This window comes from Sinohyriopsis cumingii, chromosome 1 (assembly GCF_028554795.1).
Source record: "Sinohyriopsis cumingii isolate HCF-2022 chromosome 1, ASM2855479v2, whole genome shotgun sequence".
NCBI lineage: Eukaryota > Metazoa > Mollusca > Bivalvia > Unionida > Unionidae > Sinohyriopsis > Sinohyriopsis cumingii.
Genome location: NC_142961.1, coordinates 5,088,278 through 5,221,424, shown reverse-complemented (window position 1 = coordinate 5,221,424; position 133,147 = coordinate 5,088,278). Strand labels below are relative to the sequence as shown.

The window sequence follows — 133,147 nt, the reverse complement described above, 5'->3', positions numbered from 1 at the left end:
TTGTTAGTTACATTTTCATACTGAATATAAAAGCGCAGAGTATCAGGGTGGAATGGTGGTTTTCGAACTTCTAAATTTATTGCGTTATGTACTCTTTTCACTGGATCAAACATGAATTTATGAGCATTTTGGTTTCTCGTCGCATTGAATCCAACATTTATCATATCTTATGTTGCACAGTGCATTTTAAATGGTTTCACTTCAGATGTACATTTCTTTGGGTCAATACGTTAGTTATAGTGGACAGGTTATCCCCCTTAGTCAACTGTTAAAAAAAGAGTTATTTTCCTTCGAAATAACACCTATGAATGTTGACACTATAATGACGCATGCACCCTGCATCTTTCCTAAATTTACAATTCGGAAGTGTATGAAGAGGCCTCTTATTCACTTTAAATTATCTTTGTACACATATTTTTGTCAGCTATAATTTAGATTAAAGTGTTATCTATATGTTATTTAATTATTAGTTTGTTAGTTTTAACTTTTTTATATTCTATTACATGAAATTGTAATGTAATATTGTTTACTGGATTTGACATTATCCAGAAATTTAGTTCAGTTCTGTTTGATTTTTTTATTTCATTGATAATTATCTAATAATGGAAACTTTGTATATAGTTTCTGACCTTGATTCAGAACCTGTGACAGTTTTGGTAAGCAAAGTTTGTATAAAAAAATCTTTATCAGATTAAGACTTATTAAGTTAAGTCAAGGACAGACCCTTACGTTGTGACACTTATCATGTAATATACTTTTTTTATGGAAGGATGAACTCTTGACCCCTATCCGGGAATCTGTTTCGCGTTTTAGCTCGTCTTATAACTGATCCTATGATAAGAATTCAGTCAGTCGTGCCTTAAGATTTGATAAGTCAAGTTGTTTTATGTTGTGTCTAGGTTGTGTAAATTATTTTATTTTGTTCAAATTTTTGGAATTTCAGGTCTTTCTTTTCCCAAGACATACATAAGTACCCTTACAAAATTCTTGGACAACGACCTTAGCTGAAATTTATACGGAATTCAAAACTGGAATATTTTCTGTGATTCAACAAGAAACTGTTGACGTAACAGCACTTCGCAAGTTACAACAGACGTCATCGTCTTCCATTTTTTATTTCATTGGGATTCGACCTCGGTTTAATTCAGGACTTTTCATTACAAGGACTTCTGTTTTTTAATACTTGGATAATTTCTAGATTTGATTTGCAAAACCGTAAGTTCTTTTATCTAATTTTTCACTTGATACTCTAGGGAAATAAATTATTTGTTAAATTTTACAAAGCTTGTTGTCTTCACTCTTTTCTTTTACTTATTTTAAGAGCATGGACTAGTAAGTAAAAATTGGGGGCTTATTGTGGATATATTAATTGTGGCTAAAATAATTCAGAAAACATTGTTTTATTGCAAGTTAAATTCCACATGTTTTCAAAATTTTTATTCTACAGGTTTTTGAAATTTTTTAAATCTCAAATAATATTTTACATTTTAGAAATCTTTAGTGAAATCACCCGTTTTTTTTACAATATCATCAAAAGTAGAAATCTTTCTCTCAAATCCTACCCAGTAACAGTGAGACTTCATGAAACAATATAAATTGATTCAACTTGCCAGGAAGTATGATCTTTCTGTGGCAGAGGCTTCTTTATTGAAACAAGAAATAAAAAATATTTTGTTCCAGTATTTGGTGGAAAAGAATGTTTTATAGAAAAGCGTTTTGGTTCCGATCAGTAAGTCTGTATAACACTCTGCCATACAAGTAAAGGAATTAAAATTAAAATACAAGATGGAATTAGAGTTAAGAAAGCTTGAACTTCAGAAAGAAACAAAACAATTGCTATTGGAGAGAGAGGAGGCAGAAGATAGAGAGATACAAATGCAGTTGTAATTTGAGAAAGAGGAGAGAGAAACAGAAAGAAGAGAAACAAATGCAGTTGCACATGAAGAAAGAGTAAAAGGAGAAACAAATGCAGGTGCAATTGGAGAAATAGAAGAGAGAGACAGATGCAAATGCAAAGAGAGAAGGATTAAAGGGAATTTGAAATTAGGTTAAAAGAATTAGAGCTGGCAGGTAATAAGTACATTCCCACCTGACATACAAATTCAAAGTTTGATGTTACTAAGATTATTGGATTAGTACCCCCTTTTAGAGAAAAAGATGTTGACAAATGTTTTCCTCAGTTTGAAAAAGAATTGCTGAAAATTTGAAATGGTAAATTCACTGTCACTACAGCAAAGTGCTAACAATGATCTGGTTATGGGGAATGCCTCTTAAAGGGTTTCGAGTTGGTCCCTGGGGCTTATCGGGGAAAATTCAGGAACTATAACAACGAAGATGGACAAACTCATGTCGAATTTGCAAGAGGAAAGTGCACTTATTTGATCGATGGTGCTTAGCCAAGAAAGTTGATCAAGATTACAAAAATTCAGACAACTTGTATCACTTGAAGAGTTCAAGAACTGTGTCCATGGTGACACTAAGAGTTATTTTGATGAGCATAAGGTCGAAACATTGAAAAAGGTGCTCGAACTGCTGACAACTATTACTTAGCTCATAAAAATTTTTTGGTAGGCAAGTCTTCCACTAGGCAGTCTTCTGGTAAAATGGTATTTCAGCCTAATACGAGGGCTTCTAAATTTCAATCTGGCACAACTTTTAGAAATCAAGCTTCAGATAAACTTGCTCGAAAATCCTTATCTCTTCAACGCTTACCTATTGTAAGAAGAAAGGACACGTTAAATCTGATTGCTACAATTGAAAAAAACAACAGAATCAAAATGGACCAATTCCAAACGCTCTTATTTCTTAGAGGTCAAGGTTATGGTCATGTATTGAAAGCAATGTATTTGTTGGGTCTAATAAACCCCAGTCTGATTTTATTATGGAGACTTATGAACCATTCATGTCAAAGGTTCTATATCACTCTTAGGTGATTCGGCCAATCCAATCCGTATTAAACATTTTACGGTATACTGGAGCTTCTCAGACTCTTTTGTTGTCGGGTACTTTGCCTTTTTCTGAGAAGTCTTCTTCTAATGATAGTATTATTATTCAGGGAGTACAGTGTGGCTTTGTTCCTCTCCACTGTGTAAACTTGTCATCAGACATAGTCTCAGGACCCGTGACAGTAGGAATAATATTTTATGTGATTCGACAAGAAACTGTTGACATAACAGCACTTCGCAAGTTACAACAGACGTAGTCGTCTTCCATTTTTTATTTCATCGGGATTTGCGCTCAGTTACATTCATGTGTTTTATTACTAGGACTACTCTTTTTTAATTCTTGGATTATTTTTGGATTTAATCGTAAAACCGTAAGTTCTTTTTTCTCATTTTCGCTTGATATTCTAGGGAAATAAATTATTTGTTAAAATTTACAAAGCTTGTTTTCTTCTCTCTCTTTTGTTACTTATTTTAAATATGAATGGATTTTTCAATAGATTTTGCTTTAATTACTTTGCCTCTTGAAACCGCACATCCAAAAAACAAACATGTTAAATGATTGTTTGAAATATTAAATAGGGAATTCATATTTATCTCCTTAGTTATGAATCACCGGAATGCAGATAATTCTGCACATCGTTGATGTTAAACAGCATATGACGCATCCATTACCCCCACATTTTATCTTTGTCAAACCGTTGCTGTAAAAAGATTTTTCTTTTCTATCATAACTTATTTTATACCGTGTCTTTTCTTACTTCTTTTGGTAAATATTTCGTGATTTGAAATGAAAGGTAACCTTTGGCTTTCTTCTTTACTTTTGCCATTTAAATGCTGTAATATGACTGTAGTTTGAGTTGATATACAAGGCCCATAAAGGCACATTTCAGGCACACAAACACCCACCCACCCTATATATACACCCACCCACCCTATATATATATATATATATATATATATATATATATATATATATATATATATATATATATATATATATATATATAGAGAGAGAGAGAGAGAGAGAGAGAGAGAGAGAGAGAGAAACGAAATGAATTTCATATTTCCTACCAGGCAATATTTAATTCGGCGTCTTCGTGAAAATTGGAAATAAAATAATTTCTTATTTTGTGCACTTCATGACTCAAAGTATCAATGACAGAAAAGAAAGATACGAACAGCTTGTTTCAAGGCCAGCCCCTCCAGATGCATGCACATTGTACGGAATTAACCCTACTAGTAACTCCTGTCTATCACAAATAAATAAGGAGAATTTAGTTGGAGCGAGAGAAGAAAAAAAATCCCTCCCTTCCATTTCAGACCAACTGGAAAAGTTTCTTCAAGGCACAGTCGTGCACAATATGACGCTAGGTTACAACTGAAAGTAGACCAAACGAATTTAAACGAATGACTCAGCGCGCAATATGCTTCCAAGTTAAATAGTGGCTGTGCAATGCTCTGTGTACATAACTACTGTTACTATTCATTTGTTTAACTACGCTTGTGTATTTACTTTGAATATATGATAACTTCAATTACTTCTTTCTTGCTGAGTTCTTTTAATTATTCAGCCTTAGGTAGAAAAGCAACATGTTTACATGACAAAAAGGTTTCAACATTTATGCTACATTTATATAGGAAAATATGAAACCCCATAATTTCCTGTGACCGACCAAACAATAAGAAGAGTATCAGAAGTCTTGGTTATGAATTTGCTTTTGAATATCAAAAAGGCTATTTCACTTTTCCATGAGTTACGTAGAGCCTTTTTCATATGAATTCTGCAGTTTACATATTTGGGATTTTCATTTTTCAAGTCTAGAGAGCCACTGGAGCAGATTATTCCTACTTCAAAGATTATAAGTGATGATGTATCCAACTAATGGTAGCACGAGTTCATGAATAAAGGACAGAGAAGTACCATATATAGTTTATACAGTGGCATCCCACGTATAGAACAAATCGCAGAGATGAGGTCGTTTTGTGTCAGCTGCATATTGGACACCCATACCTTAATCGTCTATTCATGTTAAAGGGTGAACCTCGACCTCGACCTCCACCCTGACAGTGGAACACATTATCGTCATTCTATACTGTAAGAAAAGGGTTGTTGTTGTAATCGAAACTTAATGTTGATATATTACCAGAGGAAATCATGGACTTTTGGAGGGAATGGGTTTACGAAAAAAAGGCTGACCATATATTTGAAGTCTTGGACATGTTTCACGTCTACATTTTATTTTATATCCCTGCTGAATCGGGATCTCACATCGTACTCCTGCATGTAGTAGCTGAAGATAGAATGATCTTGCTTTTGTTTGTAGACTAACATCTCTCATCGTTGAGAAATCGGAAAAGCGTAAAAGGCAAAGAAACTAATGCCATTTTGAAAGAGAATTACAAATTCAGGGCTGATCTGAAGATCCTAAAAGAACTTAACTTGTTTCAGGTACCAGTATAATGTAGTTACAAAACTTTCTCTGAGAATCTGCTCAATCTAAGTGATTTGAAGATGTACGTGGTAAGGTCTTTAAAAATAGATATCTCATCTTCTCAGGAGATAGTGTGCAGTCTGGAGATTTGGCCAGAGGCAGTCAAACTCAAATATCAGAACGTCTGTAGAGTGAATTGAATCAACATGTATCATTCCGGCACTTTGGTTCTCACAAACAATTCTATCCCGAGGTTCAACTGCACCATTTTAAGAGCATCGAGCAATACCGACTTACCAAATACCTCAGTCGACTTGTTCATCCCAATTATTTTTCAGTGTTTTAACTGCATAGTTACGACCACTACACATATCTCTGCAAGAGTACGCAGTCTGCTCTAGAAGTGTACATAAGGGTCAAGATGGATCATCTCGCACAAAGAAAACCTACCGTTCGAACTGACACGGAAAAGATGGTTCGTGCTATCAGAGACCTTCTTAAGTAAAAACTCCAGAAGGGGATCTAACACAGGAAACAAGTGAAAGTCATAAGCTTTCCTGAAGCCATGAAAATAAACAAAGTCTTAATATCCTACGCTAACTCAGCTAACGTGGAGAAGAATCGATCCACGAATACTGTCTGTTTACAGCTCAAGGCAGAGATTGCATAGCCAGATGGAGAAAGCAAGTTCACAGCCTTAACGCATCAAACAACGGGCTTCAGTGGTCATAGAAACAACTTGGCACAATATATCTTTGTCAGTTAGATTGACACTGGTTTGAGCCGACCCACACAAAAGTGCAGCAAAATGCTGGCCCCATTGGAAATGCATGCTCTCAAGCAAATAGGTTGTAATATGCAGAATCGATTAGACTTCGAAAAGAATCTAACAATCGCACCTATTTTAATGAGTTTTTAAGTTTGTAAAGTGTGAGAGTCCCCAGACACCGCACTAGAGAATTCTCTCAGAAATCTTAATCTTCCGCGATTTACACAAATAAGTCTGAAACCAATTTCATGAATGTGTCTGACAATTTCCATAACTATATATGAAACATTTTCCATAAATACATCTGACACAATTTCCATAATTATTTCTGACACCATGGTACAGTAGAAGTGGTTTAAAAGCAAATATTGATGAAATAAGACTTCTAATTAAGTTGAATTGTCCAACGGTTGTGATTTGATCAAACTTGTGCTCGAAAATAACTTTTTCCAATTTGGTAATATCAACTATCTCCAAAAAAATGGGAACAGCAATGGGTGGTCCTATGACACCTGCTTATGCATCTTTATTTATGGGAAAATTAGAAAATGATTTTCTAAATAAATGCCTCTTAAAACCAGATGTATGGTTAAGGTTTTTAGACGATATCTTTATGATTTGGAGTTATTCATTAGAAGACCTTTATTATTTTATAGACAGTTTAAACAAATTACATCCAACAATAAAATTTACATTCAATGTCTCTAAAACTAAAGTATCATTTTTGGACGTAGATGTCGAGAAAAATGAAAATAATGATATTACTACCATGGTTCATGTTAAAAACACGAATATTCATCAATATGTTGAATATTCTGAATGCCATCCTAAATCATGTAAAAATGGGATACCATATAGTCAAGCAAAACGATATAGAAGAATTATTTCGGATGACGTTGTTTGTTTTTAAATCATCTTTGTCAGAGTTAGGTCAGCATTTTTTAAATAGAAATTACCCTATTGACATCATTAATACTGCTTTCCAAAAAGTATCTTCTCTTACACAGCTTGAATCTTTACAATATAGAATCAAAAGTAGAAATGAAGATATCATTCCTTTTGTTATTGAATATAATTCAAGTTTGCCTAATATAGGTAAGATTATCAATAAATATTGGGATTTATTAGACTTATCATCTAAAGCAAGTGTTAAATCGTTACACGAAAGTAAACCCACACTTGCTTATAAAAGGAATAAAAATCTTAAAGATTTCCTAATTCCAAATTAGAAAAACCATCATATAAAATAGGATCATCAACTAAATGTAATAGACCTAGATGTTCACACTGTTCATTTATTAATGAAAATACTTCTTTCAATAGTAATAATACGAAAGAAACTTTTAATATGCATTGTGATATTAATTGTGCAACATCAAATGTTATTTATTTGATAACATGCAAAAAATGTGGCATCCAATATGCTGGACAAACCAGTCAACAAATATCTAACGTATGAACCAACATAGAGCAGATATAAAAACGTATATCGATGAATCATTTTCATCACATGTTGCCGCACATTTTAGCAAAATTTCCCATACATTGCAAGATTTCTCCTTCCAACCTATTCTTAAAGCTGATTCTGAAATGGAACGTCTGCTAAAGGAAACCTATTGGATTCATCGTCTTAATATGATATATCCAAAAGGTCTAAATTCAAAAACACTATATGACATTCATTAATTTTTTTTCTCTTGAAGTATGTCCCCTGTTTACAATTAGATAAAAATAGTTTCGTATTATTTTACTTTGCAGAAAAACTTTATCAGTTAAAAAATAATCTAACATCATAAAAATAAGTTTACAAATTCTTTAAAAATGAAAGTGAATTTATAATTAATTTTCAATAAAATAAGATTAATTATTTATAAAATACTTGATAGTAAGCGTTATGCACACCATATTTGTTTATTATATAAATTGAGTTCTGATAACCTGTTTAACATTTGTCAAGATTATATCAAAATATATTTTTTATATAGAGTTTATATTTTATTTTATTTTTTTAAATATTTTTTTTAATGTATTTTTGTTATTCTTTCCCTATTTACTTATTTATTTATTTTCTTTATCTCTAATAAGTGTGCATCTTACATAATACAAATATTGATAAAACTGTTTATCTCTCTCTCTCTCTCTCTCTCTCTCTCTCTCTCTCTCTCTCTATATATATGAAAGTAATCGTGTTGAGGTTAAAACACAAGACGGAAATAGACTTAAGAGATAAGAAAAGAAAAAAGAAGAGATACAAAAGCAGCTGCAGAAAGAAGAATGAAAATTGCAAGTTCAGAGAGAGAGAATATACGTTAACGTAAATGCAAGGTGAAATGGTAGAGAGGAGATACAAACTCAGAGAGATAAAGAAGAGACGGAATACAGATGGAGAGAAACAGAGATAAGGAAGAAAGAGAATTTCAATTTAGATTAAAAGAAAAAGAACTGGCAAGAGGAGTCCCCCTTTACAAACAAGTTTAGTTTTTTATGTTGCTAGACACATTTGGTTGGCATCACATTTTTAAGAAAACGTTGTCAAAGTTGCAGTTAAAACCATATTATAAAATACACGGCAGTATAGTCACCGGAAAGGTTTTCTCCTTACACATTTAAAAGGACAGCCATTATGCATAAACGAATTGATTTTTGGAATTAAAAACGGACACTAAAAAGTGGCATTTTATGTGTACAATTAACTGAAGACATTTTTTGCTACTGAGATAGATATAAATATTTTTGATTGTGCATAAAACGACCTTTTATATCTTGATTCAGTTTCTGCTGTACTACTAATGTGGAATTTTATGTTTGTCGGAACGAACTTTCAACCATATTAATGTTGACATTCAACTTTGATTTAACTTTAAAAGTGACTATTATGAGTTAGATATATCCAGGTAACAGATTTGAGGATATAGATAATATTCTATGGTCGAAACAGAATGTTTTAATCGATCTAAGTAAGCTAAATGATATGTAACTAACGAGTTTTTTTTATCTGAAAGTATTAACTTGTTAATCATAACTGCACGTCAAAATGTGATTAACGCAACGATGCTTCACCTCCCATAGTAAATAGAAAGAGTGTAAAGATGTATTAGTAAAAGGTGATATATATTTTTAGTACCATGGTGACAGATACCCAGGTGATACGTTACTCTAACAGGTGTTATTAAATGAAATCGTAAAAGCCGGCACTGCGTGACTTACACTGTTTTATTATTTTGTTTCCTTACCGCACCCTCATCTCTTACGGGTTGGTGAAGACTGAGTGTAAATTTAAAACGATAATTGACAATCATCTAAATTATGTTTATACTTCTATGTAGTTGGAAAATACTTGTATGTGCTCCTCCTTGTTTCTTTTATTAATAATCACATGAGTGGACAAGGACGGTGTTGTTGTGTTATGGATGGTAGATTTAAAAAGAAAGCAAAAATGGCTCATACATCTAGTATGTTGTGTTTATCTTATGTTCACCTTTTACTGCACGCTGACGGCCTCTCCAGACGTTTTTATATATCGTAAGTGATTAAGCAGGAAAAACTATTATGACAACTTTTTACATTTAAACAGTATTTTAATGACTATTAAAAATCTTACCCAGATCAATGACGATTCTAATATTTGATTATATGCTAAGCACTAGTGATTTCACACTTTCTCTTCAAATAAATACGATGTCGGTATAATTTTCTCATGTAATGAAAACAATTACAATTTCCTTTTGTAGCTTCTTAACTATTGAGGTTTGTACGTTTTAACTTTATCCACGACAGTATGAAATTATATCTTACTTTGATACACTATGTAAAATTATATTTCCTTGCATTTTATATTAAAAGACACAACTTTAGATTATTAAAACGTGGTCAGCTAACTACGTGAGTAAAATCCTTGTTCATATGTATGTGGTTACTTGAAGAACTAAACTTGAACAAATCCTGAAACCAATAGTGGTTAATCTTGCATGCTTGCATGCATAGTGTGTGTGTGTGTGCGTGTGTGTGTGTGTGTGTGTGTGTGTGTGTGAGAGAGAGAGAGAGAGAGAGAGTAAATATAAATAGGTAGATATGACTGTACAGTCCACTTAGTCATTGCAAAGAGACATAGTGCAGCTGACAACCTTACCTTTATGTTGGTGATCGATTCAAGGATCATGCCAACTAAAAATCGAATTATGTATCAAGTCTGTGTTTTGTAACACTCTTATCTTCTATTATAAAGGCATAGCATGCATTATTTCAGAATCACTCGACCACGCTGCTATGAGTTTCACCATCTTGGGTTCTTTGGATAGATATTTATGTTGAAGTGAATCCCCGATGTATATATATCTGATTTACTATATATTTATTTCAATTCAATCAGTTTTAATTTGTTTTATTTTTCATATTATTCTATTGCAATGTAAATTTATTCACTGAAGATGATAATATTTTGCCAGCAAATATTTTGACCTTGACTGTTTGTTTTCTAAACACCAAATGTTGATCTAGACACTGACCTTGATTTAAAATTGTAGTAACCACGTAAATAAGTTCTATTTTTTCTTAAAATGATTGGTTCTTGTCGAGATCATGATGGGACTAGGTGTTTAAGATGTAAACAAATTGTTTTATTTTTTATTTCTTAGAGTAAAATTATTAGTTTTCGTCAGGGTCACACTGGGTGGACGTGATCTTGAACAAGTACCTAATTTCTACGAGCTTCAAGAACATGATCACCTGAACCCCCTTTTTGCGTTTTAGAGTACGATATAACCTTTGTTTTGAAGAGAGATTCTCAGTTGGCTGGGCTTTTTCTTACACTGGAAGTTGTATGTTGTGCTGTTTGGAGTTATTTAAAATTACTTGGATTGCGGTTATTTCAACTTACTCGGATTTAAAAGGAATAATTCTTTTTTCCTGGAAAATACGTTTGTTCATGTGAAATTGTTGAACAAGGACAGGATTTATACAAATTTATTTGGATTTCCAAAACCGGAGTGATAATTGTTGTTTCTAGAAGGAACTGTAGACTTTAACACTACATGTTATATCATACGTTATCGTCTTTCATCTTGGATTCTTCGTCGGGACTCGAACATGAAATCAGTAGAACGTTTTGGTATTAGATCTACTAAAAGTTTATTTTTGGATTATTCTTTGATTATTTTCGAATTTGATTTTATAAAACCGTAAGTTCATATTTTTTTCATTTTTACAGAATTTATCCAGGGAAATAAATTATTGCATTTTTCAAAAGCTTGTTGTTTTCACGATTTCTTGTGTTGCTGTTTTTTCGAGCCTAAACAGGTAACATAATAATGAAAACACGAATATCAAACTCGTTACAACGCTATATGGTGGATTTACAGTGCTATATCTCTCAAGGTGGCAAATATACCAGTTTTACTAGATCAAGACGAAAACAACAGGACCAAGTCTGTTTTGTATCAATGTTGAGTTAACAATTTGCATGGTACTCGATAAGTTCGTAGTCTTTGTAAATATAAAGACACAAAAATCCAACTCGTTATACCCCTATACAGTGCTACATCTACCAAGGTGACAACTGTATGAGACATACTACATGAAGTTGAAAAATAAGTATGATACGGCAGTTTGTAACAGAAACAGAGTATGTTTGTATCAGTGTTGAAAAAAGCTTGCAATAAAGTACAATATTTATAAAATATGTTAAGAAAAAAACGTTGTTGAATCATAATTCACCAATAACAGTTTGTTGGGTTAAGATTCAAACTATATCTGTTGAAAACTAACGATGAAGACAAACATTTGAAGACATTATAAATTATGAGTGATTAAACAACATTTGATATTTGATATGTATGAGGAATGATTCTTCAATCATGGAGGCAATGACATCTCTTGGATCATACCTTCATCGCATGTTAACATTTAAATTAAACACGTAGTTCTCTCTTGTGCTGATAATAAACGTTTGTTACTTGATAGTGTCAGCGCGTTACATTACGACCTTTTAGCACCAAAGCTGCGCGAGGATTAACCTTTGCTGTTAAATGAGTCACCTTTAAATGGAAGGCACTTGCCTCTACAGATCACTCACTTATATTACCTGGTTTATCCATGATTCTTCCTCCACCAGATATACTATCATGGGCAAAAACTAGTGATAAACCCACAAAACACTCAAACGTCTTGAAACAAATGAATCTTTAAAATCTGTTAAATTTTATATCTAACAGATAGTTACACTTCTTGAAAAAAATGCACTGGACTAGTATGTGTGATATAAAAATTGTGAATGATATCAAATGGAACACTTTATGACGTTTGAATTAAACGTCATTCGGAAACTTCCACCCAGTTAATAAAAGCATCAGAGAAGAATCTTACGGACATCGAATAATAGCTACGATAAATAGATCGTTTTACAGTCAAACTAAATAGCTGGTATATTAAATTAGCCACAGTGTTGAAGAGTCTGATACGGTTCAGCTAGCACTTGAAATGGAAAGAAAGTGAATTTTAAAGCCTACGTACAAGATTTACCATACCGATAGAAATGAATAATATTCTAGAAGTTACAATGTAGAACAAAGAAACATGAGTAGGATGCTAGCATAAAGCATGACTGATTAGCAAAGTCAGTGTCATCTGATAAAGTATGGGACATTACAGATGGCACTATTACATTTCATAGTGAAAGATGATGCCTGTCCCCAGGCCTGATATATTTCATACTCTGAGCATGGAATACATATTCCTGGATCTCTCTTTGGTATCCACAACTGCCATATAGACAGGCGCAAGGATTCGTCATACGGTGTGAAAGGTATACGCAGAACACAAAGAACGATCACAAATCATATACTAATATCTGCAATAAAGATTGTGTCCTCCAAACGTGTTAAATGGTTGAATTCCGATATTACTCTTTCAAGGGAAGAAATCATAAGGCTATGAGGTGGACATCTGGCAAAAAGTAAGAGCTTCAGAGCCAATAAACCAAGATCCATCAATACTGAATGTACACAACTCCAGGCAGATATTACATAGTTAGATGATCAAAACCAGTTCACGGCTTTGATGCAGCAAGCCGTGGGCTTCATTGGTCATATAAACTGATTGAAATAAGATATTCTTATGTGAGACTGACCCCAGTTTGATCCGACCCACAAAATGTGCAGCAAAGAGCTGGCCAATTGGAAATGAGAGCTCTGAACCAAATAGGTTCCTAATTGCAGAAAGGATCTAACAATCGTACCTAGATATTTAATACGAATTTAAGTTTAGAAAGAGTGGAGAATTCCTAGACACCGCACTGATGAAACCTCTCAGAAGTCATGCACTTCCACAATTTCCATTAAAATGTCTGAAACCATAATACAGCAGACGTACAAATATTAAAGAATTCCAGTAACGCTATGGGAGCCAAAAGATGCCTAACTAAAAGTGAAAAAGTTAATATTAAAAGTGTCACATTCTACAAAAACTTCTAAAAACAAATGATAAAACCAGTCAGGTGTGTACATTGTCGTGAATAAAAAAATTCATTATATACAATTAATTTTAATACTGTTCTGAAATTTTATTTATATTATTTGTTCGCTTTTGGCTTTTCTTAATGATTATACATTGTATACACTTGTACTTAGTACTTGACTTTGTCCGAAATCAAGGTCACGGTATACCCGAGCAGTAACATTTATTTTGTAAACAACATAATACATAGCTCATAGTTCTTTATGAGAGTGGATTAAATGTTTAGATCAGTATCAGTGGAGACAAACATGTTTATATGAGTCTTGGTCTAGACTTGTTGACATCTTTCATTGTTTTATGCAGGAGATTGGCCTATGTTCTGCTTTCATTAATATATCTTAGCTTCCTAATAATGTTGTTTGTTTGAAAGTTATTCAGTCTTGCCTTCATATTTAAAGCACAATCAATCTTGTTGTTTGTTTCACCTTTTAATTGGAGTTGATAAATTTATTAAAATTAATATTCACTGGGATTACCAAGTGTTCAATAAACAGAAACATTGATATGGACTTATATTGATTTTAGACATGGACATTTGGATAATATTATTGTGATGCATTAAAAATTTGTTAGCGAATCATCGTTACCCAGGCAATTGTCAAATTAGCACATTCGAGACTGCAGGCACATCAACACTCTCAATATCGACATTTTTTGGAAGAGTGCTAGAATTCAGTTGGAACTTCATACGTTTGAACTTGTAATAGAACATTTAGAACTATTTGGGATTGAATTCAGAAATAAATTATTTGTTGAATTTTACAAAACTTGTTGGTTTCGCTCTTTTCTTTTACTTTGTTTCAGACCATAGAGTCATCACAATACTACATTACAGGCTATAGCCGTTCGTGTGTCCATGTACAAAACGTGCTGATCGAAATATTTGGATGCCCCGTTAACTCAGTGTCAATAGAGCCAGTACATGGATTGACTGATTTGGATGCCCCGATAAATCAGTGTCAATGGAGCAGTACATGGGGGACTGATTTGGATTCCCCGATAACTAGGTTTAAATAGAGCCAGTACATGGATTGACTGATTTGGATGCCCCGATAACTAGGTTTAAATAGAGCCAGTACATGGATTGACTGATTTGGATGCCCCGTTAACTCAGTGTCAATAGAGCCAGTACATGGATTGACTGATTTGGATGCCCCGATAACTAGGTTTAAATAGAGCCAGTACATGGATTGACTGATTTGGATGCCCCGATAAATCAGTGTCAATGGAGCAGTACATGGGGGACTGATTTGGATTCCCCGATAAATCAGTGTCAATAGAGCCAGTACATGGAATGACTGATTTGGATGCCCCGATAACTCTGTGTCAATAGAGCCAGTACAAGGGTTGTTATTCATACAATACAAAAGTTTTGTTTTCTTTAGATCAATGTGCCACTTGTGGCTGACTTCACTTACTGACATTGTTATTTGTATTTAATTTGCATTTGTTAGAATTTTTTATGGTTGTTATATGTTATGTATAATCGTATTTTAAATTTCACCTTGTCCCAATTCGAGTCAATTTTCTACCAGGAAGGAATTGTTTATTTTGGTAAACAATTAAAACATAGCTCATATTTTTATGATAGCATGTTAAATATTAGGATCATTATCAATAGAGGCTAAAATTGTGTCGTGCATGGGTCTTGGACATTAATATTCTCCATGCAATAACCTGTTGTAGCTGATGTTCACCACATTCCCTATTATAATGTTAGTAAAAAAAACTTTATTTTATCTTCCAAACAACCCGAAATGTTCTAGAATGGAAACTTCCGTTAAATGGACATGATATTTTTAGAAAATGCTAATTGTGACCAAGGTCAGGTAAAGGAATTTATAATCTTGTTAACTTAAGACATTACTTATTCTTGCTTTAATATCTTTAGGCAGAAACAGTCTTATTGTTGTGTTCAGTATTTCAGTCGGGTGGAATTAAAATTATACACTGGAAATAAAAAATGTTCTTAATTAGCATTTCTGGCCAAAAACAATAGTTTGGAATTGTACTGAATTTAGACAAGGACATCTTGGACTATAGTATTATGATTAATTGGAAGACTACTAGCACGTCATCACACTTCAGATTAATGGTATATTAGTACAACCAACACTACAGGCGCTTTAACGCCTCGAGTGCTGGATCTTACTTCGAACACCTGTGGAATTTAATTAGAATTTGATTCATTATGACTGGTGTCACGTTATAAGTAAGGAACAATATCCAGATTGCAACATGTATATGCTAGACCCTGAGGCTAATTATTTGCTTCATAAAAGTTGCGAGTGTCAGCCCTGCGAACAATGTGTGTCAAAGCGATGTGTACACAGCTGGTCGGCCGGCTTATGTTACAATATTGTAAGCCGAAATCAAAAGGACTGGTGGGAAGCCAGTTGTATATAACACAGCCATAGGAACTTGTTACTGGCGAATGCGTGACCAAAGAAAGTAATGGCTTATCTGATGATAGATTGTTGTTTAGTGTGAGACTAGATAGCTAGAGGAATATACTAATGTCCTTGTGTGTGTTCGGACAGGAAGCTTTTAGGGACCGGAGGAGCTGTAGGAGACAGAGAAGGGAAATACCCTGGTACAGTTGGCCCCGAGTCCCTGGGAGACAAGAAAAGGAGAGAACGTAAGTGGGGGAAGTGGAAGGGTGAAGGACGTGGTTGTTGGACTGAAGAGGTACTGGGTACCAGTCAAGAAATACTACAGATGAATAGAAACACAGGACAGGAGTAAACTCTATCAAACTAAGTCAAATGATGAAATAGGCCATCACTTGGTCGATTGAAAGACGAGTGATAAGCTTTTGAATATTGAATTTCATTTGAGAAAGGACTATCTGTTATTGAATGGCATTAAATTTGTTGTTTATTTGAATTCCACCTTTTGTGTATTCAGTAATTTAAATGTCGGCATCGCAGACTGGGGGCTCGGAGCTTTGCATCTCTATCACTACTTCAATTTCTAAAAAAAACGAGCCAGGGTGGGCCTTCTGTAATAATTAAAGATAATACTGGGAGCACCCTACCCCAACCTAAGGTACTCTACGAGACCTTTACAACTGGCGATAGAACTTATTGGACTATCTGGGATCTATTTCGTATTACTTAGAGTTATTTAAACATTTCACTTTGTATTCTAAGGAAATAGAGTATTCACAGAATTGTACAAAGAGTGTTGGTTTTCGCTCTATTCTTTTATTTAGTTTAAGAACATAGAGCATAGAGGTGTAATAACATATATGTAATTATAAATCCTGTATAAATAGTACCTCGTCGACTTAGAAAAGCACATGCCAAGCCAGAACAAAGAACACAGTAGGGCAAAAGAAAGATGATCTAGTTGTGTAGACCACGTTGTATCGTCATGCTGGCTTACGTAAATGTAAGACATTTATTCGAGATATCGATTTTTGTGCTACATTTTTATAATGCTGTGCAATAATAGTCATTTACTGTCATTTTTCTTCTCTTCAGTTCTTTATAGAGTTTATAAAAATAAATTCGTTTGGAGAAGGACCAGGAATACTGTCAGGCAAGAGCAATTATTTTAAAGGAACACCAGTGCATTCTGAAAAGTATATAACTCCACAAAACTCAGGAAATTGTAGTTTTTGTAAAACCACAATTTTCTGACCCAAATCGTACTGTCAAACATTGATTTTTACATTGCTAATCGAAATCAAACTTTCATATTCGAAACATGTCAACGTCGTGTTTGAGTTCTAGAAATAACACAGCTGAAGCTTGTATACATGTTCGAGCAACTGCTATAGAAACTGGTGATCCCATTAAATATTGCGAGTAAGGAAGACAAACTTCCCAAAGAAAAACAAATGATTTTTCGTGGAAAAACTGTTTGAATAGATAGGATTTGTTCCAGTGAGGACACTGAGAAAGAAGAAATAGCAGGACGTACAACACATACGATGGAGCTAGACGCTACCAACCTATCGAAAATAAACTGACGTATGTTTACACGACAGTAGGGAAAGGCGTCTCACAATCAGTTAACAACAAACGCTTGTTTATTAACAGTGTAGTTGATAGCATGATTTCAAATCGATCCTTGCATACAATTTAAATCACAATTGTAAACTAACACAAGTTACTGATGGAGGTATGGTTATGTCCTTCGATAATACATAAAGCTATCACTGATGGAAATTAATGTGAAAAACGAAAGCAATCACATATACACAGCCTTGAGACTTTAAACTGGGTGCATGACTGCGGTGCATGATATATGCATTACATAACCTGTTTCTAATGTCATTAAAATTGTTTAATTCAGAGTACTGTTATAGTTAAACTACAATTTATATACTTTGCTCGACATTTCTTCGTTTAGATGTACGGAATATGTATTGAACAAAGAATCATACATCACGAACATGTTTTTAGCTTCTGTTTACACGAACATGTTTTTAGCTTCTGTTTACACGAACATGTTTTTAGCTTCTGTTTACACGAACATGTTTTTAGCTTCTGTTTACACGAACATGTTTTTAGTTTCTGTTTACACGAACATATTTTTAGCTTCTGTTTACACGAACATGTTTTTAGCTTCTGTTTACACGAACATGTTTTTAGCTTCTGTTTACACGAACATGTTTTTAGCTTCTGTTTACACGAACATGTTTTTAGCTTCTGTTTACAAAATACACTTAAATTTGCGTTATTGGAAAGAGAAAAATTAAGGTTTATATGAATATTTTCCGTTCAAAAAGGAAATGTATATCCAGTATCATAATAAAGATATTAATATTTGTATCCTTTTAAATATTCATATGTTGGGAAGAAAAAAATTATTCTTGTTGTCAACATAATAAGGCTTGTAACTCATAGTAACACGATTTACTTAGCTATTAAAAAAAGTGTATTTTGTAAACAGAAGCTAAAAACATCTGCTGAGCCGAAATAAATTATTCTTGTTGCCAACATAAGAAGACTTTTAACGCGTAGTAACACGATGTACTCAGCTATAAAAAAATACAGACAGCTCAGCTTCACACAGAAACTACAAGCTGTCAGGGCTTTATTTTTTAAAATAAACTATAGGTTATAATAATAATAATAATAATAATAATAATAATAATAATAATAATAATAATGATAATAATAATAAAATTCAACTGCATTGTCCATATGTTTTTTTATTGGCAGGTTTCATTTTCCCATTAAATATTTGTATATACCTCAAAACCATTCATTTTAAGGACAATACCATTGATATATATATATGAAAACTTGGAAGACAATTGCACGATCAATTAATAGAAATGATGGAAAAAATTGGTTTGTGTTATCTTCAAGGTCAATGCATTAAAATATGTTGGCTGCATGGTTGTCTGAAGCCTAGAAAAAGACAACCATACACAAATAAAATTATCTTTCGCAGACAAAACATTTTGTTTGAAATAATTCTTTACAGTTGCTTATTAGCCTATGACTACTATAACAATGAAATATCTGGGATATAATTTGCGCTTGCATAAATTTACATCAAATAATAGAGTTTGTTATGGCTCATCAATTCCTAGGTCAAAATACAAATATTTTCCAGTATCAGCAACAAGCTGAAATAAACTAGTTGAAACATAATAAAATTTAAAATTTGAATTACGGTAAAAACAGCTATATAAAGTTTCGTAAACATAAGCGTATTTCTGTTTTATTTGATTGTCTTCTCTATGTTTTGTATTTACCTTTTAAAAGACCCATTAATGAGTCGAAAGCGCTCATGCTAGCTCGATACTAGTTTCGCACTGTTCGTGGTCAGTTCATTGCATATATATATATATATATATATATATATATATATATATATATATATATATATATATATATATGTATATATATTCTTATATTACGTGTTTAGGCTCGAATAAACAGTAACACAAAAGAGTGAAAACAACAAGCTTTGAAATATTTTACAAATAATTTATTTTTCTGGAAAAATGCTGTAAAAATGAAGAAAAAATAAGAACATACGGTTTTAATAATCAAATCCAAAATAATCCACGTATAATCCTCGAATAAAATTTAAGAAGTGCTAACATTGAAATGTTCTAATGAAATCAAGTTCGAGTCCCGACGAAGAATCCACGATGGCAGGCGATGACTTATGCTGTATTCATGTTGTGTTGTGGTCAACATTTCCTTGTAGAAACACAGGAGGTAATCCGGTGTTTGAAATCCGAATAAAAATTTTAATAAATATCTTTGTTCAATAATTTTTTATGAGGAAAAAATATTTCCAGATAAACGAATTAATGTTTTAGAATCCTAATAACCTGAAGAAAAATTAATTCGAAAACTTGCTACAACAGAAAGAAATGACTTAACATCAAGCATTTTCAAGCACAGACTGTGAGATCTCTCTCTAAGCATCATTAATAAAAGTAAGTATTGCGCAATTTTGGAAAGGTCTAATTACGCAAGAAGAGGATCACGTGATCATGTTTACTTATAACAAAATCAGATAGTCCTTGTATGTCCTTGATAAGAACCAATCATTTTACTCCGATAATAAAATTTGTTGACTTCACTAAAGATTATTTACAAGTCGAGGGTCACATATCCAACACAGCCTCGATCTCAACCTATTATTACCACACACACAAAATTAAAAATAACTTGTTCACGTGGCTGTTACTAATACTAATTTTGAATTAAGGTCGGGAACCAGGTCAGCCTTACGTGTTTACAGAAATTAACACTCAAGGTAAAACTATTTTCTTACAAAGTACGAGTCCATAGTAAATAGAACTACATTATTTTGACATATAATGAAATTAAAAAATATAAACATTTTAAAGCTTATAAACAATTAAATCAAATATACATTGAATCAAATATTGAGAAAAATATATTCTGGATTGTTTCCATCTTTCTCTGATATTATATTTGGGTCTAATAAACAAATGCCAGTTTCTTTCCTTTAGATGAATTTTTCTTTTTGTAGTAGGAGAGTTACATATTAACAAGCATGTTGGCCTTTGACCTAATTATTGCAAAATGTGACACAATCCAACTTGCCCCATATCTCCAGAACAAAGTCCAAGACGTTCTCATATGAATAAAATACAACTTATCACAATAAAGATTTTGGTAGTAAACGACAAGTGTGAATTAAGCCGTTGAAAGAATCTCAGTGAGATATGCATATCCATTCACATACAGCAGAACTTTGTTCCTCATACTGTTGTTTCAGACAAGTGTGTCTATTTGTACATATGTGACTTATACAGTCAAGATCGTTATTACAAAAAATAAAATAAATAAGCTTATCTATAGGTATAATGATAATAACTAAGCAGGCCAGAAGAGAGGGGGCGGCGTGCTAAGTTAAATGGCTTGGAAATACTGAATTCAGAAATAATCAACCAATAAATGTAATTGGTGAATTATCTAAGCATTTTAGTTTCTGAGAGGCTCAATATAATATCGAGTCTCTTCCCCACATGTGAAATTATGTTGATTCAAGCAGATCATATTTTGTAACTTTTATAACGTTCTACACACGTTATATACATCAGTATAAATGCATTTTGTGTGAGAGGATAAGTCTCTCTTTGTCCAGTTCTATGACGGCTATTTTTATTAAATGTTGTGAGATCCATGGTTCAAACTGAACTTGCTCTCTAAGATATTGTTTGACCTGAATGTTGACGTATGATGAAAGGTAGATATATTTCATCAAATGTTAGCATTGAGGTTGATGAAAATCTTGATACGGACAGGGATGCATGCATCATTGAATTTCAAAACAAATACACCAATTTAACGTTGTACTATATCTTTGTAATGTGTTTATTGACTGCCCCAAGCTTAAGCGACCTCTGACGTGCATGAAAAATGAAATACAAATGAAATCCTTGACGAAAACCTAACATATACAGGTATTGAGCAAATAGATCAATGTGTATACCAGTCAAATATATGTGTTTGTAAATAGGCATGTTGAAATATTTCGAAGAATAAATAACTATTTATTAAAATTGAAATAACTACGACAACAAAAACGAAAGAAGAATATACCACCAGTTCTCTTGTATACAAGTCACTATTGATCAAAATGAGTTTACATACGGTATGTTGATAATAATAGGTGTCTTTTAGGACAGAACTGCAATATTGTCATTTAGAAACTTTATATTCAACACCATGATACCTGTTTTTAAAGCGAACAGACGAGTGAATAGACAAGCTGTATTTCAGCATGTTCACTCTATGTTAGATATAAGAACCAGTTTGTGTACCATTTTTAAATAACTTTGTGGTGTTGTAACTCATTTTGTAAATTGCTCATAGCATTTCTAACATGCAGGAATCAAGATTTGTTTTGTTGATTTTGTGCTAAGTAGTTTGTACTGTATATGTTGGTTTGGGTTTTATTCCCTTGGCGAATTGCTTGTTTATCTCAAAACGTTTGAAAACTGTTCTCAATTTGCGCATTGATCAATATATATACGAAAATGTGATAAACAAACAAACAAAGGTTTTCCATCACAATCTTTACCAATGTTCGTTTTTGTTCACACATAAAACATCTATTTATGATTAAATCGACAAAGTGGATAAACTGTAAATTCCCACTGGCTCAGTTATACGTTAAATATATAAGGGATAATGATTTCGTATATGCATATCATTAGAATTTGAATTAGAGTGCGTAATGATGAGGCCATCTCTTTACTGAAATGTCTTTACTTCATGTTTCATTGAAGTTTTAATTTAAGATTAGGTTTCGTATTTAAAATATCATTATTGGGAAGCCATTTCAACTGTCGTGGTTAGATGAATAACCCTCACTATTTCTAGACGATGTTGTTAATATCGACCACCTTACACAATGGAACGTCATAAAATACTAGAATCTTGCCTGAAAATCTGTCTTTTAGGTTTTCAATCTATTGGATTCATCTCATCTATCCTGTAAAAAGTAAAGTTATAACGTTAGAAAGTAACATTTATTCAACGATTACGTAATGTAATACAAGGATTCAAAATAAGTTAAAGCTAATCATGGATTTCAATTAGCAAATTATTTAATTCTACTCATGATGATGAAGCTAATAATAGAGGAATTGTCATCAATTTTCTCACATACATTCTCTATTCAGCATCACACCCAATGACGAAGACCAGTACAGTTCTGTCGCAGTTAAACACAACAGAGAGACTACTCACATCCAGAAGCAGGTTGGAAAGCTTAATAATTCTCAAAAACAACTCATCTAATATAAATAAATACTTTGTCGCTATCATGTATAAGTAACCCAAAGACTAACTGCAGGGATAAAAAAGTCTGTTATTTTCACCAAGCAGCTGTCAGTAAAAAAGAACATTTCTAAAATGTTTAAAGGGCCAAGCGAGTTGCATTCACGATATTCCATCACGTCTTCGAATTCCTCAATGTACCTAAGGAATTATATGGTTATGACTACGCCTCGCCAGCGGGCACGATTATGGGCTGTTCTCTTTAATTCGGCCCTCGTTTTTCTGACAGCTTTTCTCTAGAGCTATCCCCCTGGGTCTGCCAACCAATCTCTGGACTTAAAGGTTAAATATAGGGCTTGCCTAGTGATGTTTGGCGGATCTCTCAGTGTGTACCCGATCCACCTCCTTTCCTTGTGGAGATGCTTTTGCTAACAGGTAGCTATTCGTTTGTTACTAACAAGTGGGTGGTGCAGATCTCTCAGGCCATTGCATGCTGAGGAGACGTTGGAGTCAGTTATTCACAAAGGACTGCAGTATGATGGAGTTTATCTTAGTCATCGTCCAGATCTTTGAGGTGTGGAGTAAGACATCCTTCACGATTGTTTTGAATAGTTGGAGTTTGTTGTTTTTCTAAGAGAGGATCGATTAGCTCCATACTCGGTCAGGAGTTTTTGCAGACACGGCGGGAGAACGGTGATTTATTAATTACACACCTTCAGATAATAAACACTACATGCACCACGTGTTACACCGATCAATCAAGATTCGCAAGACTCTGTGATATATTGAATAAGCAGTGCCTAAAACAAGGGTAAAATGTCACATTAAAAAGATAGTGAGAGCAGACGAACTTGTCCATATTCGCATCCTTTGTTTGTGATACCCATAATATATGCAAAGTTTAGTAGCAATCAATCGAAACAGCGACTCTAGATAATTTTACAAGACAACCTCATGACATATAGCAGCAAGTACGAAAAGTACATCAGCTCTGACAAAATGCCTAAGAGCACAAATATGTTATATAATGCAAATTTTAAGGTGACGACCATGTGCCACAATATGTCCCAGTTTTCACAGCAATCAATAAAGCTCCACGACAAAATAAATCTATAAAAATATGTCTAATTGAAGTACAGGTAAAAACGACAGCAAATGTTCACAGTATCCGAAAAACAAAGATTTGTCAACTGTGGGTCTTCAAAAGATAGCCTAGATATAAGTTGCATTTTCTCTCACACATCAAGCAGCTTAACCTAACTGATCTAAAATAATGTTCGTTCTCCAAAGATTTAGGAGCCCTACTTTGGTTTCTGAGGATGGTTGAGGGTTGTATGACTGAACGAGAGAGTGGGGAGTAGGCGAGTAGACGAGGGACTTTTGCACTCAATCCTAGACAAAATGGCATTACTTGACTGCATAAAACTGCTTCGATATTGGTATTCCAAACAAAAAATAAGACCTCCATATTCAGCATTGTTCACATACATATGTTCGACACTGATACAGTTATTTATAAGGCAGACCTCTAAAGTGGTCGAGGAATTCGCGTTTAAGTGCACGTTCTGTTAACATCAATGCTATCGTTTGGGGAAATGATACTAGTGTGTGCCGTAGACGGATGGGTACACAGAACATTCACTTTTATGAAAGTTAGCTCCGAATTTGGAAACAAAGAAAAGCCAGCTGGAACCATATAGGGTCAGTGAACAAAGAGTATATATGTCGAAGTTGAAACAACTGTTAGCAGTAATTATAAATTACAAAAGACAAATCTAATTTGATGTAAAATGGCCACATCTCAATAAGATTATACAATGTTGTCGAGACTGGTAACCTGCTTATTGATTAGAACAGATTTTGAGAGTTCTATAAACTTGAAGCGAAATATTGCTAGTACGGCAATGAGATAACAAAGAAGCACACATACCTTGGTTTGTATTATGACCACCATCTCCCGTATTAACAGGGACTTCTTGAGTTTTCAGTTTACTTTGATCTACATTCAAGTTTTCTTTGTTTGGAACCAGGTCTTGTTTGTTATCTCTCACCTCCTTAAAGTTACTCCAGAAAATGTCCTCGTGGAACTGGTTACAGTCCTGAAATAAAACAATGTCTTCGCTTTGTAATTATCGCCGCTGAAGACTCTCACTGTGTACCAAAGAATTCACCTTTATATTCCTTTATCACATTAAGATTTTGAAATCTCAAATGCCATAAGAAAATGCATTCGTTAATGTCTTTGTCTTCTTGATTTACTGTCGGACTTATCCAACATTCTGATGTCGGCACACATGCTGTGTTTGACCACCGTCTCATCATCTGGAAATATATCTTTGAGAACGAATGGTTATCATTATTATGGAAATTAAGCTTGGTGTATTCTGACATTTCAGCAGTTGTATCTTTTTACAAGAGCTTCAGGTCACTGACTGTGAATGTTCGTAGCGGGTAACAATATTCATTCTAGAATAATAGTATATAATATTGACTGATCAAAAAGGGTGCATAAAAATAACATAATAAAACAGTTAGTTTTACCCGTAATTTCATTATAAATTTTTTAGCGTCCTGTACTGGCATGTTTCCTTCTTTTTGAAGAATTTTCTCCAATGTCGACGTGACGTCTGCTGCCATTTTGGCGTCACCACAGATATAAAAATGTCCTCCCTCTCGAAAAATGCTATTGTAAATGTCTGAGCTATTTTGAAGTAAGTAATCCTGCACGTACATCTGCAAACAAACACGATATAGAGATGGTATGATACCCTGTTATTTGCTTAGAATATTTTGACAGAACGAAACAATATGCGAACGGAAAACAGTTCGAGATTGTAAAATTAGTTAATGGCCGGTCTGTGCTCTTAAGTTGCCATATATTTATACGGAGACAGAAACCATATTCTAAATTGATATTTACCGTGTCTAGGAGCGAGAACCTAAACGAAACTGTGACAATAAGTTTAGATGACACAACCTTTATGGAAAATATGTATTTTCATTGCTAGTAATTACATTATCTGAATTTAAATTTAAATAATTAAATGAGGCTGAGGTAATAACCATGTGGTACGTTGCACGTTTTAAAGTACTCCAAACACCTTCCAGTTTCTGGAGTAGAATTGAAAAGTAAGATAAAGTGAGAAGATGTTTTCATTCCAACATCATATTACACGTTGTGCTAATGAATGGATGGTAGGTTGGTTGAAATTTCCGAGACGCAAATTCTTTTTGCTTCTGCTTTGTCAAGTGCTGGATATCACTGATCGAAATACAGGTTGGATGTACTTGTTTTATATCGAAAACGGTAAGCGGTGGCAAAACATATTTATGTTTTCATTATGGTTATAGTGCTTTTAGCGGTATGAACCTGCTGATTAAATCTTGTTGATAACTCGCTTACTAATATGTTCTCACGAAATACCATTAATAAGTAACTGATTGATTACAATTGCACCTTAGATTTGTCCGGTTCCCGAGAATAAGCCGTGTAGACATTCGTCAATACACCATCCTTCATGGCCGTCTGCAGCTCCTCTCTGTATATATCGTCCACTTGGGACCCGCGGCACCCAAAATACAGGTACATCTTTCCCCAACAAGACAGAGGTTTATCTACAATGAACAAGCATCTCATCATATCATTCTCCTTCTCTTCTTCGTTTTATTATTATTATTATTATTATTATTATTATTATTATTATTCCCAAATACGAAAGCAAACAAATAAGCTAGCAATAAATACATAAAAATTAGATTTGTCTATCCTGAATGGTATATATTTGAATTGACGAATATAATTAGGTGCTGTATATTTAAAGGTACTAATGATATAATTCATTCAAAAAATTTCTACTTTTTATGGTTATTTTGGTTGGCAATTTCTTGGTCACACTTTTTGATATACCATTGCAGGTCATAAAGGGCGAATTCCGGAAATTTGTGTATCCTTGACCTAGTTATCATTTTACCCTATTTGAAGGTAAGCACAAATATCTACATAAAGAATGAACTTTGAGTGTTAGAGAAGGTATTTGCTCCACTAACTGGGCAATGAATTACAGTTTTTAAGAGTACACTATTTGTTATCTGCAAAAGAATTGATTGAATCCTAAAAAATAAAACTCTACTAAAATACTTCTTACTCAAAATCCCAGAAGGGATTAGAATACAAGTCATCAAGTTGTTTTATTTTAGGAATGGGTTGCTTATGAGGTTTCTAGGGGATATTTTCGTCTACGCATGCAGATTTTCTTCACACTTTCCTTCCCTTTTTTGTCAATATGACTGAGACAACTACTGTATCGGTATGTATTTGTTGTACCTTGCTTATGTGATACTGATAACATTTTCCTGTCGATTTTCCTCTGTTGCCAGAAACTCCGGAATGGAGCAATACCAGTACCCGGGCCAACCATGATAACCGGAAGAGTGTTGTCTCTTGGAAGGTGGAATGATGTAGCACTAAAAGATAATCCACAGCAGATTGACTGACAACATTTTGAAAATGTCAGGACAAGGGATGTACATGATGACATTTCGTCTCAGTTATTAAGGGATTTGATGTATATCAGATGAATCTGTTTATGAAACCTTTATATCGCTCTTTTTTGTGGCTAGGTGGCACAAGTTTAATATGTTATATCAATATTGAGTCTCAGTTTCAGGATACTTTTGTTATAGTCAAACGTTAGGTACATCGATCTCAAGCCTCAAAGTAAAAAGACATGCACATACACACAAGAACACAAATGAATAGATAACTTCAGTTTGCCAAATCTCCTTTTTAGAACTCGTTCGTTTTAGTATACATTACACCAGATATTTATTTTACTGAATATATAAGATGTGATGCATACAAGTTTTATTACAACGAACTAATAGTTCTTAACTGTCTAAGTCTTGAAACAGTCAATCAGAATTGATGCGTTGGTCTACAAGTAAGAAATATTGCACCATTTGTTTTAGGAGATTGTAACTCGACAAGTAATATGATTTAACAGCGAATGCAGATCCAAACTAAGATGTATCACCACCAACAACAGTTGTTGCTGCTACAACCGCTGTGACAGTTGTTACAAGATACAAATATGAAATTACATTCAGTAAATGCTTATTGGAATTATTTGTAGAGAAATGTCAGGCTTACGTTCGTACAAAACATGGCACAATCGTTCCTGACGCTATTCTATTCAACCATGATGAGCACACACCCTCGTGAAAGGACCCAGCGTCACCTAGAATCAACCATAGAAACAACGGAGTCAGATATATATATATATATATATATATATATATATATATATATATATATATATATATATATATAAAACTGGAGATAAATAATATTTATTAAAAAAAATACGAATACTACTTAGATCACAATTATTTGTTACTAAGTATTTGACCTCAGAAATTCTTCTTCAAGAACCTTAAGCAAGAGAAGTGGTTGGTCGTACTAGAGAAATAGGCGATTAATACTTGCAGATAAATGTATTTATAAGGTTCAAACAGAACCAGTTTTCTTGAGAAGGGAAGACAAATCACTCACATGGTTGCATGACCACATTATAACATGTTTGATGCCAAGTAGATTCAGAATTTATCTTGACCTAGTACACTGAATCTGATAAATGCTTCTTTGTTTGCTTTGTTTTGTTTAGTTTGTGTTTGCTGTTTGTTTTTTTTTTTTTTCGTTTTTCATGATAACGGGTTTTGGTCTGATAATTAGGTTTTAAACATTGAAGTGAGTATAACTGTGACCATTTATGAAGTCCCACAATCTGCCGTGGCCCCTCTATATCCCACATACTGTAAAGGATATCATTAGGTAAGCTATATTCGAGTCTGTGTTTCAGTGCAATTTTTATCTGAGGATGGTAAAAACCAATTGCAATGTAGCTTCAAAAACGTGGGTCATATATGTAGATGTGTGTAAAATATACTTCTTTAAAAAAACCATCCTCTTTGTAACATACATCATATCAATGTGGCATCGTGTTTTATGTAGTCATTGTTGTTATTACTCACATGAAGGAGATAATACCGATATAGTAATGAGTAATTGCAACTCTTTGCCTTAAATTCTGGTCTTTAAGACGGCCACCGTAGCGTATATATAACATTGCAATCAAATGTCTATGGAAATGAATATAAAGAATCTTAAAACAAAACATAAATAATAACTAAGTGATAATGGACCATTACCAAATAATCGACCATTACCAAATATTTCACACCTTAAATGCTTTTTTAAAACCGTTTATAACAGAATGAGTGGATCACATGAGAACAGTCACTTGAACAGTATATGCAGAGAGATTCTTTTGTTAGCATACAGTCACAAACCGGTGTTCCTGTGAAGCAATGACAAATCCATTCTTTGCTTACAGGGTAACACATTCTGGCATACTCAATACAAAACTGATTAAGAGTTTCAACTGTCCTAGTAAAGTATACTCGATACAATAGAATTTAAGAATTTCACTTGTCCAAGTATACTGTATCTGATAAATGTTTCTAGAAAGTATGTTGTCCCTTCTATATCTCGGATATTTTTATGTATACTTTTAAGTTAGCTACATTATTGTCTATCGTTAGAACCTAATTTATTTCACTTAATATTAGTTCCGAGGATAATAAGAATCATTTACAACGTATTTTCAAATATAACATAGATTATATATATAGTTTTGTGTAAAACATGCCACATTAAAAAACAACCATATTTGTAACAAACATCAGAACATTGCAGAGGCCTTTATGGCGCGGTCATGGTGCACAATATAGGATTATAGTACCGAGGCACTGTAATTCCATACCTTGAGTTATGTGCTTGACGACCGCCACCGTAGCGTGTATTTCTCCTGGATAGACAGCTGGGGAGGAGCTGATGCTGTAGTACCGATGTTGCAGTAGAGGAAACTGCGTCAGAATTAGGGCTGCCGGGATCTTTAGGGATGGAAATTCCTCCAACACTTCCAGAAGATTGGGATATTTGTCATGCCTCCAGTCCTCATACGCTTGCAGATCCTAAATTACACGATTTTGAAGGTATGTTTATGTTTTTGTTAACATCGTGAAATTAACGTTTATGCGTAAATAAGCTGTGCAACTATTATTTAAAATTTATGATTGTTCTACGGTTGTTGATGTTTCAAACATCTAGTGATGACATACAGGTAGAATTAGGCTCCGTAGCTAAATATTTCGAAACAGTTATCTACTAAAGTTTCATGAATATCAAGAACACTGATGCAAGGGGAATACAACCATACTCAAAAGAAATCATGAGTCTAATAACGGCAAGAACATAACGAACGATAAAGGAAAAACAATGCTAAGAATTTTGTTTATCTTTCACGAACTGGAAACTAAAAGATTGCTAATAAAAGTTTTCATTGAACATACATCTGTAATGGTCATCGACCATTTTTATTGCTATACATTTGTCTATAATGGTTCTGTTCTAATATTTGTCCGATTATGTATACACCATATTTTGTCTAAACATTGTTCCAGCGTAGTAATAATGATGCTTTGACAAGGAGTAACAGTTTGCACGAAACTGTCATGAAAACATGGGCAACACCACCTATACTCTCATACACGTACGCCCACACACATTCCAAGTCTTCAGAGTCAAAGGTAGTGAATTGAAGCAATACTTTATAAGGAAATAAAGCTTCGATATTTTGAATTAGCACTACAAATGACAGAAACCTACGTTTGCGAGATTTCCCAGTGCTTCCTTGTCGCTGGCTTGTGATGCTTGCGTTGCTAAAATCTTCAACAAACTTTGGGTAGGTGGTGTAGTAATGTCCAAATATCTACACAAAGCTGTCCGCAACTTGCAGATTGGAAACCTCGGGAATCTCTCCCACTCTTTAATATTGCCTAAAATATTAAACGTGAAGAAACATGGGAAAACTATGTAGGATATAGAATTAAAGCCACACTGTCGATACTCACTTTGCTTGGCCATATTCACATGAAATTACTCAGAAACTGGAATTTGTTCCTTGATGAGCTCTAACGTTATGCCTTTTACTATTGCGTTTTCCTCAATATAAGTATTGACTTCTCATCCAATGATACGTATGTAAATATGTTCGGATTAGTTTTACAAACGGCCTTAGCTTTTGTAATGACTGATGATAGACGAGCATGTGGTTTTAAGCGAATCTGTTTTAACTTGCTAAATGGAACCTCGCAATAGAACTTTTCAAGAAATCCTGTATCAGTTAATAATTTGTGATAAGCGCAATTCCAAACTGTTCTCTCTATTCCCCCCTCCCCCCCCCACACACACACACAGAGGAGAAATATTTCATAAGCATCAAAGCAAATTCACTGTACCTAGTGGAGGTCTACGTTGAGACTGCATCTCAATTGTGATATCCTGGTCGACATAGGGAGCATTATGTAAGCGGGCAAGGATTCCGTCCACAAGGGCAGGTGGGTTCTCTGCAAATATTGCTAAATGGTCCCCTGGTGAATACACGAGCTTTGACGATCCCTGTGTGTCTAATCTCACCAACAAAGTCTGACGACTGCAAGCGAAACAAGAGTAATACATATATCGTTTATTTCAACAGCGAAAGTTTACGAAGTCGGAATACATTCATGACCTCTCATTCAAGTTATGTCTCTTTCTTATTAAACTCCAAAGTAGTAAAGTCTAACACATAGTCGACTTACATCGAGTGTAATATAAATTAGTTACAAGACCTAAGAAAATTCACATTATGTATGCCTTATCCCATGTATTAATGCTTGAGCACATTCATACCTGTCCGGCATTTTGCTTCGGTGAGGTAGTTGTAAAGATTATAATTGCAATGTCAGCAGCTGGTAAAGGAAAGTAACATTTCCATTGGTCAGAATGTTACCACGTGATCAAAATGCATTGCGTTTATTTTTGTATGAACCTTAAGAAGATCTACTTTTCTAAGAATACCCACTTCTATAAATTGAGTCACGTCTACAGCATAAAGGAAAAGAACATTCTTACAATTTTTTTAATTAAAAATTGAATAAATTTGGTTTTTATTGCTTGAAGGACTGATATTATGATGACATTATTATGATCAGGCAGGACAATCCCAAGTGCTAAATAGCTAAGTAACAAAACAAAAACGTATTACTACGCTCAATTAAGATTCCTTTATTTTAATGATGCAAACAAAATAACATAACGAATAATTGAAATTTCAATTATAAGTATTTAACGTTGTTTTTTTCTGAGTTTATCGTGGTATAAACTGTCAGCTGCCGACTCACACAACTTACATAATGCCCAACGCTAAACTCTTAAGTAAACTACATCCACGATCGTACAGAATTATCAGAAAATAATAATTGTGATATTAAAGGAAAATTATAAACAACATTGTAATTGCATATACAAGATCATTTTTTCATTGTAACTTGAGGATAATCAATACTAAGATCTTTACAAATGCTGCATTCTGACAAAGAGAAATTAACTTATCAAACTTTTACCCAAGACAAAGGAAAACAAACTTGCCACTCATGAATATATACGTAATACATCTGCTAAATAATACCTGGACTTCGATGATTGCAACTGTTTACTCTCGATAAGTCGACATGGAATAACAGTCTTGCCGTGTAGCTTCGAGAGACCTATGTAGAAACAAATAATATGCATGTACACATAACAATTTTGAATGTCTACACGTATGAATCTCATAGGGTGGGTGTGGTCACATTACATACTATATGATGCAACTGGTCATGCCATTTTTGATTTTCTTTGACATTCTAGCGTTTATCGCAAGCCAGATAAAATTGTTAGCACGGTAAACTCGAATATCATGGCGCGATATTATCTCCTGCCGTTCGTTCTGATAGATTACAGCGGTCATGTAGTAAGAATGACAAAGTGATGTTGTTGTGAAGTTTATTTTACTGTTATTTAGATACATCACTTTACACTATGAAATTAATATTAAGCTGTACATGTCCATTCAAGATTAATTGATTTTGACTTGTTACGTTTGAATACAATTTTAACCCGTCTGCGATACATTTCAAGAAAACAAGGACTCTAATATTTGTTTTGAACCAACACATTTTCAAAAGATTTTCTTTAAAAACTGCATGTCTTTCCTTTAAACATTTTACCTTCACAAATATCAGGTGACATTTTCTCTGAGGGTGTAAGCCTGAACTTCTCTGGAGACCAGGTAAGATCAGTTTGAGAGAAAGATCTCACAGCATCACTGACTGTATTCTCGTCTCCAACGCCAAATGTTTCGCATCCAACCTTGGTAAATAAATTTTAACTAATTTAGAGCTGTAAAATCATATATAAATTAAACATTTAAAGGCATTTCTAGAAACAAAGGAGCTGACGAGAAACACCGCGTATACAGAATGTTTGGCTTTACATTGAGACCATTGTAATACTAAAGTGGTGTGTTCATGCGAAAACCATTTTCGTAATAGCATTTACTCAATATAAAACACAGAACATATATCTAGGCTGATATTTTCACACACAATAAGGCATATTCATGCTGAGTGATTCACGACGCGGAATGTTGTTGATCCTTTTCATGGCACGCTAACGAAACAAATGGCGTTAGTTTCCAGTGCAAGGGAATCTCTATCTTCATCAAAAGCTAGTTTCCAAATATCACGCTCTCTATCGTATAGATAACAAGATAATCGCAATGCGTATAAAACCTGCCAAAATGTCTTTATAAATAGCAAAGATTTAGAGTACAGTTGATATATGGTACCAAAAAAGGAAGAATCCTGAAGTATTTAGGAAGCTGCAGACCTTTAGTAAGAACCCACTGCAGATTTGGAAGAAAATAATGCCTTATACTACAAGTAACAAGAATATCATTGCTACTTTAGAAATGAACCAAGACATGACGCAATTGAAATTGCATCAATCGTGCGTTTTGCTGTTTACCTTTTACGAAACCAGTTTCAATTAAAAATATTTTTCTTCTTTAACGATCATGTTTAATAAATGTTTGACATCCCTGATAACAATGAACCAACAGGAATTTGTTTTAATCACGTGTCTCTTCTGCATAGCGGGTACATCATCCAAAAGTGACAATAACCATTTTATCAAGAAAAATAGTTCGTTACAGTCACCATTCACTTTTACAAATGACAAAAGTGAATGCATGCGTGAAGTTTGATGACTATACATGCAAGGATGTCTACGAAAGAGCTTTGATAAAAAATAGATTAAGTGGAGCATGTAAAGCACGTATCATTTCTATCAAAATGTACCGTCTGCCTTAGTCCAGTGCTTGACAATGAGAACACATCCATCGAATTATATGACTGCCTGATCAAATGTGCCTGTGAATATTATTACTTAACTTTAGCTAATAATTAGCAGTAGCCCCCATGAACAATATAACATTTAGCGATATTTCGATACAATTGGTCATCGGTAACTTTGATACAATAGTGGGATACAATGCAGTCCCATATGTCTGCGCTCCAAGGTGTTCTGTTATACGTCGTCAGAGTAATTATAATCGACGAATAACTCTAACAATCAGATGTTTAAAAACTCTCGTTTGAACTTAATTTGCTCTTAATATTAGCTGACTAAAATTTAAAATTAGATTTCCACAAATCAGCTTTCTAAATGGACGCCCTGTTCAGGAAAATATATCGTGCCCCATGTATTTGCGCACACACACTATAAAATCCATCTCTGCTTGACAAGGTTCTTGGGAGCAGATAAGATGAACTGTTTGAAGCAATGCGGTGTTTTGATCTCGACATCACACGTTTTGATCTCGACATCACACGTTTTGATCTCGACATCACACGTTTTGATCTCGACATCACACATTTTGCTATAATTATTCTGCTTTGAACGATTCGGACAACCGCTCCTATCCCCTTTACTCAAGACGAGAAAGCGATAACAGGACATGATGTAATCAATAAAAAGATTTGTTGTCGGGTACATTTTTCTCTATACATATGTGGCAGGTACAGAATGTATCCATGTGAGAAAGCTTGCCAGTAGCTTCTCGTGGGTTGGTGGTTTTTTACGGTGTTTTCCCGGGTTCTTCCTCCACCATTAATACTGGCTTCCATTTATAGCCTATCGTGTGCTGAAAAATGGCGTTCAACCCTACAACGACAACAACAGATTGTATCCTATTATACGCAACATTTTTCTTCAATTAAGACAGTCCACTGTTATCCGTCATACCGATCTTAATACATTAAAAAAGATTATCAAAGTCAACTTTTCTTGTGCAAAAATGGTTCAAGCCTTCCAGTAAAAACATTTCATTTGCTTGAAGACCCAAATACCCGTATCTGATAACACAGACTTAATAAAGAGTAAGCTCTGGTCTCGTCCTCTAGCAAGAAAAGCAGAGACGAAAATGGGCTATATTGTATAGTGTCATAAATTACGAATCGCCGGGGGACACTTGATTCTGACACTTCCTAAAAATGAAAAACGCTTGGGATCTACATAAAGTACTGAAATGGACTCAAGGGATCAAAACGAAGACAAGTGGAAGCGCAATGGAGAATGCTTGAACAACTTTATGAATGTTTTGTCCACAACCAGCCACGACTGGTTGGAGTTTGTCAGGATGCTATATGGCGATAATTATAGGGAGCAGGAGCAGGGAACGAACTAATTTGAAAAGTAAATAACTAAGTTACTAAGTAAGAACATACTATGATGTTACCTTAAAAATATCCCGTGCCCAGATTTTGAAGGATTCCTTCTGTCCGCATAGTTCGTCCCCTTCGCCCATCTTTAGTATTCTCTCTGCACCTAGATCATGCAGATCGGTGTCTACGTTGTGACCAAAGGCACAGAAATTAGGGTAAGCTCTCGAGCCCAGCCCGAACACGGAATATCTGGAATGTAAGACTCGTCATATTACAGCCTTTTAATCCAATGATGTTATTTATCTGTTTATAGATTCATTAACGGTCATTAAAAATGTTTGTGATTATCCAATGACCAGTTTTGTATTATCCCCCAATGAATATGTGCTGTTTTTCATGAATTGATCAAAGGAGCCTGCCATTATCATTTAGATGAACACTGCGCCATTAAAAGTGTTAAGATCTTTCATAATTTTCTTTCATTTATTGCTGATGCGTAGTAAGCAATAGCTTGAATTGTATATATATATATATATATATATATATATATATATATATATATATATATATATATATATATATATATATAGACGTTTGTGTGTTTGTGTATCATGTGGTGACCCTGATTAAGAACGCCAAGGGTTGCACCAAACTCATGGGAGTCGATGAATGTTTTAACTATAATAAAATATGATTATAGCAATTAGCTCATTTTCCGGTAGGATGCTCTCCCATTTAACTGATGTAACCAGTTTCATGTACATGCGTTTCTCAATCGAGAGTCACCAGTGAAGATGTAAAGAAAAATAACTGTTTTAGCAAACTTGCCGGCACAATATATGTTCATTCTGATAATAAAGGCAAGTGCTAAAGTGTATATTGAGTAAAATGTATGACAGATAATTCATGTGAAGCGACATGGATTCCGAACCATACTTGAACTAATACGCATTTGAAAATGCTTGCTTTGATTGATTTCGAGATGAGAATGCTGTTCGATTATAATCGGCTTTCCGTCTGCTTTGAGCAAATAAAATACAAATGGAAAACGTAACAAGATGTCATACATTTTGCTCAATATACACAAGATGCAAAATTCAGGGCCATTTGTTTCGTGAGCGTGCCATGAAAAGGATCAACAACATTCCGCGTCATGAATAACTCATCACTAGATGCTGATACATGAATAGAGCCAAATTTATGCACCACATCCACCTATTATTGATATAAGAAAACACAATTTTTAACAGAAAAATAAATCAATGAAGACTTACGTTCAAGTTCTCACAGACAGAGCTAAATATAATAAATAAGCATTAATCTTTGACTTGACTTGTCTAACAGACGAATTCCATGAACTTGATGTCTCTTGCTTTTCTCTTTAAGTAGGGGAGTGTAGTCATTTATCGGAAAGGTCTAGAAGACAATTGTTATATCGTAAATGAGTTAAGGTACGTTTGTAATGGAATACACTACTGCTGACATAAACTTTCAATCTCAAGACCGATGATGTATCATATATTAACTAAGAATTGTTAATAAGAAGCAGTATATTCAAGTTTTTAAATCTTGAAAAAGCTTTACCAACATAAGTTTTTGATTTTACGTCTGCAATTTATCTAACGGCTAAGCCTTGTTTATGACACGGTATTCACCTCGCAAAATACTATGTTGGCGCTATGATGGCTTTGTATGCAATAACTATATTCCGACATCTTTATGTGTGATCATTCATTTTTGTGGGCAAAAAATAATATTCTTAGATACCTGATATTTGTCAGAGGCCTTGTGTCGGTTGGAACGTTATCATTTTTTTTCTTCTCCCCCTTGTTGTTCAGGTCCATCGAGCGGTTCTCATCTTTTAAGGACGAAGTTCTCACGCTCTTGTACCGAGTTTGTGTGCCCTTGTCACTGCAATCACACAGAAATTACGTCTGAGTAAATAGCTAGACAGTTAGACATGTACAGATGGTTAGTGTTTCGCCATAAATGAGTTCTATCCTTTAAAGATAACATAGATTTTATAAAATAATTGGGTAGCCGAAACCTAGATGCTTGTCTATATCGTACCTCATTCGAAGGTGATTAGACACATTGTAGACATACATACAAATTTTCTTCGTCACAAATAAGTTTTCAGATTTAAATATTATGTCGATACCTAATTTTGCATAATTCCCTTTTATTTTTAGTGTAGATGTAGCATCTGGCATGGCATGCACTTACTTAACTGACATCTAATAATACAAACAAAAGCGTCAGAATAAGTAATCATCGTATTTCAGTCATTCTTTAAAACAAGCAATAACCCATTACTCCTTTCCAGTGAACATGTTTTGCATTTTCAAATCTTAAGGAATCTTTTAATCCAAGTTGTTCACCGATCCAAGTAAAAGAACTAATGGTGGTAACGGTAAGATCGAAAAGAAGCATGTAAATATTGTTATGCCAGATTTTTGGCTTTAGGAATGAGTCAAGTTGTTAGCAGAACCCAAAAGCTAACTTTATGTGGCAGTTTCTACTGTAAACTGCATTTGCTATAAGAAAAACATATTCGTTTCGGTTTATGTGGAGCAACTTTGATTATTTTGTATTCCCAGCATTTGCTTATTTGAAAACATACAATAGTCAATGATATTTAATTTCACATTAGGAGAATAATTTGCCGCTGGGAAATGTTGATGCATCAGCCGTTCATAAATGGTATCACCAAAAGGAAACTTTTGTAAGCATGCATTCAAACCTAGGTGCAAAAGAGTTGATTAAAAAATAGGGGTAAACATTTATTAGATTCTGTCAACTCTGAGGATGAAGAATTCAACAGTGAAGAGTAAGCGTTTGAAAATTATACTGACGAAGGATGGGAAAGAATTGTACATAATGGGTGCGGTACGTAAGTAAGTGACGGTGAAAAGTCCCGCCAATGGGAAAGGAGAAGATTTCGGTACCAGTTTGAAGGGAAAAAATTGCAGACGAACGATTCTATTTGTGTTCGACGTGCGAAGATATGCTTTAAAACATCTAATGAAACACACGATTGCAAATGCATTTTTTTCCAGATGCCACGGAAACAAGGGCGAAAAACATGCAAACTTACTCCATTTTCCCAATGTGAAATGTGCTGTGATGTACATATCAAATTATGCAGATGGGTTTGACATGCCTCTGCCCCCTGCACCAAGGGAACAAGGCAAAGTACCTGCCATTTGATAAGTTAGAGGCGTCTATACTTATGCAGATGCATAAAACGTGAACACGAAAGGGATGTCTATAGTGTTTGATTGAAATGTGCCAGCTAAAGGAAAAAAGAAGCGAGAAGTTTGTCTCTCACACCTTTGATTTTTCACCAGATATCACCATTCCCCATCATTCTTAGCGGATGGGTCCGATGTATTCTTACGCTCTGCGAAAGGTGCGTATTTTAGGATTTCTCATTAACGCGGAACCAAGGCAATTAAATATTCTGATGGTTGAGCAGGATAAAATAAGACCTGATGGTATTATGACATGTGGCACCACCGCCATCATCTCAATGGTTCACCAGGCTTTACAGGATGATGATTCCGGCGCAAAATGCTGTACTATACTGGCAGACAAATTTCATGGTATGCGTGTTAAAATAGATGTGTGTTACTGTGAAGGCCAGTCACATAAAATGTTTATGTAAAGATTACAAATTGGATGTTTCTGAAGATGCTGATAACGATGATAATAAAAAAGTTGGAGGTACTTTTTGTGAATAAAACGTTTATTTTCATTTTATTTTTTGTATAATCTAAAAATCCTTTCTAATATAACTCAAGTACCAGACGAATAATTGTAATTGCTTTAGGTGGTAAATGTAGACAATATTTCAGTTGGTCAGAATGAACCCATATGATCAAGCCAAGATGCATCTATTTCTGTATAAACGGTACTGAACACTACTTTACACCAATTTCTATAAAAAGTCGCGTGCACAGTTATTAATGTAAACACTGACATGAAAGGCGTACACACTGCCTATCATTAAAAATAATATAAAAATGGTTGGTTTATATTTTATTTTGAAAATATAATAACATTTAATAAACCAATTTTGACAGAATCAAATAAAAATGTTTATACTTTGCTGAATTTTTATTCTTTGACTAAAATTGAAGAAAACATGGAAACTCAATATCTACCAAGAAGAACATTGGGGCTACAATGATGTCAAAGCGGCTCATTACAATTGAATTTAAAACTATAGGTAAATAGGAATAGGGATTGGTAGGAGATGGTTGACAGACTAACATTATAACAAATGGACCCATAGTGCTACAATTTAAGACGCCGACCCTGATAGTTATGATGTAGAGGTGGAGGTTGGTGGGAGATAGATCCCGTAAATTCCCCTCATCGTAGCTGTCAGGGTCGATGTCTTGGCACTGTTTCACTTTTGAACCCCCATAAACATAACCATTTACCGATAAACTTAATTTCATTTGTGAGTTGCCCTGTAGGTAGCCTAACCCGTTCATTAACACGCAAATAGATTTAAAGAACTGAAAAAGGTTACTCACGAATCTGGACAATAACGAATTGGCCAAGTCACAATGAATTCATGAAAACATCAATATTCAAATGTCATTTTGTATGTCCAACAAAACAAAAGATCCTTTTCTTTCAATAATGAACTTGTACTCAGAATTTGTATGACAATTTAGGTAAAATATTAAGATCTTACTGTGGAATGTTCAAAACCTTGGATCGGATATCATTAGTGGAATAACTTGTTTGATGCTAGCGTATTTGTTACTTTATTAGAGAATCCCCGTTCAATAAAACGTTACGTATAAGAAGCACTTTACCAGATTTTATATGCGTAAATGAGGGTATCAATCTGATAGGAAATATCTTTAAAAATGGCAAACTAAAAATAAACGAATTAATAAAATTATACAGAATTGCAATTATAAGAGTTTAATGTAGTTTTTCTGAGTTTATCGTAGCATAAACAGTCAGCTGCCGACTCAAATAGGTTACATAACGCCCTTCGGGTGTTAATTGCTGTACCAGTCGGCAGCTGACAGTTCATACCAAGATAAAAACTAAGAAAAAATAAAACAAGGGCCGTGAAGAGCTACGTCTGTAATGAGGAAGAGTGCTCAACAAATGCATCTCTTTACCATGTGTTATGATTCTAAAATAATTTGTGCATACTCTGCAACGTTCTCTGTGATAATGACCTAAATGCAAGCATTTAAGATAGACCAGAAAAATATGAATGTACATCCCACAGACAGTACATTTCGTATGAGTGTGGTACTTAGATGGATGTATAAATTCAATTGGTTCTAAGAATACAGTAAAACGTCAAAATACAGATTGTGTAACTAATCTTTGTGATGAGTTAATTGTGGGTAACAGTGACCTTTTTGTGAAAAGTATGCTTTTCATCACGATTATATTCCTTCTCCAAGTCGTATGATTCCAGGTATAACTCTTTGTCAGTAGGATGCAACAAACCTGCAGTCATGGGCTGTATGTAAACAATGAATTTAAGCCAATAACAAAATCCAGCCCATATTAACTTTTTGCTGCATAAGTATCGCACAAGAAGAGGAGCATATGCATATCATATTTGGTCATTATATGACAAACAATAGTTGAAATATAAGTTGAAATTGATACCAAGTCATTGAAGGATGAAATATGTTTCCCAGTGACCTACTCTGTGATGATGTTTTAGTACTTTCCAAGCTGCATTCTTTCATCAACCTAAATGTTTCCAAAGTATAAGCATACATTTACAGGGTGTAAATTGCCTACGTGGTCAGCTAAACGCAAAAACTTAAACTAAACCGTGTAATTGTGATATGCAAGTCGCAATGTACATAGTTTATTGCTGGCGTGTGTTACTAATAGAGATGCAAGGAGATATATAATTTAATGATTCTTGCTTGAAAAAGAAACATTTAAAATAAAAATTTAACAAAACTGGATGAAGCGTGAAATACGCGTCACACTACTATACTAGAGTGATATTGTAGTACTCTTCTATATACATAGTTTTAGCAGGTTTTTCCGTTCCAGGAGTTTGCTATATATATAAAGTATGCAAAACAACTGAGCACAACACACATTACAAAAAACTGTACAAGTAAAGTACAGAATTAACCCCCCTTATCACACTCTTCATGGGTTACATGCTATACAACACACTCGACATTGCAGCCTAGGACCTAGATATGTGCTGTTTCAACTGCCTATGTCGACACCAGTGGTAGTTTTGTTAGTTTCTTCTACTTCGTACAGCTTAGCTTAAAATACAGATCAGATTCCATTCGTTTGCAAAACACACTAACTAGTCTTAATACAAGAGTAAACCAAATGTTATAAAGGCGGCACCTGAAACAGGTCAGTAAATATAAATGTTATATACAACTTGAAAACATAGGAAGAATGTTCTACAAGTATTAATAATAGAGAATAGACTAGGACACAACTGGACACAAACATTTGCCATGATACAAACACACACCAGGTTTTCTGAAGAACCTAAAACATTTCAGGAACTATATACCGGAGGAAATTGTATCTGAGAGATAAAATTCGTAACAATACTTGAAATGTACTAATCTCACTAACCAGCTTCTGAAGTGGAGAAGAAACAATTATAATCAGAGATATGTATACGGAGTTTCATGCACATATCTCACAACAGTTCACAACCCATTAATTGGAGAAACACCTGATGGCTGAATGGATACAAATTGCAGTAAAATTGAAAATACCTGATGCAAGTCACATTTTCGATTTTTAAAGGACATACTGCCTCCTAAAGATAAAAATGCATGCCAAGTTTCAGAAAGATATCTTAATGAGGTCATGAGTTATTAAGTATACATAAGTTCAATGAGGTCAGGAGTTATTAAGTATACATAAGTTTAATGAGGTCAGGAGTTATTAAGCATACATAAGTTCAATGAGGTCAGGAGTTATTAAGTATACATAAGTTTAATGAGGTCATGAGTTATTAAGCATAAGTTTAATGAGGTCAGGAGTTATTAAGCATACATAAGTTTAATGAGGTCAGGTGTTTTTGAAGTATACACAAGTTTAATGAGGTCATGAGTTATTAAGTATACATAAGTTTAATGAGGTCATGAGTTATTAAGTATACATAAGTTTAATGAGGTCATGAGTTATTAAGTATACATAAGTTTAATGAGGTCAGGAGTTATAAAGTATACATAAGTTTAATGAGGTCAGGATTTATTAAGTATACATAAGTTTCAGGGACGGATGGACAAGTTGGCCCTAGTGTATTCCTCAACATCTTCATTGTTTGGATTACGAAACACACACAAAAACCCAATGAATTCACATACGTACTCATGCTGATTGTCTGGATGCTTCATTGCAAATAAAGTCTTTGAAAATACCTGTATAAACAAAATAGTATATATTGTTAACAAATAAAAATAATAAAAGCCGTTGAATAATATTTTATCTGCTATTACGCTGACTTAAAACATCAATAATTCTGTCGTTGAAAGCGTAGGTATATATCTGACAATGATTACAGACAATGATATTATATAACTTAAAAGCATGAAGAATGAAATATAATAAATTTTAGCAAAAAAGAACAAAAAAATGTAATGTGTTCATAGATATCTAATATTGTACACAAATGAGGAAGCTTCTTTTCTGTTCAGTACTAATCAATTCTAAGAAGAAAAACTTTGGTCTACTTGGACATGGAAGGAAGAGTAGATTACATTATACACGTATTACAGTTTACATTTACATCTAATGAAGAGAGGCAATACTAACTAGTAGTGATAGCGGGTCTAATAAGACCGCATATGCAACGTTTAGGCTATGTAAACCTTCAGACATGACTTCAACATTGGGTCATTTTACCTTGAAACATTCAAGAATATTACTTGATAACTGCTGGGTTTAAAATGAGAAAGCATGAGCCTATTGCTATATTTACCACTCCATTTTCAGGTGGATCCCCATTTCCAAATGTGCTGGTCACGATCAGTAAAAGCGCTTCGTGTTGAAGAGCATTGGAGTCATACTCATCCATCGATAGTACCTGCAGAAAAATCCAGATTACATAAGACGCCAGTTTGTATAAAGGTATGGCTTCAATATATGACATAATCATCATAAATTTCACTTATTTCTTTAGTTAATACAGTGGGAATCAACGCGATGTAACTCCCCTAAGCATTATTCGTTCTCTATATGGGACTTTGTTTTGTTTTCATTTTCAAGTTTGATAATAAACGCGAATGTCTAAATCAAATAACCAGTCCAGCTGTCTGTATGTCGTCTTTAAAAAAAGCAAGAGTAATGGGTGAGGTTAATTCTATGCGATCTTTCACATATTTCTCTGGCTTATTTTGTCTTAGCTACATGTATCAGTGTACCGTATGCTTCAGCAACACATGCCAAGACTTATTAGTATTTATGTTCATCACAAAGGTTTACATAAGGAGAGATTATGTAATCCGAATTTCTTATACTAACACTAAAAATAATCTGATGCATTAAATGTTGATTTGTTGATCAACAGGTTGATTTAAATTTCAACATCAGTTTAAAGTTTGCACCGGGACATATCACCATTAAGAACACGTATTTAACGGGTCTAAGTAAAAGGCTGAGTTTGATAAGGTTTAGTATGTAGGTATGTTGCAGGTATTTGATAAGGACACATGCATACTAGTCAGTCGCAAAAGACAGCAATGGGACAAATTGCTGTCCTATCTGTTAAAGTTGTTTATATAGCAAATTCGTTTGGCAATCATTTGCTTCCTTCAAGCAGGTAATAACAATTTAACATTATTTTCTGCTTTTTTCCCCGTTTATCGAAAAGATGGATTGCACCTATAAGGACAGAAAAGTGCTCACGGCTGGTCTTAAAGATGTGTTTATAAAATAAAAATGAGTGACATTATAAGCCACGAGCAGCTTTTAGAAAATGAAAAAGTGTTATTTATTCAAAGATTGTCATTAATTTTATAACTGATAGAAACGATCTCGGTCTTTCTTTCCATAATAAATGGTCAGCATTTGAGTCACTCACTGGGGTAGCTATGTGACGTAGATCTGCGTTGTTACAGCATTTTTGTGATATGCGGTTACATATAATACTAAGGAAATATTGACACCTTTGCGTGGAAAGCATGCATGAAGATCTGGCAGAGGGTCCTTGCAAATTCTTCAGATTTTCCGGTCTCCGTTGCATATAGAATGGTGCATTTTACTCTTCTATCTAAAGCCCTTCTCATTAGCTTGACGGAGAATTTCACTGCCCTTTGAATGAATTAAATAAAGTTTACAATATAGTGCTCTGTATAGTATCATGTCATATCTATATAGTTTAATTGCAATTAAATTTGCGACATATATTGTTTACAGTTTATGGATAAGAACTATATTAAAAAATGATCGATTTCAGTATAATTTTTCTTTTTATTTTCTTGACACAAAAGGGTACATTTAAAATGTACCTAAAATATTAAAAGAATACTTTATGCAAGCGTTTCCGCAATCACTTACGTGGCTAATTGTCGGAATCCTATCTTACGTTTAGGCTTGTCAGCAGTATCGGTTATATCCTTTTCCCTCTTCCAGACATGTGTTTTCCACGGAATTTCCTGCAAAGAATGTATTCGTGGTATTATAGACTGGTTTCAATATCTAAACAAGCTTTGAGTTTCACAGAACAATCCACACTTTGAAGTTAGCTAGAAAAGCATAAGTGAATTCAAACTTAGAAAAGGACAAAATATTTAAGTGTTATTGTTGCGTATGAATTTAAATGATCCGTCTTTTTTTCTTCGTAGTATGCCAGCTTTGACAGCATTTTAAAGAGTAAACTTGGCTACTAAGATCATTTAATCTATGATGATCTCAAATTGCACATTGATATTCAGATAAAATTAGACAATATAAAAAAGATGACAAAGTGCAATAAAAACTAATGTTTCCTTTTACGTGCCGCTTGAATTCTGGAATGATCCCGTCCATGAGCTTAGTGAAATCATGCTTTGTTTTCCCTTTTTTTATAAAAAAAAATCCCATGTCAGTCAAAACCTGAATATCGGTATTTCACGTGATTTGTTTTAGGTCCTTTTTGGTGGTGTTAGCCATGGCAAAGGCTTGTTTTTAATTGTTTGCATGTTATATTTATTCTGCAGTAAATAATGCGACTCAAGTTAATATTTAGTAGTATTTCAGTGGGCAGTGTTAGTTCATAAAAGAGAGGGGGAGAGATGAATAATGCCATTTTTCACATTATGTGTGACAATCAGAAGGGCTTCAGTGATAAGAATAATAAAGATAGACTTTGTAAGGACGTCACGATTTTATTCAAAACTCTTGTGGCTATAATTTATCGAAGATTTCACGTCATTTGGTAAAACCTTTCAAGACAAAATTCTTACTGAAACAGGATGATTGGCAAAAATGACAACGTTTCTTTTATAAAGCAGGGATGGAGAATATATTTTACTCTTGCAATTATTTGTTTGTTTGAATAATCATTTTGTACGCAAGATTTTGGAAGTCTAGCACAGCCATAAAGATGGATTAGACACAAATGTTAACGCCCTCTCTCTGTTTCACACTTATCTGTGCTGTTTTGCACTGCAATTCCATCTGCCTAAGGAATTATTATACAAGGAAGCTTATGTTTATATAAGACATATAACGTCCACTTTTTATTTAGTGTTGACAAGGAAAGCACCGTCTTGGCGCTGTCGATTTGTAATCAAATCATTGGACCGAATGGGATCTGATAAAGTGCGAATCAGGCCTCGAAACCATAAACAATCTGAGTCTGAAGCTGCGTTATTATAAGCCAACCAAAAATGATGCTACAAAAGTAAAGCTTCTTGTGACTGGCATAACACAAATCACACTCTCCATCTTGAGATAAGAGTTTCATTGTGTCTATAAAATGCGAAAAAAATATTTTAACTAAATTTCATTTAATATAAAATGTATATAAAAACCAGTTAAATAATATCTAAAGCTCGTGATATAGATGTTTGCTCCCAAAACAAATTGTAATTTTTAAGTCTGATAAATACGAGTGTGAGATTATAGTTGTCTCGCAAACGCAGAAATTAAATGTGCAATTTAGAGGTTATTGTATGTGTTATATTACTATATATGACATACAATGTTTATTATCTGACGTTGTGACAATATAAGTCTTAAAGTAAAATAATGAAATACAGTCTTCATATATTTTCTCTAACCATTTATCTTTCAATGGACACTGTACCTGGTACTCATATGATGGCTTCAGCTTGTAAAGCAGCATTTCCTGGCGGAAGACTGGCACTAAGCTCCCACTCATTGGAGGAACTATCCAGACCCAATCGGCCGGACACCCACCGCGCAGGCGCTGCTCATTCTCTACATGCTTCATGAAAGACTCGGCGGCAGCGTGGTGATCCATAATCGTCACACCCATTTCCTGCAAAATATATATGTTTTCGTCTAGTAGTATTGTTAAATAGATTAGATTTTTGAAGTGACAAATAAACTCTTGCCCATTCCTTGCATTCAAGTAACAAATATTCCATACAAAATATCATTCCTTGCACGTCCAATCTGTTGGCAAATTAATTGCGAGGTCTCACAAATAAACATGTTCAGCCATTATTGAAAGAGAGAAAACAGAATTGCGTCATTTCATTACATTTGCTAGTAACTTATTATGCGTTGCTAATTGGTTCAAGTTGATTACCACATGATGAATGCCTTTGATGCTGACATGCGATGAAATGTGATCTTTGAAAAGGTACCGTGGTCCAGCATTGCATGCGATGCCTATAGCAATAAGAATCTAAGGGTATGATATGATAGGTTTTTTAGTGGAAGCTGCCAGCGAACACTATGAATTACGAATCTGTTATCATTAAGAACAAATCATCATACAGAATAACTATGTCAGAGTGAGCATAAAATAAGACATTAAAGTCACAAAAACTATATTATCACGGGAAAGTATTTCGACCTGATAACTATATAGCACAGCCACATTAATTTCCACCAAGGCCTGGTCCTTCCACAAGCTGGAGTTATTCCTCGTATCCAACTCCATCTTCTGCGCAACTATCTGCAATGAAACATGTTTGCTAGCTGAGTCACAAGTCAATTTTCGTAACGATATTAAGTGTGGACGATATGTGAGATGAAGCATCGTCCATATCAAACCTGCTGGTTGTCCTAATGAATCTTTTTGAACGCCGCAAATGGTTTACTGAAAAAATATATCTGATCACTATTGTGCTTTGCAAACTTGCATTATATGTTCACAGGAATATTCGTCACGGTTACTGATTCATTGCATGTAATTTATTACGTTATAAACAATTAGAATCAAAGTTCAGTCATCCTCAGATACCCAGATCAGAGAAAATTTCCCTCTCTGCATTAATCAATTGTGAATATATTGGCCACGAAATACTGTTTCAATGTACATATTTGTAAGAAAATGTAGACAAACAATTTTCCAATCAGATCGTTCATAGCAAAGTCAGCTCACTTTTATCAATGTGATAAAAAGATGCGGCTGTCCGTCATATACGCAATATGAACGAGCAAGAACTATTAAGATTGCCGCCAGTTGTATTAACTTGTGTACCAAATAATGTTATGCGCATGTCAAACACCAATATAGCGTTCAGTCATTCGAATCAGATGAATTATTCTTGGCCAAAACTCTTCAACTGTTCTATTCAAGCACGAACTCGTTGGAGAACTTTCGTTTGCATAACGTGTAATCTGAATGATTTCCCATAATTCTATTTTGTCTAGAACACTTTAACGTGTGACTGATTTATCCACCATTTATTTATGCGTTTGCCCGCTTTCTTCATCTGAATATTTCCAAATCGGAATCAGTTGGTGTTCCAGTTGTCACACAACGAATCTTTAAAGGAGTGAGTCTGAATGGCCAATATTTTTCTTGATCTCTTTATTGCACCAGAATACCCCCATGTGCGGAAAGTCAATGTGAGGCGAGGATTTGCTAATTGACTGTCAGATCAGATAAAATGGCTCAAATTGCTTCATGAGTAAAATCTTGGCAGGGGCATATTTAAATTTGATTGCTCGTATGGGTAATGTAACGAAACGATGTTCATCATTCAAGGGTGTCCAAAAGATGTTGAACAGTTCTAAGAAGGCCAAAAGTAGGACTAAGAATAATAATTCTACTTAAAGTATGAGGGATAAAATGAACAGAACATTTATATACGCACACACCTGTGCATATACCATAATACATACTGCTCCCCACTCAGTATATTTGTACTGGGTTAAGATTCAACTCACCTCAAGAATGTTGTAGCGATGTGGGTCACACAGGTCCCGGGCGCCTATTTCTGTACCCATGTACCAGCCATTGAAGGGGCTGGCTGTGAACTCTAGACCGCCGCAGTCAAACAACATATTAGCAACAGCCGGCAACGAGTACCACTTTAGGCCTAAGTCAGCAAACCATGAAAATCTTAGAGGGAAAAAAAAATTTCATTTCCCATGATTTCTATACAGTTAAGAACCTATTTGACATGATCTTCAGCAGCTACTAACGCGTACGATATTAATATAAATTGACTATGTTTTGTATAATCACGCCAAATTCGCTATATCGATGTTACCTTTGTTAGATGAATCTTATGAAGGAGTTATTTAAACTTGTATCTTTGAACTGCTGGACATTTTGTATAATTGTTCTCTCTCTCTCTCTCTGTCTCTCTCTCTGTCTCTCTCTCTCTCTCTCTCTCATGCGCTACACATTGTTTACAATGCTTCAACGACATACTCAAACCCTCGCAACAATGTCATATGTGTTTAAACATGTTTAAACAGTGCTTTAAATTCGTGAAAGATGTGAAAAGGCCTGCTATGACGCTACAGTTGCCTGGTATAGTGATCCGTTAGTCAGATAAAATAAGTAATTTTGCGTCATATAAATTATTGTTGGTGCTAAATGTGCACAGGCTTAATCCGAAATCAAATGGTTTGCATCACTAAGACAATATATAATAGAATTCAATTGTTGCCAATATTTTCGCCAGACAGAATCATTTGTCAGATAAAGGAATGCGGTAAGCTGTATTTAGTGAATATATACGTTAATCAAAAGAATTCTGTAAACACTGCATCTTCTGGCCTCGACCCTTAGGTCATTCTCATTCCGCATGCTCCTATAAATGTTTTGATGTCTGTATTGCTTAAAGTTAACACTTGGTTACACTGGGGTTATCTGTTTATATAAAACATTAATCTGTGTGATAACGATTCATTCATATCTAATACATTGGAAAGGCACTAATAATATGAGATTTACTTGGGATGCTTTAGGTTAACCTCCAAGACTAAATCTGGTGGAATTTCAAACAGCTCCGGATCATGTTCATTGGCCTGTAGAACCAGTGGGAGAATATCAAACCTTCCGTTCTTTCCTTTCCAACCCATTTTCTGACAGACCTATGGAAACAAAATTAGCGTAGTGAAGGACCTTGTTTTATCTTTAACAAAAATTCAGTAAATTGAAAGAACAAAATTCAAAAGTCATGAAAGCCAAAATTTAAAATTATCGGATCACATTCTAAACTGATACTTTCATTTATTAACATTTTTCCTAAGTTAAAACATAACAATATGAAAGCATTTTAGGAATACGCATATCTGCCATTACTGTTCTAGTCACAAGCGGAATTTAATCAACCATTATTGCTCGCATCTAAAAAGATTATTATCATACTAGAGTGATGATCTTTCATATAACAAAGTGAAGATACCTTAATAAGCTTATAAAATTCACACGTATATATGTGTGTGTGAGAGAGAGAGAGAGAGAGAGAGAGAGAGAGAGAAACAGAAGCCTTAACATCATCGGAGTTCACTAGAGACCGACCAAATTTCGTTTCAGTCGCAATTTTGTCCTTTTTTCTTTCTTAGATCTCATTATTTTCCCAGCAATCAAAAACCCATGAACTCCGAATACAGACACAAATTTCGATCCCAAAGTTCAATTTGACGCTTTAAAACCCCATAGAACCTAAACTATATTCAAAACTGGAAATACAGTTTAGCTCGTAAGTTCCTTACGCGGGCTTAAACAGATGAAGTAGTACATAGATCATTTCCCGATACTAGCTTTAACTGGCCAAACCTTTTCCATAGCCGCATCTGATACGATCATCGCATTGGACGTTGGGCAACTCTGATCACCTACTTGTTGTACACGAATAGATAATTTGCTATCACTTACTTTGAATAATTCCACAAATCTACACAAGATTTAATATGGACATATTTCTTGACAAATTTTCATTCACACTTTCATATTCTACAGGTTTTACACAAATTTGTATGACAGTCAAACTGCATGTGAATATGATTTGTCAGCAGACTATTTCGATTTATAGATGTCAAACCTTTATACTTCGTCAGGAACTAGTTATACTGTTAATACTTTAATGACGATCAATTAAAAGTTGCCCTACATTGATTGCGCAGGCGTTAAATATTGGTATCGAAAAACCCTGATTCGACTTCCGAAAAAAGACCTATGTAGAGTTGTCGTGGGGTAATCTGTGCGACGAACGCACAAGTTTAAAACAAAACTTGACGCGAGCGCTGACAGATTAGGGCCGACAATACGCAAATATGAAGACTGCAAAATACCAAATAGCCAACTTTTAGGGTAAAATACGTGTAGATATTCCACTAATGAATACTGTTTATTTGTTTAATAGCTAATCTGGATTGATGCTATTTGTTTGTAGACAAGAACAATAGGACGTTGTTTGCTTGTTTTGGTTGTTTTCTTTTTAAATTAGCTATCATGGTTTTATTAACCAAGATGGGGGTCCCGAGTGGCCGAGTGGTCTAAAGCGCTCACCGTTCCAGATCACTGCCATCTCACCTCTGTCTGCGTGAGTTCGAGTCCAAGGCTCGGCTAGCGTGGGTACGTGGGAAAGCCTGCCAGTAGCTTCTCGTGGGTCGGTGGTTCTTCCCTGGGTTTTCCAAGGTTCTTCCTCCACCAGTTATACTGGCCGCCATGTATAGCCTATCTTAATCTGAAAAATGGCGTTAAACCCTAGAACAACAACAACAATTAACCAAGATGTGACCTCGCTTTTCATGTTTAGACCACGGAGACAGAGAAAGCAGTATTCTCAAAGTCAGATTCACTCAATGACATACCCAATACGGACATTAACAAACTTCGTGTTCGCTAAGGATACACGTTATTTAGCTACGGCAGAAGCAAAGGAGTCATTGACACAAGCCGTGACTTCTTCAAGTCAGGCTGATCAAGTGAACAATGTTTCCTGTGACGCAGATTGTATTTCTTTGTGGACGAATTGTATTTAATTAGGTGAAATGATGTGGTTTTCAGATGGAATATATATTGTTTGGCTCATTCTTCATTAGATACATGTATTTAAAAAAGCAGCTTTCTTTGTTTGTCCAGTCTTACACATACACTGACGCACTCCTACGTCTCTCTCTCTCTCTTTCTCTCTCTCTCTCTCTCTCTCTCTCTCTCATCAAGTCGCATAAGCGTCTAGAAAAAGGGCTTTTTCACATCTGCAAAATCTCCGTAAACTAAACACATCTCATAACTGAAATTCTTTTGGAACCCCAGGGTATTGACAGGTTTCATTATATATATATATATATATATATATATATATATATATATATATATATATATATATATATATATATATATATATATATATATATATATATAATATAATCGATATTCATAAAATCTACCTCCAATTGTATTATAATTGTCCACTACTATATATATATATATAAATATATATATATATATATATATATATATATATATATATATATATATATATATATATATATATATATATATATATATATATAGTATAGAGAGAGAGAGAGAGAGAGATGATGATGCAAAATAAACAATGTGTGGAAAACCAAAACGCAAACAGACTTTAAAAATGTAAATAACATTAATTATAGGTCACAATGACCTTCTTTTGATATATGGAGGTGGTACTAATAGAGATTCATGTAAGGTAATCATCAGCTAAGCTCAAAACTGTAACCATAAATGCACAAATAATCAGCATGCATGTAAAACGTTAGCCTCTTGGTCCCTCTCTGTAGAGTAGGTGCTATGAGGGCTCAGTCTAAATTGCTTCATGTGAACTTTAAAAAAGGGAAGATCTATATACATTGGAACTGAACATATCTATACCGTTTGATATGACCTAATACCGACACCAAGTGTGATATAGTGCTTCGTCGATGATACTATCCTCATTAGTTAAATCTAAAGTAAGAATACCACTCAAGTACCAATTCAATTCTTTTGTTGTATTTGTTGTCCTCCAATCTAAAGTATTAATGCAAGTCATGTACGAATTCAATACATTTTCTCCTTTTGTCTTAAAATCTAAAGTATGAATACCAGTCAAGTACGAACTCAAACCTTGATTTCTCTTTCTGTCCTTAAATCTAAAGTATAATTATCAGTCGAGTTCTCAATTTTTTGCCTCTTTATAAATACATATATATCTTCAAGGCATATTGGAATCTTACTTAATATTATAGTTTAAGTTTTCTCTGATAGAATTTTTACCATAATTTGTCACATACCAATCAAAGCCTCTGGACACATTTACTTTCATCTTGTATTTTTAGGGAACGGACAATGATTATTTTTTTTGTGTAAAGTCATATTAAATTATTTCCAATACAATATGCACATAACAGCCTGATTAACATATCAGTTAGTGACTTTACCTCGGTGAACTCGGCATTGATGGGGTCTCCGATCACAGTTCCGTCCGGTTGTTTGTAGCCGGCATATGAGAACAGCTGTGAGTTCCATACACGAAAGTCGCGTCGCCCGCTTTTCCGAGGAGCGAAGATTGTTATAGCAGATCTGCCAATAGAGGAATTTATATACAATCAAATACTGCAGATAAAACGAGTTTTTACCAACATTATTTAACGACGCTGAGTCTGATTTATCATTAGGCTCTTCACCAAATTCTTTGTCTATCCTAGAATGAAATGCAGTTCAAATAGATAAGATAATTACGGTACCTGTCTCAACGATTAGTATTCAAATATTCGTCGCGACAATGTAAAATCGTGTCCTATCTTATGTTACATCGACAGGACAGAAACGTTTACAACTTACAATATGTTCTCTTGGAGACTACTTTAAACTGGATTTTTAAGAGGGAAAACCGTAATACGTAGAGAAAATATAGGCAATACTAAAAGACCATTCCAAACAACAGATCTGACAGACCAAATATTTTAGAATTTTCGTTTTTATCTTTCCTAGATATTATCTAAACAGATGATGAAGAGACCAGTGTAACCAAGTTTGGCATCGCTAATGACACTGAACTTAGACACAAAGACACAGTGATCACATTCAATAGTGCTCTCAAAACTCACTTATTTCGACTGCAAGAACAAACTTAAAGACCTAATAATGTTTCCTGCATTAAATATTCTCAGCATGTTTTTCTATGTTTTCTAATTTCATGGTGTTTGTGTTTGTAATCATGTCATTATATGTTTTTTATCTTACAGGTGTTGTCTAATGTTGTAAAGCGCTTAGAGCTTCTAAAGATTAGGCGCTATAAAAAGTCCTCTTTATTATTATTATTATTATTATTATTATTTGAAGATAAATTTTCCTGTGTTTGATATTAAGTGCTGGAATACATCTTGAGGTGTTGTCGCAGTTCTTTTTTTATTGCTGTTGTTCTTAAAGATAAACAATCCAAAAATCAGTCAGTTGCATAGTATCACTCATATAGTCTTGTAATGGCCTGATATAACATAGTATCTTGTGAAAATTAGTTTATTTTTATTGAACAAATTCTCAAGAAATCTTTCTGATTTTTCAAATATTTGTAAATGGTTCATAGCTAACACGGACCCCGAACCTGCATCCCTTTCCATAATATGTTCCCAAAGTAATGTACAATACAGACGGATGAGAGTTCTTTTTTGCGTCGTCGACCTACTCTACCCTCTAGAAACATAATCAGTATTGGATATTTGATCGACATTAATTCTGCACAGCTGAAACAGCAAGGTACATGTTTTCAATATATCATATCACATCTGCAAAGTGTAACATCCTTTGGGATGAATATTTTGCAGATAGCTTTCTCTCTACAAACAAAGCAAATAAGGGAGTGGTGAGAAGACGTGTCCACCCTAACATCAATGTACATTTGAACTAGAATGCATTTCTTAAGGCAAACAAACCTAAAGCAGAGCTCTTCGATTAACTCGCTGAGGAATCGATTACAATAATATGTGAATATAAAGATGTGATTTCTATTCAGGAGACAATGTTACTATGTACCACAGGGATACCTGTAGCATGTGTCCTTGTATACATAAAAAAACAGACGCAAGGAGTTTACGTAATGTAGCAGTCTCTGCAAAATATGGATATATAAGAGCGATATTTTGCACAGTGGACGCGAATGTTACTGTCATAGTTGAAGCCATCTTCCAGAAACTAACTCTCGATAAACTGCTGGTAGTATTTGTAATAGGCAAGTTGTTTATCTCTATAGTTAGTTAGATAAACGTATGTATGCGTCGATGACAAAGCTATTACATTCCCAGTTTTTCATACCTCTTTATTGTATGACCAGACAGCTGAGTCTGCCAGTAGAGACTGAGTAATGCCTGCTGGTCATTGCTGTGATGGGTTAAGCATTAATACAGTATATGAGATTGCCATCTACATCTAATTGGGACTGGAAGTCGTGAATCTCACACAGATGTAGAAACCATTCAGGTCAGGGCTTCCCGGGGTATTATAGGCATATAAACAGCTTACTAAATGTGCTTTTAGGCCCGAAAAAGAAGACAGGGAAAGTTACAAGAGTGCAAAAACTAATCTTATCTGCGTTGTATTATACAAAGAGGCTGGAAACTGAACACTACTGGTATATATGTAGCGTCAAGGTAATCTAAGAACAGGATTAATTGGAAATTGGAATGATGAGTATGTGTACTAATTTTCAGATTGTTGTTAGGTATTTATGATCCGTCTGTGGAGTAATGTTTGTAGTTTTCAGTGTTATAATGAAGCATGTGTCTATATACACAAATGAGGTAAGAATCCAGCATATCATGATACTCACTTTTTCGTTTTGTACATACAGCAAAGTGTGATAACAATGTGTCAGCTGAATACCTTACCTAAGCATGCAACATTGCATTGTGTACGGAAGTCACCCTTCCACATAACGTATAGATAAGTATTAAAAAGAAATTATTAGAGTACCTAATATTTCCATTGTTCGTTCCATACTTGATGTGGTTACATATAGCCTCAAACATGCCTCTCGCTGTGGTGATATGACGAGCATCGAATATCTGAAAAAAGCCGAGCATATATCTTGTTGTTAGGGGTTTGTAAAATCTATCTACAAAGGACACTCAAAGTATCACAGAGACATCTATCTGTAGAAGACACAACCAGGAACACAACATGTGTATAGAAGACACAACCAGGACCCCAACATGTTGCTCTTTGTTGCCAAGCATCCTTTATATGGAAATGAAATATGCAAGTAAAGTAGAAGTGGTTGATAAATAATGTCCTTTATAAACAGTGTATTTCATACGTAGGCTCCTTGCATTTGTTTGTTTACTCGTATTCATAAAATGTGCTTCGCTACGTACGTCAGTTAGGCACTAGCAGGGACGCTGTCCTTATTATGAGAGTGCAACAAAGGATGGAACAAATACAAATAATGAGAACTGCATATTTAGCTAACAATCTGCTTCAAAATTTACAGAAAATATTAAGAATGTAATAAAGTATTCTTTAGGTGTGGTACTATGCTCAAGTACTGGACATAGAACTTGTTTGATTAATTAGGTTATGAAAATTAAGCAACAGTCACCTGCTTTTCCAAAATGACTCCTATTGATTCAACTATATATCCGTGTAAAGTTGAATGGAACTGCGGATATCAAGATATTTCTTGTATGACGCAAATATATATAAATTAATACTGAGGGTCGCATCCACATGATAGCACTTTAATGATGAATAGTCTAGCTCTTTCGGGGTATTCTCGGTCCATTCACATATTAGGCCATCAGTAGAAAAGCAGATACACGTCCGTTATCGGAGGATGACAGACATGGTACATCAACCATCAATATTCGTGTTACTTTACCACTTGTTAAATTGTACCAAGACATAATATAATACTAATTCACCCCACTTACACTAATCACTAAAGAAACTTACCGATCTGAATTTGCATGACTTACTCTCTGTGACTTAAATAGTCTGTCACCATGACCGCTAATGCTGACTTCACTGTTGTTAATACTTTTAAAGTCCAAAGTTGAGTTTTTTACGGACTGTTTTTCAGTTAGAGATCAGTTTTCAATAGCGTACTTTTTAAACATATTTGAAGATGCGATTGACTTACTTATAACCAGTGTTTCCCTTTACGCACATTTGTGCGTCCCTTTACGCACATTTGTGCGTCAGGGACGCACGCTGGAGAAAATTGACGTACACATTTTGTTACCGTGCGTTTTTTTGACGCAAAGGATTTTCATAATATGATCAGGATTTATTTAATACCCAATGCATTGGACGATGGATGGCATCGTATATACTTCGCGTATAGGCATTGACTGGTTCCCCGCTTTGTTTGCTCCCTGCCTTGCGCTCCTCTATTCGTATAGCAAAGTGCAACGCAGGAAACATATAAAACAATGAACCAGATTAGCATAGGCAATGTTATGACGGAGTAGCTTCCCCTAATCTCGCGAGCTTCTCGCGATTTCCATCGAGCTCAGCAAGCTGTTCTAGATATTTAACATCAAGGCTCGTTGCACTAGAAAGTGATCTCCAGATTAAAACGTCATGCACTAAAAAGCATTAGCGAAGAAAGTGAAAGAAGCAGAACACAGAGTGTAACTGTGGATCTAACTTCAATGAAAAATTGAGAAAATAATTCCCTTGGCTGGAATATTCATTATGATTACCGGTGTGACTTCTGATCGCGTGATTGCAAAGACTGCAAAAGTGAATAATCCTTTCGTGACAGGATTTTAAAAATTTTAAAAAGAGGCCCTCGTTTGCCATAAGATATCTGGAGAACACATTATAACCTAAGACATTATTTCACAACAAAGAAATCAGTAAACTTGCAGAGACAAATGCGTTATTTGGATTACAAAGTCAGCGGGTCATTGCAGATTTTGCTGGTTTTTAACTTTTACTGCAATAAAAGAAAGATCTTAAAGTTCAAGTGTAACTTATTTGAAAGAAGATGAATCAGTATCCCCCTTGCTATTTGGATAAATGTGTTCTAGGACGAAGTACAATGAAACCTGTGATAGTACACATTTGATGAAAGGCAGTAAATTAACTCCCATTTGGTTAAAAATATTTGTTTGGCCTTTTGTATTGGCTTATATGTAATGTGTTGGGCTATAATATTGTTGAGGAGACTGTTAAAAGTACGACTTTAAAAGAAAAATGAACTAATAAAATTATTGTTTGAATGGACAATGCATTTGCTTGTTAACTGTGCATGTTGGTGTATTTGTATGTTTAGAGCAAGAGAGAGAGAGTATGTTGTGCAAGTTGCAATATCCTATTTCAAGCTGAAAAAGTACGAGTCGTCTGAAAATTTGTCAGTACATTTCTGACTCCCACATTTTTTATTTGACCCCCAGTTTTGACACCTAGGTTTTTTTTGTACCCTCAATTTTACACCCCTGGGGGATACACTGACTTATAACGCTTATATTCTTTGCTAGATCATCAAGAAGATTAACTGCGTGAACAGTTTATGCTCAGGTGATACAGTAGCGTATGCCAGACGTCAAGAGGTTCAATAACGTGTAAGATATTTTATTTTGTTTTACACTTCCATGTTAACCTCTTATAATCAAGCGGAGCTTTTATATGTTGTAGATAAAGAAAATCGTTTCTCTGATTATTGCCTATTTATATATTCAACATAGACATATATACAGTCGCAGTATAGTAGCATTTTTGCTTTGCCGTATGATGATACAATTTGTGTAGATTTATAAAAGTTTTACAGGTGATCAGGGGCTCAGATAGCATAGCATTAATAGTTGATATAAGAGTTAGATTATCCCGCCGCACTCAAGAAAAGTGATTTTGTCGAGAACATTTTCTCATCAAAGCGTGTCGTCCTTGGATAATGGTAGCTGATGACAAACACTGTGATTTGCATGCCTTCCTTTACGTCTATAAGGAGAAATTATGTTTATCAGCACGTTTGCGTATCAGACGGACTTTCTGTCAGTCATGAAGTTATTTTACATGTGGAGATAGGTAGAGTGATGGAATTTTGAGTACCTGAAGCTTGGACCACTGAATCCGGCCGATACACCTGGGTGCGTTTCTCCATGCAGTCTTTGCTCCAAAAGTTAGTTCATCTATTGTCAGTTCGTATGTGCCCGTATTTTCAATGGCTGTGTAGACATCCATCCAGCGTTTCTGGTGATCAGCTTTATTTTCTCTGTCAGAGATATATTCCCATTTACATCTTTTAAGCAAAGATATCCAAGCTAAGAACAAATGGCTGTACTAAAATCACGTTTCTGCAGGAAAATCTTAAGCAAGTAAATTCGATATAAATCATCTGACCTTGACCCGATGTCAACATATTGAATAAAGATGACTCAGAATAAATTGATTTACCTTTATAATGATCCATTCGTAATAGGAATAAAATTCCTTTACGAGTTCAGAAAATATAAGCATCTGATCTAAAAAAGATTGGACCAAAATCTTAACGCAAGTTTTCATTGACCACTAGAAAGACCCTAAGGACGGAAAAGCAGGCATGCGATTTACTGAGTGAGTTTCATTTTGTTGAAATTGATTTTATCCAAATATGAAGAAAATCCATTAAAGAGTTTAGGAAATACATTTATAAGAAAGCGCTTAACGCAAACAGCAGAGCACATTTTCTATGACTCTGACCTTGCCCGAAGGGTGATGGAACAAGAAAGCGTTCTATACAATGAATTGTCCTAGGTTCATAATGATTTATCTCATGGATGTAGAAAATTCATAAATGCGTTCAAAAATTAAAAGAAAAATTAAGCAGCTTTACCAAAACGCTGACTCAAGTTTTATATGAATGCGACCTTGACTCATTTGATGAAAGGAACGAGCGACAGCAGCAAAGATAAATACTGTCATGCCAGAAAGGATCATACTCTTAAGGAATTTACAATATGTATGCCAATAAAACCTTAACCTAAATCTTATCAAAATGTTAATGCTACTTCCGTAGAAGAAAGTAAATGCTATGTCTCGCTTCTCGCTAAATTGAGCTAAACTCCACGAAACATACATTTATGTAGTTGGAGATTCGAGTGTGCCGCAAACAAAGAAGAAGCAAACATGTACAAATGAAATTACGTTTCATCTGTTTTAATTTAATCAGTTAGCCACTTTTTCGTCTGGCTTCTAAAAAGTTAAAGTTTGATAGAGTTTATGTCTGACTTAGAGACAAAAATTCGACAAACGTATCTTTGAATATCTATTCTCGAATTGAACTGCGCTGGTAAAACAGTAAAGCGTTGGATCAAGTGATGGCCATATCCAGCCCGGGTATAATGCCTCCGTGTATCTTTCAGAGTGCATCTGCCTCCTATTTCAACGGCATAATATAGTGAGTAATGTGTTAAAAGTGCCTTAAAACCAGCCAATCAATCAACTCCTAGTCTCCAAGTTTTTTCTTAGTTATGCATCCTCCGCTCGCTCAGAATGAAGCGCTGCATTTGTTCAGCCGTGGCTGGTATTCGACGCATTATAAACATGCACACACAAGGCACATACCTTGTATAAAATAGGTTTTCATTTACATAATAAGAATCATCGGCCCAATGGGTCTATTTAATCTATAACAATACAATAATTTACTGAAAAAGGTGCACATACAGCACATGCAGACACGCATGCATAGTTTATTATATACAATCATGCGTGTTGTCAATCATAGAGACATATGCATGCACATATACATACCTATGAAAACATATCCATGCATATATATGTACATGTATATACATTCAAACACTCATGTACACGTGCTAATTTAATAGGCTTCTACTTATTTAAATCATACTTATTGGTTAAAATATTTAGAAAAAAGAATTGCTTTATGTGAATTAGAGATATATATTTAAGGCCCTTTCATTTCTGCCTGAACTTCCGCAGTCGATGCAGACCGAAAGTGTTTTTCAAAATTTAAGAGTAGCGCTCAGCTAAGAAGGTTTTCGCAAATCATGTCCGATCCCCAAAAAATCCGATATAGTTCCACAGCCGGGCACCTCGGACTTTATCTTACCTTTTCATGCTGCCATAATATTGGACCATAAAATCTTTGGCTTGAGAGATGAGCTCGGTTTTAGATCGGGATGTCCCTGGGGGTTGGGTTGAAGGGATTAACATCATGGACCCTACACACCGTTCTGAGGTACAGCCTGTACTCTGAAAGTCAGATGCAATATGTATCGCTATATGTATATATAGGGTTTAACGGCACAGCAGCACAACCCTTGCTATAGAGTTCCGCATAAATTTAGATATAGCAAAGGCGCATACCTCACAAAGTTAAGGGCAAAAAGGGTACAATCCGTAAAACACGAAGTCATCGTTTTATCCAAGACCTTCTCAGATACGCATCCCAGAACAAAACGCCTGCCCACACTCTCTTTAGTCACCTTGCAAAACATGTTGAAAGCGCATTGGGTCTATTCTGCCTAACTGAACCCACAAAGGGTTCCAAAAGGGTATTCTAAAACAAAAGTTAACTGACAATAACTAATATTTTCTCGAGTCAAAAATGCCTTATTCATAGTCCCTTGGACGCCAACATCCATAGTTCTCCATAATGGTTGATGCTTACAGATGATAAACCACTGAAGGTAATATGCCGCAATGAAACTGGTACCAGGAGAACTGACAGAATTAAAACATCATTATATGGAGTGCGTGAAAAACACACTGAACACACCATAAATAAATATCAGGAAAGAAAGGTATTGTACAAAGAAGATCAAATTACTAGGCCTATTTGTACAGTATTGAAGATAAATGAGCGCCATTATCTGGCCGCTTAACACAGTTGGAGAGAATCTTCACAGACAGCATTGAAAGAATTAATAAAATATTACAGGTAAAAATTAACTTGCGGTAAAACGGTGACGCATTTGTTTAAAGAGAAGGGTGTAACAGTTGCCACCACAGTTAGAGTGACATCACTGATAGCAATGATCACATCAACACTTACAAGTATCGCCACCATAACTACAGTGATATCACCATAGCAAGGATCACGTCAACGCTTACAAGTATCGCCACCATAGCTACAGTGATATCACAATAGCAAAGATCACGTCAACGCTTACACTGTCAAAAGGTAATGCTATAAAACGATCTTGCTCATCTACTCCTGCTTGACCTCAACATCTACACCGATACTTCTTTCCTCCTACACCACCTATTCCTCCTACCCCCTCCCACTTTGACTCAACATACTCCACCTCCTCCAACTCCAAAACATAATTTATTTTCAAAAATAAAACTCCGCTTGAAAAAGGTTTCCATTTTTTGTGTTAGATAAAGGTAGCAGTAAATAAGTATATTGGTAACTGTATGGATTGGTTATTTAAAATTACTGGCCAAATTGTTTACTTTATTTATTCACTTCACATGGCTTGAATCGCATAATTCGTAACCTATTCTAAAATACAATCTAAAGCAGCCCATGCGACGAAGAATAAATGATAAATGTTTATTTCATGGTCAGTCTTGTTTTTAACGTTTTTAAATCGACGTACGTCATGTTGTCATTGAATGTTCCCACACATAAAAGGGTACCACCACCTGAGGTATACAAGAGTGTGGCTAAAATGCAAAGCTACATCAGTCTGAACCTGTATTGAAAGTTGTGTACTGTGTTAGACCTTGCGAAATCTATATGAATCATACCTATTCATTTTCATTCTAAAGCATCTTTATAAAACGTTGCTTTAATTCCGAGTTGAAATATACACAGTTTTTGTTTAAGAATAATGCTCACTAAGCTTTATAGATCGGCGTGAATCATCTAAATTTTGCATTTTAGATACGATTTTGCGTTAGCATAGATCTACAATGGGATATAAATTACTGAACCCAATGCTAAAGGAACATAATGTACAAATAAGATACTTTATTATTCATATTATCCTTGCCTTGTCAAATTGTTTTCTTTAAAAATAGCAAACCCTTTGTTGTACTACCTTCAGGTATAATCTAAACGTTTCCGTTTTGTTGCAATTGTGCCAGTAATTGACAGTTGTCAGGCTGTGCATGGATATTAAAGAATGTTTAGATTAGTATAAAATACATGGGCAATCCCAGCTGAATAACAATTATATGTACAATAATGCTCATTCAGTGCATTGAAGTGTTATAGGGAAATAACTGCATGTATTTACTTTGCACTAGCGTATTGGCTAGCACTGCGTAATCTAAGTTTACCTTTTTTAAACCTGATCAGAATGATATGGTGGTTATTCTTATTTTATATCCGTTCTTTTAAACCAGTTTTCTTGCACGCTATGACTTTGAGTAAGGCACACGAATGCGTATTCAATGACGATAATGATTAGCTACATAGGTCAATTAATATCCAATGTTTAAGTCCAATTTCGCCTCACCTTGTAGTAATTCGTGTGTTTTGGTAGGTGTCAAGCAGTTAGTAAATGATGTCACAAGCTTCTACACTGAGATAATCCTAGCTGAAGAGATTTCAGTGGTGACGTGTTTTCTTAGCAAGGACTTCATTTGGAGTTTATCGGTAACGTCGATGCAATATTCTGAATTTTAAAATGAGTTTAGCTTATATACTTAATGAAAGGATTAGGTGGTACATTATATATGAATAGAACAAGTGAAGTGACTGAGGAAGAGTGCGTTCTGTGTTTCACCATGCATGTCGCATTATAGCGGAATGATTAAATGCTTCACATATACCTCTGGACCATAAGGTTAGATTACTCTACTTTTTACTCACTACTGTGTGCATTATTGAATATAACCTGTGCATGCAGAATATGAATGGCAGATTCAGATTCCAACAATAAAAAATTTCTTTATACAATACCATACAGATTCAATATGCGCTATAGCCTATTTTAATGTAATACAGAACACCACTTATTTCCTGTTTTGTGTATTAGATACTTGTGTTTCGAAATATGGGAAATATTTGCAAAGAATAAAATGATTTGGACATAGTTTCGCAAATTGTTTCCGGTCACATGTTACACTTTAAAGCTACCCTAAAATGTATTATGTACGATACATCCAAATAATTCATGGTTAGCCATTGGCGTAGGCCATTGAGGGTTCTAGGTGCTTCAACTAGATAACAAACTGCAGCTGCAATGCAAAGCTACATCAGTCTGAGAGTGAAATGGTATTTGCGTACAGTGTAAGACTGTGCAAGGTGGATGACGTCGATTCAGTTTTCAATAGAAAGCCTCATGAACGGAGATGCATAAAATATTCTGTTACTTCAGACCATGAGTCTCTATAAGACGATATTAACCGTGCTTCGAATTTTGACGTATGCTGTCTAAATGTGTGCGTTCAAGACCAGACTGAATTAGGAAAGATATGCAATCGGCTGGAAATTACCAGTACCCCATGCTAAAAGATTACATTTAAATGAGGTTAACTTAAAACAAAACAAAAAACATCTTGGTAGTAAACTAGTCAGGAACTGTCACAGTTTTGGGCTTTACTTATCGTCAAAAGAAAAGTATAGTACTACCATGGGGTGGGGTATATAACAAAAGCAAGGTTGCTTACATAATGAAAAAATTTTCACACAAGGTTTATAATAAATACATACTTCCATTGTCGTCACTGCTTCTTTGTGACTAATATTACCTGCCGGTCGGACAGATCAAAATAAAGTTTAATATGACACAACCTGTTAACTCTATCTTAACCAATTCCATTTACACATTTCAATCCAAAGGAAATGTCATCATGTAGTGACTAACTAGCAATGTTTTTACACGCAGGTTTGTGTGAACATCATCGAAACATGAAAAGGAATATTGCTCTTCCAAGAAGGGTGTAGATTACGGGCACTCAGAATGTGAAGTCTTATATTTAGCTTTAATATGTCACATATTCATAGCTGTGTTTGTACGATACTTAAAAAGATGCCCCCCAAAAATTGTAAATTTCACACATATCCTTGGCAGTAGATATCTACATTGTAAAACAGTATTACGTAAAACGTCACTCAACACTGTTGCAAAAGAAAGATTGTCTCCTCATTCATTCCCTTATTTTACTTTCTTTTACAAAATGTGTCATTTCACCCAGCCAATGAAACTTACTAACCTGTAATAAATGTTGCATGCGAGTGGATTTAAAATATGACGATTTCCATCTTGTTGTTCAGTTTGAAAACTACGCCAAGAAAATATGAAAAAGTCAAGAAAGTCAGCTAGGATCTCCTTTATGTGATGATAGTACCACTTTTAACAGCCTTAACTTGAAAAACATTTCATTACTGAATAAACTCTACATTATTGCCATTTTAAATCTTGTACAGTATTAAAGATACTGAACGTGCCTGTATTTAACTTTATGTTTCTGTAAAATCCGTCAGTAAGTAAGGTCACTGTAGTATCAAAACCCTGGAGCCGCTATTACTTGGCCCATCTATGTAGAGAGGCTATTCACCGTATGGTGTAAAGGTTTGTACTAAGATATCTTCATTTCAAATACATACCAAAATTTTAAATGGACAGCAATTTCCGATACACAGAAAAAGATTACGAATGTTGGATGTGAAGTAAAAGAATATTGTATGCATCTCTGGTCTATATGTGAATTGAATGCAGGCAAGGCGATGGCTGGGATTTGCCCACGGGAATAAGCCGTATTCAAGAAAGCGTCACTTTAGGCACTTTATTTCAAGCAAATGTTTTCAGTCTGAAGAGCGTTACAGTGAATTAAATGTCCAGACATTTGTTGACATGGCAAATTCCTCTATATTACGCACGTTTTCAATGATGATGCCATGTTGTCCGAAGAAACGTTTTCTCGCATTCGGCTCAAGAGCACCTACTTTATCCCGGCTTGAACCTGGTGTTTCCTTATTTCTAATGATCAGAACGCAACAGTGGTTGTTAACTGAAGAGTTTCTAAACGTGTAATTACCACAAAAAGTTTCCAACAATCAACCGACAACCACAAAGTAATGATACCTAAATATTAGACTTGCTTGGTTTTTCGTGCTTCACGTTTGTATGACCCATTAGTAAGCCATTGATCGGTACTGTACGCCACGAATCATAAAGTACGATCCAAACACGTAATGCAAAGAATTATTCCTATCTCAAATTACTAAACACTGATAAGTGAAAACATCCTAATCCATGATACCATATAATTTGTTTAATACATTCCATTAATGACGTAGCAATTGACTAATAATTCGATTTAATTTGGAAAATCCGATGGATCAACTCGTAGATCATTTCGTTGCAACATAATTATATTATTCATACAGCTGAGGACAGTTATCCGTCCAAATGTTTTATCGTGAACAACAGTCTGTTTAGAAAAAGAGAACAAAAACAACACTTTTTTCTCATGCGAAATTTCGTTTCTTGTCAGTTTACAGAGTTTGCACGTTCAGATTGAGATCTTCATATATCATTACTTATTGGATTGCAAGGAACTAGTGACTTATCTAATGGAGAGAGAGAGAGAGAGAGGGAGAGAGAGAGAGAGAGAGAGAGAGAGAGAGAGAGAGAGAGAGAGAGAGAGATTACCCCTAATGCTTTCATGTGGAGAGTGTCCCTATATGCCGGTCTGTCATTGGCTGTATTTATCAATTTCACCGCCTTCTTTTCGGTATTAACAGAGCTATGTCGTTCACCTTTGTCTTCTACATACACAGCCTCTAAGGCATTACCTCCATTTGCGTCTGTTACTTTATTTGATGAACAAAATGTTCTCTTAATTCTTGATATGAAAGTTTCGGGCTGGTTGATCGGCTTTGTAATTCGTACGGTTCGTGGTAGACCATCTTCGTCAAAACGCGTTTCAAGGTGAGCCGTAAAACCGTCTTCACATCGAAGTAGCAGAATGACTTGGGAGTTGACTGGAATTAATTGGAGAATGCTAACTGCTTCTTCGCATGACATGCCACGAAGGCTGACGTCATTCGCTTTAACCAAAATGTCCCCAGCCTGCACCAAACCACTCGCCGCTGCACTGCCTCCTTTAACTAGATCAGATATGACAATGCAAGAGCTGTTCGTACATTTTCGCAACTGAAAACCCAGTCCATATTGCGGCTCTTTCGTCAGTTTTACCTGAATAATGTCTAGTGATGATAAAGTTCTGTTTTCCATTCCGTCACTGATACAAGGAATGATAGAATAAATTATGTTTTGAAGTTTGTTTCAACTGCAGTCTGAATTGCACTGCATTTTAAACCAATTCAGTGGGAGCGATATGCTTAGAAACTTTTACGCCACGAATCACGAATAAAATTAAGGAGAACTACTGCTTCTGTTCTTCACAACTTGTCTTCACTGAGTCTGATTGTCACACGTGTTCTAATACCTGAAATCAAAAGTGTCCCTAAGAGTTTCCAGTTTTATCATAAAATCAAATAAATACTTTGTCAGGATAGTGCGAAATTTCTTGGAGTAGATATGAACTCGCACTTAAATATTAACAACAGCGTAAAACTATAAGATTGGGAAACAGCAACAAAAAAACACTAAATGTCTTGCAACGTCTCAGATGCTGTACTTACACCAATGTTATGACAGTGAGGCGTAATCGGTCAAGTTGTAATTAAGACCTCATTGTGGGGCTTTTGTAAAGCAACAAACTTCTGACAAACGGCAAAATTTCACAATATTTTATTGCAGTTGTTTTCCGATGATGTTAATAATTTATATGATATTTTCTTCAGAAAAACAAATCTTCTTAATGTAAATGTTAGTAGATACAGATTCATGGCAACTGAAGTATAACAGATACTTCTCAAGAAAAGATCTAAATACTGAAATAATTTAGACACATTCAAAGACTGCAATTATAGTTTCAGGCCAAAATGTGCTCAGTGTACTCTGGGTAATAATCAAACGGCAAGTATACTTAAAAAGTGTAGTCCCTGAGAGCTTTGAACAGCTTGTCCAATTAATTGGGAACAGCATCTGGTTTAAAGAATTCAGCGGGCTGATTTGAATATGGCCTGATGCTTAATGTTAATGTACTTGGTATCATATAATTTAACCGGTAGGTTTAATTAGCTCTGAATTTTAGCACTTATGTTTTTTTTTTATGCGTTAAATGTACTCACCGGTTTGCCAGGATGGAGAGGATACATACATATATACATACATACATACATACATACATACATACATACATACATACATACTCTTTTAATTGGTGCTTACTTTTAACCTCAAGTTCTAAAAAAGACTTCTAGGTTCTGCAAAGGAAATAAGATTATTGGCACATTTCAAATTTGAATTATGTTACTGCGTTCTGTCCAGTTTGAAGCCAACATTGTTTAAATGTATCGCTTTCACTGACCATCCCTTGGTCATCCCTTCGTCTTAAGTTTATTAACCTAGCTAGTGATATCTCGCTCTATGTTTAAAATATATTGCTCTCTAACACATTATTCTGTTGTGGAATGTTTTGTTAGCATAATTTTTTTCATTTCTTAATTTGCACATGATTACATTTCCAACAAGTAATAAGCGTCTAGGTATTAATAAGCATCTAGCTATAAGAACATTTCCAACAACTAATAAGCTATCTAGCTATAAGAACATTTCCACCAAGTAATAAGCATCTAGCTATAAGAGCATTTCCACCAAGTAATAAGCATCTAGCTATAAGAGCATTTCCACCAAGTAATAAGCATCTAGCCGTAAAAGCATTTCCAACAAGTTATAAGCATCTAGCTATAAGAACATTTACAACAAGTAATAAGCTATCTAGCTTAAAGAATATTTCCACCAAGTAAAAGGCATCTAGCTACAAGAACATTTCCAACAAGTAATAAGCATCTAGCTATAAGAAAATTTCCAACAAGTTATAAGCATCTAGCTATAAGAGCATTTCCAGCAAGTAATAAACATCTAGCTATGAGAACATTTCCAACAAGTTATAAGCATCTAACTATAAGGGCATTTCCACCAAGTAATAAGCATCTAGCTATAAGAACATTTCCAACAAGTTATAAGCATCTAGCTATAAGAGCATTTCCAACAAGTAATAAGCGTCTAGCTATAAGAACATTTCCAACAAGTAATAAACATCTAGCTATAAGGGCATTTCCAACAAGTAATAAGCGTCTAGCTATAAGAACATTTCCAGCAAGTAATAAGCATCTAGCCGTAAGAGTATTTCCAACAAGAAAAAATCGTCTTGATATAAGAACCTTTCCAGCAAGTAAAAAACTATCTAGCTATAAGAGGAACAATTAAAGATTTATTGACAGTTTCCTCATTGAAATATGTAAACAATTATGAAGATAATAGCACATCAAAATATATGTATTTCAAAGTTTGATGGAAGTATTACTATTACAAAGTAAGCAATGTAAATATTAATTATGAGAGAGCCATTAGCATTTAAGAATTTTGTATTGAGCGAGTTTAAAACATTGATAACAGATTATACTAATTGTAAAAAGACTGCACGGAAAAGTGGATTGAAATATGAAAAAGAGAATACTAAGAATTTTTTGTAATTCAAGATGTGTTTGCAAATATGAAATGAAACATACTGTATTCGAATACAGAGTGTGAAACATTTACTTGTAACTCAAGGTTACGGTTTTTCAAATTATCCATACATAAGTCAAAAATAGAAGTAATGATGTTTAGAAAAGGTGAAAGAAAGAAAGGATATAAATATTGGATTAAAACGTTCTTGTTTAGGTATTATTTTTACTTACGTTTGGCTCTTTTTCAGACGCTCGAAAAGTTCTTACAGGACAGGCTCTGAAATCAGGTTGTAAGTAAATACTTTACAATTTCACTTATATTTCTTTGAATCGAGTTCTGTATTTATTTTACAAACTTGTAAGTCCTGTATTACATTAAAGAACTGATTGGAATTTGCGCAAACTCTGCTGAAAATGTACAATTACAGTCCATTAAGAAAGTTCTTGGCATAAGACAGTGTACACAGACTAATTTTTATATATCGTTAAAGTGGGAAGAGTCTCACGCATTACTGTGAAACATTACATAATTAATTTTAGTTGAAAATTACTCACCTAGATGACAAAACAATTATACAAAAATCGTTTACAATGTTATATTAATGTATATACCTATGTATTAGTGGAGAAACCGAAACATGTTTATATGTAAGAATTTAATATCTAGCTTTAATGTCTTGTTAGGAAATTAAAGTATTTGATTTATGAAATATAGCAGTTGAGCAATATTGTGTAACATCAGATATATGCATTATTTGTACTCTTCGGATATATGCATTATTTGTACACTTTTTCAAAACGAAGAATGGCAAATCATCAATTGTCCCTATCGGTGATTGTTGTGATAGTGAATATTATAAAACAAATATGAAGAAAATAAGTATTTACTTATAACTGAGAAGACAATGCGATGAGAACGAGGTGAGAAATGAACGAATAGTAATCGACAAAGATATCTGAAAAGATGGAAATATCGCTTCCTTTTAGAGCGAAAAAAATCTGAAGTAATGGGTACCTAGTTTCTAAGGTATACTGATCTTTGATTGAAAGCCGAACTAAAGACCTAATAATATTTCATTGTATCCACCGTAAGATCATACTTCCTTATCGTTATTAAACTATTCCATTCATAAATGACACTTAAATGTTTTTAAATCTTACATTCAAGAAAATCATGTCAAACAGGCACTGCTGATAAAGAGTGCATGCTATGAATGTACAAAATGCAATTTTTGGTCAAGAATTGTTCATGAAATTATTTTTTTTATGCTTATGATGGAAATGTAAAAAGTACATTTTAATAACTTATAGTTTATCTAATTAAAGTCATATCTATCATAGAGATTTTGTTTCAGATGCACGAAGACAGATTTGACCCTAATAATTTATATTTTAACTTAAAGTTGTATTTTGATCGCATATAACCTTATTTCAGTACAATGGATAAGACCTATATTAAAACCTTATTTCAGTACAATGGATAAGACCTATATTAAAACCTTATTTCAGTACAATGGATAAGACCTATATTAAAACCTTATTTCAGTACAATGGATAAGACCTATATTAAAACCTTATTTCAGTACAATGGATAAGACCTATATTAAAACCTTATTTCAGTACAATGGATAAGACCTATATTAAAACCTTTGGAATATTCTGCAAATAGATTTTAGGTCTATCAAGTTTATTTCTAGACTCTCATATTAAAGATTTATAATATAGCGTTCGTCAGCATCGCCTGGGTCATACAATTTTATCTGCGCATTTCACGTGTAATTGGCTAATACAAGTTCTAGTTTATTTCAATTAATTCAGACAAAACTATTGTATAACTTTAAAAAATATATGAAGTTAATAGCAAAGTTATATGCACTTACTGCAAAAGGGAATATATTTACCATATTCCTCCCCAAAACATTCGGGATGGCGTCTTCATAACAGTCCAATGTCACAAAGTGCTTCAGGCATATTGCGGTACGTATTAGATTAATAAAAAACACATCTGCAAATATGTTTAAGAAGGATTAATATGTCTACTTTTTCCTCTCCTTTTATACCACTTTTATAACAACCTGAATGCACATAAGCCTGCTTTTTTGGGCTGTTAAATAAACAGGAGGAGCGTTGAATAGCAACTTTATTTGCGATTGGCAGCCCACACATGTGTTTTAAACCAATCACAATAACTCAAGTGCGTGAATCGGCAATATATCTGTTTATGCATGTTTTCGTGAAAATGAAATGAGCTTGTCTGTTCTTGGAAGGAAAATATAAAAATCTCACATTTCTCTACCTGGTTGTTATCCTCGTTTCTTCGGCTAAATAAATGGGTTGAATTTTGAATTTATTCAATATCACGTGCTCTTTCTGTATCTCAACTTTTGATTGATAGTAAATCTAATTCGTGTTGCCAAACTTCGGAACTGTTTGGAATTAGGCATATATTTGAAGACTGGGGATTGTTTTTGGGTTTTTTTTGTTTTTTTCTTTGGGGGGGGGGGTGTTTTGTTTTGTTTTTAATTTTACGTGCCTGCATAAACACATTGGAATTCAAAACGATCAGTTGCGACATCTAACGATTGAGAAAATGTAAAATTAAACTTTGTATAGCATCAGGGGCCTGCAAATGTTCAAACATAAAGGTAATGGAAACCTGGCTAAAGAAGTCGGAATGTGCGATGTCATCATCACAAATATAGAATAAGAAGAACTCGTAATTTAATCTTTAAAGGTTTAAAGTCGAATTATAAAATAAATAAATAAATTTTCAATTTTTGAGAGAGAGAGAGATAGAGATGTGTTATTTTATGACCCACTATTCTTATAGTCAATTATCAGGCAAAGATCATCTTAAAAATTGACAAGCTTTTAGCCAAGTGCCAGTTATTTTAATAATAATATAATTATTTTAATAATATAATTATTTTAATTATAATATAATTATTACCAAATGAGTTCAGAATACAGGAATGTACTTTCTGCAGATCACTTTAACAGATTGAATACATTCAGACTTATCTGAATTTATATGGCAACTTATGTGTATATTGGGCCACTAAAGGTTTTCATAACAGCACTATCAAAATCGGCAAACAATATTCATATTTATTATAGAGTCAATTCTCCGACTACAGCTGATATAAATATTCCTGATGTGAACCAGACACGTGACCAGTTGCCTTTTGCTGAATTCATTCAGCAATCAGTGTCAACATTTGAGGTATTCAGAGCCCATCAAAGTGTGAACACACTAATTGCACTTAAAATAAAAGGAGTTTCTCCTATGTTTTGAGCCTGCGTCATTAACGAGCGAACTTCAACAACGACTTTACAATAAACCTCTTTGAACAGTCAAGGCGATTCATTCTGAACGGATAATTGCGACACAATCAAAGATGTACGAAAGAACTTAATTTTCAGAGAGGGACCGATTATCAGTGAGGGGGCCTATGTGGTCTAGGGTGTCAGCCTTTACAAATCTTTTCTCACCTGGGTATGTTTCAGCCTGCCAGCAGTTTCACATGAGTAAATGGTTCTTATCCGTTTTCTTTCGCCAAATATATTAGCCGCCATGTATATCCTTAAAGCAAACCTAATTATTGATGAATTTGATAATGTTGTACTTGTTTAATTCAACTATTTCGTGATTATTTCCAAAGCAAACATTTGTGTATACCAGTCGACTTGGTTGACCCTATGTTGTTTTAGTGGTTCTGTCCGAAAACCAGTGAAGTGTGAGCTTCAGTACGCTGATGTAATTAGTGTACAAGCAATAGGTTTAATGTTCTACAGTTACGTTCATTCGGATTAAACATTCACTGATAGAATGAGACGTACGTTCACAAGGATTTGATTTTTCGACAGTAGTATAATTTGAAAAGAATCGATTTGAGCTGATTTGATATGAATGAATCTAATTTTCATTTATAGTATCGTTTCTTATTCTTTCTTTCATTTTCATTCTTAGCAATGTCAGAATATCTTATGCTTTTTTCTCTTTTCTCTGTATCCTTGTCTATTTCACGGCATATCTATTTACAGCAGTAAGCGCGAATGACACCTAACGGATACCGTATAGATATATGTGCATTATCAATGCAAGATTCGACAATAACATGTCTGTGCATATTTTCACTCTAACTGTGACTAAGAGCTACATAAAACAATTCTCGGTACTGGACGAGGAAGTCTTTAGTAGTTGATATTATTTGCGCAGTGGGAACAATGGTTATGATTAAGCTTCGCTTTAATTCGTAACAAGCGCGAACAATTAAGAATACCCCGTAACGTTAATACACTACAAAAGTTTAAACATTAGATATTGACGTTAAAATAAAACTTGTCAAGAAAACTGCGAAGAAATACTGCACACTGTCACTTCAGTTTTCCGCATTATGTGCGTATCTAAAACCATTATATATTTTTTGGCTTTATGATGACATTAATAACGTGTAGTGTTAAATTTTGACCCTCGTTGAATTCTGACCCGCCGGGTCATTTTTCAACAACCGTGATCAAAATTTCACGTTAAAATCTGACCCTTTTTTTAAATGTTCTGTTAAATAACGACCCAGATGTAGTATCACATTTTGACCCTCGTTGAATTTTGACCCGGTAGGTAATTTTTCAACGTGATCAAAATTTCACGTTAAAAACTGACCCTTTTTTAATGTCCTGTTAAATAACGACCCGTTCAGGTGAAATTATGACCTTAGGGTAAAATGTTCTGTTATCAAAACTCAACGTTGATTTTGAACCACTTCTAAAATGAAATCAACTTATTACTCACTGAGCTGTGTCTTTCTTAATTTTATTTTTTTCTTTTAAGGAAACAATTGTGTGCAATAGAATGTTGTTAATCTGTCACTATCGTAATTCTCTCCGTTATACTTCTTTTTCAAATGTCCCAAAATGCGGAACATTTTCAAAATAGCTGAACTTTGCTTTGGACAAATTGGACAAACTGATTAATGAATGACTATGTTTCACTTCGGTAAAGTCGCAAGGTTCAGCAGGGCAGGTAAACAACTGAACAGTATATTAGCGATGATCAGGAGCGTAGCTGCCTACAAGGCAGCTGCCTACACAGAATTTTGACGATTTTTTTCAATGGTTTAAGTTTCACTCACGAAACCGATATGAAATCTATATTTATATAATACAATACATACGGAAAAGAGGATTCATTAGAAGCAAAAACACGAACAAGATAGTAGCAAACTCGATTTTATTGAGCCTGTTCATAAGAATTTGATGTTTTCTTTTTATTTTTACAGTATTAAACCAGTACCAAGGTTCAGAAAGTCTCAACAAGATGCATGAAATGCTATCTCAGAGCCTCTAGATTGTAACAATGTTGCCCCGTACCCAGACACACCCCACTCCTCTAGCAGTTCGAGGCTTCGCCGTTCAACATGCCTAATCATCAATCATATACTAGCTACGTCACTGAGGATAATTATAACAGTAAATAAGAATCCGTGAATAATGAATCAACCATCTACAGTCGGTTTAAAGATGCATACTAATGAACGACTTTGTCTATTTGTTACTGTAGGTAAATCGGGTAAAATTAGGATTTTATTAAATGAAAATGCAGGTTATATATATATATATATATATATATATATATATATATATATATATATATATATATATATATATATATATATATATATATATATATATATATATAACAATTAACGTTCAGTTTAAAGTTGTGATGGATCAATTGCCTAGGTGGTTCAGCGTATTATTTAAGAAAACCATATATATATATATATATATATATATATATATATATATCTTGATATATCTATATATATATAGAGAGAGAGAGAGAGATACATACATACATACATACATACATACATACATACGTTTAGTATGTGTATAAGCGTTCGAATCCCAGTGAGGGCACTCTTTTATTAATTTATTTCAAATCGAATTTTCAAGTATTGATATGCAATTTGTTCTAACGTTTACTAGTTTATAATGTATTTTTGAAATTATTTTTGGGAAATGCATATTATTTTATTTTCATAAACATTCTGCATTTTAAATTACAAAATAATATTCAAGCGATACGACAAAAAAGGCGTGACGATGTAACTCTTGTTAGACCTAATATGCCGTGTATGTTTCTGAAGTGACCGCGCCTTCGCTTGCGGTTTATATGTACGTGCATTTAAGACATTTTGATACGATCATAAAATTGCACACCGGTACTCTTAAAATCGATAATGCTAACTGTTTTGTCATGATATTACATCAAATAAAAATCTCAGATATGCATCGGCATGTATTATGCGTTATATATATATATTTTTAAAAATCATATCGATTGTGAATAGAACCAATGACCCTTTCTTGATAGACAAGATTTTAAAAAGCTTACAATGGCATGCATTTTAATGCGAATCATTTCAACTGTTATCAATATACATGGGTATAACTTATCTCCCTATAAATACACCAATGTTTATAACGGTTATCATGTAACTATCGGCCGACAATGCAGAGAAGCAGGATCAATTGACAATGTTTACGTTTAGACCAAATGTAAACAATATATATATTTAAATTTTAAAGATACATTTCTTAATTTTATTACAAGAAAAACGTAAAACCCGCGGCCGTAAAATATCGCTAATTTAGCACGATTTACCTGTATTAAAAGATTTCCAAAAATGGCTTCCTTCACTTGGAATTAAATTATATTGTGCTTGGGTAGCGAACATTCCATTAATCTTTTAAATTCTGACGAATACAATTGAATAGTTGGGAGCAATCGAGTTTCCAAAAAGCAAGCAAAATCTCTTAAGTTTTTGCAACATTTGAACTAGTATTATGTGTTATTTGTTCAAAATCCCTCAACATGTAAGAGTGATATCGAGCAGAAACCAAATATATAGTCTACTGGACCATCACTAACAGGTGTATGTGGAGTTCCGAAAAACAGCCCTTTTCAGGGCTAACCAAAAGCTCTAGAAAAGAAACACTATTCAATTTGCCAATGTGAGAATGTGGAGTAGTGTTTATATAAACACTCCCTCCTTTCCTGGTGTGTGTATGTGTGCGTGTGTTTGTGTGTGTGTGTGTGTGTGTGTGTGTGTGTGTGTGTGTGTGTTTATGTGTTTGTAAAGGCTCACGTACGTTTGTGGGGATGATAGATTATTGGGTTTTGTAAGCGCTGAAATATGTTTGTGTAGATACTAGAGAGTATGGTTTTTTAAACCTTCACGTGTATGGATAGTATATTATGGTTATGTTTCTGCTTTTCCATGTGTGGATAGTAGATTGTGGTTATGTTTTTAGCTTTTCCCGTGTGTGGATGGTAGATTTTGGTGTTTGATTTGGCATCTCTGTGTGTGTGGATAGTAAATGGTAGGTTTGTTTCTGCTTCTTGACGTGTGTGAATGGTAAATTTTGGGTTTGATTTGGCTTCTTCTCGTGTGTAGATAGTATATTGTGGTTATGTTTTGGCTTCTCAGCGTGTGTGGATAATATATTATGGTTATGTTTCTGCTTCTCCGTGTGTAGATAGTAGAGTGTGGTTATGTTTTTAGCTTCTCCCGTGTGTGGATGGTAGATTTTGGTGTTTGATTTGGCATCTCTGCGTGTGTGGGTTGTAAATGGTGGGTTTGTTTCTGCTTCTTGACGTGTGTGGATGGTAGATTGTATGGCTTGATTTGGCATCTCTGCGTGTGTGGATAGTAAACGGTGGGTTTGTTTCTGCTTCTTGACGTGTGTGAATGGTAAATTTTGGGTTTGATTTGCCTTCTTCTCGTGTGTGGATAGTAGAATGTGGTTTTGTTTTGGCTTCTCAGCGTGTGTGGATAGTATATTATGGTTATGTTTCTGCTTCTCCGTGTGTGGATAGTAGATTATAGGAGTTTGTAAGCGCTCACGTAGGTTTGTGTGGATAGTAGAGTGTGTGGTTGTTTAACTTTCCTTTTGTGTTAATAGTATAATTAGGTTTTGGTTTTGCTTCCCGGTGTGTGTGAATAGTATAGTTAGGGTTTAATTTGGCTTCTCCCCGTGTGTGGATAGTATAATTTGAGTTTGGTTTGACTTCTCCGCGTGTGTGGATAGTAGATTTTGTGTTTAATTTGGCATCTGTGTGTGTGTGGATAGTAAATGGTGTGTTTGTTTCTGCTTTTTGACGTGTGTGAATGGTAAATTTTGGGTTTGATTTGGCTTCTCAGCGTGTGTGGACAGTATATTATGGTTATGTTTCTGCTTCTCAGCGTGTGTGGATAGTAGATTGTGGTTATGTTGTTAGCTTCTCCCGTGTGTGGATGATAAATTTTGGGGTTTGATTTGGCATCTCTGCGTGTGTGGATAGTAAATGGTGGGTTTGTTTCTGCTTCTTGGCGTGTGTGGATGGTAGATTTTGGGGTTTGATTTGGCATCTCTGCGTGTGTGGATAGTATATAATGTGGTTAGTTTTTGTCTCATTGTCTTTGTGTGAATAGTAGATAATATGAGAAGACAAAAGTAGGGGATGTTTTCCTTCACGTCCGTGCTTTAGATATAAATATGAAAAGGGCCCGTCATTCGCGCCATTCTACGGAATAAGCGAAAAGAAGATGGTAGCAGTATCTGACTTGTTTAACCAGTTGAAGGAGATTTGGTATTGGATGATATCTCCGGAGCATGTAGTGGAAAGACTTGAAAGAGAATGGAAGTTCCCAGGCAGCTTGGACTTTGCAAACAATCTGAAAATAGCCAGGCAGAACATTGAAAGGGTGATAGAAGAAGAGGTAAAGAAGTTGAGAGGTTTCATCTCCCCTGAATATGTAAGAGTCGGAACACTGAAGCAGTCTCTTGAAATTTTTATCAAAGTCAGGTGTTTTTTGGATGATATCTTCAATTTGACAGTGGGCTTTTGTCAAAAGGGGACGGGATCAAGTCCATAAAGCAGAAGAAATTATGAAAAGGGTCTTGGAAGAAGAAGTCAAGAACGTTAAAGACACATGGGCAAAATATAAGAAAGAACAAGAGAACAGAAAGAAAAAAGAAGCATTTGAGAGAATGAACAAAAACTGGATGAATGTCCAGGAGAAATGTAGAGCAATAGGTCATCCAGACTGGATTCCTGAGTCGGAACACAAAAAGAAAGGAATTTTGGGAAAATTAAGGAGATGGATAAAGAAATGGAGAAAGTAGAAGAAGAAAAAGCAGAAGAACCAAATGACTTTCATGCCTAACCCTCCAAAAAAAATTATTTTTTAAGTGTGGTATCAGTGTTTATAATCCACGATATATTCCCATGTTTATTTCCCCTTGAAGCTAGGCAGGCCCATGATATATTCCTATGTTAATTTTCCCTTGACGCTATACAGGCCCAGGTTGTACTTCAAAGTACTTGTCGCTATATCGTCCCAGGGGACCTTGTAATGGTAATTCCCATTGTCGCTATAACTCTTGTCTCCATATCGTCCCAGGGTGGTTTGTAATGCTAATTCCCATTGTCGCTATAAATCTTGTCGCCATATCGTCCCAGGGTGGTTTGTAATGCTAATTCCCATTATCGCCCTATCGTCCCACTATACTACTTTGATGTCTTTCTTTAAATGTTGGTCTACATCTCAAAGTGCTCTACAGGCGTAGGCAATACTCTTTCCATTATTAGTTAATAATGTGCCTAGACCGACAGGAATTGCATGTACAAGTAATTGCATTTCCTTATTAGGATCGAATTACGCTATTATTGCGTTATTTTATTAAATTCTGTTTGAGTTTTTCAAACGCTTTATCGTTTTTCACTCCATTCCCATGGTTGATTTTGTTTGGTTAAGGCTCGAAGAGGGTCATTGATTGTTTGATGGAACGCAGCAGGCGAAGTACAAACAAAATTACATTATATCCATTTCAAATATGGAAGATAAATATATTCAAAATTTCTTTACTACATGTACTGCATTACATTGCTTTTGCTGATTTTATACATACTAAGCATTTCCTTATTGACGATTCATAAACCCATGTATGCATAACTTAAAACAATATCCGTTAAAAAATGACCCGGAAATCTGATCAAAATTCAACGCTGCGATCAGTTTTCAACGACTGTCAAAATCAAAATTCAACGTTAAGAACTGACCCTGGGTCAACTTTCAACGTTAAAAGCAGACCCGGATGGTCAGAATTCAACGAGGGTCAACATTTAACACTACACGGCGCTACCATATAGGCAAACTAGGCAGCCGCCTAGGGCGCTGATTTCAGGGGGCGCATTTCTCCAAATCAACAACAGTTTTGAAGAGAAAAAAAAATTCAGTTTTATTGAGGGTCGTTTCTTTTATCCTGGTTTATTTCATACAGGGACAAGTAGTCGGGTAGATTCAGTCTGACCGAAACACCAGACTGACCAGAACAAGCAAAATGTTGAAATTGATATTTTCCGGGGGGGGGGGGGGGGCCAGAATCTAACCTTGCCTAGGGCGCCAGATAGTCTGGCGCCGACCCTGCTAACATGATCTGTTCATTAAAGCATGCAAATTAGTGATAGTACGGTAGTTCTGCCACGAAAGTATGTAATTGGATAATTGCACACAAACAACTAATCAAAAGCGCTTTAAATTTAACAGCGCAACAGGTAATATCAAACTAGAGTAGCTAACGTTCAATCTACTTGAAATTTTTTATGGCCATTTCAAATTTTACATAACTAAACCGTAAACATTTGGTTGACAATATGCATTCAGAAAGAGAAATGAAATCATACAAATATACAAATGTTAAGTCAGGACAGTTAAATAGTAATCATGAAAATACATTAGGTTATTTTCCTTCCTTAGTACAACTTAGTCGTTGTGCGTTCAGCCTTTTCCTAGCAGGTTTTGCGCATGTGATCAATGCTTATGAAGGATTCGCCCAACAGTCCAAGCTCACATAAGAAAGCAAATTCACGCACACAAGCTGAATTCTCACGCACAGAAAGACCTAAACAATAATTAGAAACACTGAACACACGTATTCGAATAAATAAAACGAATATCGGTTGAGACAGGCAAGGTCTCAATATGTGCTTGAGAGAGAGAGAGAGACAGACAGACAGACAGACAGAGGGAGAGAGAGAGGGAGAGAGAGAGATGTATTTCCAAACAGGGCAAATCATTCAAGGTCTTCCAAATTTACAAAGGGTTTCCACACATATTGGGCTGATGTTCATTTTATCAGTGCAATAATAAATCCACATTTAGATGACGGTATTAGGGAATACAGTAGAAGTAGCAAATAAATTGGAAACATCCACAAACGATAGTTTTATGTCATTGATACTTATAGACTCCAATAGTATCATTACCAAAGTTGTCTGGAACAGAAATTCAAGCAATACAAGCGGGAAAAATATAACGAGGTGGTCAGTTCAACAAGGTCAATGTCCAACCAAACGAGAAAAGAAACAAACTTAGTCATTATTAGTCCACATATCCGTGACCAAGACAAAACAATCTATATCATTCTTTCAGACTGTTTTTATCATCATGTTCTAATACTTTTGTAAACCAAATATAAATATGTTTCCATTGCCACGTGCGAGAGAGACTTAAAGAAAGTGTTCTGTTCTAATTGGAATCACTTTTAGGTCAGTTTATTTCAAACAGAAAACTTGTATTCATTCTGCTGGAGTCATGAACAAACTTAATATGACAGTCAGAGATAGGGGTAGGGGTAAATTGGAAGCAAATTCCAGTTCTCCGTTAGTACGTAGTGTGACAAACATTACTTAAGCTGAATGAATTTATCTTACTCAGTTTGATTAGAAATGAAACCTGCAACGTTAATTTTATTTACATCACGCGCGCAAGAGAGAGAGAGATGAATATTTTGTGCAGGACTGATACGACAATAACATGTCTGCGCTTGTTTTCAATCTGTAGCTACAAGCTACACAAAAAAATTCTCGGTAATGGACGAGGAAGTCTTTAGTTGTTAACATTATTTGCACAGTGGGAACAATGGTTATGATTAAGCTTCGCTTTAATTCGTAACAAGCGCGAACAGCTAAGAATACCCCGAAACCTTAATACACTACAACGGTTTAAGCATTAGATATTGGCCTTAGAATAAACGTGTCAACAAAAGTTCGAAGAAACACTGCACGTTAAAAAGTTACATTTTTCTGTATTATGTGCATATCTAAAACCAATTTTATTTTTTCGAATTAACATCATGCTTTATGATGGCATTAATAAATTAATATGATCAGTTTCTTTAAAAATAATAAATAACTATATCTGAAGATATATATTAAACTCTACTGTTGATAATGTGAATCTGAGTATACAGCTACACTTAACGTGGCAATGTGATATATCTGATGCTTTACTTCCTGAAAATGATTACAATAAAGGATACTGAATTTTGGTAATTGTATCTTGTTATATATTAAAAAAATTGCACTCAAGGTAACGAAACCAAATATTTCCAGCGTAATGAAAATTCAAATATATTCTAGCACTTTTCAGTTCAAGAGGAGATATTACAAGAATAAAATTGTTATGTTGCCAAGAATATTCAAGCACAGAAAAACATTACTATTGATCCACGCGCAGAAAAATTTGGAAAAAGGAAATTTAGTTTTTCTTCATTATTGCTATTATGTACTTCTAGTTTCCTGTACTATTCCATTCATAGTAATGTTAGTATAACTAGTATGGTCCTTGCGCTTGATAGGTGACTGCATATATATTCAACCCTCCTAAGAGGAAATAAAGTCCATCAATTAAAACATTTTACCTGCTACCCTCCTAAGAGGAAATAAAGTCCATCAATTAAAACATTTTACCTACTACCATCCAAACTGGCACTACATATCATGAAGTCCTAATCTCATGTTACTACATGTGCACTGCATACAAAACAGTATTAATCTCTGGTTGCTACATCTGAAGAACAGACTTTTTTTTATAGAACTGTTACCTATAATATTTCTGCACAATAACATGTGTAATGCTCATATATTTTATTCATGCATACGCCCAGGGAAAATGACTTTTCAAAGATCATAAGCCTTGACTCGAATTGCCCGAGATCTGACTCCACATCCATATGCCCGAAAAGACCATTGTTTCTGCTTATTATTTAGGCGCAAAGTTAAAATTGATGTACTTTGAAAATGTAAAGAAACAAAACAAATCGTAATTTTTTAATTATGTGTTTATTCACCTCTCAGTATATTTCATAAACAAAACAACGTTTTCTTCAGGTCTTGATATCAACGTTTGTCCAGCTGTTCCAGTGGGCAAAAATGTTTCAGACACAGGCCAAAGGCAAGTGTCTTTAAAACAAAACAACAAATTACTTGCCGTGATTTTAATTAACGTTCCCGAGAAGGTTATACATTCTTGTACGATGATTTCGTCACAAAAAAAAAAAACACCCAGTTCGGACGAATTAAACTATATATCCATTACACTAGCAATTGATCACTGAACCCTTGTTTTCATTCTGCTGAGTTTCGGCTCACAGCTAACGAGGTTTCCAACAATTGTTGCATGCCTACGTCTTAATTTCCCGACAATTGTGACACGCAACTGTGCTCCTTCGATTTCTGACTGCGTGCCGTCTTGTCGATATAAATCAGCATTTCATCCCGATCAATACGTACGGATAAATAAACGTAGTTTTGCAGTAATTTTGCACCTTGAATACGGAAATGAATCTTCAGATGTCGTCATCAGTAAGTTATTGTTCAAGGGTATTCACTTAAAGATAACAATGGTTTCGGCACAATAAGAGTAGTTCTGCATAACATACCTAGACCAAACTTTAAGAATGCTTGCTCTTGGAGTAAGAAGTATGACTATACATTTTGAGGTTAAAAGGTCGAAGATTGAGATCACTGTGATTGAACGAAGAAACAAACAATAACATAGGGACGATCAATCTTTTGGGATGGCTTGTACATAGGGTAAGGAAGTAGCTTCTCCATTTGTTGATCTCAGCTTTTGTTTGAAAGAAGTCCCCAAGGAATGTTTAAGCAAGGCCATAGCCCTTGTGCCATTCTATTTCTGATTACGAATATTACTGAATCAAAATGGGTCATTAAAACAATTAATAATAGCATGTAATGTATTGTAATATAATCCTACTCACTAGAAAAAATATATAGCATGTGTGACAGAATGTCCTTAAACTACAGTTAAGGTAGTAAGCATCCATGCATGCATCAGTGATGACCATGTTTCTTGCGTGCATAGATGCATTGTTGCTGTATTATTGCCCTTAACCAGTTAAAAATTGTAGCTCAGTATAAATAGAAACCAGCCCTATGCCTGTGCTGTTAAAGCATGTATGTAACCAATCTTTGGGGACTTCTTTCAAACAAAAGCTCGCTTCGTGAGTGACCACAGGCATATTTGGGCTTCTTTATAATGTTTGTATCAAGCCTTATGGAGGAAAAGGTATATATGATGCTTTGTTTCCAGCCTTCTGTCGCTCACACAATCGTGTAATATATATATTACTGCATTTGTATCGGATGCATGATGCAACGTTTCTATTATATACTCATTTTGTTTTCCTTCCTAAGGCTTCATAATAAAAGAAACAAAGTGACTGAATGTATGCTGTATTTCAAACAAAATACAAAACCGTAGATTCATCAATACACATTAACAATATTAATGCACACACAACACCTTCTAGCGACCTTAGAACTTCTTCGTGCGCTCGATATTAGTTTGATAAAGTTATCGTTTTGGTATATTTAAAATTAAATTGTAGAGTCATATTGTTCCATCAAAGGCTATTGATCACAGTGATCCTCTTTAACTACTGATTCTCTTTATTCTAACCAGGGTGATAAGCGATAATCACTTGTCGTCGAACAGGAAAATGATCCTGGATCTCCCGTTTGTTTCAAAGGGCCATTAGCGAAACTGAAGCTACTATAGTACTTGTCTGTTATTTCATTAAAAATGGAATTCTTATGAGATAATGGAGACCTCCCGAGGTACCTGCTGGTGATGAGTGGTCAGTGAACTATCAAGTTGTAGTTCCGAAACCTTACAGACAGGAAATACTTAGTCTGGCCTATGAAACTCCTTTGGCTGGTCATTTAGGGATTAATAAGACTTATCACAAGATCATGACTCACTTCTATTGACCAAAAATCAAAAGTGAAGTTTGTAAATACTGTAGATCTTGTCATACTTGTCAAATGGTAGGAAAACCCAATCAGAATATACATAAGGCTCGTCTACAACCTATTCCTGCCTTTGACGAACTATTTAGTAGAATTATGGTAGATTGTGCTGGTCCCTTACCTAAAACCATGTCAGGTAACCGATACCTGCTGACCATAATGTGTGCGGTAACAAAGTTTCCAGAGGCAATTCCATTGAGGAATATTAAATCTGAAACAATAATAACAGCTTTGATAACGTTTATGTTACTCAATTTGGCCTTCCCAAATCCATCCAATCGGGTCAAGGGTGAAATTGTAGGTCTGGAATTTTCCAGCCTATTATGCTTGAATTTGGCAATCAACAGTTCAAGTCAAAACTGAAAATATGGCTTGACAGAAATTGAGAGAATTGAGTCTGGTAATAGAGTTCTGTTTCTCTTGCTCATTCTTCAAAATTTTCTTCAGATTGGATATTACGGCCCTTACAAAGTTCAGAAGAAAATGAATGAGTTAAAGTATTATAATAGTGCTCCTGTGATCTAAATAAATTATAGCAGTATCAGTATATTGAAAGAGATAGCCAGGTTAAACATGCAGTTGATTTAGTCGCACCTTTCCATATGTTATTAAAAGAAGGAACAAAAATTTCCATGACGCTGAAGTTGTAAATTCCAAACCTGTGTAACAACACCCATACATGATGAACCCTCTCAAACGGGAATACTTGATGAAAGCAAATTCAGTATTTGCTGGTAAATGATTTTATAGAGCCCAGTAAAAGTGATTGGAGTTCACCATACATATATGTTGCAAAACCAAATAAAAAATGTCATTATGTGCACTGATTATAGGAAGGTAAATGGTGTGACAAAGATTCATTTCCGTTACCAAGAATCGATGAATGTATTGATAAGATCGAAAATGCCATGTATGTCACCGAATTTGACCTTCTGACTGGATTTTGGCAAATTCCACTAACTGAAAGAGCAACGGAAATTTCGGCATTCGTGACTCCAGATGGACTTTACCAATACAAAGTCATACCGTTTGGGAAGAAAGGGTCGCCAAGTACGTTTCAAAGTTTCATAAATATGATTACCTCTGGTCTAGACAATTGTGATGCTTACATCAATGATGTCATCATTTACAACGACACATGGAAAGAACATTTAGAAACCATTGGGAAATTCTTTGACAAACTCACAGATGCAAGTTTGGCAATTAATATATCCATAGGTGAGTTCGTCCGTGCTAGTGTAACTATTCTAGGACATATCGTGGGATATGGACAAGTTAAACCAATAGATCCTAAGGTCAAGGCTATCTCTGAATTCCCTGTGCCTATAAAAAAGCAACTAATGCGATTTTGTTTAGGTATGGCTGTATACCATCGGAAATTTAGTTCCGATTTTTCTATAATTGCTGAACCCCTGACAAATATTTTTGAATAAGAAAACCAAGTTCGTTTGGACTGAAAAAATGTCATGAGGCTTTTGACAAGTTAAAAGCCAGATTTAAAAGCGCGCCAGTTCTTACAGCTCCAAATTTATTTAAGTCAATCATTTAAACTGTCTGTTGATGCAAGTGATGTTGGGGTTGGGGCCGTTTTGAGTCAAGAAGGTGGAAATGGTATTTATTATCCAGTGTGCTATTGTTCTAAGAAATTTAATAAGCACCGAAGAAATTATTCAACAATCGAGAAGGAATGTTAGGCTTTGCTGTCGGAATTACAACATTTTGAAGTTTACATTAGTTCAGCTCCTTCTTCGGTTATTGTGTTTAGTGACAGTAACCCCCTTACTTTCATCTACAAGACGACAAGAAAAAATGGTAGACTATTAAGGTGACGTTTGGTGTTACAGAAATATCATAATGACATCAGGCACATCAAAGGAAAAGATAATTTAATAGCAGATGCACTTTCCCGTATATATAAATGTATTTTTTCCTGTACACGGTGTGTAATTTATAAGAGTTCTTTTTAACCTCATGTATAATTAATCAATGGTAAAAATAAATCTTTATAATATAAATCTTCCTTTTTCTTAATAGAGGGAAATGTTACCAATATATTTAATTTATATTTGATTTAATTTAATTGTTTGTAAGTTTAAAAACCTTTAATTTTTAATTTCATTACATGTGAATGTAATATAATTTTGTTCTTTAGGAATTTGATACTTTTCAGAAAATTTATTTTGACCTGACCTTTTATAAATACCTAACAATGGAAACACCCTTTCTATTTTTGACTTAATTTTGCGACCTTGATTCAGAAATTACTGAGACAAGTAAACAGCTTTCTATTTTTTAATTCTTCAGTAAAATGGTTGGCTTTTATGAATTTCATACTAGGGGTACCTGATTTTATAAGTAAGCAGCCTCTATTTCGCACTTCTGGGTTTTCCGAAATTACGCAGTATTCAGGTTTTATACCGATGTCTATAGAGAGAAAAAAATAGTTTGGGATTTTACTTTACACTTGAAGGTGTGTATTTGTGACCAGTTTGAAGTTATTCAAATTATTTGGAATCTAGAGGATATATTATTTTCCTGGAAATACTTGAGTGCTCATACAGAATTCTTGGACAAAGACATTTATTTAAATTTTTTTCGGAACTTCAAACACCGGAATACTGTTTGTGGATAAAAAAAAGAACTGTAAACACATCTGTACAATAAAGGATGCATCGCCTGCCATCTTGGATTATTCTAACTTCTAAAATTGAATTCGTGGATTATTCTTGGATTTTGTTTGGATTTGATTCATTAAACCATAAGTTCTTATTTATTTCATTTTTACAGTGTTTTTCCAGGGAAAAGAAAATTATTTGTTAAATTTTTCAAAGCTTGTTGTTTTCACTTTTCCTGTATTACGTTTTAGTAGAGCCTAACCACGTAACAAATAATAACGATTTTTTTATTATTTCAAATATATAATGACAGAAGGAAGCGATAAGGAACTATGATTAAGTCCAGGAAAGGTAGCTTTGATTGTGCAAAAATAATATGTGCCTAAAACATATTGGTAAATTTACACATGTGGCTTCAGGTGACAACAAACGCTGTTGTACACGGTTAATAATGGACGAGTTAGATTTTATTATTGATGGTATTGCAAACAGAGGTATAATATCCACCAGCAATATTGCCAGATGGAACTATTATGGGCTATATTGTCAACTACTACGATGACGATTCCCCACAATTTGCTAATTTAAGAGCTTCAATCCTTGCATATGCATCAATACATATCTGGTCAATGATCGACATATATCCTAACGAATCCGTTAGAGTTGCCACGGATTCATTTTACAATAGCAAATCAAAATTATAACCATTCGACGATAATCGTCCGACGGTGAGCACAGAGTTAGACCAATATGGTCGCTGGAGAGTAAAAAATGAGCAAATACATTGTTATTCTGAATCGTCCGATCATAAGCCGCTTACGCAATATTAACTATCTCAAACAGTCTACTACACCATCAGTATGTGTTCCTATGTCACGATATAAAATTGTTTATCATACTGACCCAGGTGGTTCTGGTAATACAAAGGGAAGACATAGCCAGACTTGCCCTCGCAACTACAAAGTGTCCTTGTAACTCCAGATGGAACATCCGTGGATGGTAATGCTATTTTTGGTCCAGAATGCGTCAGATGTCTTCACCCGAATGATGAGAATATTTTTTATCGCAGCACACACCACAACCATTGTGGTAAGCACAGCAGTCTCCTGAAGGCAATGAATTAGAATATACAACATATTAATGAGTTTAAAAGTATGCAAGAGTGAGACCGTCAATTTATGGAACATCAAGAAGAAATAAAAGTGAATAGCACAATGACGTAAAACCGATTTGAGCACAGAGGAACAAGAGTCACAATGGGTAACCGAATATATAGGTGGGAACATCTACAAGGGTTTAAAGCAGCAGCTAAAAGTCTTTGTCAGCGGGTAGTAAAACCCTTGAAGGGGGACGACCTAACAAAACCTGCACCAAACCAACAGCGCAAACGTGGACATATAACACCACCTCTAGAAGAGTTAATTGCAAAACGTTTATGATACATACATAGACCATGAATGGCCTTAACTGGTATTCAGAGAGTTTAATGGGAAACCAAAAACATTTGATGCAATTTGGATTCTTTTCCGAAATACATGTAATGAATTTTTGACAGGGATACATTAAGACCGCAGGAACTTGTGATACATATAGATACTTACATCCGAACGTTCACCCGCAACCGAACATTAGCATGTAGGAAGCGGACTTGAAAAGAAAGAGTCTCTTCGTAGACGGAGTACGCACAGAGGGTTCCAATTTGTGTACATGCACCAGCAAAATAACCATGTAATCGTGGATTTGTTGGGAACAATGATAGAGTCAGTTCGTGCGGTCAACACAGCACCAGAAGTCATCAAAGAGGCAGAATAGATTTGTTAGCGGATGCTAACTGATTATAGTATGGATTCGGGGAGGTTTCGTTTCCTAATCCTCCTACTCCGTGAAGACTTTCGATGATGAGTTTTTAAACACTTTACTGCGTGTCGTTGTAAATACAACTCAGAGCGTCAACTCGGTGATTATAATCTCATCAACGAATAAAGATTTCTTTCCTTCTCTGCAACATTCATCGCGGAGAAATCACGCGTACTAGCGCTAACGTCGTTGAGCGTGTAACGCAGTTGATCGGATATCCTATTATTGTCGTTCTGTGGTCGTCCCTCGAAAAACTCTTTGTGTTCTCGGTAGATGACAGTCATGAAGATACATAACAAGCTGTTGAACTTCCCGTAAGCACTCATGACATTGGATCAATCAATCAAAAGATTCGCCGGAGGACTTTGTTAATGACTGGAAAGACTATTCAATTTTCATACGCTAACTTGCATGCGGACTTGTCATCGTAGGCTACATCCATCACTAAGCAGGCTGCAATACAAATCGTTGATAGCATCATACGTTCTGAGATTGCAAGCTGTTCAATCGATTCGAGATAGGCTACGTTGCCACAAACATTTTGACTTCGATCGGCAGCAATAATGCCCTTCAGTCAGTAGAGTCATCAATGAAGCCACTGAACAATGCAAAGCCGATTCGATAGTTACAAATTCAGCAATGGGAAGCGGACTACGATTGTGGACTAAGCTAGAACGCGAGAAGCAAAGAGGTATTAAACAAAACCGATGTTATATGAACAACGGAAAATTTTTAATGGACTTGATCTGCGCGTGACATAGAAGTGTCTGAAGAGAGGTTGAAGTAAAAAGATTTCCAGTATTTTTAGCACCAGGCGAAGGATCCTAATAAAAGAACGAATAGACTCAAACGTGCATGACACGTCTCGGTATATTCTCCCGTGTGAATCTTTCTTGGAACTGACGGAACGCTTATGCAGACCGACGATGCTAACTTCGACCATGGTACCAGTATTAAAGTGGACAACAAACGTGTTGTTCAGCAGCGTACGATATTTCATCGATGGAAAGAAAAACAAAGTATGTCTGAGCAACGTTGATATTTCCATGACAATTATCGAACTCGCCAGATACAGTGATGGTTATCCAAGATTGGTTGTGATGTTTTAAAAGGATGAATACGTCACTGCAGATCATACCAAGTAACCAATGGAAACCTCCGACATGCGAAACTAACTGCTGAAACGCCTGCTGTAATTGGTGACAACCCCTTAGATTCGCACAGCGTCAGGACATGTTGGTGGAAACTCGTTATTTTTTTTATTTTTTTTTTTATTTTTTTATTAACCCCGTAATAGGTTGACCAATGGGTCGGGGAACCATCCCAGGGTCACCTTACAATCAAACATTTCTGGTTATCAGATAACCTAGGGATAATAAATATAATCTACAGAGAAAGTAAAAAAGAAAAAAAAAAACACACACACACACACGCATATACACATGCATATGGCACACAATCTAGTTGACATGGCCTTTGTGATATTACAATATTTTGTTCCTGTTTACCATCAAGTCAGAGACAATTTAAATGTTCATTGTTGAGGTCCAATTTTGAAGAAATTAGTCCTCTTTTTTATTTACCTTAGCAGTGTATTTTTCAATGTTCTTATGCATTGCAACTATTTGCTTAAAAGCAAAAACAGAAGGATTTTTCATATTGAATCTGCAAGTATAAATATAATATTTTGCCAAAATAAGCAGAAAATTACCCAAACTGTCCAGTTGTTCACTTCCTAAAAATGTTTCTTTTTTGGACAGATGTACAATATTTGGGCAAAAACGTGCACAAACTTCAATAAAACGGTACCAAAACTGTGAAGTAATATGCAGTCATAAAAGAGATGCTCAATACTTTCAGTTTCACTCTTACAGAAAGTACATTTGTTGTCATCAAATATGTTAATTATTTTAAGAAAATCATTAGTAGCGATTATTCTATGGATTAATTTAAAGTTAAAAGAGATCAACTTGGTATCCTTGGTACAGCATTTTGCCCGGCTATATATATCAGACCACTCCTCACTACTTATATTTTTATTAAATACTTGCATCCAAGTTTCTTGCTTCGCAGTGTGTTGCCTTTTAGTTCCATGTAAAAGATCTTTGTAAAAAACTTGAGTGAATCTTGTTTTCGCAAGTTCGTTATTTTATCCTCCTGCTTATCAAAATTATTATGTACTAGGTGTTTTTTTTATGGCATCTTTCCATGCTTTAGGAATTCTGGATATTAAGGAGAAGTATTTCAAGAAATCATCGCTTCCAGTTTTTTGTTTTATTATCTCAAAAGGTATTAAATTACCGTGATCATCTACTAGATCGTTCAGAATTTCAAAACCAGCTTCTGTCCAGGATTTGTATTGATAAATCATTTAGGGGGGACAAAATTTAAAATACTCATGGATATATACTCGTTAGGACTTTGCGATTCTTCTTTCCATTTAGATACTGCCAAAATTACATCTCTCCAAAAACTGTTTTAAATGAACTTACTAAATTCTTCTAATTTCCTTCTCCCTAAATTCCAAATATCCTTTTTATTTCTGAGTATAGTTGTATTGACTAAGCTCTGCCACATTCCATCTTCCTTTTCAAGCAATCTTTTAACCCATCTTACCTTAATATACCTAATGAATGAAAATATGTGTATCATATTTAGCCCTCCCTCGTTTTCTGGGGAAACTAGTATATCACGTTTTATTCTCTCTACTTTTCCACCCCATACAAATTTAAATAACGTGCGATTTAGTTCTGCTTCAACTTTTGCTGATGGGTTAGGAAGTGCTGAAAAAAGATGTATGAATATGGGCAGAACAAGAGTCTTTACAACAATTACTTTACCAACTATTGACAGATGTCTTTGACTCCAGCTTGCCAGTATTCGTTTTGCCTTTGTTAGTTTCTTCATATAATTAATTTCCACCATCTGTTGTAACTCTGGAGAAAATTCTATGCCAAGGAGTGTAAAGTTAGAAGAGGACCAAATTAAGCCCATTTCGGGACATATTCTTTCATTAGAAAATTTCCTGTTTCCAATCCAAATAGCTTTTGTTTTTGTTATGTTACATTTAAGTCCCGATAATAGAGAGAAACCTTGCAAGATATTCATAGTTGCTTCAAGAGAAAAACTAGATCCATCAAGAAGAATAAAAGCGTCATCGGCATGCTGACCCAATTTATATTCACTGGCGTCAAAGATTACTCCCCCTACATCCACGTTTTGCTTTAAAGTTATAGCTAAAATCTCAACCCCAATGATAAACAAATAAGGTGCAAGGGGATCTCCTTGACAACATCCTCTTTCAAGTCTAAAAAAAGATGACATGTGTCCATTATTTATAACACAACTATTAGAGTCATTACAAAACAGTTTAAACCACTTACAAACGGAATCAAAGATTGTAGAGCTTCTTCCACAAAGATCCAGTTAATTGAGTCAAAGGCTTTTTCGAAATCTATTAACAATAATAAACCATATCTGTTTTCATTCTCAAGTTGGTCCATGATATCATATAATAGTCTGGTGTTTTCTCCATTGAATCTACCCTTCATATATCCTTTCTGAGTATCGCTGATTATTGATGGAAGAACCTTTTTAATCCTAGCTGCAATTGCTCCCGAAGCAATCTTATAATCAGTATTTAAAAGTGATATAGGTCTCCAGTTTTTAAAATATCTTCTGTCTTTTTCCTCCTTTGGTAGACATGTGATTGGAAACTCATTATCGTTTCTTTGCGCGTTTCCTCTGTCGCGTATTTGTTTTTATAGAGATGTTAGCATGGGTATTTTAGGATCCAGACACACAGTCAGTATACAAAAATGGTGATACCAATGATGCAGTTTGGCATGATGGAGGCGATAATGTTATGTTGTCGACATTAATATCATAAATTCCTGTTATAAGCTCTTCAATAGCCTCAGCGACACATTTTGTTTTGTCGTTTATGAAGTCTGCCACATCACCGCAGTCATTTCATGCACTTATCATAGACTCTATGGAAACAGTGTCAGCAGTTTTTATAGCAGATAACTACCAACAAACCGTCAGCGTACTAAGACAACTTTATGGCCTTTCAAGAGATCGATCTATCTAATAAAATGGCATTTGACCGATTAGGGGAGTTTTTTGTTTTCTTTCTGTTTAAAGGTCATTTGGAACTCTCCAGAGAAATTATGCTTGAGATTGAAAATAATAATACTGCACCAGCACGTGCATATAACACCAGTTGTCGTTTGTAGACCGAGAGCAAAACCTTGAAACAGGTCTGTAGATTTCTCAGAAACACTTCACCAAGCTGTATCAAATTTATTACTTTTCGGTGGAACACCTGTGCAGACAGTATGTGGTCGACATGCACTTTATGCACGTGTAACTTGTATCCTGTCTGCCAATCCCGTAACCATTTCCCCATCCCTGTCGGTTACAGATGCATTGCTGCAATTCTTTATGATAAGATGCTGTTATTGGAAGTAGCAACGTGTCCAACGAAGTTCATGGACACACCTGTGGAAAATCCATAATTGTTCCAGTTGTTTTACTTGAACACAATGTATCTAAAATAATGTCTTATCACAAAGCTAAGGTTGGTAGTAGCCACAAGCAGCTTGCGAAAATAAGGAACGCAATACAAAATGATTGAGGGCTCACACTGCGGCTCTCTCTGACAAAGTTAACTGTAAATGTCCCTGCTCGGTTGGACGAACCAATATATGGACATATTGTTGTTAAAACGTTACGCTCAAAAACACCACGTGCTCTTGTAGATTTTACCTGGTCATTTAGAAAGTACACTTATTATACGAAAAGTCTCATTAATTTTTCCGGATATTATTCTACCCGGCACGGCTTTGATATAGATCTGAGTATGTTTGCCATCAAAAGCGAATTTTACTGAGAGTAGCCGCTGGGTTGCTTTTTGACGTTGAACCTTGCGTTCTTGTGATTTTCCAAGATAAAACGTCAGAACGGTAAACGTTTCAGGTGGACATTCTATTTTTTAACCTATCATAGTCGCTAAAGATGAAACAAACTCAACATATATCCGCCCCAAGAATCACTGAAAGAAAATTTTCTATCATTGACGACAGTTCTACCAGTAGAGAGGAATATTTGGTTGGAAGTGCATCTAAGTGTTGCATTTGAAGAAGGAAAACCTGTCGATCATTGCACTTCGTAATCACATTATTAATAGAACTATGATAGACTCTCAAACAAGCATACGTGAAAAAGTAGTCGAAGCTGAACAATAACAACTACGAAATGATATAACAAAGAGAATCTCCCGACGTATAATACAAACGTGTATGTGTGGTTTATCTGCTATTTGCGGAATAACCTCCGCCACCACTGTAGACTTTGGCGTTGCTAGAAATAGGACTACAGCAACTATTTTAGGTAATACCAATTAGACTTGATGTCTTTGATATATCAATAGGAACAGGTGTCGCACGCGGTACCGGTAAAGTAGTATCTCTGCAGCTGCGTTCGCGGATACATTATACTGAGAACATCTCACGACGATGACTGATTTACAGACAGCGAAAATCGACTACTTTTTTCACAGTGTATATTGGTCGATTCAGCAGAGTTTTGACCTGACTGCGGCATCTAGTATACAAACGTTGCTTGTGGATTCGCTCACCATGTGTTCATGTACACGTGCGTAAATCATGCACTAACGTGTGACTGAAGGGGTAAAAGTGAAAACGTTATGGAGTATAGGAACCTTCACCGGCTTACCATCTCCAAAACGCCCATTGTGATACGATTCCCGTCATAGCCCTGAACATAATTATCAAACACTTCACATACATGCTTCTCTTCAACCGATTACATAGAATTGGCTAAATCGGAATTTATTATTCACAGAATCTTTAATTTGATATGTAATAGTCAGGTGTTACGTTAAACAAATAGTAAAGCCAATGAAGAGGAAGTGAATTTCGTCACCATTGCTTGCAATTGTATATCATTTCTTTGTGTACGCCGAGGTAAAGTTAAAGACCAAGCATTTATGATATCCAAATTCTGAAAACTAATTAGAGATGTGAACTGAATGCGCTTAGTAACCCTGCAAATGTTAACAAATGAAGAGCAATCTAAACTTGGCGAGGGGTAATATTTTTCAACTGCCAAAAACTAGAGTTCTTAACACAGGTGCCAGAGGTACTTTTTTGAGACCATAAATTGACAAAAACTATACCTGAACATCAGACAGTTGTACGGGGTTCAAAAGAGAAGCATTGTGACCCTTGTTCAATCGATAGTCAATACTAAACTATTGGAAAGATATTTATAAAACTGATTCGGATATCTAGAAATAAATACGTAAGATATAAAATACATGTTCGCATAAAAATCTAAACTATCTTGCTTTGAACGTTTTGATATATTTGTCTTAGAATATTCAAGTAAAATAACTTCTATTCAGCTATGTAGCATCCTTGATGAGTTTGATCATCTCAATTTTATAAAATTAAATATGTTTTGTAACGAATTTAATCTCAATTTTATAAAGTTAAATATCTGTTTTGTAACGAATTTAATCTCAGTTTTATAAAGTTAAATATCTGTTTTGTAACGAATTTAATCTCAGTTTTATAAAGTTAAATATCTGTTTTGTAACGAATTTAATCTCAATTTTATAAAGTTAAATATCTGTTTTGTAACGAATTTAATCTCAATTTTATAAAGTTAAATATCTGTTTTGTAACGAATTTAATCTCAATTTTATAAAGTTAAATATCTGTTTTGTAACGAATTTAATCTCAGTTTTATAAAGTTAAATATCTGTTTTGTAACGAATTTAATCTCAATTTTATAAAGTTAAATATCTGTTTTGTAACGAATTTAGTTGCAATTTTGTTGCAAGTTTGAAGTAAAATTCTGCAGAATATTTTGCACCACAGCCGAATAACATTAATTGATAATACGAAGCTTTGCGAAACTCTAGCTCTATTCCTGGATCCAGGATTAATTAAAGGACGCTATTTCAGGGTGGTAGATTCTGAAAAAAATTATAACGTGTGAGTTATGTTCTTTTATTTACAAAGCTTTAAACCACTGTAGCCTTGTCAACATTGGAAATGTCGAGTCTCAAGATAGAATATGGAAGACTTGGATCTAATACAAAGACCTTGTTTAAAAACTGAGTAACCAACGAACCAAACGAAAGTATTATGTCAAACTTGCACCATTGTACTTAGCCTCGGGGGGTGGGGCCGAGTGGTCTAGAGAGCTCGCCATTAACTTTCACTGCCATGACATTTCACCTCTGTCCGCGTCAGTTCGAATCTCGGACTCGGCGAATATAGGTATGTCATAAAGCTGGCCATTCGCTACCTGTGGGTGGGTGGTTCTTTACCGGGGTTGATTTATGATTGCATGCAAGGCTAAGACATACATCATTATTCGGCTTCATATGTAAACACCTGAATGCATTTTACCCTGAATTTTAATAAAACGTGATAAATTATAGGAGAATATCTTTATATTAACAACAGTAAATACTATCCAAAGCAGTAATAATGTTTTGAATTTCGAAGATTTATGTTCGTCTCAAAATGCTTTTCTTGAAATGTATGACGTCACAAACGGGAAAATATTTAAAAAAAATTTTAACATTCTTGAGCAGAAAATTAAACACTTACTTATAATAGATGTAAATTAACATTTAGCTTCAGATCAGCACATTTATAAATGAGAATTAATGCATCTAGTTTATTTTAACAAATAAATAAAATTTCAAACGTTCATTTTAAAAAGTACAATTCGAATCTTATTGAGAGCTGAACCAGTAAAATTTCCAACTTTGAGTATATTTTTTGACGACACTACATTCAAACGTTATAGATATATGAATATGGAACATGAGACATAATGTAAAATCATTTACGCTATGCAGTCTAATCTGCATAAGATTCGAACAGCATTTTGTTTTATTCCTGTTTTTTTTTATTGCAGATGCAATTGTGACCGTAATTAGTATTATTCTTTTTCAAATTTTTTTTTTTTTTTTTGTGGGGGGGATACTGGCACTCTCACAGATAGCGGACTTCTTGCTGCGTTACTGAGTTGGTGGTAGATATTCACTCTGTGACCTTTTGATATTACACGCTCTGGTTTTAGCAACATGTGCCGTACATACTTGCTTAAATGTCTATTCGAACTGCTAAGTGCACAGACCCAGACATGTTGCATAATGCGCCAGTAGAACCGATACTATGTAGTTTTTTTTAAGAAACTAGATAAATTTACTTTCCTCTTCATAGCTCTTATTCTTTGTTTTGATTCAAATTGTGGCGATTTCCTTTTTTAATTTAAAATATTTTGATTCTCGAAACAATACTTTTCTTGAATTGTGTGGCATACCGGCATGGAACAGTAATTAAATTTATTTGAATAGTCCCGAGAAGAACGCTGGCTTTCTGCTAATTTAATGTAATAATTTTAATTTGCATTTCCTTTCAGATCAACACATTTGTGAATTGGAATTAATGCATTCAAGTTATGTTACTAATAAATAAAAGCTTTACTTTGGTTTTTACAAGTTAAATGTGTGTATTCGGGAGAGCTGAACGAGACAACTATCCAACTTTGAAGGCAGAATATTTCAAACGTGTATAGAGACAGTGAACATGGAACGCTAGATATAATGTAAAATCATTGAAACGGCCGTTTTCACTGCTTCTAAAATTATCCCAATAATTATGCAAATGAGTTGCCGTAACTTCTCTAGGATTTTCCTAATACATTTCAACAATACCATTAATTTGTCTTGAAAGAAACTATTAAATTATTTATATGTGTAATTTCTTCTTTGTTATGATCAGAGGTCATTAAATAGTTGATCAATGGATGTTTCTTACATTAATATTCCTAAATTTGACTATCTCAGATTTTCTTAACGGATTTCAACGGCTTGTTTATATTAATATGTCTTCGTTTTCTAACTGTTTAATTGTATACTTTCGCGTCATTTAATTTTTTACAAACGTATTTAGCATTAGTTACCGACTGAAATCAGATTACGAGGATTCTATTCAGAATGGTCCCCAGCAACCCCTCACATACACACACATACATGTTTTATGTAAAGGTTTGAATTCTGTTTTAATTTCAACATATATCTTCAATCTGGATTTCCTGTGAGCGATGCAGCCTTAATTGTGATCTTTTTTGTATATTCCGTTTTCATTCAGTGATTTCCCTTTCAGCTGGTTGAGAACCTTTCTATAACTTTTTTATAGTCCTAATAATTCACTTGCCGCACCTATGTCGAGAAGTATGTAAATATGGTTTACCACTCTTCAAGTTTCCTTTGTCCTTCAGATTTTCAAAATAGCAGTAAGGTAAACACTACTCTCAGATACTCAAGTTCTTTCTTATATAATATACGAGGACAGATAATGATCTTTTATTAACACAATTAATCATATGTTCCTCGAAGGTAAAGTGTTTAACCCACACAACAGGGTACACATTGCCTGTCTAATGATATGAGTCAGAATTCATTTGGATTTGTACACAAAATCTTTTACAACTTTCAGAGCGAATACAATTCTCGTCACAAAAGAGTGCCTTTGAAAAGTTCTGAATATAACCTTATACCTTTTTGGACTGATTAAACCGGATAATAACTGCAATGCAGATTGATAGACAAAATAACTTTCTGTAGCTTGATTTGCAGGTGCACGTACAGCGCACCGTACACCTGCCGATATATGCTTGTGACGGAACAATAAAATGACTAATGTAAACATGTATACGGACAAGAAAAAGTGGGGTTGTTCTATAGGGACAATAGGAATGGAACAGGTAAGGTGATATCACGGTAACAATGTGGCAAAGGGCTGACCTCAATCGGATCAAAAAGCGAGAAATAAACACTAGAACGCGTGTGGGGCCATATACATATATAACACATACAACGTACAAGATACATACATAATCAGTAATAGGGGACGATATAGTGACAATAGGAAAATGCATTACAGAACCCCCTGGGAAGATATAGCGATAAAATTTATAGCGACAATGGGAAATTGCATTACAGGTAAGGTGATGTTACGGTACTGAAGATGGATAACAATGTAGCAAGGGGCTGACCTCAGTCAGACCAAAAAGCGAGGGAAAAAACCCTAGAACGTTTTTGGCGGGACAGATACAGATAACACATACAACATACAAACAAACAATTATACAACAGACTAAAAAAAAACTTTAGGCAAGAAAGCAGATGTTTTCGAGTCATATACAACATACAACATATATAACACAAACAAGTATACAACTAACTAAAAACCATTTTAGGCGAAAAAGCAAATCTTTTCGGGGCATACGAGTGGCCCTGAAAAGGGCCGTTGGGTTCTTCTATTTTCTCCAGGTCTTCCACCATTTCCTCACTTTGTCAATCATTCATTTCTTCTTTTTCTTTCTCTGGTATCCAGTCAGGATGGCCCATCGATCTAAATTTTTCCTGCACCTTCATCCAGTTTTGATTTAGTCTGTCAAACTCTTTTCTTTGTCTTCTTTGTCCTTTATTTCCTTAGACCATCTGTCTTTTATCTTCTTCACTTCTTCTTCCATCACTTTTCTCATTAGTCCTTCTGCTTTCTTTAGCTTGTCCAGCCCTCACTTCATAAAGGACCACTCTGTAAAATTCAAATCCTTCAAGGTACCAACTCTCACGTACGATGGTTGAATGAAGCCTCGTAACTTTTTGATTTCCTCTTTGATCATGCCCTGGACCAGGTCACTGGCTACTTTCAGGTTGTTCACTTGACTTGTCACAGTCTTTGGCAACTGGATATTCATGTTGTAGCCTTTCCACCACGTACGCGCCATCCACCATCCAGTACCAACTGTCCTTTAACTGGTTAAACAACACCATTGTCATCTTCTGTTATTCTGTGTAGAATGGCGCGAACGACGAACGCATTGACTTTATAGTAGTAAATGGGGTCACCCTAGCGACAATGGGAATTAGCATTACAGAGACCCCTGGGTCACTCTAGCGACAATGGAAATTTAACATGGAGAAAAATCGTGGGTCACTCTGGCCACAAGGGAAATTTAACATAGAGAAAAATCGTGGGTCACTCTGGCGACAAGGGGAATTGAACATGGAGAAAAATCGTGGGTCACTCTAGGGACAAGGGGAATTGAACATGGGGAATAGAGTTTGGGTCTGTCTAGGGACAAGGGGAATTGAATATGGGATTTTTTTTTTTTATTTTTTTAAATTTAAATTTAAATTTAAATTTAAAAAAAAGGGGTAGGCAATTGAAAGGCTATCTCTTTTCGAGAAATATGGCTGGCCCTGAAAAGGGCCTTTGGGTTTATGTTAATATTAACATAGATGGCATCTGTCACATCTTCTTCTTCTTCTTCTTAAACTCCTTCTAACTGCCGGTCCATACACAAGTACCCTCTTGAGACATCCTTGTCTTTCTATGTAAACTCTCCTCATCCATTGACTAGTATCTGTCCTATCAACAACAGTCCACTTGGACCTGACATACATGAGCATGTCCGTCCTAAACATCATGGAAGACACAAGGGTGGATGACTCAACTGTGGTCCACATCTTGAAGCGACGAGAATAGGTGAATCAATGCAGTGAACTGCGCTTATTTATAGGTACAGGAAGGATTGAAACGGATTGAATTCATTCACCAATCCGAACACGCGTTACAAAATTCAGTCAGCTCGCATCCAATCCGAAGAGAGCAGTCTGTGACGTCACGTGGTCTATATAGATTCGTTAGCGCTTGTGTGCAGTCAATCTATGCGACAGTGATTCAACATGACGGAAACTCAGAAAACGATCCATTGGGGTGCACCAGCAGGGGAGACTGCCCAAGGGAACCCGGACTTACTTTCAGAAGAGGTACATTGGGATTTTGTGGATTTTCTTACCTCGCAAGAATTTGTTCCGGAACCTTCGTTACCTTCTTCATTACCGCAAGTGGAGAATTTTAGACAGAGACAGAAAGAAGAATTGGAGAAATTTATGCAACGACAAAAGGAAGCGGAACAAGCTTTTCTCCTACAGCAACAGCAACAGCAACAAGAAGAGGTAAGAAAAAAACAACAGCAACAACAGCAAGAAGAAGTAGCAGCAAAGAAACAAGAGGGTGAAAATCAAACGGCTACGGTACTGTTGGACATTTTAGCGGAGTTAAGAAGTCTCAAACAAATGTATCAGACTTCTTTATCACGACCGAAGAGAATACGACCTTCCCGAGCTAAACACGCCAACCCTGTGACTAAGCCTATCGTACCACCCTTAGTGATTTCAACCCAATCATCAGAAGTAGGCCTTGGCCGTGGCAAAGGCTTAAGGCAGTTAAAGTTGATTGGTTAAACTCACCCCTACACCAAAAAAGGCCCTTTTCAGGGCCACCCACATTTCTCGAAAAGAAATACAATTTCAATTTGCCAATAACTCAAAAATAAACCCCACCCATTTTACCCTTATAGTACGTGTCTGTGTATGAGTGCGTGAGTGTAGCTTCTTATTTTAAAATCAAAACTCAAAGACACTTACCTTATATCATTCATGTATTCTTTTCTCCATTTTTTACAATCCAATTCACAATTCACAACACAACACTTTAATAAAAAGTTCATTGACTTCTTCTTTCTCCTTATTTAGTCTCTCTGTTTTTTGAATTTCTTCACCGTCTTTTCCTCTTCTTTCTCCTCATTTTCTTCCCTTCTTCTTTTCTTCTCCTGTTTCTTTGCCTCTTGTAAATAGAATTGTCTTCTTTCTTCCTCTTCTTCCTCTGAAGAATCCCTCTCTTCTTCTGAAGAATCCTTCTTTTCTTCTGACTCCTCTTGTTTCTTTTTTGGGCAATCTGGAGACCAATGTCCTTTTTCTTTACAATAATAACAGGTATCTTGACTTTTGTCTTTTTTAGCCCCTGTTTTTTTTCTTTTTTGACGGTCTGGACACTCTGAAGACCAATGCCCTTTCTTCTGACAGATATAGCAAGTATCTTGACTTTTATCTCGAAAGGAAGGAGAGTAGTCCGTCGGCTGGTCTGAAGAGAATTTTCTAATGACCCCTCGCAAAGCTCTGACGAAACGTTCCATCTGGGTAGTCTCTTCCATCGTTGTGCTCAGCTTGAGACTGAAATGAATAGTGAAAGGACAAGACACACACCCTTTTTATATACGCTGGTTTGCCAAGACTATAAATTAGTCTATGGTGTTTAAACTTGAGTCATTTGACGTTTTGCACTCAAGATGAAACGATCCCATTCATTCAAGAAGAAAGAAGAAGAAGAAAGTAAGAGGCAGAAACGTGATCTATCGCCTCGTACCAGGGCTGAAATCTTGGCACAGATTCATGCCAGTGATTTTGAAGAGGACATGAGTGAACCAGAATTTGAAACCTCTAAACCAAGTTCGTCACCCTTAGTCAACCCTGAAAAATACTATTCCATTCGATAGACGGAAAAGCGCTCCTCTAGAAAATTTAGAACCACGGCTTACACCTACACGGTGAAGTTTAAAGATTTCAAGGCCGACGTACCCTTGGAGAAAGCAGAAGGGTTCATCACCGAGATGTGGGATTCTTTGCTCACCGCACTCAAGCGACAATGTCAACCCAAAGAAGACGATCGCTTGACACTATCCATAGATCACGACGGTTTGAAATCCCCTGTTTGGATCGAGTTTAGCAGACCCGCAGAACTAACCCCTTCCAAAATCATGGACAAGATTCAACACGTACAACAATCTAATGACCAGTTTGACATCACCGATGGTAAAGCCACACTGAAAATGGCCCACGTCTCTCTTCCTCAAGGGACAGGACGCAAAAAGATGTTATTGGTGGACGACCTTCGCAACACCAAAACAAGTCTCGTCCGAATTCACAACCCTCAAGACCAGATGTGTTTAGCCCGTGCCATCGTGGTGGGACGAACCTATGCCAACAAGAACGACACGGTAGAATGGAAAAGAACCTGGAAAACTATTCAACGATCGGACCGAGCCAAACAACGAAACGAAGCAGAACTCCTGTTACAACAAGCCGGACTGTCCAAAGACACACCCTGTGGCATTCCTGAGATGCAAAAATTGCAAGATACCCTAGCTCCACGCTACACCTTGAAAGTGCACCCTCAAGAAATGCGTGGGTTTCTGTTGTTTCGAGGCCAAGATTTTAAGGACGGAAAATACATTCATGTCTATCATCACGATGAACATTTCGATACCATTACCAGTATCACCGGATTCCTGGGATATGTTTATTATTGTGAGAAATGTGACTATGGTTATAACAATCGAGAGCAACACAAACATTGTGGATGGAAATGCCCAGGATGTTTAGCCTCTCCACCCTGTCTGAGCGAAGAACCAGTGCCTTGTTCAACTTGTCTGCGCACGTTTGTCAGTCCTACCTGTTACCAACAACATTTGAAAACACAAGGTTCACAGAAGAAATGTGCTTGTCAACTGCTGAGAATGTGCCTTACCTGTGGACAAGGCATACGTACCAATAGTACCAAGGCACACGTATGTCGAGGAAAGAAAAAATGTCACATTTGTCACCACATCGTGGACTTGGAACACGAATGCTACGTGCAAAAATACCAACCCCCACCAGAGAAAGAGGACGGTCACAAGAAGAAAGGCAATTTCATCTTTTTCGATTTCGAATGCATGCAAGAGACTGGCATTCACATTCCTAATTTCTGCGTGGCTCATCGAGCGTGCGAGAAGTGCATTCAAGAACCTATCTTCAGTCATTGCCCTCACTGCAGCAAGATTCCTGGAGGGCGTGAAAAAATCTTTCGAGGACCGAACACGTTAGCCGATTTTGCCCAATGGGTCTTAGACCCCATCGACAAGACGTGGAGCCAAGAGGACATCGAACGTTACGGAGATTGTCATCGTCATGCCACGGTGATGGCTCACAATTTCTCCGGATACGATGGACAGTTTCTTTTGAGATACTATACGGAACAAGGCACCGAGCGTCCTAAAGTAACTTTGAACGGAGCCAAAATCATTTTCATGCAAGTGGGACAAGTACAGTTTAAAGATTCGATGAGCTATTTGGCCATGCCTTTGAGCCGAATGCCTAAAACGTTTGGAATGACAGAAATGGCTAAAGGGTACTTTCCACACTTTTTCAATACGGAAGCCAATCAACATGCCGTTCTACCCCATTTGCCTGAGGCTCACTATTACGACCCGGACAACATGCGTACCGAACAACGAGAAGCTTTCTACGCTTGGTACCAGGCTCACGCCTCGGACCCTTTCGACTTTCAGGAAGAAATGCTAAAGTATTGTCGTTCCGACGTGGACATTTTACGACGTTGATGTGGAAAATTTCGAGAACTGTTCATGGAACACGGAGGGGTCGATCCTTTGAAAGAAGCTTGCACCATTGCCAAAGCGTGTTCCTTAGTGTACCGCCAACGATTCATGCCTGAAAACACCGTGGCTGTCATCAGTCCTCAAACGACAAACTTTGTCAAACGTCAATACTCAGTCAAAGCCCTACGCTGGTTACATTACTTGTGCGACAAGGAAGACAAATGGATTCAGCATGGCCGCAACGGAGGAGGCGAAAAGACCATCGGAACGTATTCGGTCGATGGCTGGGACTTAGAAAACCCCAAGATCGTGTACGAGTTTAACGGCTGCTTATTTCACGGATGTCCGGTCTGTTACCCTGACCGTGACACTAAAAATCAGTTTTTACAACGAACCATGGAAGACTTGTACCAGGACACTTGTCAGCGGCGCCTAAAGTTAGAACAGGAAGGATACCAAGTGGTGGAAATGTGGGAACACGAGTACGATCACCGTATGAAAACCGATCCCGAGTTTAAACGCCTCGTGGAAAGTTACCAGTTCATGGACTCGTTGAACCCGAGGGATAGTTTGTACGGAGGAAGGACCAATGCCACCTGTTTGCTGTACCAAGCCGACGAAGAGAAAGGAGAAGAAATCAAATACTTGGACGTGTGTTCGCTGTATCCCTACGTGTGCAAATATTGTCGCTTTCCCGTAGGGCACCCGCAATTGCTGACGGAATACATCGACCTGAAAAACATTCGACAATTCGAAGGCTTGATCAAGTGCAAAGTTTTGCCTCCCACGAACCTATACCATCCCGTCTTACCTCACCATTGTCAAGGCAAACTGATGTTTCCTTTGTGCCGTACTTGTGCCGAAACGTGCAACCAGGACCAACCTTGCCATCACAGCCAGGAAGAACGGGCCTTGACGGTAACCTGGGTCAGCGTGGAATTGTTCAAAGCTCTGGACATGGGATACCAACTGTTAGAAGTGTACGAAATTTGCCACTTTCCCAAGACACAACAGTACCACAAGGGTGACCCTACTCAGAAAGGCATTTTCGCCGACTACGTGGATGCCTTTTTGAAACTGAAACAAGAAGCCAGCGGCTATCCTTCCTGGTGTCACACTCCCGAAGACCAAATACAATTCAAAGAGAAATACTATGCACAAGAAGGCATCTGTTTAGACCACATCGAAAAAAACGAAGGCAGGCGATCGTTTGCCAAAGTGATGTTAAATTGCTTGTGGGGTAAAATGGCACAACGACCGTGTTTACCCAAGACGGAATATTTGACAGAACCTTCCCGCTACTTCCAGATGATTCACGACAAAACCAAATACATGAAACACGTGGACGTCTTTCGAGAGGATTTGATCTTGGTCAATTACGAAGAAGATCTGGACTTTGTACAAGACGACCCTTTTGGAAATGTCATCATTGCGGCTTACGTGACAGCCCATGCTCGCTTAAAATTGTACGAAGCTTTAGAACTGTTAGAAGAACGCGTCCTGTACTTTGACACGGACAGTTGCATTTACATCCATCACCCGAGTCAACATCACCCTGACATCGAAGGAGACCGTTTAGGAGCCTGGACAGACGAGCATCCCGACGACAAGATTCTAAGTTTCGTCAGTGGTGGTCCCAAAAATTACGGTTCCGAATACCGGGACAAACAAGGAGAAGTGCACACGACGTGCAAAGTGAAAGGACTGACTCTGAATCATCGTACCAGTCGAGTGGTCAACTTTGCGGTATTGAAAGAAGCCTTGCAATCGGGAGAGGATGCAAACTTTAAAGTGACCACCTATCAACCGAACAAGATTGTACGTTTACCCACTCACCACATCGTCAGTCGACCCTTGGAAAAAGTCTATCAAATTGTATACCAGAAGCGAGTGCGACTTCCCAATCACTTTACGTTGCCGTACGGTCACGTCGGTATTGGTCTGTATATGAAAAGGAACCCTAGGCAAGATCGATAGTTCATTGTTCATTGAAGTAACTTACCATGTCGTTGACGAAGAAGAAACCAGATTGGTTAGGAGTCAAATGTTGGACATCACCGAGACCAGGGTTTTGAGGCTTGGACACAAGAGGTGGCCCAGTATGCACGAGAGTTATTCAAGGAAAAAAGTTACTTTTCAACCCGTGTTAGTGACGGTGCCAGAAGAACCCGTCACCCAGGACGGGACTGTCGTGGACAGGCCTGAAAGACCCTTTCGGGAGGACACTTGTGTAACCTTACCCCCTACTATAGAACTGGTTAGAACTTTACCCAAAACATGTGGTTGTTGTACAGACACTTGTGTTTATTCCACGTTCATGGTTATCATGTGCCTTTTATTCTTGTACTTAAGCCTTTGGCTTTTATGTATTTTTGTCTTTCGTATTCATGTTTGAAAAAAAAAAACATTCAATAAACGTGTTCTGAAAAAGTATATAAACTCATGTCTTGTTTGTTTTTTCGTGTCACAAGTGACATTTCTCACACCATGGCTACCTCTGCTGTCTCTGCTCCCTCTTCCTCTACTGTCAAAGTCATCGACGAACACTTAGATCGTGCCAGTTGGGAGGCTTTGTATCTTCGCCATCCCTTTAACATGCTCATTGCTGGACCTAGCGGTTCAGGCAAAACCGAATTCGTCAAACGTTTGATCGAACATAAACATCATTTGATCGATCGGCCCCCTCAACGGATCGTGTGGTGTTACAAAGAGTGGCAATCGGCGTACAACCTCTTGCGAGAAAGTCAAGGCGATTCCATCGTGTTTGTGGAAGGCATTCCTAAAGAAGACGACGGCATCGTCTCTGACTCCCGTCAAACCCATTTGGTCATTTTCGACGACATGTTAGGAGAAGACGAAGAAGAAATTAAACTGTGGTTCACGCGCAAAGGGCATCACCGTAATGCCAGTGTCGTTTACATCACCCAAAATTTGTTTCAACAAAGTAAAGACCATCGCACCATCAGTCTCAATGCGCATTACGTGGTCTTGTTTAAAAGCCCTCGAGATAAATCGCAAGTGCAAGTCTTAGCCAAACAGTTAGGAACGCCTTGGCTGACTCAGGCGTACGACGATGCCACTCAAACGCCACACGCCTATTTACTCGTCGATTTGAAACCTACGACTCCCGAGGATTTGCGATTTCGTACCCACTTGTTTCACCACTGGTGCCAAGACGGAGGGCCTGTCCTGTACACGTCTCCGTCCTCGACTTCATTTCACTCCCCATAAAAAAAATCTATAAAAACCTCAGACCCTTTTTCGTCTGTCTCACTCTCAGTGCGAACATGACGTCCCTTCAGTCGCATCTTCCCGTCAAATTGATTCGTGCCTTGTATGGCATCAGTCGAGAAAAAGATCCACAAACACGAGCTCGTGTCTTTGAAGCTAGTCTCAAAGAAGTCTTACGATGGTTCACGGTGACGGCACGTCAATTACTCCAAGGAATCATTCAGATTCCTCATCAAACCAAACGCTTTTTCGATCGAAACAAAGTCGCTTTGGTCCAACTGGCCGATCCCCGCATCGACACTCAAACCAAAAAACAAATCATTTTGAAACTTGGAGGGAGCGGTACTCTAGGAGGGGTCATCATTCGCTCACTCTTAAGATGGGATCCTAATGCCCCCAAAGTTATACCCAAGACAAAAGTCCAAGAAGAAAAAGACCAGGTCCCCACGGAGAACTTCTCCAGTGGCAGGGCCCTCCTCTGACCAGACACCACCACCACCCCGGAAAAAGAAAAGAAGCCCCCAGAAAAAGAAACAGAGAAAAAGTCCCCAGAAAAAGAAAAGTCCACAGAAAACTAGTCGCAAGAGAGGCACTTCGGCCAGGACGCAACCTTACACTCGCAAACCACGATCTGCCACGGCAGTGACTGCGTCTCCGGCATCCTCACGTTTGTCCACTTCTCCGTTGATGACACCAGGAACTGAAGAGTACTTGGAGACGTTGATCACACCAAGAACTTCTCCGTTGATGACCCCCAAAAGAACTTCCCCAGTGGCAGGACCCTCCAATTTAGTGGCAGTGGCTGCTGCTCACAAAGTACCTTCTCCCAAAATCAAAGTTCAAGAAAGATCGGGTATGTTACAAAGTTTACTGGATTTGTCCAAACAAGAACTGGCTCGATTTAGTCCGCTACGTACCCTTGCACGACGTGTCATGCCTGTCCTCAAACTGATACGACGTAAAGACAATCAGTGGCGACGCGTTCCAGTATAAAAAAGGCCTGTCACCAAGTAGGGTATCAGTGTTTTTTTGGTGCTCCTGAAGACTCAAAGATGTCACCCTCCAGAAAACCCCAAGGAAAGAAAAGGAAAGGACTGCCACCACGTTTAGCCAAACATGGGGACATGTTATCTGTCCTGTCCAAAGCTTCTCCACCCCTACGAAAAAAACTCATTCAAACAGCCTCCAAAGAGGTCATCGATACCGTGTGCGAATGTTGTTTGAACGTTTTGAAAGGCACGATCCCTTTGTCCAAACACCAGAAACAATGCTTAGGCAAACATCGTCACGTTCTTCGCCAAATGGTTCAAAAGAAAATTCCCATCCGTCAAAAAAAGAAGATGTTGGTCCAACGTGGAGGTATTTTACCTCTCTTGTTAGGCCCCATACTGAAAGGAGTCTTGGGAACCATGTTGGGAGGACTGGTGGGTTCAAGATAAAAAGGCCCTCGGAAGTCCCAAGATCTCAGAATCGACCCCTGACAACCCCATGGAAGGACGAAAACTAGCTTTAGTGCCTTACAAACGATGGATGGAATAACATCGGTGGCAAGAACAACGCACCCCGCATTTACCTCCCAATCCCAATTTGAGCGAGATGTCCCAGTTACAACACGAATTGCAGTCCTTGATGGATCGCCAAGATTTGTCCGAAACAGAAAAATCGCAAAAGTACGGTCAACTCTTGCAACGACTGCAACTCTTTCACCAGAAAGCTATAGACGAAACAGCTCTACCCACTCTGAAAGATTTTAAGACCTTGATGAAAAGTCCAGCACCATCACCAGTACCAGTACCAGTACCAGTGACCAAGACAGAAAAAGGAGAAGAAGAAGAGGAAGGGTTTCAAACTCCACCAGAAAAAGTACGCAAGTTAACAACACCACCTACCTCCAGAATTGGATGGATTAAAAAGATGATGGCCACCCCTTCTTCATCACAAGAGAAAAAGAAAGTGAAGACAGAAGTGAAGACAGAAGTGAAACAAGAACCGATATCCCCCGCTCAGACATCCTTCTCTTCGACACCTATTGCCGGCCGCACACGCAAAGCATTGCAATCCAAGAAAGTACCCCAAGAGAAAAAGAGTAGCATCCTCCAAGAGTGGGTGTCTTATTAACACACCAACCAACACAAAAAATGGAAAAAGTCTTAGCCAGCATTTACTACGATCCCTCCCATCCTGCAGGTTACGCAGGAGTTCAAAAATTGTATCGTGCTGCCAAAACTCAACTGAAAAGTCTCCGTTTACCTCAAGTGCAACGATGGTTACAAGAACAAGCTACCTACACTTTACACAAACCCATTCGACGCAAGTTTGCCAGAAGTCGCACCCGAGTGGAAGGCATCGATCATCAATGGCAAGCCGATTTAGCCGATGTCTCTCATTTGGCCAGCTACAATCGTGGCTACAAATATTTGTTTTGTGTCATCGACGTCTTTTCCAAATTTGCCTGGGTCGTGCCCTTGACTTCCAAATCGAGGAGCGAATTAGTGCGAGCCCTGCAACGGGTGTTGAAACAAAGCGGTCGTCACCCTCTTCGATGGCAAACGGACAAAGGCACCGAATTTCTGAACCAAGCTTTCCAAAAAGAATTAAAGAAACGTGACATTCATTTTTTTACCACCGAGAATCCCGAAACCAAAGCCAGCATCCTGGAACGTTTTCAACGCACTTTGAAAGAACGCATGTGGAAATATTTTACGCATCACCACACTCTGAAGTACATCGACATCTTACCGCACCTGGTGCAAGCGTACAACCAATCTTACCATCGAAGCATCGGACGTGCCCCGCAAGACGTGACTCCCGAGAACGAAGTGTTGGTGTTTGAGCGCCTGTTTGGTACGTCCCCGACGAGGGCTGTCCCCAAGAAAAGTGGAGAGTTGGCCGTAGGAGATTGGGTGCGCATTGGCAAAACCAAACACACTTTCGACAAAGGTTACTTACCTAACTGGACGACCGAATTGTTTCGCGTCACTGGACGAGTGCATGGCCGTCATCCTGCCGTCTATAAATTGGAAGACATGAACGGAGAAGTGCTCAAAGGAACGTTTTATTTGCCCGAGTTACAACGTGTCACCAAAAAAGAAGACGACGTGTACGACATCGAAAGCATTCTCGAACGCAGAACCCGTAAAGTGGGCAAACGACGTGTCAAAGAAGTCAAAGTACGTTGGAAAGGATATCCACCCAGTTTTGATTCTTGGATCGACGCTTCGCAAGTCATCGACTATAAAAAGAAGTGACCATCATGCCCTTTCACACAGCAGACGCAGCTACGTCGACCACTCCTCCTTCACCTAGTTCTTCTGTGCAAGATTTACAAAAACAACCCTTGTGGCTGTGGTGTGGAGAACGTGTGCCTAAAACGCAAATCGTCTTTTTCTGCCAAATCTTCGTGGTGTATTGTGTCATCGGGGCAGCCATCGCCAATTTGAGTTTGCAACAAGGAGACAAACAATTGTGGACCATTTTATTGAGCAATTGCATCGGTTACCTGCTTCCTAATCCCTCCCTGAAATTCACCTCAAACGGGAACCACGGGAACCTTGTGTCCAGTGCCAGTGCCAGTCACCACTTCAATCACAACCAGAACCCCATTTTAGACGGAGACACGCCTCTGACGTCCAGTAACCCCTCGGACAGCCACAGAACTCTGGAATTATGAGTCACCAAAACCAATTTTACTTAACCTTACCCAGTGACAGTTCCATGGAGGTGTTTCCCAAGAACACGTTGTGCTGTTACACGGCCAAATTACCTCAAGCCATCCAGTTAGATCACGAAGCCCATTGGGAAGTGGCTTTAGTAGAAATGATTCACCCGACCCAAGTCCTCAATGTCCTTCCCAATCAAAATTTTTTTGATGTGGAAGTTCATGACGAGCAAATGCAACAGTGGATGGATAGCAATGTCAAATATGACAAGAAAACCCGTACACAAAAGTACACCACCTATCACTTGTTCATTCCCCCAGGCTATTATTTTAGTGGTCAACATTTGGTCAGCACCATAACCTCCAGGTTTAATGTCGTGTTTCTGAAAGCTTTGGAGCATGTCAACAAAAATGTCACCATGGAGTACCACAAAGCAGCTCGTCGCTTCTTGATGAAATCTGAACGAAGTAAAATCCTGTCCATTTTATTTTGTCCTGAATTGTTTGACATGTTGGGCGGAGACATGGACATGAGAAAGACCATGATCAAGAAAAACGAATTACCCATCGTTTACGACAACGAGTCTTTTAGCAAGTTATTTCGTGCCCCGGTAGAACTGAACCAAGGACTGAATTTGATGTTCGTGTATTCCGATGTGGTGGAGTACAACGTGGTGGGACACACCTCCGCACCGTTACTGCGTGTCATTCCTTTCAAAGTGGATTCTGGCACGAACACTGACGAGGAAGGTGGAAACACTTACCACGTCCACCGCGAATTTGTCCATCCTCATTATTTGCCTGTCAACAAGTCGTATTTGGACACGGTCAACAGTGCTATAAAAGGAGATCTGGGACAAAATATTCCATTCACCAAAGGAAAAGTCACGGTGAAACTCCATTTTCGAAAACGGTTCTCTCACGACTCTTAGGTCATGTATCCAGTGTACCGAGGGGTTGCTCGACAGCGAGGACACGGCTTAGGAGATATGTTAAAATCGGCCTTTCGTTCGGTGGCCCCGGTGTTGAAACCGATGGTGACACGCGGATTGCACGCCTTGAAAGATGCGGCACTGACGCAAGGCAAAGAATTTCTCCAAAATGTCATCATCGACAAACAAAACCCTAAAGAAGCCTTCATGAGGGCAGGCAAAAATGTCTTGCTGCAAACGGGCAAAGACATTTTAGGCCAACGAGAAACACCTATAAATGCCCTGCACGCTACCGAGTCAGGCATTCAGCAAGGACAAGGCAGAAAGAGACGACGAAGAAAACACCCTTTCACCAGACTTCAAGCGAGAAAGGCCAAGAAAAGAAGAACCGTTCGAGACTTAGACGTTTTCGATTATTGAGAAAAGAGACAAAAAAATGATGCACCGAGAATCTTGCGCTTGTTCCAAGACGGAACTGGATCTGTTTGCCATGCCCCCCACGATGATGACGATGCAAGAATCCCAGTGGGTGGAATTTCACCCCGTCTCCTCACTGACCGATTCCGCTCCCATCGAGTTTGAAATCAAAGGACAGCCCGAAGATTACATCGATCTGAATAGCAGTTACTTGTACCTGAAAGTCAAAATTCTAGATAAGACTGGAGGTGCTATAGACGATGAAGCAGTAGCTTCCGTCAACAATTTCATGCATTCCTTGTTCAGTGGAGTGGACTTGTATTTGAATAACAAACTGGTCAGTAGCAGCATGGATACTTACCCTTATCGTGCCTACCTGGAAAATCTCTTGACGTACGGAATAGATGCCAAGAACACTCATCTCAATGCCTGTGTGGTATGGGAAGCTGACGAACCTACCAAGTTTGAAATATTGGAAACTGATGAAAAGAAAGACAACAATGATGGATTTGTAGAACGAAGAAAGAGAATCACGGGAGCCGACACAAGTTTAGAACTGATGGATCGTTTGCATTTGGACATGTGGTTGCAAGAAAAGTATTTGCTGAACGGGGTGGATGTCCGCCTGAGACTGAATCGTAGCAGTGCCGCTTTCCATTTGATGGCTGATAGTGACGGTTACAAAACCAAAATCCTAGAAGCCAGACTCTACGTACGCCGTGTGGAAGTGTTACCTAAAGTGGGAAACGACATCAGTCAGACGTTGAGCAGAACGACCGCCAAGTATCCCATACGACGCGTGGAAGTGAAAACCTTCACCATTCCCAAGGGACAGCGATCCATGATCGAAGATCATCTGTTCCAAGGACAGTTACCCAAACGTTTGATCGTTGGTATCGTCGAGAATACAGCCTTCAACGGAGCTGCCGAAAAAAATCCTTTCTACTTTCAACATTTTTTGGCGTGTCCAAAATCGAAGTCAGTCGCGATGGCAAGACCTTGTGTACCCGACCTTTCGAACCTGACTTTAAAAAGAAGAATTACTTTAGATCGTACTTGTCCTTGTACGAGGCCACCGGACAGTTAGGAACCAATACCAGTCACGGTATTACGTACGAGGATTATGCAGGAGGCTACGCTTTGTGGGCTTTCGATTTCACTCCAGACCAAGGCAGCGACGAGGGACATTTCCACCCTATAAAATCCGGCCAGATTCGTGTGGAAATTCAGTTTAAAGACCGAGACCCTGATGAAACGGTGAACGTCATCCTGTATGCAGAATTCGATAATACCATAGAAATCAACAGTTTGAGAGAAGTCATCCTAGATTACTAGAAACCATGGAAGACTGTTATCCCTCTTTACCTAGTGGAGAAACTTTTAGTGTTGCATTGTTGTTAAAAAATGTTAGTGTTGTTGTTGTTTAGTGTTAAGTGATTTTTGAATAAAAAAATGTTGTGTTTTGAAAAAATTGTTTGATGTTATATTGTTGGATTATTGTTAAAAATGTTAGAGTTGTTGTTTAGTGTTAAGTGATTTTTGAATAAAAAATGTGTTTTGAAAAAAATGCCTTTGGGTTTTGTTTAGCTATAAGAATGTTGGATTGATGCTCTTTCATTTCTTACTATCCCTCTCATGACACTCACTAAACGTTGCGACTCAAAAACCGTGTGGGGGATGTTTTCCTTCACGTCCGCGCTTTGACTTTAAGAACCGGGTTGTTTCCAGTCTAACCATCCATTGTCGACTCATCCTCCTAAGAAGATGTGCTCCAAACTAGCTAAACTCAACGAATCCTACGTGAATTTGCATAGGGTCAGACACAGTCTGATACCGAAGCCAGAAGAAATAGAGAATGTGAGAATGTTAAAAATCACTGAAGACCTGATAGAAGAGCTCTTCAGAGAAGAAATGAACAGGGAAAAAGAAGAATGGACAGAGAAGTACAGACTTCAGAGACAGCAGCAACAACAACAACAAGAGCAGCAGCAGCAACCTGAAGCTGACAGAGGCTTTGTCGATTGTCGTATCGACACCAAAGAGTTCTTCTTCTCTTTCCGAAGAAGCAGACCTATCGCCAGAAAGTCTATCCTCAGAGGACATCGCATTCTTAGAAACTAAAAAGAATGCCATAGCAAACAAAAAAAAATACAGCCCTTTTCAGGGCTACCCAATACTCTAGAAAAGAAATAACAATCGATTTGCCAATGTGTGTAGGTAGAGTAGTGTGAAAATAAACACTAACTCTTTATTGATAGTGAGAGTGTATGTGTTTGTGTGTTTGTGTTTGTAAGTGGTTAAGTAAGTTGGTATGGATAGTAGATTAAAATGATGTCTTTTTTTTGGTGTTTGAGGTGTAAATTTGGGGTTAGATTGGATTGCTTTGCGTATGTGGATAGTCTATTGAAGTGATTTATAAAAAATTTTAAAATAGTGATGGGTAGCATAAAAAGTGAGTGAGTGTTTCTTTTAGGTCCGCGCGTTGTTGTTTTCTGGTCATGATGTAGGTAAGATCAATTTTATGTTTTTAGGGGATGTTTTCCTTCACGTCCGCGCTTTCACTATAAATTGAAACTCGTTCGGCAGTCCAGCTACCCTTGTTGATTGATCAACACCAAAAATGAACACGAGACTGGAGAAACTGTTGGAACTTCATGTGCATCTGGAATATGCCAGGCGCATATTAAATGAACTGGCCGCGGAAGCCATTGTGGAGGAGGGAAGGATAAGAGAGGAGGAGGAAAGAAGAAACAAAGAAGAGGAGGAGAGAAGATATAAAGAAGAAGAGGAAAGAAGATACAAAGAGGAGGAGAGAAGATACAAAGAAGAGGAGGAGGAGGAAAAGGAGAGAAGAAGAAGAAATTTCAGAATCCCAGAGAGCGAAAATTGGGATTCTGAAGCGACATACCCTGCCTCTGCTCTCTCCCCCCAAAAGGTAAAAAGTAACTGGGGGACAAGATGTGTATGTGGCGCCAGGCCTGGAAGGTGCCACCATTAACCAGGTGTCCATGAAGTTAAAAAAAACCCAGCCCTTTTCAGGGCTACCCAATACTCTAGAAAAGAAATAACGATCGATTTGCCAATGTGTGTAGGTAGAGTAGTGTGATTATAAACACTAACTCTTTTTTAAGATAGTGTGAGGGTATGTGTTTGTGTGTTGGTGCTTGTAAGAGCTAAGGTATGTTTGTGGGAATAGTAGATTATGGGTTTCTTTATTGTTTCTTAGCGTAGGTGAAGAGTATAGTTAGGGTTCTGTAAGCGCTCACGTACGATTGTGTGGATAGTAGATTATGGATTTTGTTTATTGTTCTTAGCGTATGTGGAGAGTATAGTTTGGGTTTTGTAACCGCTCACGTACGATTGTGTGGATAGTAGATTATGGATTAGTTTATTGTTTCTTAGCGTATGTGTTTGTGTGTTTGTTTGTGTGTTTGTGTTTGTACCCGCTCACGTACGATTGTGTGAATAGTAGATTATGGATTTGTTTATTGTTCTTAGCGTATGTGAAGAGTATAGTTTGGGTTTTGTAAGCGCTCACGTAAGATTGTGTGGATAGTAGATTATGGATTTTGTTTATTGTTTCTTAGCGTATGTGGAGAGTATAGTTTGGGTTTTTATTATATGAAATGAGAAAGTATAGTTTGGGTTTTATTATATGAAATGAAAAAGTAGGGGGATGTTTTCCTTCACGTTCGCGCGTTGTTTGGTCATGATCTAGGTAAGATCAATTTTACGTTTTAGGGGGATGTTTTCCTTCACGTACGCGCTTTAAGTATAAGAACCCACAGTATTCGTCGTTCAAACCATTCTGCAAAGAATAAAAAAAGAAGATGGCTTCTAACCAAATGGACAAAATACAAACATTACAAGACGTTTTAGACAACTTAGGAATGATGGAGCAGATGTTAATAAGACTGGTTGAAGACCATTATTCCTATAGTACCCATCGTGTAAAGATGGAAATTAAAAACTTAAAAAAGGTAAAGGACAAGATTAGTGGTGTCATGAAAGAGATAAAGGAGGAGAAGGAGGATGAAGAGGAAAGAATAAGAATAAGCAAATGGAACGAAAAGATTGAAAAAGAAGAAAATGAGAAGAGGAAGAAAGAAGAGGATGAAGAGAAGAAGAAGAAAGAAGAGCAGGAGAAAAAGAAAGAGAAGAAGAGAAAGAGTGTTGGAGATAAAATAAGAACTTGGTGGAGAAAAAGAAGAAATTAGAAGCAGAAGAAGAAGAAAACCCAAAGGCCCTTTTCAGGGCCAGCCATATTTCTCGAAAAGAGATAGCCTTTCCATTGCCTACCCTTTTTTAAAATTTAAATTTAAATTTAAATTTTTAAAAAAAATCCCATATTCAATTCCCCTTGTCCCTAGACAAACCCAAACTCTATTCCCATGTTAATTTCCCCTTGTCGCTAGACAGACCCACACTATAGTTCCATGTTAAATTCCCCTTGTCGCCAGAGTGACCCACGATTTTTCTCTATTATTCAATTCCCCTTGTCCCTAGACAGACCCAAACTCTATTCCCCATGTTCAATTCCCCTTGTCCCTAGAGTGACCCACGATTTTTCTCCATGTTCAATTCCCCTTGTCGCCAGAGTGACCCACGATTTTTCTCTATGTTAAATTCCCCTTGTCGCCAGAGTGACCCACGATTTTTCTCTATGTTAAATTTCCCTTGTCGCCAGAGTGACCCACGATTTTTCTCCATGTTAAATTTCCATTGTCGCTAGAGTGACCCAGGGGTCTCTGTAATGCTAATTCCCATTGTCGCTAGGGTGACCCCATTTACTACTCTTTATATTAGTCAAGTACGGACGTGAAGAAAAATATCCCCTACACTCACTTCACATATTATCTAATATCCATACATACTGGAAAGAAAAAAAAACCCCAAATTATAATATCAAAAACCCGATATTACTATCCACACGAGAAGGAGAAGAAACAAACCCTTACTATACTATCCACAAATCACCGATGTAACAAGATAACCGGATGAGATTTTCGGATTCACAAAAGAACACTTTCAACGATAATAAAAATAATGTTTAATAATGGATGACTTGAATGAGCAATTAATTATAAATATGTGCGTGTATATATAATCCAAATTTTGGATTTAATTAACACAAGAACGCACAGACTTAATGATGAAAAATACAGATAAATTAATTTAGCAAGTACAAAGACAAAGGGTGAATGGTTCACAACGATTTGACAATGAAACGATGGATATGGTTTACTGAGGTAGTAAACAATGTTGAATTTTACTCATGTAGTAAAATGAAGTCACTCAGATAGTGAAATTCTGGTGATAAAAAGATGGACAGATATACAACTTATCTTTACAGTCCCGAAAGATACACTGGGTTTTACGAACCCCAAAATTAGCCCACGGCTAACAAATTACATGTAAGGAGATACACTCCGTCATCAGTACACTTTGTTTCAGCTCCACGGCTGCTACAGTTCAGCTTCACAGCTGCTACGATTAATTCCTGTGGTTGTCTTTACAGCTTGCACGTCGACCCCGATCACATAACTTTGAACGCTCGGGTCACTCTGGTCACTCTAGATGCTCTAGATAATCTGTACACTCCAGACAGCTCTACACACTCTACACACTCCGGACACTCGGAACATTAGACAATCCGGACACCCCGGACATTAGACAGCTGAAATATATCTAATACCGTGTACTGTACATGACTCTAGCATAATAACGTAATGACGTTCTACACGGTAAGTTATATAGATTACAGTATCAGCACTATTACAAAGTAACAGGTTCAGCCTAACCCTGCTCGATAAGAATCCAACTATATTAAACAGTTCTTAAAAAAAATGTAGCTTTACATTACTAATATAAATCCCTTGCTAAGTCGAAAATAAGAACAGAAATATGTGCATTATACTGTGTACACCAAAGCTACATATCAAACACGCAAAAATAAACATGGTAATAGAGTAGTTATAACTTATCGACTAGAAAATAATAAACTTACATACCTCTACAGCTGAAGATGTGCACGTCCTTAAAATAGACTGCTGGCTGACAAGACTTATCCGTACTGAAAACAAATGAACGTACGGTGAGGTATTTATACACAGACATAGTGTGTGAATTGTAGGCATTCGGTTCGTCCCATCGAGAGCACTTCGCACGTGCGGCATGGGATGAACCGAACTCACTATTTCGAAATACGACACAATATACATAAATCATCACAAACAGCTTTACAAGTAACTAAAAGAATTTTTAGCCAAGAAAGCAAATCTTTTCGAGGCATATGAGTGGCCCTGAAAAGAGCCTTTTGATTTATGCGAACATTATTCCGTTAACATAGAGGGCATCGCATAGGTCTTCTTCTCTTCCTCAAACTTCTTCTGAACCCCTCTCCTCTTTCTCCTCTTGTTTCTGTTCCTTCTCGTTTCTTTTAGGGCACTCGGAACAAGGTAATGCTTAGAGTTGTATTTACAAAACCACGTTGCATCGCTGCATTAATTTCATATAAAACACGAAGTGTCTCATCAGAACTCATCTTGAGTGCCGTTATATACGTTATTGATGACTTAAACAAGTTCGTACATTAATGTGTTACATATATTTTCCGTCCACGATGTCATTGGTGAGTAAGCGCTGACAAATTGATGCGGCCCCAATAATGACTTATGGTACGTTGTCACTGGCACAAACAGACCCAGTAAGTGTTTTTAATCAATCTATGACGTCGTAAAATTTACGTAGTCCACCAATGCCTTTTCTTCCTTTGTTGTTTTTGCCATTGCAATTGGGAGTGTTTCATCCGATGGTTCTTCCTTAATAGGTACATCCACCTGTTCACTCTTCGTCTTACATACTTGAGCTATAACATCTTTAAAATTCTTTTTAAAATTATCTACCACTACTTTAGCTACTTTTTGCGTTTGGCTCAAACTCAGTCCACGTTAGAATTTTATTGCTAAATCCATTTTGTCCGGTCCACTCCTTATATACAAATGCAGGCCAGTTCTTTTTAAAGTAATTATGACTCCTATCTGCTGGTAGTTTATATCCCAATATATCCTTGCATAATTGCCTTTCTTGAGGTATTAAAACTTGAGGTATTAAACAGACTCACTCTATATACAGAATGTATTTTTCAGTGCTGATTTCTGAAATCTTTTATTTGTTGATACTTTTCATTTTGATTTGTATGTAGATGGTTGTTGCGAAAGACCCAAACGCACGTCTTCAACATTATTTAGTATTTCCTCTAAGTGGTTTTCAATTTATGCTAATTGCAATGGCACACGTCCGATTAGAGCCAGTCTTTCTTATGTTCCCATCATCGCTGCAGTGGCTTCAGCGACTTTGTTTGCCGAATAGTTGCTGCACGTTTGCCCTCCATTTCCTTTGTCGGTTTATTCAGCGTTGCGACTTTTTCTCAAAATCAGCTGTTATATCATTTCGTGCCATTTGCCTTGATAGTAACATATCTTTGACATTTGACCCGCCTTCTATAACACTTTGAATCGGTTCCTGGTGATTACAAGTGGCTTTACGGCGTTTGTTTTCATACTTTTTATCACGTCACCGTCGGAAAACGGAATTTTCTCTTTTGAAATTTTTTGTGAGGAAACTATATGGGTTCTTGCCGACCTCGGAAAATAAATCACGAATTTCGTCCCACCATAATCCTTTCCAATAGCAAATTAGATTTCTCATGATCCAGCAGGACAAATATTTAATGCGCTAATTGAGTTTGCAAATATGGAACTGGTTTCATCGGATCGATGCTTGAGCTGTTTATGTGTTATAATACAATTATATCTTTATATTATGTGCGATGTCGCATGGAAACACGTACTGCAAATCTACACTGAGTTCAAACACAAAATTGTCGAAAGGTAATCGCCGGAACTTTTGTTCGATGTAGAGCAAAGAAGTTCATGTTTTTAACTTTATAGTTCCATCGGAAATGTTGTAGACGCGCTGGGTTTAAAATTAAAGTAGGCGGCGGATATGTCAATACCGCCTTAACGAAATTACCAAGAGCACCATGGAGTAAATATTCTGGCGAAATGTCATATCGATCCCTAGATACATGAACTAGAAACAATTATTGTGCGCCTGGTACATAGATTGATATACGACTAGATTCTAACAACCAGCCAAAGTCTGTGAAGCTCCTATTAATTGACTTTATGTTGCATGTTACCAACATAATCATGCTTACTAGGCATCAAATAATATTCCTATACGTCAACCTGCCGATACAGATCTTATAAATGACTTAAAAGCAATTTATCCAACACTCAGAGAAAGAATCGCTAGATTGATGTTCAAAGGAAGCACAAAAGCTAAAATTGTTTTAGGCGTTAGACAAAGTACAGTCTCTGAAGGTAAATATATTAATATAATAAATAAACAAAAGGCCAGACAAGCATGGTTTCTCATCGGGTTTTATCTAAAATAGTTTACCGTCTTCGCAGTTTTTGGAAATGTGAAGCTGTTATTGAGAAATAAGGAAGCAATGCAAAGGTCATTTGTGGGGTTGCACGAAACTGTTGACCATACAATCACTATGGCAAAATTACCTACATGTGCCATTAAAAATATCACGTGGTTTGCTAGATATTCAAATACCTAATGAGGTTCATCACGCCGATCTCTTATTTCTTTCATATGATCGTGCGCGTGGAAGACTTTACAAATACGCGTTAATCATTCTCAGGGTTGCAACCAGATATACAGCAGCTGAACCATTAAGGTAAAAAAATTCAGCAAATGTGGAATATGCACTTAAGCGGATATTATGCACGCTGGTCATTCACATTGCCTAGATTATTACAAATCGACTCACGTAAAATAAATTATCAGATCCGTCGCAGCCGTATTAGTAACATATCAAGAACGAGTTCGTTTTGGGCATGTCAGTATGCATCGTGACCATGCCATTGTGGAAAGATTTTATTGCACCCTTGTCTAACGATCATTTGGTCTTGAATGCTCACGAAAATTTTTAATGCAACCTCGAAGTGCTATCACTATGTGTGTGAGCGCACAATTCGGTAACACAACTTCCGTCAATTAAACATGCAGCTAAATAGTGAAAGCGCACGCATGGTCAGCTCAAAACTCCTAGATGTGATTCGGCGGAAAACTGTCGCGAAAGACTCCACCTCCAATTATAAAACGATTTCACAACAACCACCGTTAGAACCATTTGAAATAATTTTGTCTTGTTGAACCTTTGGTGATCTTAACTAATGTTACTATATTTGCTTGGCACTTGAATGTCGTCGACGTCATCATCATGCGTATCGCTATATGTATTTGATGTTAGTGTCTTTATTTTTTCTCGTACAATGCACAATATCAAATAATGCATTTTAGGGTTTATTCGAAAATACTGGCTTTATTTGCATCGCTTTTCATGTCCCAATAAAATTTCAGAATTGACTAATTTAACAGTGTGTTCTGGATTTGTATTTGAAAACTCGTGTTACATACTTTAAGTCTTTTTAATAAACCTGCATTCAACTCAGATTTAATATTTCATTTAACACCCTGTTTCTTAGATTCCAATCATTTGGCATAATAATGTCACGATCAGAGATATCCATACATTCTGTCAAAATAATATGCCAGTAGCAATCATCAAGTCATGGAGGACAGAAGATCGGGACCAATATCAATACTTAAGTTTTAAGGCCAAATGCAATATTCCAAATCCAAACTCCCCATTAGCACACTACTTCAACTATTGAACTGAATATGATCAAACATGTCAATTACTGTTGAGAAATAGAGTACTTTCAAGTGCATACGACTGATGGTTATCTATGCAATAACATTGTCGCTACTAAGATATAAAAATCTTTAAATTATTGCACATAATCTCTCAACATAGTTTAACGAATTTTACCGAAAGAATAATGGCATAGAGATATTTCAATGTTATATGACAGATGTCAATCTGCCATCAAAAATGGCTAATGTTGTGAACTATAGAAAAGTATTTAAAAGACTTCCGCTGCGTATCAACCAATCGTCAGGGCAGAAGTACACAATAGCCTTACACAATAGCATATAACACCATATAAACTCAAATTATTTTACGTGTTACGATTCAAGAGCATAAAATGTATAACAGAAAGAGAGAGACCAACAATTTAAGTAAAATCAACAAGTACTTTATTTCACTATAACTCAAACTGAATATTCCAGAGAAACGTATAGTGTGGTGAATTAAATTCCGAAAAATCGTAATGTTCTATCAAAAGTCCAAAACTATGGAATGTTCCGAATGAATCAATAGTTTTATATGTCATGGTATAACACAATGATAAATTCCAAAATGCCTTTGAACGAGTTCACAAAGATCCAAAATAATGTAATAATCAAAACGCCAATGAATACTTTAATAATTCAAATGTGTCTTAAATAAATAATTTCTCTCGAATTATATTTAATTTCCAGATCACAAATGTGAACTTTGATGACAAATTGATTCGCAGAGACTGATCTAAAACAGGAATGAGCTATTTATTTATCAATTGCATATATTTACACTGATTTTACTTGACCTATTTTATAAAATGATATGTTGCAATCCAAGTATAAAAAAGCCAACAGTTGAATTGTCAATAAGGGTTTCCCTAAAATAAAATACCATTAAAATAAAATACCATGCAAACATTTTCATCACAAGTGACCATAATCTAAGGTACAACCTACAATCACGGACAGAATAAAGCACACAATATATATTAAAATATGCATAAGATGTTGATAGTTACCAGTATGAAATCGTGTTCTCTTGTTAGTGCATGCTGAAAATTCATGACAAATGATTGAGAATTTTGAAAATTATAACGAGTTAAATTTATGTATGATATATAGTGGCAGTGGAACAATTGACGGACATTAGACTTGAATGTCCCTTAAGCTGCCAGTGTCCTCGTAAAACCCACGATGTTCTCACCTTTCCCAGCGAAAGTATTGGTCGGTGGACTATAGGTATTGGCACGAGTTGAGTGGGATATGGCTGTATGTTCATTCACAAATGCCAATAGACAAACATTTACTTCCTGGTTTATTATAATAAGATATTCGTTATTGTTAATCAAAGAAAAGTATGCTGAATGTGTGTATGCAAGACAAAACACCATAGAAACAATTATACCACTACTACTATTATTACTAATACTGCTAATATAATCCATTCGCATATATGCAATTATATATTATCACACAAATGTAAATATACGCTTGAGAACGGATTTACATCTATCTAAATTTATCTAAATTTGAATTCTGAGCAAATTTATACATATTTCTTGGATATTGTTAAATGAATAGACAAATTAAAAAATGTACCCTTCCTTCAAATTTCAGCATGTGTAAACATAAAAATATGTACCCACGCTGGATCGATCCCTGCCACTCCAGGTGATTGGACGGGAGTGTGCATTTTCATATTGCTCAGGCGTCACACTGATATCTTATATGGTTTGCGAAATCACTTTCCGCTAAGAATACGATCAGGTCTTTCCTATACGTACTGAGGACATGTTCTTTCAAGATCTCCTACCGTATATCTTCATAAGTGAATGCGGTGCCATTCATTTTAATCCATTTATCGAGAAGCACGCGTACGCGAGTATGAAATTGCGCGATTATCTTCGTTTATAGCGTAGACGAGTAAGAAAAGTTTGCGAAAACGTTCAGCATACAGCTCGTAGTGCCTTAACAGCGCTTTCTTGAGAGCGTCGTAATCATCTACTTCAGTCGGTGCCATATTATGATAGACATCCTTGGCAGCTCCTTGCAAAAATGCAGAGATATTAATGGCCCACTGGTCTTTGGTATATAATGGAATAAAGCTAACTTTTCAAACTGATTTTGAAAGATATAGATGATTTCGTCTCTGTTCAACATCGGCATTGTTATCTGGACGATGAGTCTATCCTCTGATCATTTGCTTGTGGTTCCTGACCGTTCATTCAGTTCTTTACCCCTCCTAGATTCCGCTTCGATCCTTAGTCTCTCCATGGCTAACGTATGTTCTCTCTCCCTGGCTCTTTCTTCGGCATGCAAACTGGCTAACTTGATTCTTTCTCTCTCCTCGGCTTATCTGACTCTTTCCTTTTCTGCCGTCTGCTGTTCTCTGCTTTCTCTGAGGCTCCGCTCTACAAATTCCGCTAATTGGGTCCCTTCGTAATCTAATTCATCTTTACCAATACACTTAAACTCTTTGACCAACTGCCTATCAGTTGCCATTCTAGTATACTCGACTGTATCACCAACCAATTTACTTTCTTTAAGTATTTACTAACGCTTACTGCCTTACAAGAAACAGCTTCTTTAAGAATACTTAGCCGTATTATAATCCAATTAAGTCTTAACCTACGGACTTACTTAAATTGCTCTAATGCAACATAACAGCATTTGGCAGTACAAATTCTGAATTTCTCTCTAAATTCAGCTTGCTCGCACCAACAATGTGCAGTTGCTCCCTCGGGCTTTCCTCAATTATCTCTTCTCGCAAGAGTACCTAAAGGCAATATTTCTTTCTGAATTACTTTAATTCAGAGAACGACCACGCTATCAAAGCAGTTCAGGTACGGAATCTTAATTTCTTACAATGTCATAACATACATATAAGAAATGTCAAACAATGGCATGCACTAACTACAGAAAGCATAGATATTGTCTCGATTCACTCTCCTAATTCCTTGTTTAAACAATAACCAAATTTATTACTGCTACGGTACTCTAATTTCTATCCAATATCCTACTCACCCTCTGTCACTCATACCGTTCAAATTAATCCCGGACGAGCCCCAACTTTGTAACATCGCCCTCTTATTAAGAGGGATGGTTAATTGGATTTGGCTGGCGTTATCTAGAGGATGATCTCCCTGGATATTATAGCCCAGCGGGAGTGAAAGAAGAATAGAATTGCAACAGAGAACTGAGCGAGAATACCTTGAAGAAATAAAGCAATACGAGCCCCCTTTGACAAGAAAATAACAAATGTAATCAGAACAAATTAATAACGGCAATTCCAATTCAAGTTTTATTATATCAATGGAATTTAACAGGAGTGTCCAATTTTGAATTATTTCATCCTCATAACGAGTGGTGAAAAGAGCACGATGTCCACGACCGATTTGCATCACCTTCCTTCCTTGACCATATATCAACGTCCTCCTAGTTCATCAACTTCCTAAGCTATATGCTTTGCCCCTTCATGGACTTCCTGGTTCTTTTATTATGACCTTTTCCTTCTTTTCCTCGGATTTCTGTCTTCAGACGGTCCAGTCTCTCTCTCAGAAGCTGTTCCTTAAAAAGCAAAATAACCCCTCGATTTCTGTATATACCACTCTCTAGACACACATAAAATTCCGTCACGTTACTCAGAGCATGTTGGCTATCCACACACTGGGTAAATTCTTACTTAGTGCGGTAGGACATTGACCTTGCTTCCAGCTACAGGTCTTAAATTACCACGCGAGCGTCTATCGAATATTTCCGTATTCTTTTACATATACTACTACATGTTCGATTACTATTGCATGAAATTCACAAATTGTAGCTCACAACAATCCTTAACATACAAGATTATTCAAACATTACACAATCAGACATAATAACGTAATTATCATTAACTCACGATAATCATTATCGTCCTAGCACACAAAGGAAGTTATTTCGTATAACCCTTTGAAATCCTACACATATGAACATATGGATATCATGCAGTCAATTCTACCGATGAACTAATAACTGTAAAATTAAAATGTAAATTGCATAACAATTCAAGTATCAACACTTTCCATGAAATTGAATAAAATAAATTGCATAACAAGTCTAGCATCAACATATTTCCATGAAACTGACCAAACGATTCATAATATGGAACTAGTCATAGAAAACACATTTGCATAAAACGAACAATCAAATAAAAGAATATTACGTTAAACTAAAATTGCGTACCTTATTGCTGTTCTCTTTCAGAACTTGTGCGTCGTAGCACTAAAACCTGTCTTTCTTTTTACAAGACGGCCACCTGGTCCCTTTCTTGTTTAGCGAGGAAAGCACTATTCCCTTTAGGCATCCACGGACTCAAGACTATTTTCCTCGTTCAGGAAATTTCAGACTAAAGAATTTCGCCCAAGGTCATTACTTTAAATTCTGATTGTTTCTAAAGTGTACGCCTTAATTTATTCTGCCCAATAGTTGGCAGCGGTCCTTAATTTTCTCCCAAAGAAATAATTCCTTTCATCAGATTTAGACAGTTCCGAATCTGTGAACGACGGTGCGTAACAATTACCCTTTGAAAAAATGATAATTTGACATAGGTTCCTACCAAGTGGTTAGGGTTTGTAGCTCAAATGTTTATTTTCTAATGACCGTGTTACGATACCCCTGTCAATTGCACTTAGTTGGAATGCTGCCCCTTTCAAGTTTACACTAATGGGGGAGATGAACGTAGAAAGGTCGAAGTGACACTTCACAAAGACTTTTCTGGCTTAAATGCAATAAATTCTATTGATAATGCACTCAACATTAAAGTTCACTGCAAATTCAAAATTTGACACTTCACAGCACCTTTAACAACTATTTATTTGTTAATGATTGAAACTGTGCTCCTTGGAAATAGGGGAAAACAATGAACTTCGGGCATTTGTTGGATTCCCACTGTACGAGACTTATAGCGAACAATAATATTTGTTTTATACATCTTGCCTAAGTTCAGATTAGATATACATTTATTTGTTTATTTTTCTATTTAACATTATACATAAGTTCAGCTGAAATCATAAGTATGTTTGTGCATGGCTAGGTGATTCTATTAGCGCATCTTTAAATGCGTACACGTATTTTTGCATGCCTGTTTGTCTTTCTTAACAAACTATCTTGCGGATACAAAGTAATTCATCTTTATACTTTATAACTTATTTTATCTTACATTGATTTCTTCTCACTGCTTATGATAAACACTTTCGATTGTTCAGCTATTGACGTACTGTGAACATTTGTTGTTTTTGAAACAATAGAATCCCCATGAAACTACTTTACCCTCACACATGCTGGAGCCAGAGAACGAACCAACGACCACAGAGGTGCAACGCAAATATAATACAATCTGTTATAATAATAATAATAATAATAATAATAATAATAATAATAATTATTATTATTATTATTGTTATGGCGCGTAACGTATATATATATATATATATATATATATATATATATATATATATATATATATATATATATATATATATATATATATATATATATATATATATATATATACGGTATGCTGCTGAAATAAAAATTAATAAAAATCCCAAAAAGGTATATATTTCTGATCTCTTTCAGGTCAACTAATTTAATTTTAGAAATTATACTTTGCATTTATTGAATGACATTCACAGACAAAGAAGAAGCAGTCAAATATATTCAAAGAGAATTTAATATAATTTAGTGCACTATGTGCTGACAATAATATTCTCTACTAGTACAAAATCTACTAAACAGTATAAACTGCTTTTCGTGACGTTTGCTTTGAAATATTGCTCAAATAAATGCAACACGTTTGTTTTTAATTCCAATAATGTGACCTTACCATTATTATATTTGTTGTTTTTGAAACAATAGAATCCCCATGAAACTACTTTACCCTCACACATGCTGGAGCCAGAGAACGAACCAACGACCACAGAGGTGCAACGCAAATATAATACAATCTGTTATAATAATAATAATAATAATAATAATAATAATAATAATAATTATTATTATTATTATTGTTATGGCTATTATGCTGAAATAAAAATTAATAAAAATCCCAAAAAGGTATATATTTCTGATCTCTTTCAGGTCAACTAATTTAATTTTAGAAATTATACTTTGCATTTATTGAATGACATTCACAGACAAAGAAGAAGCAGTCAAATATATTCAAAGAGAATTTAATATAATTTAGTGCACTATGTGCTGACAATAATATTCTCTACTAGTACAAAATCTACTAAACAGTATAAACTGCTTTTCGTGACGTTTGCTTTGAAATATTGCTCAAATAAATGCAACACGTTTGTTTTTAATTCCAATAATGTGACCTTACCATTATTATATTTGTTGTTTTTGAAACAATAGAATCCCCATGAAACTACTTTACCCTCACACATGCTGGAGCCAGAGAACGAACCAACGACCACAGAGGTGCAACGCAAATATAATACAATCTGTTATAATAATAATAATAATAATAATAATAATAATAATAATAATAATTATTATTATTATTATTGTTATGGCTATTATGCTGAAATAAAAATTAATAAAAATCCCAAAAAGGTATATATTTCTGATCTCTTTCAGGTCAACTAATTTAATTTTAGAAATTATACTTTGCATTTATTGAATGACATTCACAGACAAAGAAGAAGCAGTCAAATATATTCAAAGAGAATTTAATATAATTTAGTGCACTATGTGCTGACAATAATATTCTCTACTAGTACAAAATCTACTAAACAGTATAAACTGCTTTTCGTGACGTTTGCTTTGAAATATTGCTCAAATAAATGCAACACGTTTGTTTTTAATTCCAATAATGTGACCTTACCATTATTATATTTGTTGTTTTTGAAACAATAGAATCCCCATGAAACTACTTTACCCTCACACATGCTGGAGCCAGAGAACGAACCAACGACCACAGAGGTGCAACGCAAATATAATACAATCTGTTATAATAATAATAATAATAATAATAATAATAATAATAATAATTATTATTATTATTATTGTTATGGCGCGTAACGTATATATATATATATATATATATATATATATATATATATATATATATATATATATATATACGTTATGCTGCTGAAATAAAAATTAATAAAAATCCCAAAAAGGTATATATTTCTGATCTCTTTCAGGTCAACTAATTTAATTTTAGAAATTATACTTTGCATTTATTGAATGACATTCACAGACAAAGAAGAAGCAGTCAAATATATTCAAAGAGAATTTAATATAATTTAGTGCACTATGTGCTGACAATAATATTCTCTACTAGTACAAAATCTACTAAACAGTATAAACTGCTTTTCGTGACGTTTGCTTTGAAATATTGCTCAAATAAATGCAACACGTTTGTTTTTAATTCCAATAATGTGACCTTACCATTATTATATTTTAATGTTAGCATGCTAATATTCAGGAAATTGGAAAGTGTCAGTTTTTTCAACCCTTGTCGTAAGTTCATATTGTGCTGGATTTCAAATTGATATGTCAAATATTTTGCCATTAACATATCTTAACGTTTTGGTATGTATAACTTAGAACCACAAAACTGTATATGGAAAGTCACCACATCATAAAATCGGGTCATTTAGACTACACGACAAAAAATAAATGTAAGGTCCTCGATTAGATAAAGCTAATAATATAATTGTGTAAAATACAAAAAAAAAAAGAAGATTGAAATGTGAACCAAGCACATACGAATGACTTCAAGAGGAAGCTTGTCTTGTTTGGAACTTGTGCACAAACATTGAATTTATACATAGCAAAACAATAAGTATAGATGATAACAAAATTCATAATAATTGGAGCACTAAGTCCGATTGCAGATCTTTCATGAAGTTCGGCTGTTAGAAATTGGCATGCACACACACACACACATATACATACATACATACATACATACATACATACATACATACATACATACATACATACATACATACAGATATACATACTCTTATGTCACTTGTTTAGGCTCGAATAAACAGGAAACACAAGAAAGAGTGAAAACAACAAGCTTTGAAAAATACAATAATTTATTTTCCTGGAAAACTTCTGTAAAAATGAAGAAGAAAAAAAATATGAACTTGCGGTTTATAGAATCAATTCCAAAAATAATCCAAAAATAATCCGAGAATAAAATTTTAGTAGTCCTAATAACAAAATGTTCTACTGATTTCACGTTCGAATCCCGACAAAGAATCCAAGATGGAAGACGATTACATATGCTGCAATCTGTAGTGTTGAAGTCTACAGTTCCTTGCAGAAACAAGAATTATCACTCCGGTTTCTGATAGCTGAATAAATTTTTATTAAAAAAAACTGTTCTTGTTCCACAATATTACATGGGCACACGTATTTTCCAGAAAAATAACAGAATTAATTATTTTGAATCCAAGTAATTTGAAATAACTCCAAACCAAGTAATATGAAATAACTCCAAACAGCACAACATACAACTAACAGTTTAACAGCCCAGGTTCTACTGAGCTCAATTCTCCAAAACATGGATGATATGGGCATTCTAAAACGTAAACAACGGTCACGTGATGATCTTCTTGAATTTTATAGACGCAAGTACTTGTTACAGATCACGTTTACCCAGTGTGACCCTGACAAAAACCAATCAGTTTTACTCTAAGAAATAAAAAATTTAAAAAATTGTCTATATCTTAAAGATATAGTCCCATCATGACCTTGGAAACAACCAATCATTTTAAAATAAAATAGAACTTGTTTACGAAGGTTGCTACAAATCCTAAAACAAGGTCAGGATTTAGATGAACTCCTGGTGTTTATAAACCAACAGTCAAGGTCAAACTATTTTCTAAAAAAGAGTATCATCTCTAGTAAATAAATTTACTTTGCAATATCATGTAATGAAAATTAAAAAAAATTTAAATCTGACAAACAATTAAATTAAAATAAATATATATTAAATCAGATATAATTAAATCAAATATACATACATACATAGGTACGTAAGTACGTACGTACGTACACACACACACACACACACACACACACACACATACATACATACATACATACATACATCCATACATACATACATACATACATACATTTTGATGTACTTTTACCTATCTTTCAGAAGCTGTTATTTCGTGGTTTACAGCCGGTGATAAAAGAAAACTCGACACCAGTACATTCCATGAGTAAAATAGTATTCGTTTTCCGGTGGGAATATGTATAACAACAGTAAAGAAAGGTCCAGTAAGAGATCTGTTTCAAGATAAACACTAAGATAACCAAATGAAAACCAATGCTACGGATGTAATTCTATCTATTATGTTGTCTGCTTTCTACTGAGGCTAATTTTAGCTGTTTTGTTGACAAGTCACACAAAAGGAAACGTATGATCTAAAATGCCAGACTTTGGGAAAACACATTAATTATTAAAACTAGCACATGATAAAAATCCCGTCAAAGAGAGGACCCGGAACTATTCTACAAATAGAGCATAATGGGCTGATGGGACAAAAACGAATGACTGAAACTGTCCTAAATCCAGGGCCGGCGCTACCATATAGGCAAACTAGGCAGCCGCCTAGGGCGCTGATTTCGGGGGGGGGGGGAGGCGCATTTTTAATTATTTTTTATAGTTTATAAATTTGGAAATTGATATTTTCCGGGGGGGGGGGCAGAATCTAACCTTGCGTAGGGCGCCAGATAGTCTGGCTGGGTCTGGCGCCGGCCCTGCCTAAATCAGATTCATAGCTGAATTGGTTCGATATTAACGTCCAGGTATTATTTGGCTATGCATTAATTGCAAATGCAAGACGCAATTGAATTTCTGTTAAACTCAATAAATATGCCTCCTCCATCACATAATCCAGATACACATAATATTTTACAGCAACATCTCTCGGGGGCCCCGAGTGGCCGAGTGGTCTAAAGCGCTCGCCGTTATGGATCACTGCCATCTCACCTCTGTCTGCGTCGGTTCGAGTCTCGAATTCAGCCAGTAGCTTCTCGAGGGTCGGTGGTTCTTTCCAGGGTTTTCCCGGGTTCTTCCTCCACCATTAATACTGGCCACCATGTATAGCCTATCGTGTGCTGAAAAGGGCGTTAAACCCCACAACAACAACAACAACAACATCCCTCAAAAACAATTTATGTAAATTTTGACTTTGTTGATAATGTGCATAGGGTAAATATGCTGGTTTCTGGTTTCCATGCACTCCAGTAAACACATAGAGATTTACTTTCCACCACACACCTACAAACGCAAGCTTTTGCCACAGCCTACCAACATTTTGTAGCATGTAACACATCTGTTGGTAATGCAATTGTGGCGTTGATGATGGTGGTATCGGTGAGGGCTACATATGGAACATTTTTATTTGTTTATGTATTCTTTATGTCTGGGTATTTATGATAGTGATTGGGGCTACATATGAAGCATTTTTTTTTGTTGTGGAAATTAGGTAACATCTTCCTGCTCGAGACCGTTAAAAACTGAATGTGATCCATCGTTACCTAGATGGAATGCATAATACACACGTTATACTGAGTGAAATAATGATATGTTACTATGACACCTTGGGGCTTGTCGGGATAGTTAGGCACCTCAACTGACCTAATTGACAGGGTATTCAATTGTAAGTCGATTTTTAGTATTAGAGCTTATCAACACTAGCATTTATATCCGAAACGTTATCCTCATCTGTGTATGAAGCCCGATCCA

At 35.9% G+C, this 133,147-nt stretch overlaps 1 protein-coding gene and 1 long non-coding RNA gene across 6 annotated transcripts; one reads left to right on the top strand and one right to left on the bottom strand.

The window, feature by feature from the left end:
* Positions 1 to 19,585: 19,585 nt before the first annotated feature.
* LOC149806345 (nitric oxide synthase 1-like) lies at positions 19,586 to 71,809 on the bottom strand. 2 transcript variants are annotated; one of them, XM_089951829.1, is made up of 28 exons: positions 71,277 to 71,809; positions 69,628 to 69,673; positions 66,467 to 67,265; positions 60,964 to 61,106; positions 58,959 to 59,121; positions 55,878 to 55,969; positions 53,348 to 53,489; positions 49,890 to 50,029; positions 48,872 to 49,046; positions 47,550 to 47,651; positions 46,812 to 47,006; positions 45,080 to 45,177; positions 44,689 to 44,833; positions 43,503 to 43,607; positions 42,893 to 42,942; positions 37,301 to 37,444; positions 35,608 to 35,782; positions 33,038 to 33,179; positions 32,458 to 32,536; positions 31,247 to 31,440; positions 30,615 to 30,784; positions 29,710 to 29,920; positions 28,038 to 28,125; positions 27,213 to 27,352; positions 26,346 to 26,503; positions 25,430 to 25,621; positions 24,819 to 24,987; positions 19,586 to 22,601 (listed from the first exon to the last, which is right to left on the bottom strand). In XM_089951829.1, the coding sequence occupies exons 3-28, from the start codon at positions 67,049 to 67,051 to the stop codon at positions 22,597 to 22,599; spliced, it is 4,002 nt and encodes a 1,333-aa protein (XP_089807955.1). In that variant the 5' UTR covers positions 67,052 to 67,265; positions 69,628 to 69,673; positions 71,277 to 71,809; the 3' UTR covers positions 19,586 to 22,596. The 2 variants fall into 2 exon arrangements, with proteins under 2 accessions (XP_089807955.1, XP_089807964.1); XM_089951838.1 differs by having other exon boundaries at positions 71,298 to 71,809.
* On the top strand, positions 61,754 to 74,931 carry LOC149806344 (uncharacterized). 4 transcript variants are annotated; one of them, XR_016420061.1, is made up of 4 exons: positions 63,217 to 63,652; positions 69,645 to 69,686; positions 72,514 to 72,892; positions 74,676 to 74,931. It is a non-coding gene; the product is annotated as an uncharacterized LOC149806344 (long non-coding RNA). The 4 variants fall into 4 exon arrangements; XR_016420065.1 differs by lacking the exons at positions 63,217 to 63,652; positions 72,514 to 72,892 and adding an exon at positions 61,754 to 62,037; XR_016420064.1 differs by lacking the exon at positions 72,514 to 72,892 and having other exon boundaries at positions 63,217 to 63,462.
* Positions 74,932 to 133,147: the final 58,216 nt, after the last annotated feature.

Bases quoted from the DNA above. Each gene is read 5' to 3' on its own strand.
- LOC149806345 (XM_089951829.1), bottom strand. From the start codon at position 67,051: ATGGAAAACAGAACTTTATCATCACTAGACATTATTCAGGTAAAACTG. The intron at 44,834-45,079 runs GTAAGTGATTGC...ATTCATTCAAAG, and splicing joins GGATTCCGACAATTAGCCAC to GGCAGTGAAATTCTCCGTCA. The intron at 35,783-37,300 runs GTATCTAAGAAT...CTTACATTCCAG, and splicing joins AGGCCTCTGACAAATATCAG to ATATTCCGTGTTCGGGCTGG.